Source organism: Berghia stephanieae, chromosome 2 (assembly GCF_034508935.2).
Source record: "Berghia stephanieae isolate SIO BIC M18660-M18661 chromosome 2, UCSD_Bste_1.3, whole genome shotgun sequence".
NCBI lineage: Eukaryota > Metazoa > Mollusca > Gastropoda > Nudibranchia > Aeolidiidae > Berghia > Berghia stephanieae.
In genome coordinates, this window is record NC_088361.1 from 26,978,538 (window position 1) to 27,098,537 (window position 120,000).

Sequence of the window (120,000 nt, forward strand, 5' to 3'; positions counted from 1 at the left end):
CAGGTTAGGATTGAGTTTATGTTACATTTATAAAAGAACAACAAAAAAAACAACAAAAAACACATTTCTAGTCATTTTAACACTTAATAACTTTTTAAACACCCGTTTCAATCCCACAAAATGTCGGTTTTAGGCTAGAATTCACAATTTTATATGACACCACGTCATTCTGGTATTGTGTTGGAATGAACCGGATAAATAAACAAACTTGAGCTTTTATATAGCGCAATATCCATTAAACGTGCTCAAAGCGCTTTACAAATGGCCCCTGACCAACTGCAACACATAACATATAGAACGAGACATAACGCCTGTTCGGCGATATTAGTAGTAGTCGTAGTAGTAGTTGTAGTAATAGTAGTAGTTGCAGTAGTAGTAGTAGTAGTAGTAGTAGTAGTAGTAGTAGTAGTAGTAGTAGTATTAGTAGTACTACTACTACTACTACTACTACTACTACTACTACTACTACTACTACTACTACTACTACTACTACTACAACGACTACGTCTACTGCCACTACTACTACTACTACTACTTTTATTATTATCACTTTTATTATTATTATTATTATTATTATTATTATTATTATTATTATTATTATTATTATTATTATTATTAGTATCATCGTCATCATCACCATTATTATCTTTGCTGTTGTTGAATCGTCATTGTTGTCATCTGGCAGCCGTTAACGTTAAGACGACAGCCACTTACCAAAATGTTGTGGTAGACTGATTTTTGGGGGATTTTTTTTTCTTGTATTTTTCTTTCTTGCTTTGTCTGGCACCTGTCATACACACTTGTTAAGATCTTTATCAAATTGTTGTAGGATTACCAACACTTTCTCCCTTCCACCCCTCAAACACCACCATCATTACTACAACAATCAATACCATCATAATGTCATCATCTCCATCATCAGCCCCATCCTCACCATCAATACCAACACGACCACTATTAACTTGACTTCTGTTAGTACTTGTGTTCCATTCGCAATTGTGTGCAATGGAGTATTGAATGTTTCCATTTCCTTGCATAGAGTTATCTGAATTTTAAGCATGGCATAAAAGTTTTGTTTTGTTTCAATTCCACAGCTTCAGAATAGCCGAGAGCTGTGATCTTGGTCAACTAATATTTAACAGTGTTCTAAGTCATAATCAAGGATGAGTGCCATTCGTTCCTCTGTGCGTCCAGAGAGCTCCAAACAGCCTTGGGGTACGATCTTAAAACCTGAATTCGGAATGGGCTACCAGAAGATGACTGACTACGAAATAGAGCAGTCTGTCAACCGACTGTACTATGTTCCTGAACCAAAGGAGAGGACATATGAAAGACCTAATAAGAAAATGTCACAAGACGATATGGACGCTATGGTAAAGCCAACTTTAGCAGTTTTCTCTTCATATCTTTTTTGTTTTTTTTTTGTATTGGGGTCGGGGGAGGTGCCAATACTTATTTAAGTTGGTAGAGGTTTCTTCTTCCAAGCCAAAGGACCGGTACCAATCCAGAGAGCAGTTGAGGTTGTTTTTTTTTCTCCAAATCCTCTGTCCACCCAGCGGTGATTGTGTAGTTGAAAGATCAGCGTTCAATATATAGATAGATGAATGGATAAAGAGTGACAAAGAGAGGGAGAGAGAGAGAGAGAGAGAGAGAGAGAGAGAGAGAGAGAGGGAGAGAGAAAAGAAGAAGAAGAAGAAGAAGAAGAAGAAGAAGAAGAAGAAGAAGAAGAAGAAGAAAAAGATTACGACAATAATAGACCACTTTTCAGTCATCTATGTTGTGTGTGTATGTGTGTATGACAGAGGGAAGGAAGGCGATAGATAGATAAAGATATATATATATATATATATATATATATATATATAGAGAGAGAGAGAGAGAGAGAGAGAGAGAAAGAGAGAGAGAGAGAGAGTGAGAGAGAGAGAGAAGTGTGTATCTGTGTATGTATGCGCAATATGTGTGTTAATCTAAGGTTTTATTATTGTCCGTCATAATGATCAAAACTAAAGTTAGAATTTTTCTTGAAATGCTTCTTTTGTAGATTAATGCTCACAGAACGAGATAGTTTCTTGCAAAACATGATTTATCCCGTTGTTTAGTTACAACCATGAACTAACCATGACAAGATATGACCTAATGTAGAGTGAAATTCTCTGTAACAAAATTTAATTTTGATATCTTTCCTCAGCTTGAGAGACTTACAAAAGCTGACAAAGAGAAAATACCAGATAGTGATCGTCGTATTGAATCTTCCATCTACAAGAATATGGGTGTGGTGTCTTCCTACGCTTGGAAAGGCTACAACTGACTGGGTCAAGGTTACATGGCAATGACAAAAAGAAAGCGTTCATAACTTTATCAATATCGATCAACGTGCCGTTAAGATGATGCGTCTCGGTAGGATTTTCAAATTTACCAACAAAACGTGATATTAACGGCGCGTTGATCGTGTTGCTAAAGGTCAGTGTTCTCGTCCAGACAGTGTAACAATATTAGCAACGAAGTATATTATGTGACCACGACAAAATCTGTGGACGGATAACTATTTTAATGACCATAGTTTTTCTGCCTTTGGAGGAAAAAAGCATCAACAAATTCATGCTGTCAATGGATTTGGGGCTTAGGTCGAATGTTCGAATCTCTCCCCCATATTTTATGATTAAGTGTGGTTGAAATAGCAATCTCCATCTTTCTTTAGCTTTTGTCGTGTTCGCATATTTTTGCTGCTGACATTGTTTGATTTCCTTTAAAAAAACAAGCGCCTACCCAATTCACATTACTGCGATGACTGTGAGGAAAACCGCCATTTTTGTTTTGAAAGAAGAAAAATTGCACTCAAACTTTACTTTTTCTGTTGAATGTTATGATTTTTAAAGTTAAATAACTGTCGGAAACGGTATGAAGCAATACATTATTTAGAATAAACTAAAATGAGACATGTAATGTGATTTCTGCTTAAACATCAACAGAATATTGCTTTGTCCATTGGTATCAAATAGACAATCTCAAAATGTGTACGCTGATTTCCCCGATTTCTGACTAGACGTCTAGATAGATACTTTACGTTTAGCAATTTAAATAAATAAAACAGTTTGGTATCAACTAGAAAATATCAATGGCCTACTTTAGGCAACCCCCTCCCCCCTCTCCAGCAACTGAGAGGATGATAACCTGAATTAACTTTCCCCATACCAATTTTATTGTTTGTTCCTTGTTCCTTGCCTTTTTCTTTGTTTTTAAAATAAATGGTCTTAGATAGGCTCTCGTATAATTTTTGTTTCCACTGAAGGCAGCCGACTTTCTTTTTTGATATTTAATAGTTAATAGTGCGGTTTGTGGTCTAGTGGTATGACACTCGCTTTCAGATCGGAAGGTCCTGGGTTCGAACCTCGCTCGGGGCATAGTTGAGTCCTTGGAAAGACTCTTTAGGCACATTCTCTCATCGTACTCAGGTGTAAAATGAGTACCTGACCGTTAACAGCATTGTCGGAAAAAATGTAATGTCGCCTAACAGGTGTCATGTCTCGTTCTACATATTACATGTTGCTGTTGGTCTGGGACCTCTTGTAAAGCCGAATTACTGGATATTGTGCTATATAAAAGCTCATGTTTTTTTGTTTGTTTTGGTTTTGTTTTTTTTAATTGTTATTGAGAAAGGTGATCTCCATTTTCAAATTGAACTTTGCTCTGTTGTTTGCTTCAATTGGTAGATAAAAGTTGAGGTCTGTCCAAATAGAATTGAAATTACAACTTCGAGTCTTCTCTGTATTTGACATCTTGAAAGCATAGACAAAGCCTAGTTCTTTAAATACTTATTTTAGAAGAACGCGAGTTTCAAGCATTGCTGAGAATATGTCCAATCCAATGAAAAACACAAAATGGACAACATGTTTCGTTTAAAGAAATTCGCAAGACGTGCTTGATTGGACATCTTACATTCGCTGTCATAAACAAAGGGCTTCATTTTCTAAGTTCTAATTTTCTGCATCAAATCTTGAAAGACTTCAATTTTCAAAATCATTGCTGCTCCATGTATACAGATGTCATCTTATCAATCCTGGAACATGCTGACTTCCATATTAGCTTGATTGCAAGAGTAAGTCTGATTTTTCATATCATTTGTCTTTAGTTTCGCTTTGTTTAATCAAAAAGAGTGTGCTGGTGAATGATAGATCAAATTAAATGTAAAAATGTTAAGAATGAATCAGTGTATGTTGAAATCACTGTTTATTAATTATCATGCTATTAAACAAAAGATAAACAAAATCACAAAATGTAATACTTTCATATGAATATATATACAAATGCCCTAATTTTCATTTAATTATAGATAGTATGACGTTGACGACACTCATGTCTTTGTTATTGCTTTATTGCCATCGGCGTTTATGAGTCATTCTCACTAAACTGTATTAACCAGACTATAAATATATTCACGGTTACACATAGTTTTGTGTGTTGGTCTGTTACATTTCCGGATGGCAATGTTGTGAGCTTCTTAGCCAAGCCCACACTATCTATAACTATAAGATTACAGAAGATATTTATTTATTTATTTATTTAGCCAAAATATAAATGTTCTATTGATATTGATTGCCCTTGCAGAATTATGATTAGACTTGTGCAGTCAGTCCATTGTATGATGCGCTGAAATATTATTCACATATATCTTGAATAATCATGTTTGTACACTAAATTTTACAATAATTTGTACTTGCTACTTAAAATAATGCCTGTGTATTTTACTCAGAATCGAAAAAGATAAATCGTATTTTTATCATTTAATGTAATAAACTTTTGAAGTGACTTTTACGATCGACTTGCCTATCAGTGTGTAGCTTTAGTTTGTCGCAACGTTTGGGATTTACAGCATGACCTGAAAAATATTTATCATCTTGAGGTTTTGTACAGCGCAATATCCACTAGATGTGCTCTCAATGCTTTACACGGGGTCCGCAACCAACAATATCACAGCACAATATGTATGACTAGACATCATGCCTGTACGGCGCTATTACAATTGTTTGCGACAAAGAGAAAGATGTTACCGATCAAGTTCTCATTTCACATCTGAGTAAGGTGAGAGAATGTGAGTAAAGAGCTTTTCCCAATGACTCAATTTTGCGTCGCCCAGATCGGGACTCGAACCATTGAATGGTTCTCTCTCTATATATATACATCTTTCGCCGTGTACTGTGTCTTCTATCCCCCTATGTCTGTTTTCCAACATGCTTTCTGTCTTTGTCTTGGAATGAGATTACTTGGTTTTGTCCTGGCTCTGGCCGTGGTCCTGGGTGGGAGGGAAACAGTCAAATGTATAGTTAGTTTTGGGAGATGATATTTTTTTCCTTGTAAAGCATCTCTCTGTTATGCACTGTATTATGTATTATATATATTTTATTTGTAAACATGCGAGTGTATTCCTCTTAGTGGGGACGTGTGCCAGTGTCTGGATGAGACTTTTAGGTGATCTCAGACTAAGTACATTGGTGGTATGCTCTTGGAATTTACATCTGATCCCTATTTGCTCCCAGTTCCCCCTTGTCTTACTTTCTCTTGGCTGCTTTAATTGTAATTCTAGAACTTTTTACTTTCCCATTTTCTTCCTTTATTTTACTGGCGGTTATATAACCTAAATGTGTTGCAAGGTAAAACCGTTAAAAACACATAAACAAACAGTCAAAGGCGATCATTCCGCTAGATCAAAAAATTGTTCAAATTAGGATTGAGGGTTAGAATCCCAGATTTAATAGCTCAACGGCATGTCCTTTTGGGGAAAGTAAGTTTGCACACATATTCCTCATCCTATCGGAGATTGATGTTGGACACGGAGTCCCACTGGTAAATACACATTATCTTAGCCCGAAAAGTGTACTGCATTGCTACTCCTATGAGACAAATTTATACTTTTCCGCCATCAACTTTTTAAAAAGCAAAAAAAAAAAAAAGCGCTCAGAGCAAGAAAAATTAAAGATAGTGCGCCGCATAAAAATAAGCTTTTAAAAGCTCATGATCATGAAGGTACGACGCGCCGCTATTATTATTATTATTATTATTATTATTATTATTATTATTATTATTATTATTATTATTATTATTATTATTATTATTATTATTATTATTATTATTTCTGGCGGAAAGTACTTTGCGATAGACTACCGCCCTATCGAAAGAATAGCAAGCAAATACTATAGTCCTTTTCAAGTTATAAAAACCTGGATAAAGTCCGGCTACGTGGCCCTATTGGTCTGAAGGACCACTTTTTCCACTTTATTGTCCTTTCAAGCTATAGAAACCGGGATAAACCAACGCCTTCTACAACAAGAACAACAACAACAACAACAACAACAACAACAACTACTACTACTACTACTACTACTACTACTACTACTACTTCTACTACTACTACTACTACTACTATCATCATCATCATCATTTTCAACGTCATTGTTATTTTTGTTATCATTATTATTATGTCTTATTACTATACTATCAACATTATCATCATCGTCATTATCATTATCGCCATATTTATTATTACAATATAAGCTCACCGGCAATAGACATTTCCTGTCGATATCTTCCCAGACTTGTTTTCATTGATTCTTGCTGTGATATTCTGGGTTCTTTGGGTCCCAAAAAAGGGCCGGTCTCTCACAAATTCAATAACTTCGTTTTTGTAGTCGTCCATCTTGACCACACGGGAGACAAAAAAAAAACGAGCAATACTACAAACGGCGACACGCTAGTTTTTTGTTACGATTGTGTTGTGCTGCCTACGGAAGGGGCTTCTATAATTTCTTGTTGTTCGTTTGTTTGTGTCGTGTTTTGTTTACTTTTGTGAGCCATTTTTATGAGTAGTTCTCACTAAATTCAATTAGATCACAAACTTCAATAATTTTCTTTCTCTCGTCGTCCATCCTGACAAAACGCAACACTAAAAAAAAAAAATTAAAAAAAAAACAACAAAAAAAAACAACAAAAAAAAACGAACAAACGGAGACACACTTGTTTTCGGTACGATTCTGTCGTGTTACCCATGGAAAGGGTTTCTCTAATTTCTCGTTGTTACGTTCGTTTGTCTTGTGTGTTGGGTGATGTGTGTCCGCCGTGTGTGGTCTACGGAGAGTCCGCTTACGGTTTGAATCCCTCGTCGAGATATGAAGTGAGTAGAAAAGTGCCAGAAGACAATAGAGAATAAAAAATTTTTTCGCGGCGGTGGTGGGGTTTGAACCTGCGACCTTATTGGTACGACAACTCCGCCTGGCAGGTGAGAGCGTGGCTCTACCGTGTGAGCTATCCACGAACACAAAAATATTCGTTTCAAACCCAAAGTCATTTCTAGATCCCTCTCTCACCCACTTCTTGAGATCGCCGATTCGTTCGCCACCATCGCGAAGTAATTTTGACCAGCAGTTAAGCTTAATAGCCAATATTCTCATCACAAACATATAACATAGAAACGATTGAGACATTGAGTATGCTCCGGTGTATGGGGTGAATTTTTTTAATTCAGAAAAGTGAGTGGAGCAGGCACTTATGTTGGTAACAACAAGATATGAAGTGAGTAGAAAAGTGCCAGAAGACAATAGAGAATAAAAAATTTTTTCGCGGCGGTGGTGGGGTTTGAACCTGCAACCTTATTGGTACGACAACTCCGCCTGGCAGGTGAGAGCGTGGCTCTACCGTGTGAGCTATCCACGAACACAAAAATATTCGTTTCAAACCCAAAGTCATTTCTAGATCCCTCTCTCACCCACTTCTTGAGATCGCCGATTCGTTCGCCACCATCGCGAAGTAATTTTGACCAGCAGTTAAGCTTAATAGCCAATATTCTCATCTCAAGAAGTGGGTGAGAGAGGGATCTAGAAATGACTTTGGGTTTGAAACGAGTATTTTTGTGTTCGTGGATAGCTCACACGGTAGAGCCACGCTCTCACCTGCCAGGCGGAGTTGTCGTACCAATAAGGTCGCAGGTTCAAACCCCACCACCGCCGCGAAAAAATTTTTTATTCTCTATTGTCTTCTGGCACTTTTCTACTCACTTCATATCTTGTTGTTACCAACATAAGTGCCTGCTCCACTCACTTTTCTGAATTAAAAAAATTCACCCCATACACCGGAGCATACTCAATGTCTCAATCGTTTCTATGTTATATGTTTGTGATGAGAATATTGGCTATTAAGCTTAACTGCTGGTCAAAATTACTTCGCGATGGTGGCGAACGAATCGGCGATCTCAAGAAGTGGGTGAGAGAGGGATCTAGAAATGACTTTGGGTTTGAAACGAATATTTTTGTGTTCGTGGATAGCTCACACGGTAGAGCCACGCTCTCACCTGCCAGGCGGAGTTGTCGTACCAATAAGGTCGCAGGTTCAAACCCCACCACCGCCGCGAAAAAAATTTTTATTCTCTATTGTCTTCTGGCACTTTTCTACTCACTTCATATCTTGTTGTTACCAACATAAGTGCCTGCTCCACTCACTTTTCTGAATTAAAAAAATTCACCCCATACACCGGAGCATACTCAATGTCTCAATCGTTTCTATGTTATATGTTTGTGATGAGAATATTGGCTATTAAGCTTAACTGCTGGTCAAAATTACTTCGCGATGGTGGCGAACGAATCGGCGATCTCAAGAAGTGGGTGAGAGAGGGATCTAGAAATGACTTTGGGTTTGAAACGAATATTTTTGTGTTCGTGGATAGCTCACACGGTAGAGCCACGCTCTCACCTGCCAGGCGGAGTTGTCGTACCAATAAGGTCGCAGGTTCAAACCCCACCACCGCCGCGAAAAAATTTTTTATTCTCTATTGTCTTCTGGCACTTTTCTACTCACTTCATATCTTGTTGTTACCAACATAAGTGCCTGCTCCACTCACTTTTCTGAATTAAAAAAATTCACCCATACACCGGAGCATACTCAATGTCTCAATCGTTTCTATGTTATATGTTTGTGATGAGAATATTGGCTATTAAGCTTAACTGCTGGTCAAAATTACTTCGCGATGGTGGCGAACGAATCGGCGATCTCAAGAAGTGGGTGAGAGAGGGATCTAGAAATGACTTTGGGTTTGAAACGAATATTTTTGTGTTCGTGGATAGCTCACACGGTAGAGTCACGCTCTCACCTGCCAGGCGGAGTTGTCGTACCAATAAGGTCGCAGGTTCAAACCCCACCACCGCCGCGAAAAAAATTTTTTATTCTCTATTGTCTTCTGGCACTTTTCTACTCACTTCATATCTTGTTGTTACCAACATAAGTGCCTGCTCCACTCACTTTTCTGAATTAAAAATCCCTCGTCGTTAACTTTTTGTGTTTTTACTGTCCCTGCCTCCGTTGCTCGGGTTGTTTGTCATGATTATCCGACCACCAAAACTATTAATTTGTTTTGATGAGTTTTGAATACATTTCCAGACTACATTAACGAGATTTATGTTTAACAAAAAATATAAAATTTAAATATATAAATGTATACTCTTGCGCATTTCCACCACTTGACAATGATGCTCAATCTTAATCTAAATTTCTGCCTCATATTGTAAAAATTGCCTATTAGTCGTCCTTCTTGTACACGCACTTTACAAAATCCATTACTCTCTATCGTCATGTGCTTATTCACAACTGAGTCATAGGAGCTTACACAAGACGCAATTCTCACACCTTATTGAAAAAAGCAAAAAACAGATAATGGATCAGGCACAGCTTTTAACTAAAAATCAGCTAAATAAGAAGAATGAAAAATACAAGGAAAAAAAAAGACAAATTCACCCTGTCGCAGGCTAGTCTTTCCTTTTCCTTTTTGGAAGAGAGAGATAATATTTTATTCCTTGCATAAATTCTGCTTTGTTTGACTTTGTTTTATCCGATTTTAGACTAAACACTGCAAGGTAGACAAGTGAAAACTATCCACAATAGATCTGTGGTAAACATTTGTGACCTGAGAGTATCAATGTAGTATATTGCAAACATCGAGCCAGAATTACTTTCTAAAAGGTGATGAGACGCAGGCTCCGCTTTGCGGGGCATATCTTACGCATGGACGCAGACCGCCTCCTGCGTCAAACTTTTATTGCCTACTAGACCAGCAGGCACTCTACTACATTGTTTGGATTCTATGCCCATTGACGAAATTGTGACTCTAGCCAGGAACAGACGTGCTTGGTCCCAATATGTGAATTCCCTGTGACAGTGACACTTTATAGCACCTTATAGGTACGTACTAATGTACAATGCAACTCATACATACATTCTAAAAGGCAAAAAGTAAAGAACAGTGAATATAACAACTTCAATAAAGAACAACATACAAACCACGGACAGTTTTGGGCTCCAACCCCTTCTTCAGCTAAGTGTAAAAACAATGAAAACATGAATACATCACTTAAAATCATTACAGACGACATTAAATTATTTGGACCGTCTAGATGGCAAGTAAGATATCAAATTTTTAAAATTCACGTGATGTATTAATGATGTTACTATTTTTGCTAGTGGCTGAAAAGGACTTGTTGAGCCCGAAACGGCTTTTGGTTTGTATTTTGTTTGTTGGTTTCGGTTATTTTTTGGGGGGGTGGGGGGGGGGGGGGTATTTTTGTTCGTTTGTTTGTTGTTATATTTCTTGTTTTGTTTTATTTGGTTTTGAAGTTGTTATATTCATTATTGTTCATTACTTTCTAGCAGTTAAGTATCGCTTGTTTTTAAAATGCACAAAAGATATTATAAAATGAAAAACGCATTTGGTTGGTGCTTTTGATTTTATTTAACAAAATCAATAATCGAATGATGTGCGTAGTAATACTCGTAAATAATAAATGACACGAACGGCATTGCATTTTAATCAACGAAACTACTTTATAATAATATAGATAATATTTTATATCAATATAAAATAGAAAAAAAATAATGAATAGTTTTTGTCAAATAGATTCAGCTCATGTCAAATAACAAGATGCTGGTAGTGTGCATGAATTGTGTTTTTCTATATATATGACCTATCGACTCAAAACGGTACTATCTATATCTGGATGAACCTGATGCTCAAAATGAAGTATTACGCCATAAGTATAGAATGGTATTATTAACCAGTTTGCGGCTGTACTCTGGAAAGACAAGTGTTAAAAAATTTGGCCAGAAAACTCGTCCTTCAAATATCGATCGAATTAAATTACTTTTATCTTGGCTAAAAAAATAAACCCCAAAAAACTATCAAACCTGGAAGTTCCATATTACAAAATTGTACATATTTAGTTTGTACTTAGTAAATATAATACAACAGAATTTGTAAACAATAATTATAATTCAATGAAAATTAAAACAAATGATATGATAAGAGTAAACTGAATGAAATGCCAGACTATTGATGGTAATGTCTTCATCTCAAAAATATGCAGAGAGATAATAAGATATTCAGACAACAAGATCATAAAAGTTATCTGCTGCATCCTGGATTTAAACGTGCATAATCACTGAAGTAGATTGTATGCTACAGCCTACGCTAGAGTCAAATTCAGATATATAATAATGTTTATAACGTAATAAATAGGCCCGCACGCTCCCTCCGTTTGAGCCCTTTTTGAAAATATCTAAAGAATAAAGAATATCAATGTCTAAAAGATGAAGTGTATTTTTTTAATGTTATGCCATCATTGCAATTTAAATCTAAATTTCAATTTCAATTTCTTTCAACTGCAAAGGGCCACAACTTTCCACCTAAAATAAAATTTAGTGACTCGTGTCCCTTAGTTGACATAATATTATAAATTGCTCAATTGTCCTTAGTATCACAACTCAAATTGATGAATGAAAAGTGCCTTTTGTGGGGGGGGGGGGGGGGGGGGGGGGGGGGACAGAAAAGAAAATATATTAAGTATGCATTAACAAAATTACCCATCAAATTGCCATCCGGAATATTTAGATTTAGCTTATCAAAAGAATATAATATCTGGTTGGTATTAGATATTGTACCAACTTGTCTTACTAAGATTTACTTGTTTCCACTACGAAATTTCATGTCTAGTTTTACAAATGCGAGTCATCGGAAATGTATGCTATGACAAATGAAGAAATAACAATCATTCATAGTTAATTATATATTTGTATACGGGATGCATGGTAAATTAACATTTTATTAGAAACATAATTGAAAGTTCATTTAGCGCAATATTTAATGTTATGCTTGTCATAGTTTACTAGAAGATCATTTTAAAATAATATATAAGTTTAAAAATCTGAGGTTCTTCCCCTGATCAATAAATAAACTGATTTTTGTGATATCTTTCTTATTATTTCTAGCCTATCATATTATCTACTTTTTCATTACATATGTAGCTGCCACCTTCATTGTTTCCTCATGTGGTGTACAAGTATTACATTGACGATTACTAAATAGGATAAAGAAGAGGTTGTAAATTGTTAGAATACTGACGTATAATTGATGATGCTTCACTTTGGTGCAATACACAATACTGGCCTGTAAATCGTCTATTCCAAAATTATCTGAAAATTGATCTTAACCATTGGTGACCTCAGCAGAAATTGATAATAGTATGACATGTCAAACATTCTGTTTGATGTACCAATCTAATATGCTTTTAAAATAATATTGTTAGTATTCACAAATTAAGTAGCCTGTCTGAGCATAGAGTGAGGGGATAGTTGTCTTACTTCTGCGTTTTTATTGATCAAAACATTAAGAGTGTTTTTAGATTGACGCCAACAACAAAAAACGTCATAATTAAGCAAAACAAACTTTGCCTCAGTATTGAGACACTTACTCTTAGTTTAATTTAAGCACGAAAAGAAGGAAATAAAGCCCCCAGTCTTTACTCTTGGTGGGGGCGGGGGGAGGGGGAGGGGAGGGGGTGAATATCCCCTGTCAAAATATTCGTGAACATAGAAAATGAAAATAGCTATATGTGACCCTCCGCCTCGAAACGGTATTAAGTCGGATTTTTCAATTTTGGGTTTTTGGTACCCAATCATAGCTTATATTATGCTTAAAATTTTGATACCAAATTTATAAAATTCTGATTATTCATTGCCCAACTATGACCGTTTGAAGTAAGGAGAGTGTAAAAACCAAGTTTTGAGAAAATCGACTTTGAAGTCAGGCACCGTTTTCACACATAATCAAATCAATGGGCAAAGATAACTCCTCAGATTTGATGAGAATAATAACATTTGCAGAGACGCCAATTTTCAATTTGACTAACAGGAATTTCAGACACCACTCGGAGGAATTTCAATGCCGAAAGTAAAATTCCGCACACACAAAAAGGGAACTGGGATGATATTTGGTATTGTGTTTACATTTTGTATAGATCTAAATAGATAACTGATTACAAATCTTTTCTGATATATAAACACATTGCCAAATACAACCCCAAAGTTTCCTTATTTCAAGTGAAGAAAAGCACCAAAACATAATGATGGCAGTGAGGATGATGTTGTGTTGGTGGTTGTAGTAGTAGTAGTAGTAGTCGTAGTAGTAGTAGTAGTAGTAGTAGTAGTAGTAGTAGTAGTAGTAGTAGTAGTAGTAGTAGTAGTGGTAGTAGCAGTGGTACTAGTAGTAGTAGCAGTAGTAGTAGTAGTAGTAGTAGTAGTAGTAGTAGTAGTAGTAGTAGTAGTAGTAGTAGTAGTAGTAATAGTAGTAGTAGTGATGATGATGATGTCATAATGGCTGTTGTAGTAGTAATAGTGGTAGTGATGATGATGTGGTGGTGGTGGTGGTGGTGGTGACTGTGGTTGTAGTAGTGGCAGTGGTTGTAATAGTAGTGATGATGTGGTGTGGGTGGTTGTAGTAGTAGTGATGATGTAGTGGTAATGGTTGTAGTAGTAATGACGATGTGGTGGTGGTGGTTGTAGTGGTAGTGATGATGATGTGGTGGTGGTGGTTGTAGTAGTAGTGATAATGATGTGGTGTTGGTGGTTGTAGTAGTAGTGATAATGATGTGGTGGTGGTGCTTGAAGTAGTAGTGGCAGCGATGATGTGGTGGTGGTGGTGATTGTAGTAGTATTGGTCGTGATGAAGATGCGGTGGTGGTGGTTGTAGTGTGTGTGTGTGTGTGTGTGTGTGTATTTGAGAGAGAGAGACAGAGAGAGAGAGAGAGAGAGAGAGAGAGAGAGAGAGAGAGAGAGAGAGAAAGAGATAGTGCTAAAAGTGCATCAAGTGATAAGTAGAGCCACACGAACTTTAAAAACCAACGAGGCTAAAGTTTGAGGTCAAAGTATTTGTTATTAGCTATTATTGGCAAGTGCAGCCTTGGAAATGGTGGCTCTCTGACAGAAAGTCAACTCTTGTTTTGAATGTTTCACTGATCGTTGCTTTTTTAAACTTTAAATATATATAACTTATCGTCAATACTTATGTTGAATTATTATGTTTTCATGTTGAAAAATGATTGTAGTTTATGAAACAACCAAAAACTGAAATTTGATTATTTTGACCATTTCCACTTTAAAACCGGTTTTCTTCGTTTTCCAAATCCCGACTTAATACCGCTTCGAGGCGGTATATATATATATTCCATAACAGAGATAATTGCCCATATTAGACTGTGCCCTTATTAGCAAACATAAAAAGAATTTAAACTATAGTACTGGCTACGCTTCAGTATTGTCATCCACGGTTTTAAGATTCCCGTAATTTTTAATCCTTATCAACATTTCAAAAAATCACGCTTTTGTTCATATCGGAGCAAATACTCTCTTTACATTTATTTTTGGCTAATATTGTGTCCTCTGAAGTAGAGAATACTGGATTGTCTGAATTCAGGCAAGTGCCTGAGGATTTAAAGGCCTGATAATATATGACTTCATAACAATATGATAATGAAAACAATGAGGATTTTGTTTATGGCGATAATTAAAATACAAGAGTGAGTCAAAAAGTAATGGGACTCTGATTATTACTTTTTTTTAATTGAATGAACACCATGCACCATATCTCAAGAAATTCAATGGCATTGACGGACATTCGTGGGGGCAGCCTTTTGAACTGTGTCAAAATTTGACAGAACTAAGATGTTCAAATTTTGGCTTAAAGAGTTCATGTGCTATGTTCAATTGAGCCAAATATGACGTCATGAAAAAGAAATAAGAGACTTGTCACATTACTTTTTGACTCACCCTCGTAATAATAACAATGATGATGATGATAATAATAATGATGATGATGATGATGATGATGATGATGATGATGATGATGATGATGATGATAATGATGTTGATGATAATGATGATTATGATGATGATACAATGATAATACAATAATAAAAATAATGAAAACAATTATAGCAATCATAATAATAATAATCATTGTGAAGGTAGTTTCATGTGTAATGTAAAAATAGAATAACTAAGCGTCATATTACAAGAGAACGAAAAAGGCACGTGCATTAACCTGATGTTCACTAAAAATAAAAATACAGTATGGGCAAAACAAGAATTTTAATCAAAACATAGATCAATTAAAATATCTACTCCCTGACTTGCGTTAGCGTTTAAACAAATTTCATTTGAGAACTTTTGGCACGTTGTAGAAGATCTTAAACGATCGAATTTGAACCGTTCTTTTCACTCCTTGCAATTTATTGAAAATTCTTAAACCCGTAACTACTGAAAATGGTTAACACCCTCCTTTTTAGAAACAAAACTTTTTCTATAAATAAGTAGTAAGTAAGATTAAATAACGCCATGCGGAAAGATGGGAATAAGTCAAGAGTCAAAATTAATTAACAAGCATACCAAGCATAAACAATCAACAAGATTACTCAATCGAACGAAGATCTGACCACCCGTCAAAGCCTAGTTGGTTGATTAAGACAATGGTTTCATTTCCTTCAATTTGTTGGTTGACGCAATTTGATTCCATTTCATTTTTTTTCTTGTCAAGTTCCTATTGCCCCCTTTTCTGATTTTTAGCCAAGCGGAGAACAACAAAATAACCCAGCTATCTAATGAATGAAATTAAAATGTATGTTTTTAAATAAAGTTTAAATAATAGAGGCATTAAAAAAATATTTCTGGTCCAATTTATGACTCAACAACATATTATTTTCTCTTGCTCGAATTATGTTAATTCTTAAGTCTTCATACAAACTATCGATTTACAGTAATTTCAGTTACGCTATTGTTTTAACAGCTGTTGTTTCAGTTGTGTAAAATACAAATGTTGATGCTTATACCTCGATAATCTATTCTTTTAAAATAAACCAAAATGAAGCGTACACCAACAAAACTGAGAACTTCAATATTAACTTTAGTATGTCCATCATCACATTTTAAGTCAAATCCATATTTCGTACATGGTCTTGAAATGGAGGCAAAGCGAAACACCTTCATTATGATTTGTCTTATTACTTAAACTTAATTTTTTTTATACCACTCTAAGATATTTTTTTCTGTGTAAAAAGGTGGGGTTCAATTTCATTAATATGACTTTACATCTCATCGTATTCATAAAAAGAGCAGTAACAGGGATGCGACTCAGTCTTCAATGAAACCTCAGTTGGATCGCTGTTACCGCTCTCTTTGTAAAAATATGTGGCCGTGCCTACATTCAGATGAATTATTAATAATTGGAGAATTGTTCGAAAAATCCAAACTTTCTGTTAAAGAGTTAATAGCTTCTCCAACGACTGCCTTCTACAGGAGGATAGTTGTTATTCCAAGAGATGGCCTTGGGGCGTCCACGACCGCCTCCACCAATGGACATCGGGGACACGACATCTCGCCGCTTGGCAGTGGCAAAGTAATCGTCTTCGGTATCGTACTCGTCCCCGTAGTCTGGCTCAAAAGTGTCCGGAATCATCAACGTGCCGGCGATTAGGATGAGCGTCATTGCGATTACGGTAAGACCCAGAGACCAGGATATGACGTAAGGAGACGGTACCTTGACGATGAATATTATCATGCCAATGAAACTGCAGATACCTGGAATTTTTAATAAATAAATAAATAAGTGAATAAATAAATTCCCGTATCCAATTATCTCAATGGAATATTTTTTTTCAAGGTATAACCGTAGCGTTTGAAAATTCATAGCCTGTCACTGTCAAAAAAATAGGCTACCAAAAATGCAAAGATGACAACCAAAATAAAGGTGAAATATAAGTGGGGGGAATCCGTTATGATTACCCTTGAGGACTATAATAATTTAAATTATAAGAATAACGAGAACTCTAAATAATGACAATGATAATAATAATAATAATAATAATAATAATAATAATAATAATAATAATAATAATAATAATAATAATAATGATGATGATGATGATGATGATGATGATGATGATGATGATGATGATGATGATGATGCGATGATGATGATGATGATGATGATGATGATGATGATGGTGTGGTGGGGTGGTAATAATAATAATAATAATAATAATAATAATAATAATAATAATAATAATGATGATGATGATAATGATGATGATGATTATAATGATAATAATAATAATAATAATAATAATAATAATAATAATAATAATAATAATAATAATAATAATAATAATAATAATAATAATAATAATAATAATAATAATAATAAAAGTAATAATAATAATAATAATAATAATAATAATAATAATAATAATAATAATAATAATAATAATAATAATAATAATAATAATATACAACAAAACCGCAAAGCCACACATGAATCAATGATGGAAATGATATAAATTTTTTAAGGGATTTAGCAAAATATCCTTTCAATTTCCGAGCAAGACTGGGATAGGAAACAAATTATAGTTATTCATTTCACGCTGTAGAAAGCGTAATAAATTCTATGTCCCTGTGAGTCAACTGGGAGTCCTAATAGCACAATGGTTGAGCACCCGGCTAAGTAAAAACAAAACAACAACAAACCCCCAAAAAAAACAACAAAAAACAATATCAACCCCTAATTTTCTCATGACCCACTTGTTTACCAAGCGGGAATTGGGTAACTGGGTCTGTTTGGTCTGGAAAGTACGTTGCGATAGTCTAGCGCCCAATCAAAAGGGCGCATTTAACGTTACTGAAGCTGGTTCTATGGGTCTTATTGGTCTAAAGGACCTCATCCATTACCCATGTAACCATTAAGATTTTATTTTCCTATTGAAATATTGTCAGATTTTTGTTTGTTTGTTTGTTTGTTTGTTTGTTTCATTATATAATTTCTAAGGGGTGTTTTCTTGTCATTTATATTTTTGGCAATCTGAAATTTTTGTTTTGGATATATTCTATAAACGTTTTTGAAGGTATTCCTCTCAGAGGGATCCTATGCTGGTGTCTGGATGAGACTTTTAGGTGATCTCAAACCACGTACATTTCGGCAAGTTGGAGGCTTAATCTATCCATATGAATTCAAGATTTTCTGGCTTAAATGATAAAATATATGAAATTATGATGTACTTTTGGCTAATCCGCCCTTTCATTTTACCAAAATAAGCACACTAACTGATCGGCGCTTGATGCCACCGTCCTCTGAATAAGCACATTTCTAATATGTTGGCCAGAACATTCGACCTTCTAGTATCGATCGATTAAAATGGCCCTCTTCTTGTCAAAACTTCTCAAACATGAGACTTCAAGCCAGCATTTTTTTGTAATGTATTTTTTAACAGTACTTCAGCACGTGTATAAATTAACTAAATTACGTAACATTAAACAAATTGGAGTGCTACAGACAAGAAGTACTTACCGGCCAAATAAGCAACAAACATTATAGTTCCTGCCACTCTTTGCTTTCTGGCAATGTCGGCACACACATAGATGAGGAGGAGAATAAGGGCGAACGTTGACAGGCAGAATGTAGCGGTCTCCAAACCTCTGACGGCATTGAATTCGTCTGGGTGATGATATGGAAGCAGATGATGCCAACGATCATGATTATGATGGTGATGGTGATAGTAATGATGATGGTGCTGATAATGACGATGATGATAATTTCAAAAGCAATTTAAAAAAAAAGAGAATGAATGGAAGATATTATTTATATTTTTCCTTCCTCCCCACTTTTGTCACTCTCTCGTTTTAGCCCCCGCCCCCCCCCCCCCCTTCCCCCCTTTCTCTCCCTCTTTCTCTCTGTTTCTGACTCTGTCTCTCTGTCTGTCTGTCTGTCTCTCTCTCTCTCTCTCTCTCTCTCTCTCTCTCTCTCTCTCTCTCTCTCTCTCTCTCTCTCTCTATCTCTCTATCTCTCACACATTCTCTCTCCCCCTCTCTCTCTCTCTCTCTCACACACACATATAATTATATATATATATATATATATATATATATGAGTGTGTGTGTGCATGTGTGTGTGTCTGTGTGTGCGTGGGTGTGTGTGTATGTCTGTATGTATGTATGTATGTATGTATGTATGTATGTATGTATGTATGTATGTATGTATGTATGTATATGTGTGTGTGTGTGTGTGCGTTCCAAAATCAAAATCTATTGTCCATAGTGGACGCCTGTTATTTTACAATAATATTATTTTCTTACTTTGTTGATAGGGCATAACGTTCTGACGACCCAAGCTAAGACTGCTAGGAAATGGTTCTAAGTGCAGAACTATAATTATTCAGACTTAATTAGTTCATTTATATGAGTCTCTCTTAATGGTTCTCTTCAAACTGACTATGTGGAAGCTCATTTATATTCCATACATTACAGAGGTACTCACTGACAAAACGCATCAAAATGATATTGAGACTATACCAATCGGGTTGTTTTTGTGACATTAGCAACAAGAAATACTCAAATAATAAGCCAATTGGAACAATTTCAGGAAAACATCTGTTTCTTCAGTTCTTTTCAGTTAGATAATGTAAAATATAAAAAAAATATTTGTCGACCTAGCTCCAACAGAATAGCAGAAACAGTTTCTCAAAGGTTCAAAAAAGTGTTGTCAGAGGTATCAACTTTATCCACACTTTTTCAACACTTTAAAAGCTATAATTACTAATAATTTTGACGATAGGTTCTCAGTTTTTGGTTTATTCTTCATCACTTAACACAGAAACTGACGAAGGAGAAATGTTTCCTTACTTATTTCGAATAACTTGGTATTTGGTTATTTTTGTAGCGAACGTCACAAAAACGACATTTTGGCACAGGCGCTGGTATGTCGGGATGATTATACAATATAAACAGGATTTTATGAGATGATTTTCAAAACCTTTTAAAAAATACCCGTTTTAAAACAATTCAAATTGTTTTTGATGATTCCACGAAGAGTACAAAAATTCATTTTCTACCTGGGTGTGACTTAGCAGGTTTGAGGGGCATTTCCCTCATTTATAGCCATACGAATTAAACTTGGGTTAACTTAATACTTTATTGGGGACAATTCTTAAACTACCTAAATATAAGATTAATCTTTACTGTTTTTATTTACTTTTAATTCGTTTTGTTTTTGGCACTTGATCCATTTCGATAAAACATTTTAGGCCACGTTTGTGACCCAAACCCTTTTAAAACAGTTTTATCAACTAGATTCGTCAAAGTGAACATGGTGGTCTGGTGTCCCAACAAGCGATGGATGGGTGACATCGACATCCCAGTAGGGTAACACTGAATAAAAAAAAGAAAATAATTCTGACTCCAGTGTCATAATGTGAATGCGTAGTGCGTATCCAGTTATAGGCACTGGCCACGATTGTAATACGGCTTGTACAAAAATGACACCTAACAGGCGACTTGTGCCGTATGAAATCGAAAAATGTGTCATATGGCGTGAAAGAGATTTAAATTAAGGATTGTGAATCGTGTTGGAAAAAAATAATTCTGTGGAAAAGTGGGATATCAATGTTTATGTTCATCTTTTTAAAAAAAATTATTATTTCATGTTTCACCATGCAACAAGAGCCGATAAAAATTGTATCCGAAACAGTGTTACATCACCGTGTATTTTGGAGTATTTTTTTTCTTTTTGTTTTTTACTTTTTATCTGGATTGGTGGGGGGGGGGGGGTGTCTTTTTGTTCTTTTTTCCGACATTGTTATTTCTATATTCGTCTTTATATAGAACTGATTCGTCAATTGCACTTCTATAGCTGTGAGGTTTAAATAATTTTCTCTCACAAATCCTCCTTTAAAATCAATCTCTAAAAAACATAAAAATGAAATCAACCATCGGCCATCGACATCGCATTCTGTTTAAAGTTTTCATTGTGATCACACCCTTACTGGGATGCTGAAGAGGTCATCCCTAGGACACTCAATGTACTCTTTAAAGAAAACTATATATTATTTTCTTGTAACAGCTGGGGTCCTTTTTCATTTTCGAGTAAACTTCTTCTGGGACTAGAAAAGGGAGGAAATGAAGTCTGAATAATTAATGGCCTTGGTTGACAAATGACAATTTTGACTTTCTTTTGCGTTCCCGACTGTTCCTTCTCAATTCACATTTCAAACCCTCGCTTACCTAAGTTTTCCACCCTTCTATGTCACCACCTATTAAAGTCTTTATATACATTACACGTTAGAAATGCTGACTAGCGTGATAGTAAAAACTCAAAATGTCAAATTTTAATACCCCTGCCAATATAACTGTAACTGCAATAACTGTAACTGCAAGCACATGGCTTTTTTCACAACCCTAGCTCGTATTCCAACAGAGGAAAATGAATATTGCAAAAGTAAATAAATAAATCATTAAAAAGAAATAAAATTGGAACCCAGTCGGGGATTGTTATTTTTAACACGACAAATCTTAGAATTTTATGTCAAAGGGAATAACGTATAGAAATTATAGAAACTGTAAACGGTAGTGGGCAAAAATGAATACCATAGTTTCAAAATAAAACCCAACAAGAACAAAATACTTAACATAGACAATTTTGGGCTCAACCCTCTCTTCAGCGAGCAAAAAAAAATAATGTTAAAACAATAATATATTCGAGTAAAATCCGAACGGATGGTCAGAGTAGGTACAGAGACAATCTGTTCAGGTTTTACGATAAGTATTATAGTAAAAATGATTGTTGTTATTGTCTGAAGAAGGAGCTTAAGCCCGAATCATTTCGGGTGTATTTTTTATTATTTTTATTGATGCTATTTTCTATTTATTTTTGCGCAATACTTTATATTAAAAGATATACCTAACCACCTTATGGCAAATAACTTGATCGAAAAATACTAATCTGCATGCAGGGAGAGACACAGTACATTGACGGTGCTTGAAAATTGTCAACGACTTATTGCTATCATGTGACGATGGCGAAGTGTCAATTCTCGCACTGCTCGACATGTCAGTTGCGTTTGAAACTATCGGCCACTCATTTTTAATCCAGAGCCTTTCTAATATCTATGGCATCAACGACACCCTCAGGCTCGGTAATCGGCCCTGTACTTTACGTCTTGTATGCAATGCCACTTGGACAAGTCATTTCTGAACATGGTGTGAATTACCATATTATGACGATGATACGCAGCTGTACAAATCCACAGTGCCATCGTGCACAGAGACGGTTTTATCTGATATCGTGAAGTGCTGCACGTCCATTGGGCATTGGATGTGTGTGTGTGATTGGATGCATCTGAGCTTGTGTTCGTGTATCCGAATCTACAGTATGTAATGTTTTTTACTGGTGGTCAATGTGAAGAGCTATATAAATGTTCATTTATTTATATATTATTATTATTATTATCATTATTACAAGACTTACCTGTAACAAAAGACGAATCGACTGTAGAGTCCTCACATGTGCCAGAGTTACAGAGTTCCTGTCTCCATAGGCCGATGTCATTCTTGATGACACTGTTGTCTGTTTCATAGGTCATCCATTTGTTGGTGGCCCACCCGACGATGTGCAGCACCACACCCACCAGCAACACCAAAAAGGCTATTTTAGCCCAGCCTGATGCGTTGCCGCACATGCTCTTCTGTCAAATGCTGAAAATGGTTGTGGACATTCAGAAACCAAATAGGAGATAAACAAACAGCCGTACATCAACATTAATGAAAGACCATGTGGTTCCTCATATAAGACAGATATGTAATGTTGATAAATTGTCGCAAAAACATTTAAATTAACTAAAATATTTTTTAATGAAGAAAAACATGTAAAAACAAACAAATCCAAAGCAAAAAATATGAAAATAAAATAAAATATAATAAAAACTGCCACTAAAATATAATAGATGAGATTGAATCCGGCCAACATGTGCTTATTTAATTGCAGGTCGAAACTAGTAAAGTCTCATTGATGTGAGGGAAATACTCTCAAACCAACGAAAAATATCGTCCATAACAACAACGTTAAATCAAGCCCATAAATCCGTTCGCTTATCACAGCTGCAAATATGTGCATGTAGATTCCGGCCATTTCAATTCCGATTTTAGAGCAGAGATGTTATTCAGATGGTCATTGATTACATTTGTTTTGTACTTATTTACAAGTCTGACAATCCAAATCGATATGATTATATAAGTGCAATGGATATATATACTCTTAATCAAATGGAATTTTGTTTCCCATTACTACAGTTTTAAAACAAACAGATATTGTATCAGATCTGCAAATGATATCCGTACCCCTATTATCATTATCGTCATGTTATCAATATTCGCATGTGCCGAGGTTTATTACATTCTTTTCCCTGTGCTGTCATGTGAAAAGTTATGCGTTATACGTAGTAGACACTAAAATATTTCATAATTTATGTGCAACTATTTTTTTTTCTGTTCAGGTGAATAGGAAATATTCACTTTTTATTGGATTTATCAAATAATTGCTCTTCACATAATTAATGAAAAGAGCATTTATTTAGCGCAATAACCATAAAACGTGCGCAAAATGGCTCCCTAGCCAACAGCAACACTTAACATGTAGGACGAAACATGAGGCACTTTTGTCATTATTTACTTTTTTAGTATGACTTTTTAGTCAGCAAACTATGGCTTTCAGGTTATTTTCTCCACCGTGTTTTTATTTTCTCCCTATACATCGTGCAAACAATATTTATTCTCTACCAACAATTCCATTTCGAACGAAGATGAAACATTGTAATCCGTCGTAAATTGGGGGTTTAATCCAGATCAGATGCCGTCAGAATAGTAAATATGTTTACGTGTCAAATCACAGATTCTTAGGAATCCCAAATAAATACAGCAATCGGACTAATAATTCCCAGCCCATGCTTTTACTTTCAAGAAATACGCCAGAGAAAACTCAATACTCAAAACTCAAGATATAAGTCAATATTCATGATGTACGATAAACCGCGGAGTGTTGTCTGATATAACTTTTGTGAAATGATTCTGAGAATGGATCAGAACCAACGTGCACATCTTTTTTTTTAGTATTAAGTTCTCTAGTCTGAAAAATATGTCCTTCGGGTTATCCCCCCACCCCCTTACCGTATTTGTATGGTCTCCCTTCATATTAGCATTGTGGAAATCACATAATGGATTCGATCAAAAATAAAAGCAACGTGTCCCTCGATTCTCATCCTTTTGATGTCTGATTTTCTATTTTTTTAAAAACACTTTGTTAAAACAGTTCGTGGCGAATCAAATATAATAAATCATAAGAACAAGAAATAATCGTATTACTATTAACTAACAATAAGAGGTTGAATGGAATGATGCTAATTTTGCTACTGTTACACTATATTCAGAATACATCATGATGACGGTAATAATAATGGTGATAATGATGATTACGATGATCATGAAAACTATAAAAATACCAAATCCACAATAATATTGATACCGAGATTAATAAGGATGCTGTTAAAGATAAAGATAAAGATAATATTGATAATAATAATTAGGAATGTAATAATGATAATAATAATAATAATAATAATAATAATAATAATAATAATAATAATAATAATAATAATAATAATAATAATATTAATAATGCTGAAGATGATGATGATGATGATGATGATAATGATGATGATGATGATGATGATGATGATGATGATGATGATGATGATGATGATGATGATGATGATGATGATGATGATGATGAGAAGAAAACAATGATAGTGAAGATAAAAATGATGATATGATGATGATGATGATGATGATGATGATGATGATGATGATGATGATGATGATGATGATTATGGTGATTATGATGATGATGACGATGATGGCAGTAATAATAATAATAATAATAATAATAATAATAATAATAATAATAATAATAATAATAATAATAATAATAATGATAATGATAATAATAATAATAATAATAATAATAATAATAATAATAATAATAATAATAATAATAATAATAATAATAATAATAATAATGAGTTACATTAATGTTTTAACAAGGGTACAAGGTTTTAATACAAGGAGTGAATTTAGTATGTTCTTGAAACCCTAATCAAAGACATGACTTTGTTGTCTTGTTTTATCCAACATATTTGCAGATTTGATAATCAAGATTATTATGTGTCGTTCGTTGTAATGGAAATATTCTCAAACAGGCGAAAGTTTCTGCAAAGATAATGCGCATTTAAATTGATCGATATAGGGAATGAGATTAGCGGACGAGTAGCGTTCCTTGATTGGACGTCACCTTACAGAGAGAACGTCAATTTGGTTTTGCGCATGCCTCTCTCGTCCTCGCTTTCTGTGAAGTGTCTCAAGCCGCTTTCACCGGAAACAAGGACGAGAGACGCATGCGCACAATCAACATGACGTTCTCTCTCTAATAACTTTTCCGCCGGTGACGTCCAATCAAGGGACGCTCCTCTTCCGCTAATCTCATTCCCTATATTTGAATGATGAACTGTCTGGCCGCATTTTTATAAACGAGTTTTTCCAGAGTTCGGCGTGAACTGGTTAGACACGTTGTTTTCTTCTACGTAATGAAAAATTCAGATTGCGCAGGCTCAAATCCCATTGGAGTATTTCTTAATCTTATTAACCACTCTCTTCCATGCGCCCTCCATTTCATAAAAATATATTAACTAAAAATAAAGATAACAGAAACCAAAGTTAGGAAATAAGCAACGATTTTTTTTTCCAAAAAATTATCGATATCAGAGTGTCGTTTTTATTGTTACCCGCCGTCTGAAAATGGTATTGTGTCGGTGATTACATGTTTTAAAAAATGGGATTTCAAGCCAAAAATAGGAGACATGGCTCAAGTTTATATGTGGCCCGCCGTCTCAAAGAGGTGTTATGTCGGGATGAACTTTACAATGCGTCCCTGACCAACAGCAACACGTAACAGGTAGAACGAGACATGTATAGATAGAATGCGCTTGGCCAAGGAGTTCACAACATTGCCATCCGGAAGTATAACGGACCAACACGCAAACTCTGTGTAACCATGAACTTTTATAGTCTGGTTAATACAGTTTAGTGAGAACAACTCACAAACGCGGATGGCAAAAACAATAACAAAGGCCTGAGTGACGTCATCTGCATACTATCTATATATTTTTTTCCGACAGAGACTACGCTGTTAACGGCCAGGTACCCATTTTCCACATGAGTACGATGAGAGAACATGAGTATAAAGAATCTTTTCAAGGACTCAACTCGAACTCAGGACCTTCTGATCCGAAAGCGAGCGTCATACGCAAGACCACATAGCCGCACGTAACTTGGGATTAGTTTTTATTCGTTATGAGAGAAAATAACTCAAACTTCTCATTTCCTATCATTAAATTCGAATGTCATTGGGGGTTGGGGGGGGGGGGGGAATTCATCCCTACATAATACCGTTTTGACTCGATGGTTCACATATTTCTTATTGGGGTAAAACGGGGTTTTTAAGAATAACGATAAAATTCAAATTTCTACTCGTTTCAACTTTAATAAATCATTGATAGCATTCAGCCCTCCCCGATATGATACCGTTTTGAGAAGTTGGACCACATTATATTGTACTGTGAACTTTTGTACATTTATGTTTCATGCGATCACGGACAATTTTCAATTACCAGTATTCTACGATTGTATTTTTCGATTTTACATTGCCGTATAGATATATTTTTCCTTTCATTCCAAAGTTGTGTAAAACTGTCTGTGAATGATACAATGCAAGCTATATGAGATTCTGTAATTATAAACTATTATATAAGGCATTTAAAGGATAATTCCTCTATTAAGCCTTTAGTAAGCTAAGATAAGATATATGTCTTATTGGGGGGAAAACGGGGTTTCTAAGTATAAAACTAAAATTAAAATTTCTACTCATTTCAGCTTTGATAAATCCCTTTTAGCATTCAGCCCACCCCGATATGATACCGTTTTGAGACGATGGCTCACAAATGATAAATGCCGATGCCTATGTCACAGTAACAAGACGAAAAAAAATGGGGGGGGGGGGGGGGAACGATATCTAAGCCCAAAGGTCAATCAATAGGTCAATGGCTGCTTTTGTCCAATAAAAAGCACTGCACTGTATTGTAGTTTTGGTCATTTATTGTAACAACTAAAATGAAATATTATGATTTGTAAAATAACGGCATATATGTAGCGCACTTCAACGGGTTCATCAGGCTAAATGCACTTCACAACATTTTAGTAATTCCCTCAAATATAGAGCCAAATTCCTAGTAATTTCCTAGTTACAGTAAAAGTTTTCTGTTATTCCTTCTTGCTGTACTAACACTCTTTAAATATCAGGTAGCCATTCACACCTGAGTCGATTGAGGTTGTGTGATTAAATTGTTATAACCAAAGAACCAACGCTAGACCCAGCCTTCAGATATTGTCACCAATCGGGCTACTTACTGACCACGCTCCACATCGCTAGTTATTTGGGTTTTTTTTCTTTTTACGATAAAATGCCACTGACCCACCGATACCACAACCTTAAGTGGCTTGGGTGATTATGCAATATAATGGGCACGAGGGGATTATTTTTGCATCCTGTTACCAGGGTAAATCGATTTAATATCGTATAATGTTATACAAAAATATGGATTCAACATAGATTGCTTATGTGGAAAATATTTCCTTTTATTATTTGTCCTCCTCCTCCTCCTCCTCCTCCTCCTCCTCTCTCCCTCTTCTTCTTCTTCTTCTTCTTCTTCTTCTTCTTCTTCTTCTTCTTCTTCTTCGTGCGCCTGCTCTACCTCGTATTCCTCCGCCTCCTTCTCGCATGCTCCCGCTCTTATTCCTAAACCTCCTCCCCCTCCTCCCCCTCCTCCTCCTCCTCCTCCTCCTCCTCCTCCTCTTCTTCTTCTTCTTCTTCTTCTTCTTCTACTTATTATTATTATTATTATTACTATTATTATTATTATTATTATTATTATTATTATTATTATTATTATTATTATTATTATTATTATTATTATTATCATTATTAAATATATTATTATTATTATTATTATTATTATTATTATTATTTATTATTATTTTATTAAGAATTATTATTATTATTATTATTATTATTATTATTATTATTATTATTATTATTATTATTATTATTATTAAGAATATTATTATTATTATTATTATTATTATTATTATTATTATTATTATTATTATTATTATTATATTATTATTATTATTATTATATTATTATTATTATTAAAAATATTATTATTATTATTATTATTATTATTATTATTATTTATTATTATTCGTCGTCGTCGTCCTCCTCCTCCTCCTCCTCCTCCTCCTCCTCCTCTTCCTTCTCCTCCTCCTCCTCCTTCTCCTCCTCCTCCTCCTCCTCTTTTCTTCTTCCTCTTCTCACATTCAATGAAATAGAGTACTATTTATTTTTCATTGGACGTTAAAACAAGGAAAAATATATAATGATGAACAATAATGATCATTTGCTGACTAAATAATCAAAAAGACTTAACACTTAGTTTATGAAAATCAAATCACAGGATAGAAAATATTAAATCCACGACGAAATGTAAACATATAACTTTATTCCCCGTTATTTCACAGTACCTATCCTGTTCGAATATCGAAAACGGTTTTCATTGAGCTATTTGGGGACTCCTTATCAACTCATGACGTCACTACAATATAAAAGAATAAAGTGTTTATACTAAGAGACATTTAACCGTAATGTTTATTGCCAGCACCCAAGACAACAGATAATGCCTAGTTTCCAATTTTAAAAAAAAGCTTACATTCTTATTCAACGGGAACACAAGAGAGGGCGCTGTATACTGTGCGAGTGTCGCAGTACGAACCCAATCGAAGCCCCCCAGCCCCATTGAAAGGATTACACCCTTCACCTTTTATAGATATAAAAACGTTATGAGTTTAATGGAATGAAATAAATATCGATCTTAGCCCTTCATTTGAATAACAAAACAATCGCATTTCGACACAAAGAATGTCTTGTTTCAAAGAGTGCGATTTCTTTAACGTCTCGCTGTACCATTCGAGAATGTGAATATCGCTGGAGTTCAATCGTATCAAAGAACCATTGAAATAGGAAGCTTGAGTGAACTAATAGTAATATTGGAATCTTCTTTTCTCCCGTATACCCAAAACTTAAAATTAAATATATCATTTTGATCACGAGAATTGAAACTTACATGCAGTTGTTTATAAGATTGTAAGATACTAAATAAGTACTTTTTTAGAAATCGCTTTTTACTTTATTTAGTTTAGTTTTCTTATCTTCCCTTTTTGTCTAATTTTCTCAATATTTAAATGCTTCTTTCCTTTTAGTTGTTGGATATAAAAATCTAACTGTAAATATGGGAGTCTTAATAGTGTTTTTATAGTACGTTTATACATTGTATCGACCAATGACAGCGGGCAATCTTTGAGTTTTATTACTTGGGTTTTTTTTTATTTCCCGAAGATTTTGGATTCAATTTTGTACTTCTTATTTTAAAATAGAAAAAAAAAAATGAATAGCCAATTTGACTCCCAGGTTAATGTAAAATCGAACCTCGGCGGGGAAAAGTTAATGTTTTATCTTTATTTACCTTTTATTTTTCACTCATTCAATTCCCGTGACCGGATGGTCGTGTCCGGGGGGGGGGGGGGGGGGGGGGGATGCAGCCTTCACAGCACGGTGCCACACATCTCTGTCATTAGCTTTCTCTGTCGTCTCATGCAGCGTCAATCCAGTCCATCCTCTGATGTTATCCAGACACATTTTCCTGTCTTCCTCTTCTTCTTTGATCAGCACCGTATATTGCACGACTGTCTTGCACACGCTGTCATGTCTGACTAGATGTTTAAATCATGCAAGTTTCCGTCTTTTAATCATTTTATCTAAACTGAGAGATTAAATCATAAACAATCTTCAGTTGTATAGCTTGGTGGCTTAGCGGTACGGTGTCTCGTCTTTTCACAAAAGTCAAGCAATGTTATTAACTTTTAAAAAATAACGTAAGCTTTTTATATAGCGCAATTTACACTAAATCTTTCTCAAAGCGCTTTACAACAAAAGCAACATGTAAGATATAAAACGAGATATAACGCCTGTTAGGCGATTTTACAATTTTTTTCCGACAGAGACAACGCTGTTAACGGCCATGTACCATTTTACACATGAGTACGGTGAGAGAATGTGAGTAAAGAGCCCTTTTCAAGGACTCAACTATGCGCCGAGAGAAGCTCGAACCCAGAACCTTCCGATCCGAAAGCGTCATACCACATAGCCTCATATGTGTGTTCAGTTGCCGATTTATGAAGTAAACTATCTCTGGCAGCGTCTTACTTGAATAGCTCTTTGTAGAAACCCCTGATTAGCCGGTTTTCCCAAATAACCAGTCATCTGCTTTGGAATTCGATTCACGTTGAGGCACAACTTTTCAAGCTTTAACATTGTGCTTAACCAAATTTGTCGTGTATTTAGATTTCCTTTTACCCGCAGCGTAACCGAGTGAATATTATATACACTGTCTGCTACGTCCACTTATAAGCAGGTCTGATAACTGAACAACATATGGGCTTGTTTTAATATTGTTGTAATGGATAACATGTTGCATTGGTTTGAGAATATATCCATAAGAAAACTGAGCCCGTATCTATTCTGATCATCAGACATACAATTAAGTACACATCGACTGTTTGTAATCAGACCAAAAAAAAAGTTTTATTGTAAGAACAAAATTCAATTTAATAAAAATTTAGAATATATTGAAAGTTAAAACAAATTGCAGTTACACAAAATCGTTTTCAGGATCAATGTATTTGCATGAATAATTTTATTCAATAGGAAATGTTTATTTTAAGTTCTAATTATAGAATGTCATTGCAATGCAAATGTAACGTGTGGTCCTTTTTAAGAAAAAAAAAACCCGGGGACATTTATATAGATTAATATCATTAAACGTGCTCAAATGGTTTTGTAATGGGTCCCAAGCTAACAGCAATACTGAACATGTGTCAGACATGAAGCCTGTAAAATATCTTACAACATTATATTTTCATACATAGATAAATAAATATGTCTGCTTTAAAAGGTACTCGTAATGATGAAAGAATGTGAGTGAAGAGCCTCTTCCAGTGAATCAACTGCGCAGCTCAGAGCGGGACTCAAACCCAGGTCATACAGGTCCGAGGGGAGTGTTATATCACAAGTATCTGGATAAAGGCACTGATTGGTAAAGAGTGCTTAACAGAGATCGGGCGCCTAAAAAGCGAATGGTACTTTACGAAATGTGAAATTGCTTCCATTTGGTTCAATGGGAGAATAAATGAATCATTCTGAAGGTCATTTAACACGTGAGTCAGTGAAAATGCGCTAAAAGTAAATGTTCATTTCTAACATAATCTTTTCCTTTTTTTGCCACTCTTTTCAACATCGTAATAGTGGTGGTAGTAGTAGTAGTAGTTGTAGTAGTAGTAGTAGTAGTAGTAGTAGTAGTAGAAGTAGTAGTAGTAGTAGTAGTAGTAGTAGTAGTAGTAGTAGTAGTAGTAGTACCACTATAACGACCAGCACCACACACCATCATTTCCATGACAACTATTACTACCATAGCTGCAAATATTTATACTCTGTTACATGTTGTCCATGCTTTACTTATTCTTCTCCCATTCTTAATGTCTCTCGCCTTTTAATCGTGGCTTTTGCTCCTCAAAACGTATTTAAAGTCACTAAACTTTCTTAAAGAAATGTCAGATTTAAGTCGTCTTCATCGATCGATATTTTAAGGAGTTGTTTATATATGATATTGCCAATAAAAGTGAATTTGAAGTTGAACTGGAACTTGAGCATTTATAAAAAGCAATGTCCACTAAAGGTACCCCAAGCGCTTTACAAGAGCCAACTGCAACACTTAATGATGAAGCATCATACTGTACTAAATTATGGGTGTATGCCTTAAATGAAACTATTTTCATTCTCATTAAAAAGCAAATAAACTTATAATTAATCTTCATATTTTTGACCATAAAGTATATTTTCAACATCATGTCACTCCATTAATATACCATTTTGAGACGATGGGTCACAAATGTGTTCTCATAGATGACGTTCGCGAAGGATGACATTTAAACTCGGGTCATTGACCAGCGTTATCGGCCCTTTATTTTTTATCTTCGCTCATTCTAGGCCATCGTCCAATAAAATATCTTGAATAAAAGCCTACGACGTCCACACCAATTTCATATTGATATTTTTGAATGCATTTAGATAATCAGTTCATGAAATCACAATCTCAAGATTATTTCTCCCACCAACGTTATACCACATTGTATGAAATGATCCATGCGTTCCTTTCTCTCATTATGCTTTGACTTCGAATTTTAGATCGCTTTTCTCATTGCATTTGATTTTGCAACTTTTCAAGGAGGCAGATATTCTTGTCAAAACGCCAAGATTTAACAGAGCTTATCGCAGACCATATTTGTTTTCTTTTACAATAATATTATGGCTTTTTGCTTTGGTGATGTCAATAATCCTTTGTAAATCATGCTAAACAAATAATAATAATAAAAACATGCCAAATTTATTTTTCCAAAGTCATCAACACTATATTGCTCTATTAGGTATTGCTTTGCGGATTGAATGGCAAGAATAAAGCATATAAACCTGGTATATTAGACTGACTTGTGATTTTTGACTGAGGTATACGTCATAAACTATTAACTGACGTAGACAATTTGGTTTTTGAATGAAAAGAAATGGGTTTTGTTTATGTGTTACGCCTTTTAAGGTTAGGCTTATGTTACAAAGAGTTCTGGCAAACAGTTATCGATCTATAAGCAATATAATATTGATTTTGAATTCTTATGTCTTGACTATTCTCCTCATCGCTTTCACAATTCTTTGAAGCACATTGTATGGTGCTCTATCCCCAATAAAACCCACTTATTAAAGACCCCGTTAAAATGTTTTAAAAACACAGATGTCACCCCCCCCCCCACACACACACACACACACACACAAACACACCCCCCCCCCCCCCTCTCTCTATCTATATATCTATCTCTCTCCCTCTCTCATTCTCTCTCAAAATTTATAACCATAGCTGTCCGTTCTAAATTATGTCCATAACGTACGTAATTCATTATCCGTAAAGCGCTTTGAGGTGTTTGGTTCATGGAAAGCGCTCAATAAATGGCATTTATTAATATTATAATAATAATAATCATCATCATTATTATTATTATTGTTTCAATCAAAATGTTTTTAGCATTACTATTAATATTGGGGGGGGGGGGGGCATTCAAGGGATTTTATCCTATTACGCCCTATACCACATACTATGTTATTATTATTATTATTATTATTATTATTATTATTATTATTATTATTATTATGTTATTGTATAATTTAATAATAATAATAATAATAATAATAATAATAAGAAGAAGGAAGAAGAAGAAGAAGAAAGAAGAAGAGAGGAAGAAGAAGAAGAAGAAGAAGAAGAAGAAGAAGAGAAGAGAAGAAGAAGAAGAAGAAGAAGAAGAAGAAGAAGAAGAAGAGAAGAAGAGAAGAAGAGAAGAAGAAGAAGAAGAAGAAGAAAGAAGAAGAAGAGAAGAAGAAGAAGAAGAAGAAGAAGAAGAAGAAGAAGAAGAAGAAGAAGAAGAAGAAGAAGAAGAAGAAGAAGAAGAAGAGAAGAAGAAGAAGAAGAAGAAGAAGAAGAGAAGAAGAAGAAGAAGAAGAAGAAGAAGAAGAAGAAGAAGAAGAAGAGAAGAAGAAGAAGAAGAAGAAGAAGAAGAAGAGAAGAAGAAGAAGAAGAAGAAGAAGAAGAAGAAGAAGAAGAAGAAGAAGAAGAAGAAGAAGAAGAAGAAGAAGAAGAAGAAGAAGAAGAAGAAGAAGAAGAAGAAGAAGAAGAAGAAGAAGAAGAAGAAGAAGAAGAAGAAGAAGAAGAGAGAAGAAGAAGAAAGAAGAAGAAGAAGAAGAAGAAGAAGAAGAAGAAGAAAGAAGAAGAAGAAGAAGAGAGAAGAGAAGAAGAAGAGAAGAAGAAGAAGAAGAAGAAGAAGAAGAAGAAGAAGAAGAAGAAGAAGAAGAAGAAGAAGAGAAGAAGAAGAAGAAGAAGAAGAAGAAGAAGAAGAAGAAGAAGAAGAAGAAGAAGAAGAAGAAGAAGAAGAAGAAGAGAAGAAGAAGAAGAAGAAAAAGGGAAGAAGGAAGAAGAAGAAGAAGGAAGAAGAAGAAGAAGAAGAAGAAGAAGAAGAAGAAGAAGAAGAAGAAGAAGAAGAAGAAGAAGAAGAAGAAGAAGAAGAAGAAGAAGAAGAAGAAGAAGAAGAAGAAGAATCATAATCATAATTTTCTTTAAAATCTTACCTAATACCCGATGTCACTAGTTTTATGACATTAAGATATAAAGATATTTCCAACCACCATCGGACTATTAATATTACAAAAGCTCTACACAAAAGTATGGCCTTAAGTTATTAAATAAATCTGTTTATTTAATTAAATTATAACCTTTTTTTAATAGTTAAAAAATAATAATTTTTTAAAAAATTTTAAAATTAAAATTTAAAAAAATATATATAATAATAATAATATAATATAATAATAATAATAATAATAATAATAATAATAAATAATAATAATAATAATAATAACAATAATAACAATAATAATAATAATAATAATAATAATAATAATAATAATAATAAGGATGATGATGACGATGATGATGATGATAATAATAATATTTATAATAATGATAATAATAATAATAATAATATAATAATAATAATAATAATAATAATAATAATAATAATAATAATAATAATAATAATATAATGATGATGATGACGATGATGATGATGATAATAATATTTATAATAATGATAATAATAATAATAATAATAATAATAATAATAATAATAATAATAATAATAATAATAATAAGGATGATGATGACGATGATGATGATGATGATGATGATAATAATATTTATAATAATGATAATAATAATAATAATAATAATAATAATAATAATTATATAATAATAATAATAATAATAATAATAATAATAATAATAATAATAATAATAATAATAATAATAATAATAATAATAATAATAATAATAATAATAATAATAATAATAATTTGATAATAATAATGTATTGATACGAAAATAGATTTAATCGGTAAGATCACAAGTATGGACATTAGGTTTTGTTTTTATATAATTAGAAGTTGATCCCAATCCTTGGTCCCAGATCACTGTTAGAACATAACATTTAAAATTCAACTCAACCAGTTTAATAAAATGTGACTAATGAATTTATAGCCAACAAAAAAAGAAAGAAAAAAAAAAAGAAACTTAATGTTACACTGTATTTTTATTTAGTTTAGTGGAGTCAATACACAATTTCCAACATTGCAATAAAGAAAAAACCCCTCAAATTTCGTATTTCTTTTATTATTATTCTAAATCACATTTAGGAGTCTTGATTCAATCCGACATAATATCGTTTTGAGACAGGTGGTCACAAATCTTATGTTTTTGTTTTTTTTTCATGAATTTTATTTACGCTTCCAGTGTTTCAAAGTTTGCTCAGCTCAAGTAAAAGTTAGGAAGACAACGCTGGAACAGACCTGCCTACCAAAATGAAAAATTATAGTCCGTTCCAAGTCCCGTGCGCGCACGGAATATGACAAATTCCTCAAAAGTTACGAAATGTGATGCCGTGATTTTTTGCATTCATGCAGGCTTATATTTTAAGTGACAATACGAATTTTGAATACCAATAGTGATATACAAAACAATGCCGAATTTCTTTGATCTTTTCATCGTTTGCAATAAAATATTACTCAAACTTTTAAATGTTTACAGTAATGAAGGAAAATATTCACAACAAAGTTGCATTCAGTGGCGTAGATCTAGCTATTTTTTTTTTTTGTTTTTTTGTTTGTTTGTTGCTTTAGGTCTCTTCCAACACAATTGAGGTTATATGAGAGACCGCTGAAACAAAAAAAAACAAGCAATATAACAAAAATAGTACAAATGCAAATCAAAATCATAACCTAAAGATATCATAAGCTAAATTATAAATAACCAAGAACAAACAGGCAGAAGATTTACAGAAAAAAAATATCCCCTGTCAAAAATACAATCACAAACCAAAGAAGCAGGATAGGCTAGTAAAGAGAAGAAGAAACGACATCACTATCGGATCGTACACCCATGCGAACATCATAGGTATATGATTCAAGGGTGATGCTCCCATCCAACCACCCGCAGATCTAGCTATGCAAATAATTTTGGGTTGTTTTAAACAGCAAAGGCTGAACAACATTACATCACACTAAACACATACGTATTTACCCACATACATACATAATACATACATACATACATACATACATACATAGTTTTTGTGGGGCTTTATTTTTTGTTTTTGTTTTTAAGGGCGCTTGCAACACATTTAGGTCAAATCAGCGCCAGTAAAAAGGAAGAAAATTGGATAGTAAAAACATTCTAGATGTACAATTAAATGAACTTGAGGAAAAAGTAAAACAAGGGAAAATGATTCAAATAGGGAACAGATTTAGATTCCAAGAGCACGCTATCAGCGTACTTAGTTTGAGATCACCTAAAAGTCTCACCCAGATACCAGCACAACTCCCTACTAAGAGGAATACACTCAAATGTTTACAAAGCATATGTTAAGAATTAAAAAATAACAGGACATAACACAGAGATGATTTACAAGGAAAAAAAGATCATCTCTCAAAACTATAACTATATATTCGACTGTTTCCCTCCCAGCCAAGGACTCCGACCAGGTCAGGACAAAACTTAGTAATCTCATTCCAAGACAAAGACAGAAGGCAATTGGAAAACAGATGTAGGGGGATAGAAGACACAATTCAATAAGTGCCTCCCTGCCCACTATGGGAGATCAGGAACCCCATCCAGTTACATCCCTCCATTCATACATACATGCATACATACATACATACATACATACATACATACATACATACATACATACATACATACATATAAAGGAAGATTAAGAGATTAGATTATATATATACACACATAACATACATCAACATCAGAAAAATAAACTGACTCGGTAGAAGAGAGGCATTTGCATTTTTATTGGACTGGCGTGCACACGTCATAATAAATCACAATAAAACGACTAAAAAAAAAACAAATGGATTATATTGGAATATTTGGCACAAAATTGGCAGTGGGAATGAGACATCCATAAAACATCAACTCGTTGACAAATGTCATTGGGACAGCACAGGACAATTTTCACCTATGGACACTTTAACAGCTAGGACTATATTAAATGTCGCTTTGACCCCCATTTCATATATACTCGTCTATATACCAGATATACTACAGAACTAGGCGAAGCAGATAAAGTCACGTTTTAAGCAAAAAAAATAAAAAAAAATTATAATAATAATAATAATAATAATAATAATAATAATAATAATAATAATAATAATAATAATAATAATAATAATAATAATAATAATAATAATAATAATAATAATAATAATAATAATAATAAATTACATTTCTTGATTCTTAGCGAGGACATTTTGACGTTCGAGCGTATATCAACTTTGATTTTCTTGTTTATCTGTCTTCAGCGGTATTTCCGCATCTGACCAAGGTCATCTCAGCGCTAGTAAAAAAGGAAGAGGATAAAGTAGTGAAAATGTGTAGACTTCCTATCAAGCACCAACGATTTCAAGATTCAACAGAGATTAGAAATAGATCCAAGGGCAATTCATTATATCCGTGAAGCAAGTCTAAAACCTCTTAACTCTCTCCTTACCAGCCATTTTCAGGATGTTCACACCCAACTAACACAAAATTAGATTTTTTTATCACTCGGGCAAAATAGCAGTAGAATTCTTGCCATACATAATTTCTTTAGCAAAACATGCTCTACAACACACTATCCATTTTCTTTAAATTTTATGATGTACGGTATTAGTATTAAAGAAATTTGAATAAGAAAAATGTTGGTTTTATCGTAACGAATGTGACGATTTACCTATAGTTGGTAAGGAGAGGGTTAAAAGTCCGACATTCACACTGCTTCAGGGTCCTCGTCAAAAGGGCTACACTCAGTCACAAAATAAAACTATTTGAATCAAGCAGTCTATCGAAACGGAACGTTATGTCAGTGATGTTGTTTGTTTGTAATGGTTTTACGGCGCTTGCAAAACATTTAGGTCATATCAGTGCCAGTAGAAAGGAAAATAATGGGATAGTAAAAAGTGCTAGAATTACAATTAAACTTTAATTTAAAGCACCCAAGAAAAAGTAAGACAAAGGGGAATTGGTTCAAATAGGGAACAGGTGTATACGCCAAGAGCACATTATCAGTGTACTTAGTTTGGGATTGCCTAAATGTCTCATTCAGAGACAAGCACAGGTTCCCACTAGGCACTAGGAGGAACACACTCAAATGTTTACAAATCATATACTATGTAAAACAAATAATACAGTGCATAACACAGAGACAAAAAAACATCATCTCCCAAAACTCTAACTATACATATGACTGTTTCCCTCCCAGCCAGGGTATCCAGCCAGGGCCAGGACAAAACCGAGTAATCTCATTCCAAAACAGAAAGCATCTTGGAAAACAGATATAGGGGTAGAGAAGACACAGCAAGTGCCTCCCTGCCCACTATGAGAGGTCAGGAACCCCACCCAAGTTATGTCATTGACAATGTTGTTCAAGAAAATAGACACGTGTCAATTAGTTCATATTATGAAACATTGACAATGGCACAGGATAAATATACATGTATGCACACATCAAAGATACAAATTTCGAACTCGTCATAGTTGTTTTTTTTTTCGTTTGTTGCTTTAGGTCTCTTCCAACACAATTGAGGTTATATGAGAGACCGCTGAAACAAAAAAACAAGCAATATAACAAAAATAGTACAAATGTCAATCAAAATCATAACCTAAAGATATCATAAGCTAAATTATAAATAACCAAGAACAAACAGGCAGAGGATTTACAGGAAAAAAAAATATCCCCTGTCAAAAATACAATCACAAACCAAAGAAGCAGGATAGGCTAGTAAAGAGAAGAAGAAACGACATCACTATCGGATCGTACACCCATGCGAACATCATAGGTATATGATTCAAGGGTGATGCTCCCATCCAACCACCCGCTCGTCATAGTTGGATACTACTGATTTTCCCCTATTTAATAAAAGAGCCAAAGGCACCTTGTTTGACCTCTATCTACCTGAAACCATCCATAGTATAGGGTTTGAACCCCATTAACCTCAGCTAAATGTTTACATTATTTTGATGATATAATCTATATCAAAGCAATAATCCTGGTTTAAAACTTTACCGAAATGAAGACAAAGCTTGAAATATAATATACCCATAAAGCATAAGAAAAAAAATATTCTTGGAGTTATAAATTAAATTCAGTTACTTTAATTCTAAGGTAATTTCCTGTAGAAACTAGTAATAGTAACAAAGATTTGTAATTTTAATGCGCCCATGCTTGACAAATAATCATTTGAATGTCCGCACCAGTTAAAAGAGAGATAAAAAAAGGGGGAAAGTTGTAGACCTGAAGTTAAAAGCACCAAAGAAAAAGCAGGAGGAAGGGGACTGGTTGAAATAGGAAACAGAATATTCCACGAGCAATCCTACTGGTACTGCCTGGTATGACTGTTTTTACACTACCTAAAAGTCCCATCCAAGCACAAGCAAATGATCCCACTATGAAGTATACACTCACACTCACACGTTTATAAACTACAATAAGATTTGAAATTATTAGTTATAAAAGTTCCTGACAGAGATAATTTACACGAAATACATATCATCTCTCCAAAAACAAAAACAAAAACAAAAAACAAAAAAAAACAAAAAAAAAATGGTGTGTTAATATTTAACCGTCTCCCTACCAAATAAGGATCCCAATCCTCTACTTACATCTACTCATCCAAGGTCACCACTGATCTTGTGTCACATTTGACATTTGGTCCCCGCCTGTCCAGGCCAGTCTGGGCTGACATAAATTCGCGAGTGTCAGTGTCACCAAAATTCATGCAACTGAGCACAAGTGTCAGCATTTGACACATGACATGATGGTGATTTTTCCATGGGTCTACCGCGAAGCCTCCTGATAGCTTTTCATTGAAAAGGCATCCAGACATAGGCACAAGGTCCCACTAAGAGGAATACACTCAAATGTTTACAAACCAAGCAAAACAGGAGAGAGAGAGAGAGAGAGAGAGAGAGAGAGAGAGAGAGAGAGAGAGAGAGAGAGAGAGAGAGAGAGAGAGAGAGAGAGAGAGAGAGAAATGAGTTACAAGAAAAAGAGATTGTTTCTATTTTAAAACATAACTATACATTTTACTGTTTCCCTCCCACTCCAAGCCATAGACTCTTTCAAGACAAAGCCAGAAAGCAAACTCAGAAAACAGATAGGGGATAGAAGACACAGCAAGTGACCTCCTGCCCACTAAACTATGGGAGGAAAAAAAACCCCACTCAGGCAACATTTTTGTTCCAGGTGGTGTCACAAACAAAACAAATCACAGATATATTATGTAACAATGAAAATCATGTCACGTAAATGGCACAAAAAACCCAACCCCCACACTTTGACAAAACACTTCATAGATTTTGCATCGGGATTAAAAATAAAGAATTGGGGAGAAGAACAGCAAATCATGTAAAAAGCTCAGATAGACAGACAAAAAAAAAAAAAAAAAAAGGTTGAGCACTTGCATAAATTCAAAAAGAAAATTTGTGAATAAAAAAGTTATGAATGTAGAAACATGAATGATAAAGAAACTATGTAACATTATTATATATCAGTCACATGCAATTCAATTTTTTGATTCATTGTAGAGAAAATGAAGCAATGAAACCATACAAATGTGTATCACATGTCATTTACAGAGTTAGAATGAATCTTTCTTTTTGTTCAGAATACTAATACTACAACAACTAATACTACTACTACTACTAATAATAATAATAATAATAATAATAATAATAATAATAATAATAATAATAATAATAATAATTATAATAAAAACTAAGTGAAACGAAAATAGAATTATCGGTAAAATCACAGGTATCGACATCAGATAGGTTTTGTTTAGAATAATTTGCAATTGATCCCAATACTTGGTCCCAGATCACTGTTTGAACAAAACATTTAAAATTCAATTCAACCAGTTTTATAAAATGTGACCCATCGTCACAAAGCAGTATTTTGTTGAGTTGAATAAAGTACCTAGAAATTAATTTATAGCCAAAAAAAAAAAAAAAGTAAAAGTAAGTTATTTCTATTTATTTTAGTGGAGAAAAGATACAATTTCCAACATTGGAAAGAAACCCTCAAATTTCGTATTTCTTTTATTATTATTCTAAATCACATATAGGAGTCTTGATTCATTCGGACATAATATCGTTTTGAGACAGGGGGTCACAAATCTTATATTTTTGTTTGCTGTCATGAGTTTTATTTAAGCTTCCAGTGTTTTGAAGTTTGCTCAGCTCAAGTAAAAGTTAGGAAGTGAAGACAACGCTGGAACAGGCCTGCCTACCATAATGAAAAATTAGTAACTAATAAGGGAATGCATTGGTCACCAACGGTGTCCCTTAGTTTTGTCTGAAACAGCTGCCCTCATGATGACAACTCACATGGACAGAAAAGTTCAAAAGGCTTGATGATTTTCAAGACTGAATAAAACTATCAAAGCACGCAATCCATAGAAAACCACATACCTCAACCCCGAGATACTAGACCCGCAAGAGTGGGCCTTTCTGATTTTCACTCTATCCCTGATCAAGGGACTGAATCAGGTTAACAGATGTATTCACTCAACAAAAAGATGATTTGCGAGGGGAAAAATATCATCTCTAGGGGAAAATATAAATCCATCTGAATTTTTCCCTTATAGCAAATAACTCAGACAGGGTCCAGATGAAGGAACCATTCACCCAGTCCTAGTGAAATCGTTGGTCCAATGTCATAACGTAATATTGTAAACATCAATTTGTTTCTTTATTTATGTCTGTCTTGTCACCTTTTGATAATCAATTAACCAAAAAAAAAAAAAACAAGAAAGAAAGAAAGAAAATAATAATCCCCTTAAGATGATCCGATTTTACTGTAGTTTGTTTTTACGGGTTTTACGGCGTTTGCAACACATTAAGGTCATGTCAGCGCCAGTAAATAGGAAGAAAATGGGATAGTAAAAAGTTCTAGAATTACAATTAAAACACCCATGAAAAGGTAAGACAAAGGGGAATTGGTTCAAATAAAGAAGTAGATTCCAAGAGTGAAAGTACTTAGTTTGAGATCACCTAAAAGTCTCATCCAGACACAAGCACAGATCCCCACTTCACTAAGAGGAATACACTCAAATATTTACAAATCATATGTACAGCAGACTCCGCTTAATCACACACCCTCAGGAGTTTGAGTGAGTATGTCGATTAAGCAGAGCGTGCGATTAAGCGGAGAAGCTAAATAAAAACAAACATCTAAGCACCAGCTTACATGTGCTCTCTGAGCTTATACTTATACTACAGGCTTTGGACCTTCATGTTCAAGTTTTTTTTTTGCTTGCTTTTTTGTTTTTCTCTTCTTTTCGTTTTCATATTTTAACGATAAAATGTGGCATTATTGTTTGTCAGAATAGTAATCGTGAAGCTTTGATTGCATTCTATTCTGTGCAAGCTGTTTATAAACCCTTGTCTCCAATCTCGCCAATGTTGGTAGATCATCTGTCAAGCATTCTTCTTGGATAAAGTGACATAATTTGTCCAGCATGTCAAGTTTTTCAGTGTTTGTCAGGGGTGGTGTGTCACACTCTGCTGATGACTCATCTTCATCTTCATTATCCAGGCGTTGTATTTGTGTGGCTGATCGGAGTCCAGTAGCTCCTGAGATATCAGTTCACCGCTGATGGGTATATTATTGTCCATTGTAAGGAATCAATCGAATCATTACGTTTTTGTGTTATTTAAAATTATTTTTCTCCATGCAAGATGTAATTAAGGTGTGCGATTAAGAGGAGTGATTATATAGCAAAAATTCGGTTTTTCTGGAATATGTAACAGATAAGCGGAGTGTGCGATTAGGTGAAGTGAACTGCAATACGTAAACAAAACATAATATAGTGCATAACAGAGAGATGATTTACAAGGAAAAAAATCAACATCTCATAAAATTAACTATACATTTGACTGTTTCCCTCTCAGCCTGGGTATCCGGCCAGGGCCAGGACAAAACCAAGTAATCTCATTCCAAGACAAAGACAGAAAGCAAGTTGGAAAACAGATATAGGGGGATAGAAGAGACAGTAAGTGCCTCCCTGCCCACCATGGGAGGTCAGGAACCCCACCCAGCGCTTTTATTGTAAATATATCCAGCTTCATCTGATAAATGAGAATTGACTGTATATTCTCTACAGCCGAGAAAAATCATGAAACCCTTTCACAGCAAGAGAGAATTTCTTTGATGTGTCACTATTTATATAAAACATGAAATACTCCAAGTAAAGGATTAAACATATCCATAACAATGCGAAACAATATCAAGACATAACAATATTATACAATTTTACAAAACATCAAGCAGGATTATTTTTTCTCAAAAAAATATAAGATTCATCCTTCCCTGAATATCCCACTTTAAAAAGACAAAATTCTTTTTAAAAAGCTGAAGTTGTAAAGAATTTTTGAGCGCTGAATGAGCTGGAAAAAAAAGAGAAAATACATTGCTTTGTAGATCAACCTTTGGAATATGGAATCAGGGACACCCTACTGCGATTGTGTCTGACTGCTGTGGCCAAAGAGGATTCGTGTTTTGTTTTTGTTTTTTTTGTTTTTTTTTTGGGGGGGGGGGGTCAATTTGGACGTGAAAGATGTCCTAGTCTTGCATTGTGTTTGCTCCACATGGGTACTTAAATGGCAAAAACTGACAACCAATACTTACTCGTACATCATGAATATCACCAGTGTGACGTTCACCTGTTTGTCAATATGGCGGCTTGAACTTGATAAAGCCTCGTCATTTTTTAAAATTTGACGTCGTAGAAAAAAATCCCATTTATCTTTTTTATTTTTTTTTGCTTTTCCCCAAAATTGAAATCCAGGACTGTCCCGGACAAACAGGGACAGTTGGCAGGTCTGCAGTATGCTTTTTTTGTTTTGTTTTTATGGGTTTTACTGCACTTGCGACACATTTAGGTCATTTCAGTGCTAGTAAAAAAAGGAACAAAATAGGATAGTCAAACAATCTAGAGTTACAATTGAAAGCACAGAAGAATAAGTAAGACATAGGGGAATGGCTCAAATAGATGTACTAGATTTCAAGAGTACACTGTCAGTGGTTTGACCTTAAGTCTCATCTAGACACAAGCACAGAATTCCAGTAAGTGGAATACACTCACATGTTTACAAACTATTATATATTCAAAATTAAAAATATATCAGTGCATAGCAAAGCAAGAAATTTACAAGGAAAAAAATATCTCCCTGAAACTATATATTTAACTCTTTCCTTCCCATCCAAGGACTCCGATCAGGGACAGTTTTGGTTGTTTTTGTTTTTAAGGGTTTTACGGCGCTTGCAACACATTAGGTTATATCAGCGCCAGTAAAAAGGAAGAAAATGGGATAGTAAAAAGTTCTGGAATTACAATTAAAGCATCCAAGAAAAAGTAAGACAAAGGGGAACTGGGAACAAATATGGATCAGATATAGATTCCAAGAGCATACCACCAATGTACTTAGTTTGAGATCACCTATAAGTCTCATCCGGACACAAGCACAAAATCCACCAAAGAGGAATACACTCAAATGCTTACATTATACATTAAAAATAACAAATATAATAATACATAACAGAGAGATGATTTACAAAGAAAAAAATATCATCTCCCAAAACAATAATTATGCATTTGACTGTTTCCCTCCCAGCCAGGACTCCGACGAGGGCCAGGAAAAAAAACAAGTAATCTCATTCCAAGACAAAGACAGAAAGCATGTTGGAAAACAGATATAAGGGGATAGAAGACACAGTATGTACCTCCCTGCCCACTATGGGAGGATCAGGGACAGGATAAAGCAAGTTTTCCCATTCCAAGACAAAGACAGAGAAATCAACTCGGAAAACAGATAAAGGGGACAGAAGACATATCAAGTGACCTCCTGCCCACCACGGGAGGTCAGAAGACCCCACCCAAAAGTGTGCTTTTGTCATCTTGATAACTCACAATGTACGAAAAGTTCTTTCCTTGAGGATGTAAGGTCAATGCATTTCATACTTTGAGGAACGTGAAAGAAATGATTGTTTGTTTTGTTTTTTTCTTGAAGAGACATCTCACAAACAATCAAACTTATATAAAGTGATATTATTTTGTTCCAGGCAAAATTAGCCACCATGAAAAACCATTACCATTCTTGTTGGGACTATAAAAAAGTTGCATTTCTCAGTGCAGTTGATGATAACTGATGATATACAATTGAGCAGGTTCTAAAATACTAAAACAAAACAATTTTACAGAGCTCGGTAGGTGACATTAACAATTTTGATGAATTGTTTTACAAGTAGGAAGTGAAAGGAAAAGAAGAGGCAAAAGGGCCAATGGCAAGGTATATTTGATGAAAATCCATAAAATAAAACAAACGGGCAACAACCCTTGCATATCATTACAAAATACAACAAATCCAATAACAAAGTATCACACAGTTTCCATTGCTCTATTACACATTTCAACTCTGAAAAAATAACAAACCATTCGCAAGTTAAAAAAAAAAAAGTAAAAATTTAAAAACTCAGTGTGTATATCCTTCGTTGAAGAAATTGTTTCAGATATTCTGCTAGAACATCTGTTATAAGGGACCATATACTCCCAGATAAGGAAAAACTAAAAACTACACAACTAAAGTTTGTTAAAATCAATACAAATATTGTTTTGAATTAGGATAGGACTTGAAACACTTTCTGACTTTACATGAGTTATCATTGAGTGCCAGATAAATATCTAAGAGTATCATCCAACTTCAGCCTCTGAATTTTGGACAGGTGATCAGCCATTACATATGACGATCATTAGCATATGCTTCCAATGTTTTCAATCATAGCATGTTTGAATAAAGTTTATTTTCTATTGTTTCTTGTTGAATTACGCATATCTGATTATTCCTTTTATAGCTTACAATCTGTTTCAAAAGAAACTATACTTTTGTTTTCATTTTTTTTTCATCATTAAACCTGATGTAAACCAAAATGCACTACACACTTAAAAGGAGTAATTACATTAATTTCATTAATTATAATTTTATCAATATAACTTTTGCACATTCAACAATGAGGACGGTGAAAAGAAGAAACATAAAATTATATTTGTGAAAAAAATTGAAAATATGCACTTTCAAAATCATCAGTTTTGCTTAAGAATTTATTATTTTTAATTTCAGATATCTGATCCTCCTACATATTGTCATTATCAGCATTAAAACATCCTTTTCTATAGATCACTGCCATATGTCTCTTTTAGCTTTAAAAAAAAAATCCCAACCCAAACTCGGGCTATTTATATAGCGCAATATTTACTAAAAGTGCTCTAAACGTTTTACAAGGGGTTTGTTTCATTTCTTTTTGTTTTTAAGAGTTTTACAGCGCTTGCGACACATTTAGGTCATATCAGCGCCAGTAAAAAGAAGAAAAGGGAATAGTTAAATATTCTACATTTACAATCAAATCACCAAAGAAAAAGTAAGACAAAGGGGAATTGGTTCAAATAGGGAACAGACGTAGATTCCAAGAGCATTCCATCAATGTACTTAGTTTGAGATTATCTTAAAGTCTCATCCAGACACAAGCAAGGATCCCACTAAGAGGAATAAACTCAAATGTTTACAAATCAAATGTTTAAAAAAATAAACAAAAAAAACCCCCAAAAAAACAGTACATAACAGAGATATGGTTTACGAGGAAAGAAAAATCATCTTCCAAAAATTATAACTATACATACATTTGACTGTTTCCCTCCCAGCCACGGCTAGGGCCAGGACAAAACTAAGTAATCTCATTCCAAGACAAAGACAGAAAGCAATTGGAAAACAGATACAGGGGGATAGAAGACACAGCAAGTACCTCCCTGCCCAGTAAATGGGAGGTAGGGAACCCCACCGAGTTACAAGGGGTTCCTAGGCAACAGCAAACACGTAACAAGTTGAATGAGACATGGCACATGTTAAGTTAGGTGATATTACAATTTTTTTCGACACTGTTAACAGCCAGGTACTCATTTCACAGGTGAATAAGGTAAGAGAGTGTGAGTAAAGAGCCTTCTCCATGTACCGCTCAGAGTGGGACTCAAACCCTGGATCTTCTGGACGGAAGGCAAGTGTCATACCACTAGACCACATAGCCGCTTAAAACAGTTCATTTGAATTTGCTAAAACTTTGGTTTCAAATTCTGCTGTTACATATGTTCAAATGGATGCATGCCTACCATTTTTAAAAGATAGCTATGCCATTCAAATATACAGTGTAATGCTTGATGACTGAAGGCAAACAGATACTCACAATTACCCAACTTGATTGATCCATAATTAGCCACATGACAACATTAACCCTAATACTGAAGCGGATATGTAACATTTTTTAGTCATATCGTGCACTTCCGGATAGAAGCATGAAAATTTGCACCTAGGGGTTTTTGAGTATGCTGAATTCAAAAATCGCGGGAACCAACTTGTATCTCCGGTATTTCCCGCCAAAAATTAAATATTCAAAATGGCCGCCTTGAAACTCGGATTTGCCTGTATTTTAATTATAAATGCACCGATTTTAGAGATTTTGGTGTCTATATATATGTTTATAAGGGCGGGGAATACGATAAAACACATTTTAATTCCATTATATTAATAGTTTCCTCCCAAAATGAAAAACAACATATTATAATGTTTAAAAATCCAAATTGACCTCATATTTACGAATTGTGCCATCATAGTAATCGTTCTCAGCTAATAACTGACAATAACTTTAGTTTTGTTCATGTGAAAATCACAAATTCGATTGGCTACTCACCCATGTGCGGCATCAGTACAGCCAATTAACTGGAGCATTTGTATTCTGTGCCAAGAACATGGTGGAACACATATGTCCAACGGGAGTAGGATACACATCACTTGCCACAAGATATGAAGTGAGTAGAAAAGTGCCAGAAGACAATAGAGAATAAAAAAATTTTTCGCGGCGGTGGTGGGGTTTGAACCTGCGACCTTATTGGTACGACAACTCCGCCTGGCAGGTGAGAGCGTGGCTCTACCGTGTGAGCTATCCACGAACACAAAAATATTCGTTTCAAACCCAAAGTCATTTCTAGATCCCTCTCTCACCCACTTCTTGAGATCGCCGATTCGTTCGCCACCATCGCGAAGTAATTTTGACCAGCAGTTAAGCTTAATAGCCAATATTCTCATCACAAACATATAACATAGAAACGATTGAGACATTGAGTATGCTCCGGTGTATGGGGTGAATTTTTAATTCAGAAAAGTGAGTGGAGCAGGCACTTATGTTGGTAACAACAAGATATGAAGTGAGTAGAAAAGTGCCAGAAGACAATAGAGAATAAAAAAATTTTTCGCGGCGGTGGTGGGGTTTGAACCTGCGACCTTATTGGTACGACAACTCCGCCTGGCAGGTGAGAGCGTGGCTCTACCGTGTGAGCTATCCACGAACACAAAAATATTCGTTTCAAACCCAAAGTCATTTCTAGATCCCTCTCTCACCCACTTCTTGAGATCGCCGATTCGTTCGCCACCATCGCGAAGTAATTTTGACCAGCAGTTAAGCTTAATAGCCAATATTCTCATCACAAACATATAACATAGAAACGATTGAGACATTGAGTATGCTCCGGTGTATGGGGTGAATTTTTAATTCAGAAAAGTGAGTGGAGCAGGCACTTATGTTGGTAACAACAAGATATGAAGTGAGTAGAAAAGTGCCAGAAGACAATAGAGAATAAAAAAATTTTTCGCGGCGGTGGTGGGGTTTGAACCTGCGACCTTATTGGTACGACAACTCCGCCTGGCAGGTGAGAGCGTGGCTCTACCGTGTGAGCTATCCACGAACACAAAAATATTCGTTTCAAACCCAAAGTCATTTCTAGATCCCTCTCTCACCCACTTCTTGAGATCGCCGATTCGTTCGCCACCATCGCGAAGTAATTTTGACCAGCAGTTAAGCTTAATAGCCAATATTCTCATCACAAACATATAACATAGAAACGATTGAGACATTGAGTATGCTCCGGTGTATGGGGTGAATTTTTAATTCAGAAAAGTGAGTGGAGCAGGCACTTATGTTGGTAACAACAAGATATGAAGTGAGTAGAAAAGTGCCAGAAGACAATAGAGAATAAAAAAATTTTTCGCGGCGGTGGTGGGGTTTGAACCTGCGACCTTATTGGTACGACAACTCCGCCTGGCAGGTGAGAGCGTGGCTCTACCGTGTGAGCTATCCACGAACACAAAAATATTCGTTTCAAACCCAAAGTCATTTCTAGATCCCTCTCTCACCCACTTCTTGAGATCGCCGATTCGTTCGCCACCATCGCGAAGTAATTTTGACCAGCAGTTAAAAAAAAATTTTTTTATTCTCTATTGTCTTCTGGCACTTTTCTACTCACTTCATATCTTGTTGTTACCAACATAAGTGCCTGCTCCACTCACTTTTCTGAATTAAAAATTCACCCCATACACCGGAGCATACTCAATGTCTCAATCGTTTCTATGTTATATGTTTGTGATGAGAATATTGGCTATTAAGCTTAACTGCTGGTCAAAATTACTTCGCGATGGTGGCGAACGAATCGGCGATCTCAAGAAGTGGGTGAGAGAGGGATCTAGAAATGACTTTGGGTTTGAAACGAATATTTTTGTGTTCGTGGATAGCTCACACGGTAGAGCCACGCTCTCACCTGCCAGGCGGAGTTGTCGTACCAATAAGGTCGCAGGTTCAAACCCCACCACCGCCGCGAAAAAAATTTTTTTATTCTCTATTGTCTTCTGGCACTTTTCTACTCACTTCATATCTTGTTGTTACCAACATAAGTGCCTGCTCCACTCACTTTTCTGAATTAAAAACATCACTTGCCAACAGTCTATCTGCTCTTCATGAACTTAACAGTTTGCCACTAAATATTAACATATCCAGACTCAATGATGGTAATGATTTGGCGGAAGCTCTTACTTCACATTCTGCTAAATGGCATAAAGCGTGCTACGTTCTATGTAATGCTGGAAAAGTAGAACGAGCCAGGAAGCGAAAAGAAAAAGTTTCCCAAGAACTTCCTTCTTCACCAGTGAAACAGCATCTACGCAGTACAAGCACTCCCTCAAGTTCCACGACAACAGACTCTAGTGATGTGCCGACTTGTTTTTTTTCTGTGACAGCACCACCGGAAATCTTAACAAGGTTGAGACTATGTCCCTTGATACTCGTGTCAGACGGATTGCCACAGAATTCAGAGATACCAAACTACTGGCCAAGTTATCAGCTGGGGATATGGTCGCTATTGATGCCCAATATCATTTGAAGTGTTTGGCAGCATACTACAACAGATGTAGATCTCGGAAAAGACGCTCAATTGAAACACCTCATCACATAAACGCAGAGTCATTTGCATTTGCTGAGGAGGTGTCCTACATAGAAGAGTATGGCCAGCTAGGTGGAGACCTAAATCATGTTTTCAAACTCTCTGATATTAAGAAAGTGTATTGTGACTCCCTGCAAAAATTTGATGGAGACCCAACTGGCCATATTCATTCCACAAGACTTGTACAGAAACTCCAAGAACACATTCCAGCACTTGAATCTCATAACAGCAAATCTGGTACTGTGCTTTCGTTCAAGAAAGATGTTGGTGATGCTTTACTTAATGCATGTAATTTGGACTCTGACGACGTGGCGATCATGTTAATGAGAGTAGCAAAATTAATCCGTAAAGAGATTTTTGAGACAAACTATCACTTCAATGGCTCTTTGTGTGATGAACAATATAACTGTCTACCATCATCTTTATCTGCATTAGTGAGCATGATTTTGAATGACTCAAACACAAAACAGAATATTCATGATAAAGAAATAAGCACAGCTGCCTCATCCATCACACAGCTGCTTGTCTTCAATGCTATCAAACGGGGTAGGGCAGATTCTGTAGCAGCAAGACACAATTTAGACCGTGAAACTGCTCTTCCATTGTATCTAGGCCTACTCATCCACAACAAAACACGCAAACGGGATCTCGTTGACAATTTATTTGATAAAGGCCTGTCGGTGTCATATGACAGAGTGTTGCAGCTCTCCACAGAAGAAGCCAATAGAGTAATTGACAGATATGAGAATGAAGGCTATGTCTGTCCGTCAACCCTAAAAGACAAACTGTTCACCACCGGAAACCTTGACAATATAGATCACAATCCCTCATCTACCTTGAGTCAAGATTCTTTCCATGGCACTGCAATATCCATCACACAACATGTCACAAATGATAATCCTGGTGTTGCTAGAGTTCTCCCAGAGATTAGAGGAGATAACAATGCAAATCAACCATTGAAATCAATCAGGCCATTACCAAAATCTTACACTGACGTACCACCAGTGTCACTCTCAAATAACGTAGCTCCAACAATAGCTGATCACCAACTACATGCACTTCCTACTAAGAAAAATGATGATCAAAGGCACAAGCTGTGGCTGGAACATGTCAGGACAGAACTGGCTAAAGATCAGACAGTGGATCAGATGAATATGGATATATCATGGTCTTCCCTTTTTGCTACATCCCAGTTATCTGCACCTAAACCACCTGCAATTATTTCTCTACAACCATTGTTTCGGGATTCTGCACATACACCTGCCATGGTCAAGCATGGGATGAATGTCATCAAAGAAATAACTCACCATGTCAATCCAGGACAGATTCTAGTGCTCACTGTTGACCAACCACTGTATGCCATTGCTAAAAGGATTCAATGGAAATGGCCAGATGAGTATGGGAGCGACAATATGTCATACTGATGGGTGGTCTCCATATAGAAATGGCTATGTTGAAAGCGATTGGTGACTGGCTGGATGGAAGCGGTTGGACACATGTGATGATTTCAGGCAATGTAACAACTGAGGGGCGTGCAGCTAGTGTACAAAAGGGATCACACATATCAAGAGGGCAGTGGGCACATCAAGTAACAGCAGCAGTTTTGTACATTCTTCTCCACAGGGCATATGTTGAGTACCAAATCAACACATCAGAGAGTGAGCAGCTACACTTTGATGCCTGGTGTGAAAAGATGTGTTCTGACTATCCTCAGTTCTATTACTGGTACCAAGTTTGGCAACTGGAGCTCCTTTTGCTACAATTTCTAAGATCACAACGTGAACAGAATTATGATGCATATGTAGAGTCACTAAGAAAGATAATTCCATGGTTCTTTGCTCTTGACCATTACCACTATGCTCGCTGGATGACAGTTCATGTCAGTGATTTACTTGCCCTGCAGACGAAGTGCCCCACAATACATGCTGAATTCCTCCAAGGCAACTTTGTGACACAAAAATCCAAGCACAAATTTTCAATATTAGCCCATGATCAAGTTCATGAACAACTAAATGCAAAGGTGAAGGGAGATGGTGGTATAATAGGAATAACGGAAAGTGATACAGCCTTGAGAAGGTGGATGATAGCAGGACCAGAAATGGCTAGACTATTAATGGAGTACAATGACAACCAGTCCAAAAAGCTAAATGACACTGAGCGCCACCATGAACAAATACAAAGTGTGCAAAAGACTTTCCTGTCTCATGTTAAGAATGTCACTGACGTAATGGAGGAACTTGGTAACCCATTTGCTGATACAAGTACAGATTTGTACTCACTTGAAACGAAACAAATAATGTCTGAAAGGGTAATGGAAGCTGTGAGGTGTGCAGAAGACATGGGGAAAATGCAGTATCAGCAATTTCTTGAGGACCACATCAGTAGCAGTGCAACTGCTTTCAATGACACAATACATAAGAACAATCTTCGTCTTCTGAACTCTGTTGCTACAAAGAAATCAAATGCAACCTCTAAGATTTCCAATCTTCAGAATGATGTCCAGCTCTTCTCCCGTATGTATATATCATGCCAATCTCGGGACAGTGATATGGATGCCTTCTTTGCTCACGAAAACCATGCCTGGCCTCCATCATTGGCATCCAATGGCATAATGCACCATACAAGCAAATCAGATTTATTGGAATGTTTGGAGTCACTTGTTCCGCAACCAGAATCCATCCCAAAAGTTGATGTCAGAATAATTGACGGTGCTGCCCTTGTGCATATGTTTGATCCACATAGATCCAGTATTCCGATTAGGACATTCAGGGACTATTCACAGTTGTTGTTTTTGCCCTATATAAAGCATTTACTGCAAGACGTGGTTCGCATTGATGTTGTTTGGGACGTTTACAAGGAGAATAGCTTGAAGACACAAACACGACAGGACCGTGGCAGCGGTAATCATATCCGGGTTGATAACACCACTAAGATTCCTTCAAACTGGAAAAACTTTCTTCGCTGCGATGCAAACCAAGAAAACTTCTTCAAACTCTTAGCTAGTGCCTTACAAGAATTTGAAACTCCAGCACAGAAACAAGTGATCAGTACACATGGCCCGAATGCTGTATCATCTCCTATAGCTGATGTGTCAGGCTTGTTTTGCACACAAGAAGAAGCAGATACCAGACTCTTGTTCCATGCTTCTCATTCCTTCTGTCATGGTCTCAGCAATGTGATGATACATGCAACAGATACTGATGTGGTGGTCATTGCAGTAGCAGTATCAAGTGTTTCCCATAACTGTGAAATTTGGATAGCATTCGGACATGGTAATAAACTACGTTACATCCCTGCCATCTAATTGCAAGTGAACTAGGTAAAGATGCATCTTATGGACTTCTTTTTTTCCATGCTGTATCAGGCTGTGATACTGTTTCAGCATTTCGTGGAATTGGAAAGAAAACGGCTTGGGCTATTTGGCGCAGTATGCCTCACCTAGATCAGGTCTTTGCCCGCTTATCCCATGCTCCAAACCAATTATTCCCAGAGGATTTACAGCAGATGGAAAGATTTGTTGTTCTCTTGTATCAGCGCACATCCCCCATCAGCAGGGTAAATGATGCCAGAAAGCAGATGTTTACTCAAAATAGGAGAATAGACAACATTCCACCAACATCCCATGCATTGGAACAGCATGTCAAAAGGGCTGTGTACCAAGCCGGGCAAGTCTGGGGACAATCACTTGTAGGAAACCCTGAACTTCCATCACCACAAACGTGGGGCTGACACAGAGAAGCAGATGATTCTACATGGACTCCGTACTGGACCACTCTTCCAGAGGCAGCCAATGTATGTCAGGAACTACTTAAATGTGGATGCAAAAATCTTGTACTAAGAGATGCAAGTGTGTTAAAGCAAACCTCCAGTGCACATTGTTGTGCACATGTTCAGGATAGTGTAATAGACAAATTTAAACCCAGACGCAACATGTATTGTTTAATGCTCTTAGTTTTACAGCTATTCTTCCTGATAAAACTGCTTATTTTTACATGCACAGAACTGTTTTAACATTCTTTATGGAAGACTTAAAATATTTGTATGGTTGCTAAAGTCATAATCATGATAATCAGCTGTGAACGATACCTGTAAGACTCTGATAAATAATGGTCAGTTTAGATTTTTAAGCATGTTAATATATTGATTTTTTCATTTTCATTGTAAACTATTACTTTAATACATTTGAAATATATTTTATTGCATTCCCTGACCTCAAAAACATATGAATAGACACCAGAATCATTGAAATCATTTAATTATTAATTAATTTTACAAATAAATCCAGTTTTTAAAAGCGGCCATTTTGAATTTAATTTTTGGCGGGAAAATTTTGAAAGCTATACATTTGAAATAGGTTTTATTGTATTCTCTGACCTCTTAAACATATGAAAAGACACCAAAATCATTGAAATTGGTGAATTATCAACTATTTACAGACACATCCTATTATTAGTGGCGGCCATTTTGAATATTTAATTTTTGGCGGGAAATTCCACAGCTACAAGTTGGTTCCCGCCATTTTTGAATTCAGCATAGTCAAAAACCCCTAGGTGCAAAGTTTCATGCTTCTATCCGGAAGTGCACGCCAAAATCACATATCTGCCCCAGTATAATGGACATTGTGAAGGTAGTATGATGCAGCTTTTAAAACCCAGAAGACTCAAATAAATTGTTTCACGCTTTGACTTTCATTATTAACAGATTTACTGGATACTATTTATTAAGACGGATAACTCAAATATGAGATGAATCAAGATGTATGCAAATGCAAAAGGCAATTTTTAAAAATACCAATGATCAGCAGCAATAATGCACATTTTCAACCTTTTGCAAATATAATTGTTACGGTTCATTTTCAGTGCTTAACTAGTTAAAATATGTAATGGTTCATACTTATCAAATATTGACTGCATTGAAAATTCTATTTCTCTCCTTTCAAAGCATATAGTGTAGTGCCGTGTACATTCAAAGATCCTACAAAAATGTATTTTCTTTTGAAACTAGTTCGATTATAGCATTCTCAAGCCTGATGCCATCTATGTTAATAGTAGTCAACCATAGTACATAATTCAAAATTGTGGAAAAAGAAAATGATTAAAAGCCACACATGGAAGTAGGATGCTGGATGAGATATGAATGACACATGGTGAATATATATCGGGATATGACTTACAGATAACCCACAGACAAGTATACAGTGCTGCCAACCCTAACCTATGTAGCTAAATGTGTACAATGGAGAGCTAACTTGAGCAAGACTTTGAAAAAATGCATACAATCCTGACAACCATAAAGAGCTCTAATTCTGATGATGCCCAACAAGACCATACAAGCAAAATTATAATCGATATTAAAATAATAAATAAACTTACTCTTCATAGACGTTTAAATACACTAAAAAAGTGTATAACTATAACTTTAAAAAAAAACAACGATTTAAACTGGAAATTGAAAGAGTATAATGAAAGCATTTTTTATAAAAAGTTGGCAGCACTGAGTTTATTTACGAAACGTATGGTACTTATCCCTATGTCAAGTTATGACGTGGAGGATTTTTTACTTTAGGCAGAACACAACATGTTTGATGCACAACATTTGGAATTCTATTCAAAACAATAGAATATGGGCAAAAATATAAGGGAAAAAAACTAATGAAAACATTTTTTAAAGCGTCATGATGATTTATGGTCAAGAGGTAGTTGTCATAAACTCTGACTGGATACTATCATAAATTTGTTGATAAAGTGTGTCCAAATCAAAGAGGCCATCCACATAATCTGGAAAATAAACAAAAGCAAAGAAGAGAGAAAATAAGTAAAAACACGGATTTTGTCATAAACCAATAATAAAAGCATAGAGATTAAATCAATTGAAATGTCACAAAATCGAAAAAAAAAAACCTATAGATTGAGACATATTTAAAGTGAAATCTTAGAAACCATGCAAATGTGTACACACCATGCTTTTGTTCGCAATTCATATAAGATATGCAATGCAATGCAGTCTACTTAGACCAGCATCAATAAAATACAATATTGATTTTCTTTCTTTACTACAACAGCTTTAAGACCATTACTAAAAATCATTTCTCAGATAGAAGTGAACTACAAGTAGTTCTTACAATTTGATGATAAAAAACATTATTTTAAATGCAGAACTTCAAAAAATTTCAATAAATGAATAGGTAGGGTCTGAAAATCATGGTCGCAGAAGGAGAAGTGAATTTGTTGCAGAGCAACCAAGCAGTAAACATTTTGAAACTATAATGCAAAACGGCATTCTTGAGTTACTTTGAGCTCCTAATAGAAGGCAGCAGAGAAGGTTGATGATAAAATAGAATTTTAAAATAATATATTTGTTAATTCATCTGGGGTTGTTTAAATAGAAGAAAAAAAAAAAGAAATAAAAAAGAAAGAAACAAACCTATATCCTTTTGATCCTCAAGATCTTTGAGGTTCTTTAGATACATTGGCCACACTATCTCTGAGAAATAACCTGGGATGTCCGGGGGGTCATACACTCTAGTGCTATGGACACAAACAGAACATGAACATACAAGTGTAATCTTGCTATCATAAAACTACAGTTGCAAGATGAAAAAAGTAACAAGGCAAGCCATATGCACTACATAACAGAAAAAAGTAGGCATGGAATGGTCAACACTTTTACAAGATATCCTGAAAATGTCCATTTTTTTTATTCATCTCCTACTTCCCAACATCTTTATATTTACATAATGTTTTTAGATGGGCTTTTCACTTTACTATAAACTAAAAATAAAAATTTAAAGAACAAAAAAACCCCCGAAAAATTGAGCTTTTATATAGCGCAGTATCCACTAAACATGCTCAAAAGCTTTACAAGGGATCCCTAGCCAATCGCAACGTTTAACATGTAGGATGAGATATGACATTTGTTAGGCAATATTAATTTTATAACTGTTATAACACTGTTAATGGCCATGTACTTTTTATTTTTAAACCAGAGTATAGTGAGAGAATGTGAGTGAATAGTTTTTTCCAAGGACTCAACTATGTACAGCTCAAGAGGGATTTGAACCCGGGACCTTCTGATCTGAAGGCGAGTGTCATACCACGAAGACCACATAGCCGCACAAATATTTTACAAATCAGAACATCTCTACTTATCAGTTGTATTGGAAATAAAATTCAATTGCAGATAATTATGCTCGAGAAGAGGCAAATAATCGTACAGAAAGTGGGACACTACAGTCTAACTCTTCAGACCATTTATCCACACCAACCTCTCATAAATAAACCTGACCTCTGAAAATCTTGCTGCTTTCAAGCTGTTAGCTTCAGACTCCTTGTACAATGCTTTGAGTACATTCAATGGACATTGCAGAATATAAAACCTCATATCTTTTTCATTATGAATTAAAGCATTTCTGTGTAACAAATAAAACATAAAAGTTTTATTTTCTTTCACAAGGATAAATTTGTCTTAAGGGTTGATATCAAGGGAGACTGAAATAACTCTGTTTCAGTCGCAGAAAAGAGAGATTTCACATCCGAATTTAAGGAGAGTTTAAAATGTTGGCAATGAGAAGTGAACATGTCAATTTTTGTATTGATTCGTAACAGCGGTATTTGTTTGGCATCCATCTTTGAGAACATCACATCGTCAACATCACCACATCAATAAAAATGAGCACTTTGGTTTATGAGCCAAAGTTTAAATCATTCATGCAGTGCGATTATATGTTAAATGCTTTCATGTGTATGAGATGGCTTTAGAATAAACCTAGCAGTATAGATGAATGATATAATAGCCTAAATCTGTTGATGTTTGTGGTTATCCAAATGTATGTGAGAAAAAAGGAGAGGCGTATACAATAAAGTCGAGAAGAATAGTCACAGGTGTTATATACATATGCATTATCAAGATTGAGTTGTTTAGCCTCTTTGACAGCAACAAGGCAAAAGGGAGTGGCTGGGCTCTAGAATCTGCGAAAAGTTTAATTAGGACAACATGACTGATTCATTCTAGCACTGTACGATATTCAATCGGTTCACCAATCCAATTTTTTCCTTTCCTGTTACCTTTCAATTATTCTCAAAAAGAAATTTTGAAAATCAAAATAACACATTTTTCTGTGGTAATAACATACTTTTCTTCTTAAAATTAAAATTCCCATGATAGTGATAAAACAAAATTTTAGAAGTTACTATTTTGGAAAAAAATAATGTAGTTTCAAGTTGGCATCATAACCAGGGGTGGTTAATGAAATATACCTGTATTTTTATTGTTAATTTGTATGTTTGTTATTAAGTTGACTATAAACAGGAAAGAAGGTTGTAACTCATATCTTTTAAATATATGAAAACGTGTACAACTACCAAAGCGAAAATAAAAATACAAGAAAAAAAACCCCATTTAAAGCAGTGAAAAAAAATGCATTAAAAATTTTTGGCCAGAAAACATGTCCAAATATTGATTGATTAAAATTACCCTCATCTTGTCAAAAACTCTCAAACCTGGGACTCCAAACCTTCAAATATCAATCGTTTCAAACCACCCTCATCCTCCTTGAAGTCCCAGGCTTGAAAGTTTTTGACAAGATAAGAGTCATTTCAATCTATTCGCAGGACAAGTTTTCTAACTAAAATTTTTTAAAGGTGTTTTTTTCAGAGTATGGCAGAACACTCAAGGTTCAAGTCGTGGAAGGCTGATTTTTTTTTTCTGGATTTTATTTTTGCTTTGTCTAACAAGGAATCATTCACACCTATCCTGATTTTTATCTTGCATTTTTACCAAATCCCCAGTTTATCATATTCAAAAGTCTTTTGATTCTAACACTGTAGGATTTAAAGCAACATCATATATCTGACATAGAAACAATTATTATTATACCGAAAAGATCACTCTACTATGTAACAAAGTAAAAGTAAGGGACCTCTTCATATCCTATAAATAGTACTTAATACAGTGAGCGCTGACTTACAAACCTTATCACTCAAAATAATAATCAGGTTTCGACGTGATGTTAATTCTATTTAGAATTCAAAAACAAAACAAACAACAACAAAATAAAATCCCATGCAAAATTAAAGACGCGTGTGCTATGAGAATGAGAGAGAAAAAAAAATATAAAGTGAACAATTTTAACCTACATTATATGGATCAAAATACAACCAATCTGATCAGTAGCCTGGCAATAAGTATGTCGTCATGATTACATTTTAACAAATAAATACAAAATCTACCATAAATACATCTACTTTTATTTAACTCAACTTTTTTTTGAGTGCAAAAAAGAAATGTGAGAGTATTTGTATATTCAGCTCATCAAAACTATTTACATCATCATTTATCATGTTCAAATTTGTGACCAACTATCTTCCAGCTGGTATTATGTCGTAATGTTTGTATTGTTTTTTTTTTTTTTTGTTTTAAAGGGTTTTACAGCGCTTGCAACACATTAAGGTCATATCAGCGCCAGTAAAAGGGAAGAAAATGGGATAGTAAAAAGTTCTAGAATTACAATTAAAGCATCCAAGAATAAGGCAGACAAAGGGGAATTGGTTCAAATAGGGAACAGATGGAGATTCCAAGAGCACACTATCAGTGTACTTAGTTTGAGATCACTTAAATTCTCATCCAAACACAAGCATAGGTCCCCACTAAGAGGAATACACTCAAATGTTTACACATCATATATAATACATAAACAAAACATAATACAGTGCATAACAGAGATGATTTACAAGGGAAAAAATGTCATCTCCCAAAACTAAGATTTGACTGTTTCCCTCCCAGCCAGGGTATCCGGCCAGGCCAGGATAAAACCGAGTAATCTCATTCCAAGACAAAGACAGATAGCATGTTGGAAAACAGACATAGGGGGATAGAAGACACAGTATGTACCTCCCTGCCACTATGGGAGGTCAGGAATAAAAAGGAAGAAAATGGGATAGTAAAAAGCCCTAAAAGTACAATGGGGGAATTAGTTGAAATAGGGAACAGATGTAGATTCCTAGAGCACACTATCAGTGTACTTGGTTTGAGATCACCTAAATGTCTCATCCTGACACAAGCACAGGTCCCCACTAAGTGGAACACACTCAAATCTTTACAAATCATATATAATACGTAAACTCATTCCAAGACAAAGACAGATGGCATGTTGGAAGACAGATATAGGGAGATAGAGGACACACAGTACCTTCCTGCCCACCATAGGAGGTCAGGAATCCCACCCAGTATGTCGGAATGAAGCTGATGTCGAAAGGTGAATTTAAAGTCCAAGTGAACAGAATTGATCAGGGTTTTTGCTTTTTATGAAATTTCAATAATTATCCCCGCTAAATTATCATGACAAATACCATTTTGAGTCAATGGTTTTTTCAATAGCATTAACTGTTCTGTTGCAAACATTATTCTAGGCCTGAGCTGAAGAGAAAAAATCGACTGGATATTATCGGTCCACTGTTTTAATATGTCCAATGTTGGAATAACATGTAAACAAATTTATCAGCCCAGCCCATTGTTAAACAGGAAATCTTAACAAATTTAGTGGTCACAGATTGTTAGTCTTCCATATGACATCGTGTTGACTATTTGGTGTGCCATTGAATCTTTACAAATGTACAAATGTGATGGCTCATTGATCACACTTAATCTATTCTGAAGAAAATAAATACTCACACCACCAAACAACGCTGTCACCATCACCTATAGGGAACAGATATAGATTCCAAGAGCACAGTATCAGTGTACAGTCAAACCTGTCTATAACGACCACCCAAGATCAACGGCCAAAGTGGTCGCTACATACAGGTGTAATGATTGGGGGGGGGGGGGGGGGGGGGGGCATGTACATTATCTTAGCCTCATCTTATTAAAAGCATTGGACCTATCACCAGGCATAATTTTTTATTGTGTATTATTATCATTATTATTATTGTTGTCGTTGTTGTGGTTTTTATTATTATTGTTATTGTTATTATTAACCCTCTCTCTCTCCCCATCTCCCCCATTTATCCCCTTCTCCCTTCTCTTGCACGGCTTCTCGCATCCACATCCAACACCTTCTCCATATATTTACATTGTTTCCACATTTGTTTTTTTGTAACCTAAAATTGTTGTGTTTTGCTGCTTCTCTCCTGACGAAGGCCAAGGGACAAGAAGTTGTTTGTTTTGTGTTGTTCCCTTATATATGAGTCACATATACTCACTTTATTTATTTTTTCCATCTTATTGGCTCATTTATGCACCTATAGCTTGTGGTAGGGACGGTAAGATCTTTTAGCTCCAAGTAAGACTGAACTTCGCCTTTGAAAGGTTAATTTGTTGGGGTTATTATTCGTTTGTTTTTTTTTTCCAAACGCAGCTTTGCTGTTCGTTTGTTTTTTTTCTGACTGGCAAGCACTGTACTTAACCAAATGGCTTGCACTCCCAAAACGATTCATCTAGGTCACAAAACGATTCATCATGACAGCAAAATCAAAACTGAGCGGCTTGGAGTTCGAAAGACCTTTCCATAAAAGACTTGGTATTCGCAAGACTCTAAAAAAACCAATCCCCCAACTACAGCATTAAATTGTTTTTTAAACTTACTTGTAGAGAATTGAGAATTTCAGGGATTGTAAGTTTTTAAAAATATAAAATATACGAAGTGAATAACTAGAAAAAAATAATGTAAATTACCCTCTTCTGTCATAAGACGTGTCTCTGTCCACTTGAAGGAAGAATTTCTTGTCACACAGATTGGACAGAGGTCTGAAGAATATCATAGTATTTAATAATTTAATCGTTCAAATAATCCACCATTGGTTACAACAAAAAGTTTTTAAAATAACCACAATGATGATGACGATGATGATAATAATAATAATAATAATAATAATAATAATAATAATAATAATAATAATAATAATAATAATAATAATAATAATAATAAATTGATGTGATTATGCATAATTTTCCAAAAATCGGTCGACACCGGGATGCTCCCTAAGGACTGGCTGAAGGCAAACATCACACATGTATTTAAAAAAGGCAACAAAAATAAAGCAGAGAACTACCGTCCAATCTCACTCATGTCTGTAATATCCAAACTATTAGAGCATATAATCTGTAAGAACATGATGAACCACTTTGAGAACAATGACATCCTAACTGACCTGAACCATGAGTTTCGCAAAGGATAATCATGTGAAAGCAAACTCCTAATAACTGTAAACGACCTGTTGAGACTCCAGAGTGCCAACACTCAGGCAGACATCGGCATCCTCGACTTTTCCAAAGCATTTGATACTGTGCCCCACTAAAAACTCCTGCAGAAACTAGAAAATTACGGAATTCGTGGCTCTCTACACACATGGCTTTGTAATTTCCTCACAAAACGTACCATGAAAGTAGTCCTTGACGGCACGTCATCGAATGAATGTCCAGTCATATCAGGAGTACCACAGGGAATGGGGCTAGGACCCATACCATTTCTTTTTTTCATCAATGACCTACCTCTACGAGTAAAATCTCAGATTAAGTTATTCGCCGATGACTGTCTAATATACCTACCAATAAAATCTGCAAACGATCAAAAATTGCTACAAGAGGACTTGAATAGTCTCGAACAGTGGGCTAATGATTGGGGAATGAAATTAAACGCAAACAAATGCTACATCCTCAGCACAGCTAAAAAGTACAATGAGACCTACAAGTTAAATCACACCGCCCTGAAACAAGTTGACGATAACCCATACCTTGGCATCACCTTCTCAAAGGACTTGAAATGGGGGGAAACACATTAACAAAATAACCCAAAAGGCAAGCTCCACCCTTACCTTTCTCCGCCGAAATCTTAGCCATGCCCCAACGTCATGCAAACAAAACGCCTACATCGCACTTGTGAGATCACGATTGGAATACGGAGCAGTTGTTTGGGACCCCTACTTGAAAGAGGATATTCAAAAACTTGAGAGAGTCCAGAGACAAGGCGCCTGGTTCATAACTGGGAACTATTAGTGCGGGGCGGTCCTAGGCAAGCTTAAGGACCACGGTCCTACGGTTCATGGGAAATGTGAACCGCAAGGACCGGTCTTTTTTCGACATTGAACATTCTTGAGAGACCAGACCGTTGGAAGTTTGATTGAACCGTTTTGACCTTTGTGACCGTTGGATCGTTCATTCTTTAGACTGCTACACGATGAAAACCGTGGTCTACAGTAGGTTCTCAGTGAAAGTGAGAGCGGAGACAGCTTCGTTGAGAGGGAGAGTGATGTGTGCTGTAAGATAGTGCTATTACACAAGAGTGACACAGTGACAAGAATTGTGTGAGTGTGTATGTGTGTGTGTGTGAGTGTGTGTGTGTGTGTGGTGCACAAATTCCATCCTTGGTCTGTGATGGGGCAGTCGATGGGGACGTGAACGTATGTGATGTGTGTGTGTGGGTGTGTCAAAAGGATGGGCTGGGAAGGAGGGAAGGGGTGGGGTGGTAGGCGGTAGGTCATGGGACATGACTAATCTGTGGCAAGACCGAATTTGAGGAGTTTTTTTTTGTTTTTTTTTTTTTGGGGGGGGGGGGGGGGGGGTCTTTTCTTTTCTCTTCTTTTTCTTTTTTTTTTTTTTTTTGTTGTTTTTGTTTTGTCCTGTTATTGTATTGTTTTGTTTTTTCTTTTTGTACTTTATATTTTTCAATTACATTTATTAATCATTTCAAAACACACATTGTATCAATAATCAGTACATATTATATTGGGTATTTAAAATACAACTTATATATATAACTGTTTGTTTTGAAGGAAGAATAAGTAATGTGAAACTCATGATATATCAGTTAAAATAAAAGAAATATTAAAATTATAAGATTATGAGCAGATAATTTTTACTTTGTTATTTACATCAGCAAATCAAGAAAATATTTACATTAGCATTGTAATACAGCAATACAATGATGGTGAATAATATGCTTTTACATATTCTTATTCAGAAACAATGACATATTAATGTTCTTGTCAGACAGCCCGTTTCTTTTATGAGACACCAATTCTCCAGCTTTCGAAAAAAGACATTCTGATGGCACTGATGTAGCCGGGATACACAAATACTGTTTTGCCACGTTTTTCATGAGTGGGAAAAGAGACTCGTTGTCCTTCCACCACAGAAATGGATCACTGTTCCTGGGTATGAGTGCCTCTTCCTTATATCGTTGCAGCTCCACCTGGGGGCGCACTCTGGGTCGGGTCACCCCAGACAGATGAGGTTGGGCCTTGGCATCAAAGTTAGCCCAGATCCCACCGGTCGCTTCCTGCTGTTCCCTTCTGCTGGAGGTCTCGGATCCTAGAGGTAAATCAACTTCTGAAACGGGGGGATTGTCCGAGTACGAAGTCTGTGCCGCCATTTCCAGATTTTGCATCTGCGCCACGACTTCATCCTCCGCTTTTAGCATCCCAATGCTGTCGGCGAAGGCCACTCCCTTGAATCTGGGGTTGAGAAACGAACAAGTTGCGTTGACAGTGCGTTCCTCAACAGCAGAAAACCGATTCCTCATGTTGCTATGGAGCTGTTGTGCCAGTGGGAAATCACGGAGCCGCGTGTCAGCTGAAAGACATTCCTGAATTCCTCGCTGTATGGGGATGATCTTAGAAAGCGTTGTGAGCTTCTCACTGCTCATTTCCCGTGTTGCCTGCTCAAATGGTTTTAGGGCGATTAAGAGCAGTTCTGCGATGGTCGCACCCTCTGGAGATACAATCATATGTGCCTTTCCCAAGGATGCAAGGGTTAGATCAAGGACTACCTTCTGCTCCAAGAACCTCTCCACCATGAGGAAAGTAGAGTTCCACCGAGTGTCCACTTCTTGCTTTAATTTCCTTTCCCCCATGTTGTGGGACTGTTGGAATTCGTGTAGTTTCCTTGTTGCCATTTCACTATGGTGAAAGTAACTTACTATTGATTTAATTTTACTAATAGTGTCAATAATCCCCGGCGTGTTCCTCAGCGCATCCTTCACGACCAGGTGCAGTGTATGGGCAAAACATGGCTGGTGTGGCAAATTCATGTCTCGAATAGCCTTTACGACGTTGGCACCATTGTCTGTCACCACTCGTCTAACTTTGTCTATTATTTGCCATCGTATGAAAATGTCTCTGAGCTCATCAGCAATATTGGCAGCAGTATGAGCTCTGTTCATTTTTTTGGTGTCCAATACATGGGTTTTCAATTCCCAGTTGTCATTGATGAAATGCACGGTAACGGTGATGTACGATTTCGTCATCCGAGATTGCCATAGGTCAGTGGTGACGGCGACATGCTGCGCCTGACAAAGCTCCATTACAAGTTTGGCACATTCCTTTTGGTACAGTTGTGGGAGGAGGGAACGAGTGAGTGTCCTTCGGCTAGGCAGCTGATAACGAGGGTCAATTGTCCGTGTATAATCCTTGAACCCATCGTCATCAACGATGCTAAAGGGTTGCATGTCTTTCACTATAAAAGAAATAAGTGCACGATCCAGGCCTGTAAATGCACAATTTGCGAAAAGGCTGAAAATGTCAGCCATATGTTCGCATGACCCCTCCCCCCCCCCCACCCCCTCGCCCCCAAAAAAAAAACAAAAACAAAACCAAAAAAAAAAAAAAAAAAAAAACGTAACATAAAATCCTGCTGATTTATATAAAATGGATGTATTGATTAGATAATAATACAGAGTTCATATTCCCTTGCAAATCCTTCTCTTCAAGCCACGACCACTTAAAACGGTTTCGCACAGACGCGTCGATTGCCTTAATATCGGCATTGCGGTCGACGAAAGTCTCAGGCATTTTAATGAATAAAGATCGTATCAATGTATAAACACTTGAAAATTGTAAGATAATAGAATGATATAGTTGTGAGCTTACTCCTTTAGAATGAAATTCTGATCATCAAAGATGGATAAAGTCAAAAACTGGGCAGGATTACTTGGAAATGTTTGTAAACAAAGTTTTACCGGAACCGCAACTCTCACTTTCACACCGTCCCATGATTCAATGCGCAACCTTGGCCGAGTCGGGTTATGGCCTGGTGAGGTCACAGTGGCTGAAATCCCAGCGAAATCAGCCACTCTATAACTATAATAAAATATTAGCTGATTTCAGACCAGTAGATCAGCTTCCGTGGTTCAGCACGAGATCACGAACGGTAAAATCCAGGGAACGAAATTAACTTATTTTCGGGTTTTCCCGATATGACGTATGGCAATATATTATAATATAGAACAATAGAGAGAAAATAAAACGAAATAAGATGAGAACTAAACGGGGGGATTCGTTTGTTTTGCGTTTAAAATAACAAAAATAGGTATCAAGGCTGAGATTAAAAGTCTATTTCTGGAAAATCATGCAAAAGTCTGAAATCAGCCAAATGGCTGAGAATTTACAGGCCTGGCACGATCTAGTTCTGATTTCTTTTTAGATCCATCAGGATACTTCTTTCTCTTTTCTGTAATTTCGGCTAGGGTTGGCTGATGCAATATTTTGGGGGCATACGAAGACGACGAAGACGATGTCGATGGAAAATACAAAGACGGAGATGTAATTTTAGTAGTTGAAGTTTCGAATTCCATTGGGTGTTTATTCCGTAGGTGTCTCGCAAGCGTCGAGGTCCTCCAGAATATGTAAATAAACATTTACAGATCAAACATAACACTTTCTTATTTCCTTCATCTTTTTCGTAATGGTCCCAAACCCAGCTGGTTTTTCCCGACGACATATTTTCCAGTTGAAATTAAAGCAAATTGGAAAATGGGTGAAACAGTAACAATTGAGATAAATAAAATAATCTAATACGCGACTATGATGAATACTGGGGTTGTAAATTTGTAAGTAACTGAGATGGTAACAAATTAACAAATTTAAATGACAACAATAACAACAATGCGATAGGCTGGCTTATAATTAATGGAGTGATGGTGACAAGTTCAAGTTAAAGAAAACAAAAGACAGTCTGGATTGAATACACACACACACTACACACACACACACACACACCCACACACACGGAGTAGTCACACTCATTTCGAATTGTAACCTAAATAGAGAAGAGGGGTGATGCCTTCTTTATTTGCTCACCATACTTCATTCTTACTTCGATAATTTAGCGCAAATAAAATTTGAAATTTATCCCCATTAAAGGAGATAATGGAATCGCCCAAGGCGTTGATCGAGTTGTCCGTGGCGTGGCATTGATACACACACACGCAACTCCTACCCCCCCCCCCCCTTCACACACACACACACACACACACACACATTAGACGGCAGCGGGCATTGAAGAGTAAGAGAGGGACGTAAAGTTATAATATGAGGGGGTGGATGCGGTAATAAGTGGGGTCGGTGGTGACTTTTCGCCAGATCTAACAAACCCAGTTACCCATTCACTGCTGAGTAGACAGGGGCTCAGAAAAAACTCGACTGCACCCGGGATCGATCTCTGGCCCTTTGCGTATAAAGAGAGTGCTCTATCAACTGAGTTATCGGGGTCCCCAAATATTCTATTGGACTTTTTAAAAATACAGACGTTATAACTGGTTTTTTTGGAAGGAAGAAACTAATGAAACTCATTTTATTTGATTAGTTAAATAAAACACCAAACGAAATTTTAATATTATTGTATTATTTTAAATGACAACAATGCGATAGAAAGGAGTGGTGACAAGAGATGGACAAAAGAAAACAAAAAATCGTACTTGCTACTTGCTAGGTTCGAGACACACACACACACACACACACAAACACACACATCTTTAGTAGTCACATGCATTTCAAACAATAACCCATTAGAGAAGAGGGGTCATGCCTTCATCATAGATCATTATCATTGCGATCATTATGGTGTAGTAAATTTTGAAATTTACCCCGTATAATGGAATCGTCCAAGGCGTGCGCCTCCTGTTCCCCCCATCTCACACACGAAAGGGCGGTTTGCGGAGTGGAGGGAGGTGGTTGTCTGCCTCTATGGTCGTCTGTGTCACAAAGGGGGGTGGGTGCGATTAATTAAGTGGGATGGGTGGTGATTGGTGGAAGATAGGCAAAGAACCGAGGCAACGAATCGCTGGGAAGGACCGGTCCTCAGCGCGGCACTAGTTGAAAGTTGAAAGGTGATAAGTGATAAGAAGTGAGGACCGCCGCCGGTCTTCACTTTGGGACCGATCCCCGGTTCACAGCTAAAAGACCGTGGGACCGGTCCAAAGACCGGTCCTCAGCGCGGCACTAGGAACTATAAGAGCAGAACCCCAGGATGCATGACAAAAATGTTAGAAGAAAAAAACCTCATCAGCCTCCAACAAAGCAGAAAAGAAACTCGTCTGTCACTCATGTTCAAGATTATAACAGATCAAATACCATCAATAAAGGCAGACTCCTTTTTCATGCCACGACCAAACAAAAGAAAAATCCAAGCACTCACTTTTGCCAACCACATAACCGAAAACCCCATTGAGAGATACGCCACAAACAATTCGAACTGCTTCAAAATCCCACAGACAAGAACACAAAACTACAGAAAATCTTTCTTCATAAGAACTATCTCGGAGTGGAATGGGCTGGATGAACTGGTCATCATGAGGACGCCGATGATATACAACCAGACCATTGGTTTCTTCAGCGCCAACAATCAGATACAGATACAGAAAAGAAATGATTTAGGGTTCATAATTTTTTTATTGATTGATCACTCGATTATGCTCATAGCTTACAAGAATCAAGAATCTTTTTATCTCACATAATTTCATATTGTTCACGGATTAAAGTTTAGTTAAGTTTTAGAAGTAATAAAGAGCTTGTGACACTCTTAATTAATTTTCAGCACGTAAAAAGGAATATGACATGAAACAAAATATTTGGTCACAGGTGTCTTTGAAAGAAGTACAACTAAGGCGAATAATTGACAAAGATATATCCTGAGAGCAATCTACCCAATATACAGTGTGAGACTAATCACAATATCGCATAGACACCAACATGGGATCTTTACTAGAAAAGAGACCCTTAAATGTAAAGAAAAATTATTGAAAGCGAAATATAAACATACAAAAAATATTTTTAAATCGTCTATCACAGTAAAATAAATATGGTCACAGCACATCCATTGCCTCCCTGGTACGGATAAAACCAACTCTTCTCACCCGAGGCCAAAGGCAGAGAGTACAAGAATAGTGCAATAGATAGTGGGATAAAAAAAACTACCACTAGACATACAAACCGCACACTGCATTGTGGTACAGTCGGTGAAGTGTTTAAGCAGACCAACCTGTGGTTGAAGATGGTAAAGCCATCAACAATGAGAAAAGCCTGAGCAGGTGGAGTCAAGGACTTGTGTTTTTCTATCCATGCAAATATGTCACTCAGCATGGTATCCATGTCAAGTGCACTCAGCTCTGGGAATGGACAAAATCATAAAGATGATATGAAATTAGTCGTAAAGTAAACAACAAGAAATAGAGAAGCAATTCTTTATTGTTAGAATACCACATTTTCAATTAGAATCACCATATAAATTCTAATTACTTAAAGAATGTAACTAATTATTCTTTTAAATAATAAACATCAGTTTCTCTGTTGTTTTTTTAATGGACACAAAAAATCCAAACCCTCATGAAAAAACTCTCCAAAAAACAAACCCTTTTAATTAAATAAATAAGCATATAATCTTCCAATAAAAAATTTTTTTGACATAGGCATATTTTCTCTCTTGATTGGATTCTTCTTTTTGGTTTTTCAACCAACTTCATCCTCATCATCACTATAATCAGAAAAATGCTCATGCTCGGTACCCATATTTTTCATCAGTCATTGCAATGTTTTGGAGAATGGAGTATCAGTAGAAAATGATTTTTATAAAATGTAGGAAAAAGAAAAATGAAAGAGACAGACGGACGTAGAAGAAAAAAATTCCAATCCCCATTTCAAATAAATATATTGTTAGGAATGACAAATTGACAGGAGAACATTGTTTCTTGGAAAAAGTTAAATGTACATATTTTTCCCCTATCACTTGTAATGACTTCTTTCTTATGGGATAACTTTTAAGAATCGTGAGGTGCATTAAATTATAAAACTATTCGCCTCTGTGATACATATACAAGAAACTAAAGGAAATGAATTAATCAAACTGCACTCCCATGTTCTTTGTAATGAGACTAGTAATTACCAGATGCGCTGTCAATGTGCCTCAAACATGAGTTGCAACAAAATTTTCAAAATTTGTTTAAAGATGATAATTACAATTTATCAAAAACAGCATTTAATTATAGAGATATCTCTAGTTAGTGCGACAGATCAGAAAAATTGACATTGACATTTTCTTTGTGTGGCTATGTGGTCTTGTGGTATGACACTCGCTTTTGGATCGGAAGGTCCTGGGTTCGAGCCTTGCTTAGTGCATAGGTGAGTCCTTGGAAAAGCTCTCACCGTACTCAAGTATAAAATGAGTACCTGGCAGTCAACAGCGTTGTCTCTGTCGGAAAAATTGTAATATCTCCTAACAGGTGTCATGTCTCATTCTACATGATACGTGTTGCTATTGGTCAGGCACCAAATGTAAAATGCTTTGAGCACATTTAGTGGATATATTATGAAAAAAAAAAAAGGCGCAAGTTTTTTGTTAGGCTTTTTGTTTTTTTTATTACTGGAGAATGGTCAAATAATCTATCTGACAAATAGACTCGCCTACTTTAAAATTTGTGTGATTCAAACTAACTACACCAAACTCACTGTCCCAGTTCTGCATTCCATTAGGTTCAACTTCAACCCTTGGATCATCTGCAGCCTGAAAGAAACATGACAAAGTTACAAAGTAAGATTTCACAGATTTGAAATGACAATCTTTATCAGATATGAATTGACACAAAGAAGTTCGATCAATATTTCGCCAATATCAAACAAACCAATACAACAACAAAAATATTTTTTAAAACTGCACTTAGAGAATTTGAAAAAAAAAAAATAAACAAACAATTGCTTTCATTGTTTTATATAATGTTAGTATTGGTAGTGCACATGAAATAAATATTACATTTGGCTTAAGAGAGGTCTTGCACTAAAAAACACCCTAAAAAAATGTTTTGTAAAAAAAACAAAACAAACAAACAAAAAAAAACCCAATCAAATCTGGCTAATCAATTATTAAGAGCCACTGGACTGATGGGGCTAAAGCTTATCCCAGTTTTGGTTGCATTACACAAACAATAACATTTGTTTTGTGTCATTTGAATGGTAAACCAGTAGCTTTCTCCACATAAAAACGTCACACAAAAAAACACTCACCTATGCTTATGAGTCCTTATGCTCTAACAATTCAGTACTTGAACCCGTAGTGGACAGTGACAATAATGTAAGTCTTGAAATCTTTTCTTTTTTTAAAGGAAATTCTTATAATTCTCAATGAGAAATAAAATACTGCCATGTTTAACCTTGTAAAGGCAGAGTTTGATTATGCACATTTGCAAGGGTTTTCAAGCAACAACACTGCACATGTAGGATGAGTCATGCCGCCTGCATGCAATGAGTAAATCATGTTTTGATAGAGTTAATGCTCTTACCAACAGGTACTCATTTTACACCTGAGTATGCAGAGAACATAAGGAAAGCCATATTCAAGAACTCCAAGGGGATCTACAAGTCGGAAACCAAGTGTCATACCACAAGACCAAAGAGCCAAACAGATTTGCACTATTATCATCATTGTTATTATCATTTTTGCTGGTTTTAACCAGTTACGATTACTAAAATTACCATATTCCTTTAATTTATCATTATTATTAGAATAACATGGTCAGAGAGATAATACGGTTATTCTTTATCTGAATAATTATACAAATGTGGTCTCTTAGGGGGAGAAAAATCAAAATCAAGTAGAAAGAAATTAACAGATGATACACTTCAAAGTTGGACTTACCAAAAAGTAATGATCTTGACAAATCCATGTACAATTGGGAAGACTTTTTGTTAACTTTGAACCAATCGTTGACTTTCCACTGTTGGTTACTCTGTAAAAATCAGTGAGATATGATATATCTAAATTTGTGGTGTGGCAAATTTCAAGAATTTTGAATTTATTTATTAAGGAGTGGGATTCAAGGATACTGACAATTTTGTTAACATACTCTCTGCAATGCTATCACCACATGGTTAATATCAATACTTAAAAGTGAAGTACTCATAAATCTGTGTTGGAATCTGGACCCATAATGCATGTCGTTAATTTGACATTTAAAACTACAATAAATTTTATATTTTTAAAAATTGGTCCAGATTAACAGCAGCAATGTTTTCCTTAGTGGCAGTAATATGATTAAAAGTGCATTACCATAAATTGAATTAAACACGTTAACAATACTTGTTATAATCTAATCAGAACTCATTGTGACAAGTTATCATATTATGAATGCAATTGGTTAATCTTGAATTTTAATCAAAAATAAATTTCATTCTTTAAATCTTTTTTATAAGATCATTTTTTTTTTGTAAAATCAAAATATTTTAATCTTATGATGATAAACCCTATCATTCTCATACAGTGGAATCAAGAAGATGTGTAATTTTTATACAAGACTAAGACAGCTTACACCCGATTGTACAATTAAAATGCAATAAACTGTCAGGTTAAACTTCTAAAGAATTTATTTCAATTGCTTGAACAAGAAAAGGTTCTAAAATACCACCGCTTCCCATGAATTTGTTCAATGCTGAACAATTACAAAGTGATTTCTGTCAAATCTAACTCCACCAACAACCAAAGAATTTTAGTTGAATAAAACAGTGAGTTACATATTCTAATATAGAATGCAATATACACTGAATGTCCCTTATCAATTTTAAGTACTCAATCTTGAACAACTCTTAATTGAGACCACCCGAGAGTAAATAATTCTCAGTGAATCGCGAATTTAACACACACACACAGAGAGAGAGAGAGAGAGAGAGAGAGAGAGAGAGAGAGAGAGAGAGAGACTGAGAGAGAGAGAGACTGAGAGAGAGAGAGAGAGAGAGAGAGAGAGAGAGAGAGAGAGAGAGAGAGAGAGAGAGAGATATGAGCATGACTTTGAATCCAGCTTTAAGTTTTAAGACTAATGATGCATGTGAAGTCAACAGTATTTCTTTACAGTTATCAAGTCCGTATGTCTAAGATATGAAATCTGATGGCAAATTGCCTGTTTTGATCATGATTCTTGAGTTTGGTTGTATCTTCACAAAAATATGCCGATAATCTTGGGCGAATTTCACCGTCATTAATTAATAGTGATAATTGAGGAAGGAGCATTTGCAATTAATTGTAATTGTAATGTTTTGATGTCTGTCACTTCCAAATCGAAATATATAATGTTTAATTATCATTTTGAACCAAATTTCAATCAAATTGGTTAAAAAATAGATAAATTGTGGGCATTTATAAAAACATGTGTCACTTCTGACATCTGTCGTCATCAAATCCCTTCATATTTAAATTACACTTATTTTTTTTTAATGTATTGTGATCATATATGTTTTGCTGTGCCTATTTGTGAGGTCAAGAAAAAATCTATAAATAATACTATTCAATCTGTAAAAGGAAGCCATATAATAGAAGAAATAAAAGGTTCATCACATTAAGGGCAGATTTTCTATTGTACAAAGCCGTATTTTTGTTTAAATGTTTTGTAATAGATATCACTCTCACATTAAAATACTAGATATCGCTCTAACAGTGAGTGGAGGGGGGAGAAAACCCCCTCAGGAAATTGTTTTTGAAATGAGAAAAATCACACCACTTATAAAATTGAAACTTATCTTAAATGGTAATATTTATTGGACATTGCAACTAATTGAAAGTCCATAATGGCTAAAAGATTAATTAATATAATAAAAGTGCTGTTAAACTACAGAAGTCCTCCCTATTCAGACTCGTGTCCGAATATCAACAGCCATTCACAGATTCACAGAATATATATAAATAGAAATGATCTGAATAAAATTGACCAAAATTTTAGCTTTACGACTTTTAAAAATATCCGTACAAATGCCCTTCAGGTACCTGAATTAAGATACATTTTTAAACAACTGTCAACAAAATTTGTTATAGTTCTAGTTTAACTGCTTCAATGTTGATTTGACCTTGAGATTCTGTAAAGATCTTCTGCTTCCTTCATCATAAAAACTGATCAGATGTAATTTCCTTTCCATGGTAGCGGTATAACTCAGAATTGATCTGCATAGTAGTACTGGTTTGAGGAGTAAGTGTAAGGGCAAAAGTTTGCGTTTGAGAAAAAGTTTAACTTACCCACTGATGCCAATGATAAAAAATTGTTTGGCAGCCATTGCTTATCACTCCAGTTGTTTTCAACACAATAAAGGAAAATATACTAAGTGTCAATCAATAGGCTCTATTTACACATATGAACAAGTCGTAGTGAATTTGAAAAACGGTTCATAAGAACACAGAAGAATAGGAATAGGAAACAATTTGGGGGAAAAGGGGGCTAAGAATGATTAGTATAAGTAGTATCCTTCTCGGAGAGCTTTAATTTTCATCATCATCAAAGTCACTAAAGTTAGATTCTTCCGGGTCTCTTCCCTGCAATCCAAAAGTTACACTTTGATCTTCGTTATTCAGTCTTTCTAGAAATGCATTCAATAAGTGCTTATTCAATTTGTCTGTCTGTGTTATTCTAGTCTCATCACTATCACCCGATGCCGAAGAGGAATTTTCACCTCCCAATGGTCCCGAAAGAGGCAACTGTGAGACTGAAATTTGTTCAGTTGGTGTTGACACGTCACTAAGTGATAAAGTGCAAATTTGTTGAAGTTGAAGGGACTCGGACTCTGGAGGCACAGGGCAATCAGGTAAACAACTCAGTGTTGAAGTTGAAGTTGAAGGAATAGGAATGCACGGATTTCGGCTTTCACTTTCTGATTCTAATTCTAACGAATTTAAATGAGATCTAGATCTATCATCTGAGAAATGACACGCCTGTTCTTTTAAATCATCTGCCATTAATCATCAATGCATTTGAACGCTTTTGGTTAAAAATTGGTGACTGGAGATGATGAATCAGAAAGACTGGATGACTGGATGACTTGGACTTGGCGCTGGCGGTGGGCGGTGGCAAGTCGTCAGCAGTCAGCAGCGTGTTTCAGTATCAACGAAACAAATTAAAGTGTCACGATGTGAAGGTGAAAAGAGCAAGTCTCCTATATTTCTCATGAAATGTTTATCTGACAAACGTATAGAAAAGAAGAGAATATTATTTTCTCAAGAAGACAGGATAAGATTGCGAATTATGAAAAGGATCCTTATGATAATAGGGCCTAACCTTTTCAAAACACTCACTAAAAAACGAAGGCTAATGCTACCTTCAATGTTGAAAGAGCTTCACTTTTCTCAGTACACGTTCGTATTTCATTTTCTTCTATTTTTTGTTTTAACTACCTACTATAGTGTAATCAGTAGAAGAGCATTAAATTTACCATGTTCTACTATTTCTAATATAGAGAGTGGGGGAGCTGTAATGTTCTTGGATTATTTTGACTCGGACCTCCTGAAATTTGAAAACGAAAACTACAAATCACGAAGTATTGATTATTACGAGTTATTTATTGTACGACGATATGTTGACATTCAGCTTTATTCAACATCCGACATCCGCTTTCGTTGTTGAAATTCAAAATGGCTGCTGGGGACACAGCTCTCTGGCTGCACAATAAACTTGGTTCGACTGATGACCTGTGGTCTGGGAAAATAATTTGCTCGCAGCTAACACGTGAGCGATTAATTAACATCCAGGATTGTTTCCATGCACTCCAGTCTCATGTAAAAGTTAAGCTTCTGTTGTCATTTCTACATATACCGAAAAGAAACATTGAGCAGGTTAGTTCTGTGACTGTGGTGTCACTCTAACTCTAAGATTTAGCCCATCATTTATGTGCCTAATCATATTATGGTGTACAGCAACGTACTGTTTTATGCACCTCCGTTGGAGGTATATAATAAAAACGCACTGTTTTTATGCATCTCTATTATTATTAGAATTATCTAATGTTCTAGTGACTGGGCCTAGGCACTTTGACTCAAAGTTTGACACCTGTCTGGGGATAACGAATTTTCATTATCCCCAGACGCATATTTGAAACTCCGCTCTTTTAAACAAATATCCACATTCCAGAATATGAATGTTTACAAATGCACATAGAAATAAGGAGAGTTAATAAAATATGGCTGCGGTTATTCAGAGTCGACTCTGAATAACTGTCTACGGTTATTCAGAGTCGGGGAGTCCACTCTGAATAACTGTAGACAGTCGACTCTGAATAACTGTAGACAGCTATGAGTGATGAACTTCCAGTTACCAACCACACGGTCTTTCTGGGGTTTTTTTTTTCTTCTCTCCCATCTCTGTTTAACCCTCCGGGAAAAAAATCGTTTTACTTTTTGGTATTTTCTTGTCTCTTCTGTCATGGCAGTTTTTTGCATCGGTGATTTGCATTGCGGCCGCAAAATTTGCAATTTTTTGCAAATTGTCGAGATTTTGAAAAAATAAAAAAAGAAATACTTTTTAAAATATAGTGGGGACCAGTGATGATAATATTCCGCGGATTTCTCGGATTTTAGGATTTGTTCATAAATGTTCCGTTGTTTTTTGTCATGTCAAACATTTTCTGCTCAGTGGTAGATCAGGAGGGGGGGGGGGGGAAGCAATAATATGCCTTCTATCATTTTTTGACACCTCTGCTCAGTTGCATGAATTTTGGTGACACTCCTTTATTTATGACGTTAGTCTAGACACGCTGGCGCCAAATGTCAAAGGCAGCACAAGACACATGGTGGCCCTGAATGAGAAGATGATCGAAAGGGAAGGGGATGGAGCAAATGGGTGTAAATATTTGTGTACTTTTTAGCTGTAACATGATAATACATTCATTTGACGATTTTATAAGGTCAAGCGTGTCTTTTTGTTTCTTCTTCCTTTTAAAGTTTTGTTTTGTTTTTGTTTGATTGTTCTGAATTTGTTAATAGAATTCATTACAACTTGTGTCTAATTATAAAACAATTTAAAAAAAAATCAATTCATTAATTCTCTCTCTCTCTCTCTCCTCTCTCTCTCTCTCTCTCTCTCTCTCTCTCTCTCTCTCTCTCTCTCTCTCTCTCTCTCTCTCTCTCAGCCACCCTTCTATCTTCATATTATGTTTATAGATATCATTTGGTAATAGAGAGATAATAAGTTAGGCTGATCGATTTAAGAAATGATTGTTTATAAGCTAATTTAAATTTGCTTTGTTGATGGAATATGTTTTGCAATTGATTAAAGATTCTTATTTATAATATAAGCGACTGACGTTGAAAAATCGCCAGGTTTTAAGAATTTGGCACTAAAATTGCCAAAGTCACAAAATAACCGTAGTAAATTGAAAGAAACTCATCTCGCAAGAACTCAACTCGATAATTCGATAGGCTACTCGGCTCTAAATATCTGTACACATGGTTATCCAGGGTCGACTCTGAATAACCATCTACAGTTATCCAGAGTCGACTCTGAATAACTGCCTACAGTTATCCAGAGTCGACTCTGAATAACCACTTCGTAAAATATCTATACAAACATAAAATTAACCAACATTAAAATCAGCGCTGTGATTATCCCCAGACACCTGTCTGGGGATAATAAAAATTTGTTATCCCCAGACAACTGTCTGGGGATAACGAATTTTTATTATCCCCAGACGCATATTTGAAACTCCGCTCTTTTAAACAATTATCCACATTCCAGAATATGGAATGTTTCCAGATGCACATAGAAATAAGGAAAGTTAATAAAATATCTATAAAAACATAAAATTAACCAACATTGAAATCAGTTGTTACTACATATATACACAATATGCGTCGACTTCGAAGTGGGTGTCATGGCCGAATGGTTTAGTCGTCTGCCCTGGAAGTTTGACCATAATCGATGTTGTGGGTTCGAATCCTGGTAACGTCACTTTTTTTTTTTTAAATTCCGTCTTCTTTTTACAGAACGTTGAAAGGGATAAATGTCCCATCCATCCTCCCCCCCACCTCTTTTTTTTATTATTAAACTCTCTCTCTCTCTCTCTCTCTCTCTCTCTCCTCTCTCTCTCTCTCTCTCTCTCTCTCTCTCTCTTGTTTTTTTCTAGTTTCTAGCAAATATATTCGTCCCCACTCCGATCTCAACTAGTGTCTAAAAAGAATAAATAATTAAAAAGCAAACAAACAGAAATATTCAGAGAGCGACCAAATGGTCAGATAGAGGAGAAAAAAAAACAATAATTGTTTTAAAAAAAAAAACAATAATTGTTTTAAAAATAAAAACAATTTAAGAAATTCATGCTCAGAAACGGAACATTTACATAAAGGTTTAGCTAACAAAAAACTCTAAGGTTTAGGTCAAAATATAAAAAAAAAAGAAAAAGAGAGATTTCCCTCGGAGCAGGGAATAGTGTTAATAGGGAGTTTAATAGAAATTCTAAATGTACCTCACACACTTGAAACCAATGTCATATGAAAGAGCTGGCAACACAGATTACAAAACAGTTTGAATTTTGTTTGTATCTTGATTAGAAATGTAGTTACGGCAGTTCAAAGTCTGAAATTTCAGACCGATTTTTACCCCAAAATTACCATTGCAAAGTTGTGACCGAAATCGCGTGATGTTAATAAAAAATGGTTAAAACAGTCAATATGGAGTTCTTATCATATATTGTATACCAAAATGTTCGTCTTATCGAGGACAATGCATTTACATTAATAAAGAGGAAGATAAACATTTCAAATTAACACATTATTACATAATATGACGCAAATGTTACATAATCAAAAACTCGGCTAGACGTAAGAAACAATTTGCTCTATCAGTTTTGGATTTATCCCCAATATCTCATTGAAACAATTGCAAATAATTCCCCTTTTCTAATTAATACATAGAGAATAAAAAAGGGTTTGAGAGTATTTAAATGAAAAGATATAAACATGTTGTGTAATGTCATAATGAGTTTATTTTTACCTATGGCAATTTAATTGCATATGAATAAAATGGTAGATTGAAAAAGTTCAAATAAATTGAAACAGATTCCCTATTATACCTAATTAGAAGGAAAGTTCTGGCTTTTAATATTTTAAAAAATTCTGCTGAACCACTTTGGGTTTATTGCTATTACATCATTTGAACTGACAATTAATATAATTTTATCCCCCCCCCCCCTCCCCCCTTCTCTCTCAATATATGGGGGTGTCAAAACTAATAGAACTTCTTACCATAATAATTATTAAGGCTAAGGCCTTTAGAATATGGATACAAATGATAAACATATCTAAACATATGGGAAAGAAACTTGATGACTTGATGGCAAAGTAAAATTAAATTAAATTAAAGCAATTGGTATTTTTAAAATATCGATATTATTAATATCGGATTTCACAAAGAGAAGAAATATACGAACTTTTAAAACAAAAACTATAAAAAGCCTGTAAATAAAGTTGGAAAGTATGTATTCAAAATAAAAACATAGCAAATAATAGTACTGAAAATATTATGGACTAAATTTAACATAATACATAACTAAGTTTAAAATATCGATATGAATATCGATATCGTCCGGCAGCCATGATGAGAAGATAATGTAAACAAGGCATTTCGGCGCAGAGTTAAAAGGTGTCTGCGCATCGATATAGAGCCCTGAAATTTGGCATGAATAAAGTTTAGATGTTATTCTAAAAACAAGCGTTTAAATTTTAAAAACACACGCGGTAAATAAAAAAATAAATGCATTTGAAAATTGCCAAATTTTAACTTCATATATCTTCTGGAATTATTAATGGATTTTTCCTTAATTGGCACCATTTAAAAGGAAATTGAAAGACGAAAATAATGATATCAAAATATCTGCGATATTCCTCTTTATAACGAAGTTATGCATCTTTAATTGAACCCCCCAAAACGCGAACGGCAATTTTCGGTCACAACTTTCCTATGGGCGAGTTGGGTCAAAATTTGACTGCCACTGCTGCTGCTCACTAAACTGCCTAGTGTTAACAATAATAATAATAATAATAATAATAATAATAATAACAATAACAATTATAATAATAATAATAATAATAATAGTAATAGTATGATAATAAGAGTATTAATAATAAAAATAATACTATTATTGATAATAATATAATAATGATTATGATGGTAATAGTAATAATAATAACAAATATTACAATTATTATTATTATTATTATTATTATTATTATTATTATTATTATCATTGACCAAAACAAAAAAAAACAATAATAGATCGAGAGCAAATTAAATAATGAAATAATATTATCGGAGAAATAAAAAATTCAACTGATTAAAAAAAAAACTCTTGCTCGGAACTCGGAACAAAAGTGAAAACAATGAAAATCAATTGGGAAGAAAGAAAGAAAAGTAAATTTTAAAAAAAATAAATGAGTGGGGGGGGGGGGGGCGCGACTGGGTCGAATCTGTGCAGCTAAAAGGAGTAAAATTAAAGGTGGCCTTACCCACTGAGCTGCCTATCCACACCGCTGTCGGAATATTTTAAATTCATATATGAGCTCAACATATTTCCACCATTTTTGCTTCCTTGTTTTGGTAGTTATTTTCATCTCTGATTCGAATAAAAATATGTTGTTGGATCTAGTTTTGTGGATGTGTGATACTAAATTGTATTGTCTTGTGCGAAGCAGACAGGAAAATAACAGGTTTGGGCTTTGGGGCGAACAACACCATGGCCTAGGAATTCGTCCGCGACATAAAAATTATTCCCGGTCGTCCCCAAAATTGTGGCCAGAATGAGCAAATTATAGAAACAAGAGATGATCAATAAAGTTAACAGGTAGGTTGGTAATGAAAATTTAAATGGTTGGTGGACTATGAACAGATTTGATGATTAACAACTTTCTTCCTGGTTGAAAATAAAAAATCGAATTGCCAGTTTGACGTTTTAAGATCAAAGTAACAAAAGAAATTTCATTGATCCATTTGCTTTAAAATATTTTTTTTTAAAAGAGCTGGATTTGACATTTGATCACTATTTACTTTCATCTTGTGTTAAATATCACTTGATATATTAACTGTTTTGGGACACAACCACTAGTATTTTTTCCAGAATATTTGGTATTTTTCACGCCTAGTTTGGCATTTTGCATAAAATCTTTCTGCCCACTTGCTACATGCGTTTGGGGATAGTATCTTCAGACAGGTGTCTGGGGATAACAAAAATTGGTTATCCCCAGACACCTGTCTGGGGATAACGAATTTTTATTATCCCCAGACAGGCGTCTGGGGATAATGACAGCCTAAAATCAGTTGTTACTAGAGAGGTGGGCCTTTGGCCTACCAACCTCTGCTGCACGTCCAACTCGCCTTGAGCATGCATTCACGTAAGATATAAAGATTTTTCTTAAAAACCTACCTCTGTTTCAAAAACTAGCATCTTTCAACTTTCTAAGAAACATTTTGATTTTTCAGAACTTTAGTTCGTTAAAAAATACCGGCCAATCTGACCCGTTGAGTCGATTGAAAACGAAATTTTGTTGTTTACACGGTTCAAAGGAAATGCCGTAAATAAGCTTTCATGGACTTCCTGTGTTGTTTTTATAGTGTCACGTGACCGTTTTGAGAAATTTGTCGTCTGCTACAAATAATTAGACCGGTAGGGGGTAGATATTTTCGTTGGAGCAGAGAAAAAGTGAGTATTATTTCTTGGACTTGTAGAGAGGCCTAGGGTCCACCAGCAGACCAGTTGATTGAATGAAAGAGAAAAAGGCCTTTTTTATCCGCCGCCACCACCACCTTGAAAGAGTGGAGGGGGGGGGTGCATGCCGACGAGAGGGAGACGTGTCGATTGGTGACCTTGGTGACGTAGAGCATCTCAAGGATGCTGGCAGTTGCAGTTGCAGGTGTTCTTAACCCCTTAACAGCGAAGCTAATTTTTTGCTTTTAGATAGTAGTTTGCTTTTATCTTTATTATTGTTAACGGGGAATACAGCGTTTCCACCAAGAGAGTAGTCAGACTATCGCAACTCGGACTTCAATTGTCTATAATAGTTTTGCTGTTACTTGTCTTTTGATGATAGAAGATTTGGTGTTAGGTCAAAGATCGAATTTCGCCGCTAAATGGTTGCATTGCTACTGGGTTTGCTCTCCCCCCCCCCCCCCCCCCCCCCCCCACCCACTTTTTTTTTTCTTCTTTTTTTTTCACCTTAGTATTGTTGATTGCTGCTATTTCCTTTTTTATGATTAGCAAGTGCCGTAGGAGTCTCACAGGATGCAGGAGTACTGCAATTAACCCTTTGCCAGTGACACTGATTTTTTGTTTTTCAAATAATAGTCTTCATTTATATTATTTTTTAACGCAGAAAAAAAACGTTTCCACCATAAGAGCAGTAAGAATATTGATAAAAAGCGCTTTGAGGACGTTGGGTGGATATTGCTCTATATAAAAGCTCAAGTTTTTTAAATTGTAATTTGTTTTTTTTTGTCTTTTGATGAAAACGGTAAGATTTTATTTTTGGTCCAAGTAAGATTGATATTCGCCTTTAAAAGGTTAAGTTGTTTTGTTTTTTCAGTTTTTTTTGTTTTGTTTTTCAAATGCGGATACGCTCCTTCTTCTTTTTTTTTTTCCTCAACTGGCAAGCTATCGCTGTACTTACCCGCATGGCTTGCACACACAAAAGGATACATCTAAGTCACATAACCTTACATCCAGGTCACAAAATCAGACAACTAGGCCACACATCAAGACATCTCTGTTTCGTTTGTTCCAAGATAGCAAAACAAACCAGACGTCTTGGAGTTCGAAAGAGCTTTCCATAAAATATTTGGTATTTGCAAGACCCCCAGAAACCAATTCCCTATACAGCTCTTGTGCACGGTTACTTATGACCTTGATTTCTTTCGTACCCACCCCCCAAAATCCCACTTATTGTGTGGTATAGGCAGAACATAGTAAATAGCTGGACTGCCATTTGCGTGACTAAATTGGCCAAAGAGAGAATCTATACTTTGGCATTAGACACCCATTACCTGATGTCTTGGTTTTTAATCCTAGCCTAGTGAGAGAGAGAAAACAAAACAATCATACATGTATCTGCAAACAACAGAACGTTTTCATTTTACATTGAGATGGGAAGGGGAAGGGATAACATTATGACAAGAGAGAGAGATAGAGAGATGGGCGGGGGGATGGGGGGATAGTAAGGGGGAATGGGAAACGATGAAAGAAACAATGGGTTGCCTGATGACGTAGATCAAAGGATTGTTACAGCGGTGTTCACGGAGCGTACTTCGTGAAATTTTAACCTTTTACAGTGACACTGATTTTTTTTTCTCCAGATTGCTTATGCAGAATAAATCGTTTCCACCAAGAGAGCAGTAGTATATTTCGGCTCGGGCTTCAATTAAACTATAAATCGCAAAGCTTGTCTTTTACTGATAACATTAAGACTAAGATCTGGAGTTTGGGGAGTGTAAGATGGAATCTCGCCATTAATGGTTAAAATTGTTTTGATTAAACAAAAACAACTCACACACACACACACCCACACACACACGAGCGCGCGTGGTCACGACAGCGAGGACCATCACTGACAGAATGTTGCAATGGTAAACCGGTTTACGTGTACATAGATCCTGAGGCTAGATGCCCCGTTACCGTGTACGTAGGCACTCCCAAAAAAAAAAGGATGAAAGAAAGAGACACACACACACATACTCACACACACACACACAGTCTCGCATCCTCTACGAACTAATTTTGCGCACCAATTTTTACTGCACTTATGCACCAAATTGCATACCTATCTAGGGACACTTTTTTCCGTATCTTTTTCTCAATAAACTTTTTAAAAAACCTTTGTTTTGCGCGGCAGGCGGCAGGCACTAGGGGCACCAACCATTGAATCAGACGAAAAACACACACGATTTAGCGAGGAATGAATCATGAAAATATTTAGGATATAATTTCAAACACAACTTTTGATATTCATCAAGGATTGTCTAGTACCGAATGTTTTTTGATAGAAGACAAATGTATCTTCAAATCTAAACTGCTTTTGACGGTAAGCGGTAAGTTTTTTATTTATTTTTCTGTCCAAACGAATGATTTGTCCAGGTATAGAAGCTAAGTATTGGTAACACCGGCGCAGCTCTCTACATATACACAATATGCGTCGACTTCGAAGTGGGTGTCATTGCCGAATGGTTTAGTCGTCTGCCCTGGAAGTTTGGCCAGAATTGACGTTGTGGGTTCGAATCCTTGTAACGTCACTTTTTTTTTTTTTTTTTTAAATTCCGTCTCCTTTTTACAGTACGTTGAAAGGGATGAATGTCCCATCCATCCTCCCCCCACCTCTTTTTAAAAATTTTTTTTATTAAACTCTCTCTCTCTCTCTCTCTCTCTCTCTCTCTCTCTCTCTCTCTCTCTCTCTCTCGGTTTTTTTTTTCTAGTTTCTAGCCAATATAATCGCCCCCGCTCCGATCTCAAATAGTGTCTAAAAAGAATAAATAATTTAAATTTTAAAAGCAAACAAACAGAAATATTCAGAGAGCGACCAAATGGTCAGATAGAGGAGAAAGAAAAAACAATAATTGTTTTAAAAATAAAAACAATTTAAGAAATTCATGCTCAGAAACGGAACATTTACATAAAGGTTTAGCAAACAAAAAAACTCTAACTAGAGCAAATTAAATAATGAAAAAATATTATCGGAGAAATAAAAAATTCAACTGATTAAAAAAAACTCTTGCTCGGAACTCGGAACAAAAGTGAAAACAATGAACATCAATTGGGAAGAAAGAAAGAAAAAGTTAAAAAAACAAAAAAGTGTGGGGGGGGGGGGGGGGGGCGGTCGCGACTGGTTCGAATCTGTGCAGCTAAAAGGAGTAAAATGAAAGGTGGCCTAACCCACTGGGCTGTCTATCCACACCGCTATCGGGATATCTTAAATTCATATATGAGCTAAACATATTTCCACCATTTTTGCTTCCTTGTTTTGGTAGTTATTTTCATCTCTGATTCGAATAAAAATATGTTGTTGGATCTAGTTTTGTGGACGTGTGATACTAAATTGTATTGTCTTGTGCGAAGATGACAGGAAAATAACAGGTGTCGGTTTTGGGCTTTGGGGCGAACAACACCATGGCCTAGGAATTCGTCCGCGAAATAAAAAATAATTCCCGGTCATCCCCAAAATTGCGGCCAGAATGAGCAAATTATAGAAACAAGAGATGATCAATAAAGTTAACAGGTAGGTAGGTAGTGAAAATTTAAATGGTTGGTGGACTATGAAGAGATTTGATGATTAACAACTTTCTTCCTGGTTGATAATAAAAAGTCGAATTGCCAGTTTGACGTTTTAAGATCAAAGTAACAAAAGAAATTTCATTGATCCATTTGCTTTAAAATAATTTTTTGAAAAGAGCTGGATTTGACATTTGATCACTATTTACTTTCATCTTGTGTTAAATATCACTTGATATATTAACTGTTTTGGGACACAACCACTAGTATTTTTTCCAGACTATTTGGTATTTTTCACGCCTAGTTTGGCATTTTGCATAAAATCTTTCTGCCCACTGTCTGGGAATAATGACAGCCGCACTTTGACTTTGATAAAATTTTCAAATTCAAATTCAACGCTGTGATTATCCCCAGACGCCTGTTTGGGGATAATGAAAATTCGTTATCCCCAGACACAAGTTTGAAACTCCGCTCTTTTAAACAATTATCCACAGAATATGGAATGTTTCCAAATGCACATAGAAATAAGGAAAGTTAATAAAATGGCTGCGGCTATTCGGACTCAAATCTGAATAGTCTCTCATGGTGGCTATTCGGACTCCAATACCAATGTGCATGTGCAGCAATCAACAGGTTATTTGGACTCAGTCTGAATAGTCGTCCAAGATAGTATGTTTTTTTTTAATTAAATTATTTTTTGAACTATTGATAAATAAAGAGCATTGATGCAAATAAAAATAATAATAATTATAAGAAAGACAAAATCATTGGTCAGAAGTAACAAAAGTAAGTTAAAGTAACTGCGATGTTCAAACAAAATCGGGACAATTTTTTTATTAACATATTCTTATAGTGTTAGACAGGCAACAATCCTCCTCCAGTCCGAAGTAGGGGTCATGAGACTCAGGAGTCATTTTGACATGAGCAAAACAGAATTTCTTCTGAACTCTTCTTCTGTTTCTTTATCAGTTCTGCCCATGCCAAACTGTGTTTCACTGCGCACGCACATTGGTCGTTGAGTCCGAATAGCCAAGGGAGACTATTAAGACTCGAGTCCGAATTGCCACTTCGTAATAAAATATCTATAAAAACATTATAAAAGTAACCAACATTAAATCAGTTGTTACTACATATATATGTGTCGACTTCAAAGTGGGTGTCATGGCCGAATGGTTTAGTCATCTGCCCTGGAAGTTTTACCAGAATCGACGTTATGGGTTCCAATCCTGGTTCCGCCACTTTAAAAAAAAAAATATTTTTAAAAATTCCGTCTTCTATTTACAGACCGTTGCAAGGGATAAATGTCCCATCCATCCTCCCTTCCCCCCCCCCCCCCCCCCCCTTTTTTTTTTTTTTGTGCGAGTCTATTCTTTTCTGCTTTTTGTTTGGCCTTTTGTTCCGTTTCTGAGCATGAATTTCTTAAAATTGTTTTTATTTTTTTTAAATTATTGTTTTTTTTCTCCTCTATCAGACCAATTGGTCGCTCTCTGAATATTTCTTTTGTTTGCTTTTTAATTATTTATTCTTTTTAGACACTTTTTGAGATCGGAGTGGGGACGAATATGACAATTTGCTAGAAACTAGAAAGGAACCAAGAGAGAGAGAGAGAGTTTTTTAAAATAAAGGTGGTGGGAGGATTCTGGGGGTTAATTATTGGTTTTGGATTTTTTTTTAATTAAAAAAGAAATTGTTATTATTCATCACAGACAAACTGAAACTGATGGAAACTAGTTTTTTTCCACCGCATTTTAAAATTGCTTATTTTTTTATATCTTTTTGTGTATTTTGTACATTGTGAGTATTTATTTGTGCTTTTTTTTTTTTTTCTTTTTTTTTTTCATTTTTAATTACATCTTTTTATTCTCCCTCTCATCAATCCCCAGTGGCAACAAGACTTGGAAGAGATAATCCTATTGGGGATAAATGACACAGATCCATGGGTTGCTACTATTGGGGAAATAATGAGGGAATTCCCATCATCAGGAGCTCTCCTACTTGTGGAACAGGATACAAACGCCACAGATTCAAATATGGCATTTTGTCTTGAGGAAATCAAGCACTTGGGTGAGTCCGACCTCGGATCAATAATTCGTTTTAAAAACATGTTTTCTAGGTTTAATGTTTTTAGAATTGATTTGTTATTATATTTTTTAATAATTTGGACATCGTTACAATAATTTCTGTTGATTGTGGGTTTTTTTCATCTATGTTCTAGTGAAAAACTGCAACATGAGTATGATTCCATTGGAATGCCAGTACCTGAATAAAGCTTCTCTGTCTGCTGTGGCAGGGCAGATTCCTGAGCCCTCAAAACACTTCACCATCAAAAGACGTCCAAAATCAGCTGCACTTCGAGCTGAAATTATTCAGAAATGTAAGAGTAATGTGTTGTGGATATATAACAAATGTTCGTGAAAATTAGATTTGTCATATATATCATATAATACATATATACATTTATATCTGTGCATTTGTATTATTATGTAGTCATATTAATTAGAGGTGTTCTTAAGATCAATTGTGTTATGCTTTTACTTTTATGTATATTTTTGCACGGCTATGTGGTCTTATAGTATGACACTCGCTTTCGGATCGGAAGGTCCTAGGTTCAAGTCTCGCTGGGCGCATGGTTGAGTCCTTGGAAAAGGCTCTTTACTCACATTCTCTCACCGTACTCAGGGTGTAAAATGAGTACCTGGCCATTAACAGCGTTGTCTCTGTCCAAAAAAAAATTTAATATCGCCTTACAGGAATCGTGTCTTGTCCTAATTGTTAAGTGCTGCTGTTGGACAGGGACCCCTTGTAAAGCGAATTGAGCGAGTTTAGTGGATATTGCGGTATATAAAAGCTCAATTTATTTTTTATTTTTTTATAATTTTTTATTTTTAGGCTTCATCCATTCATTTTTAACGTCCATCTTCTGCCTAAAAACCAATTGGCCCAATTATTTATTTTTTTTTTTTTTTTAATAAGCTTATTGAAATGGCTCTAGGGATCTTATTTGAATTCCACATAATCATCATCCTCAGCTTCTGACACTGTTTTGAATAAAAGAAATCACACTGCTAGCTCAGTCCCAATAAAGTCGAGGAGTTTTGCCAAAAGAATGGATACAAATAATTCTAATTTTAGTAAGTGTTTTATCTGTTTTGCATTTTTTATTATTTAAAAAAAATAATTTCTAACCCTCTATTTTAAATGCTTTTCTCAATTGCATAAAGTATATTTTTGTGATATAAATACTGTAACTTGAACCATGACATGCAATGTCAGGTGACAAATATTAAAAGGCCTTCATATGACCTTATAGTGTTTTATGTAAAGCTGCATAAAGAAAAAAATAATTTGAATGTGAAAGACTGAAAACATTAGATTAATAATTAATGTTTGGCTCATCCATGCTAGCAAATTTATTCCATCCTTAAACATGATGGAATTTAACAGAGTTGTAGGGGGAAATCACAACTTTCCTGTGTTGAAATTGTTGTTTTTGTTTTTAGCTCCCTTGAAGATGACTCCTGGTCGCTCTCCCTACCCAAACACTGATTTCCGATCTCCGGGCACCCCTTTGAACAGAACACCCCTCAGTGGCAGATCACCAATCACCCCTCTGTCCATAGCATCACGTAGTTCTTCTAAAAAGGACAGTAAGATTAAGGTAGGCCCTTTTGGTTTTTTGAAAGACTTCTGATAGCCTTTTGAGGTTAACATTTTAGTTGAACCTCCAAAATATGAAGTATTGAAAAGCCCTTAATTATAATTTTCACAAATTATGAATGGAATGTTTTGCCAGGTACTCCCTACTCCTCTCTCTTTAAAGATAAAAGAATTATGATATTATCTCCATCATTTAAAAAAGAAAATATTTACACAAGGATTACGTTAACAATTTTTTAGGATTGGTTCTGTTTATATAGGTTTCTTCCAATATGGGCAATTTTTAAGATGTATTTTCTTTTCCAGCTCTTAGAGATTGAGGAAATGCCGGTTGGTGCAAAAGAAGCTAAGAGAAGAAAGAAGATTGCTGGTATGGCCTTTGTTCAATCGTGTATAAATTACATATATGTTTTGTTTTTTGTTGTTTTGGATTAATTTATTTTCATTTTTTCTGTTCTGCTAAAACTGACAAATCACAATTTTTCCCCCCTAAACTATCAATGAATTATGACTTTTCACAAGTTCTTAAACATAAGAATTCTTTGAAGAGATGATTGTGCAAAATCGTTGAGCCCTCTCTCGAATTTTTCAAGTCTTCATGAACCTACAGCTTTTTTAGATTTCATTGACATGTTTAGATCTATACTTTGTGAGTGTGGTGGGGGGGGGGGGGGGGGGGGGGGAACAATTGGGTTGGAGTTTCAAACAAATATTGAAGAGGATAGTTGCTGACAGTTTAAATGTTTGATAGCTGGTGAGAGAGTATAAATGTTTTACATTTTTGAGTGACTATTTATATAAGATATAAGGGTTGGAATCAAGTATAGTGGATTGACGGAGGGTTTGTTTTTTTTTCTTGAATTTTGGTTTCTTTCCCTTTTCAGAAAAAAAACGAAAACATTTTTAGGTACACAAATTTGTTGGGTGATATTTATCCATATAGCACAGCTGATTCCAATTCTTATCTTCTTGATCATTAATTGTTCTCGTAATAAAATGGTAAAGTTGTTAAATGTTAATCTGTCACAGTCTTTGTCTCTTACCTTATCTGGAACCAGGGTAAGTTTAATCAATTATAGTGACTGGTTTTGATATAAATTTCTCATGCTCCATGATTGTTATTTTGATGACATTGCAGTGCTGCCAAGCATAGCCCGTGTAAATGTGTACAGTGGAGAGCTCAAATGATTTTGACAATATGCGTACAATTCTGCAAAAACTATAATTAGCACTCACTAAATCTGATAACGGAGAATTAGATCATATTAGCAATAATATAATCAATATTTAAATTCATGGATAACCTTATACTTTATAGACTATGTATATAACATCAACTTTCAGATCCATGTATAAATCTGATATGATCCATCCAGATAATGTTATATTTAACTCACCTCATGAACTTCAGGGTCAAAAAACAGATAGTGTTTAAGTGTATGAATGCTAAAAATGCTTAAATAATAGAAGTTTAATTATGCATACAATCCTCAACAAAATGTGTACATTGAATGAAAATGCATAAAAATACTCATTTAGTTGGCACCACTGACATTAGGAGGTTTTTCTGTAGTAACGTATACTTGTGATGTACTATTGATGCATTTGATTTGATTCATTTGACCTTTGGACGAAGGTCTTTAGTTCGGACTGTTATTTAGACACTTTTGTAAAAGCTCTTTACATATTTTTTTCTCGTTGCAAAGGATGTAATTTAAATATTAAGAGGTACTCTGGAATAAAACTGATTAATCTATACTCAAAATAATTTGTACTATAAGTAGACAGGCCTAATTTATGTACATCTTTCATCATGATGAATTTTTTGAAAATCCTTTTATGTTTGCATTTTTATTTGTTTGTTATTGCTATAATAGATATGGAAGCTCTTGAAGCTCAGAAGAAGGAAAAAGAAGCTCTGGCAGCTGCAGCAGCATCGAATCAACAGACGGGCACTCCCAGCACCACATCTACGACAGTCACTCCTGACTATGCTGCAGGCCTTATCCCATCTGCTCCACCTGTAATATTTGTATTATTTTAAAGATTCTAATATGTAATTTTTTAAGCCGATGTTTACATGTTTGCAGGTCTGATTACCCAAATTATTATTTGCTTATTGTTGTTAAGGAAATAGTCTTAAACCATTTCAACATTAAATCAAGCCCACAATCACGTTCGGTTATCATACGTGCTAATATGTTCACCCAGGTTTAAGCTCGCTGGATAAAATACGCTATGGTTCTATTATTTAGGGTGTTTATATATTGTTTTTTTGTTTTTTTTTTGTTTTTTTTTCATCTAGGTCAAGTTATATTGTGAGACAGTGGAAAATTCCAATTTTAGTGCAATACTTTTGACAATCTTAGATTTACAAGAGTTTTGATCTTCGGTAGACTTAAAATTCAATAATTTTATTCTTGCTGATAGTTTGACACGCCACTGAATATTAGTAGCTTGTAAAGGATGAGGAAATCCAATTTTTATTATAAAGTTGATGAAAAACTTTTACTCCTTAATGGCTCAATGATTACTACCGCTTTTGAAATGTTGTAAATGATACTACAGACAGGTGATAGCCTTTCGTAATGAGTTGTTATTTTATTTTATTTCTTTTTTAATTTCCAGTTGCCTGATTGTTTGAGATCAACAATGAAACTAAAAGTCTTTTCTTTAGTATCCAAGACAATTGCCTATATATGAATTATACTTTGCAAAAAAAAATTTAAAAAAATACAAGCACAAAATCTAACAAGAAAATCATAGGCTTGGCAACCGAGAAGAGACTTTTCCTTCATCACTTTTCAGCATTTTTGTTCTTGATATTCTACCATTGATTTTTAGAGGAAGATATTTCTTTGTGTTTCACAGAAATTGCCAATGACGGTTTTGAGCGTCTCAAATCCTGCTTTACCCCAGCCATCACCTGCATATTTACCCTCTTCAGCAAGGCAAACTGCACCAAACGTCACTATAACTAGTGAGTAGAATTATATAAGAGAACTTAAGCTGCCCTCAGAACAAGTCATTTTTAATTCACATATTTGTAAATTTTTAATTCATAATTAGATTTGCATATGTTTTTTAAAATAAATATTTGAGTGCAAGCAGGTGCATATTTGTCAATCTGATATAAGGAACTTGTAGTTACTTTCTGGCTTCAATTGTGTAATATCTTTGAAGAGGTGGTGAAAAAGAACTTGGTTATTAAACATTAAGATTTCTTGGAGAATATTGTTTAGCTTAATGAATTGTTTAAGACTGGTATCAGTCTTTTCCAATAACCAAACATTTAGTGATGAATCTAAAACTGGATTTGATATTTTTCTTTTTCACTTGATGAAATTATTGATGACAATCATTGTACTGGGCCATTTTAGCAATACATTTGAAATGGCCATGATTGTAAGAAATAATTATTTAAAATTATTTTGTGCATACATTTGAGCACATACAGATATCAGGGATTTGTTTAATGACAAAAGGGAGTGGTAAATGTAGGAAAAGAAAAGTAAATGTATGATCTCAGAATTTATTTGTTTGAATTAATATGATAATGATAATGAAGCATTTATAAAGCGCACACTTCTCAAATGTGCCCAGGTCGCTATGAAAAAACAAAAAAACCCAGTTAAGTTGAAGTCAATAGTGAATCAATGCACAAATGAAAATACACAACTAAGTAAAAGGCACGGGAAAAAGTTCTGTTTTCAGATTATTTTTAAAAATTTCAAATGATGGGCTGGATCTAGTTTTAAAACTTATGTTATTCCATAACCAGGGGCACTGATAGAGAAAGCTTTACTGTTAAATTTATTTATAAAATTATTTTGAATGTTTTATACTGAATATTTACTACTTTCATTTTCTTTTAAAATGCAGCTAATTTATCACCAAAATGATCTTTACCCATTTTCTTTTATTCTTCTCACATCATCAGGTAATTTGGCCAGTTCATTACAAGCCACTACAGCAACAAATTTGTCAGAACAATTGAAACAACAGTTGCTGCAATCTCAGACCCGCACCGCCACCATCACTGCCTCGCCTCTCCCCAATTTGACCCCTATCCTCATCTCACAGCAACAGCCGTCATCCATTAACAACCCACAGCAACAGTTACAGTCCATCTCATCCATCCGGGCTACTCTTCCACCATCTTCAACACCCATTGTACCTTCCTCTCCTCTAACAACAACTCCTGCTGCACCGCGTCCTGTCTTGGTTCAGCAGTCTATTCGGCCAACTGTTCAACAGCCTCAAGTGTTGACCGTTAGGCCTGTCCAGCCACAGCAGTCAACCTCCCAGCCCACCCAGTCCCAACAAGTGCCATCATCTGGTGTCAAGACTGGTTTATCCCTAACAGTAAGTTGTTTTATTTTTCATATATATATTTTTCCCCAAAATACAAATATTTAGAATTTCTATTAATGGACAAAATGTGAGACTTTATAATTATTAACTATGCTTTAAAGTAACATTTCTTTGAGACATATTTCTTTATTTCTGTATCTCTCTCTCTCTCTTTTTTTATTTTTATATTTATCTTTATTTCTTTTTGGTTCAGTCAAAATCCCAAAAAAATGTTCTCGTTTTTACGCAGTTTTTAGGACTTATGCGTTGGTTGGTCTTCAAATCTTCAGCCTGAAATAGGCAACTAAATTTTCATCTAGATTAGTCTTTAATTCCCCAGCTGGAAATTAACTTTTAAAAGTTTTTCCCTTGCTTTTACATTAAGATATAATCTCAGGGATTCAGAATATTGACAACTATTTTCATGACATGTATGTCCTCTGTCCTCTCTCCCAACAGAAAGATCAAATGCTGGAAGCCCAAGAAATGTTCAGGGTTTCGAACAAAGTATCCAGACCTGAGAAGGCCCTTATCCTTGGATTCATGGCTGGGTCAAGGGGTAAGTTCAACATTCAGGCTTGCTTTTTTTTTTCTTTTTTTTTTTTTTTTTTTGTACATAGCCCTTAAATCATGGATTGTAGATTTTCCTTTTAAATGGGTTCTCCCATCATTTATTTGAGTATAGCCATATAATTTACTGTTTTCCTCAAGAGAGCAATAACACGGATGCAATTCGGGTACTGATCGTGGTGAACCTGAATGGCAAATGAATGTAGATGGATATTATTTTTTTTTTATGATTTACTCTCCAACTCATATCATTTGACAAACTTAAGAGTTTATGTCTTTAACTAGCTTTGCCTTGAAAGATGTTTTTTACCCCATATTATTCTTTGTATCTGTTCCATTCTCAAAGCAAAGTACTTTTGACAGAATATCAAATTGAGAAACTAGGGAGCAGGCACCGGTGTAAGGTAAAGATCTGAGCAAGTATGTATGAAATGTGCCAGACCTCGACTGGGGATCGAACCTCAGACCTTCTGATTACTGGCATGGGGGTGAAAGGTCGCTGCAGGGATGCCACTTTTCCGGTTTTAGCCGGAAATCCGGGTTTTTTTACCACCAGCCGGTTTTAATCCGGAACCTCCGCTTTTTGTCCGTCGTCACTATTCAAAAAAAATATTTTTTTTAAAGAAGAAGAAAAAAAATCGCGATCGAGATTTGAGCTATTTGAGCCCGAACTTTTTCGCCGGGTGAATAATTTGGGCTGTCACCGCCGGTCGAATATTTGGGCACCTAAATGGTAGTTTATCTACGCCCATCCCATCACAATTCCTCCTTTAAAAAAAAAATTGATAAATAAACAGTGATTTTGAGAATTTATGAGAAATTTTCCGCTGAATTTGCCGTGTCGAACATTTCCCTCAAAACCACAAAATCAACATTATGTCTTATGTCATTTTTGACACCTGTGCAATAGTCTCGTGAAATTTAGTGACGGTCCCGTTTTTATGACGTCGGGCCAGACTGAATGGCACCAGATGTCACAATTGACACAGACGGTGGTGTTCTTTGATTAGCAAGTTGATGGTTGAAGGGGAAGGGGAGGGACAAATCTCTCTCTCTCTCTCTCTCTCTCTCTCTCTCTCTCTCTCTCTCTCTCTCTCTCTCTCTCTCTCTCTCTCTCTCTTCCTCTTTCCCTTTGCCTTTCTTTCCATTTCTCTTTTCTTCTTTTTTTTTTTTTTTGTTTTTTTTTGATATAGAATTCCCAAGATCAATTCATAAATTATTCTGGTAGAGAAGTCTCTCTCTCTCTCTCTCTCTCTCTCCCTCTCTCTCTCTCTCTCTCTATCTTTCTCTCTCTCTCTCCCTCCCTCTCTCTCTCTCTCTCTCTCTCTCTCTCTCCTCTCTCTTTCCCTCTCTCTCCTCTCTCTCTCTCTCTCTCTCTCTCTCTCTCTCTCTCTCTCTTTCTCTCGCAACCATCCATTAAATCTTTACAAAAACTAAATTTATGTTTAATGATAAGAATGGATTTATACTAGTAATAGTAATATACTACATAATACCAATACGAAACTATGTTCCTGTTATTTTTACACTTTGCTTGCGTTTGACCGATGGACGGAGACATTTTCCTCCTTTTTGACAAATTGCTATTATTATCACTGAAAAAAACACTCACCAAAACCACTACATCATCTCTACCACCACTACTATTACAACCACCACCACATCATTATCCCTACCAACACTACTACTACAAATAACACCACATCATCCCTACCACCAGTACTACTATAACTACCACCACATCGTCATTCCTACCACAACTATTACAACCACCACCACACAATTATCTCTAAAAGACCACCACTACTACAACCACCACCACATCATCATCCCTACCACCACTACTACTACAACAACCACCATCACATCATCATCTCTAAGACCACTACTACTACTACGACTACTACTACAATCACCACCACATCATCATCCCCACCACCACTACCACATCATCCCTACCACCACTCCTACTACAACCACCACCACACCATCATCCCTACCACCACTACTACTACAACTACAACCACATCATCAACCCTACTACCACGACTACAACCACCACCACACCACCATCCCTAGCAATTAATTACACTTTCAACTTTTGAAATTCTCCGAGTCGTGTCAGAAATTGCTGCTAGACAAATTTTGGATCGCATCTCAGTGAATTTGAGTGAAGTTTAAATTTATAGGTTATGGTTGCATGGGTGGGTCATGATCTTCACAATGAGAACTTTTCTCCTTTTATGTGAATGTGACCAGTCATTCTCATCCCTAATAGCTATTGATATTAATTTGTCTATATTTTGTTTTCAGCACCTTATTTTATCAATTTGAAAACTGTTAACTCTCCTTTCTTTTGTGTGTTATTTGCTCTCAATTGCAATAATAAGTACTGAAACAATATTCCAAATTTGATATTTTTCAAATCCCTACAAAGCCCTTGACGTTGATTTGTATCTCGTCCGCGCAAGTTTTCAGGCTTTTTTTAATTTGCCTGGTGGCATCCCTGGGTCGCTGGCATTTGCCAGAAATTCCAGTTGTTTTAGCGATTATAATATTTTAATACTAGGAAATAATAACTGGTGGACCAGGTTTTTAAAATTTTCTTTCAAAGGTGACAATTGACAATTATACACATGTGTCACTTTTCTGTCATAAATTTGATCTGTTTACATTGGACACATCAGCCGATGCGTCACATTTTGTACCAGTAATATATCATACATGCCGAATCTAACAAATTTTTCGTAATTTTACGAATTTTAGACAAATTTCATGGCTAGATACGAAATTTTATGGAAAATTACGAATTTTTAAGTCTTAGTAATACTTAAATAATAATGATAAGAAGAAGAACTACTATACTACTATTACTACTACCACTACTACTACTACTATCATATTGATAATAATAATAATATTGTGGTTGTTGGTACACAATAATAGAAATTACGAATTTCGTGTCAAATTACTAAAAATTGACATAAAAATTACGAAATTTGAAGTTTTCAATTTGGCATGTCTGCTATATTATTTATCTTTTCAGTTGGTTATGAAACGCTAATTTTCACTAAAGCCTTTCACACCGTTTTTTAAAAGATTTGCATAAGCTTCTTTTATACGTCAAATGGTCTCAGATCTCATTTAAGCTTCCTCTTCTTGTAAAATAGAACTTGTCAAGTGAAGATGAAATAGAACCAATATCTTTGACAATGTAGCCTTCAATCAAGGATTGTTTTGCCTATAAACATAAATTGTTTATGTCCCTTTATAATACAATTCAAATAATTTATTTTCATTTTTTAAAATCATAATATTTTATTATTTAATATTTTGTATATTTTTGCACTATTGATTTCAGTCATGCTGACCAAATACTTTTTTTTTTTCCTCTTAAAGTAAAATTTTGATTTTTTTTCTTCTAAAATTAAAACAAAACAAAAAACACCTTTAGGATCATGGAATTAAATAAACATTTCACTCTGAGAAGGTTGCCTATCAGATGGCGAGTCCCAAATCGCAAAATATTAAATTAACATCTTGTTCAGGCAAACTAGCTTCAGGCAAATTGATCCCCGTTAACATTCACCCATGAGTAATGGTCACACGTGCTACCATTACACCACAGAGCCTCTTGTTCAGATCTTTACTTTTGACAGAATACACAAGATATAATGGTTAACTTAATTTTTATGTCTTTAGCTAAATTAGAAAAAAAGAATGACACCATTTTACACGTCATGATTCTACACTTATGTCCACTTAATCAGTAATAACATAATGTGTAACAGGTGATTCAGTATGTTATATTTTTGTAATAATAGTCACTAAGTAAAGTAACTGTTGGTTTATAAGTAACATGTTTCATTTTTTATGAGTCTGTCATTATGGCCATTCAATCAAGTTGCTTTATTGTTCACTTACAGTGTAGCCCACTTAAAATGACATCCTCTCAGTGACACGGTGCCCAAGTCTCTCTCTCTCTCTCTCTCTCTCTCTCTCTCTCTCTCTCTCTCTCTCTCTCTCTCTCTCTCTCTTTCTTTCTCTCTCTTTCTTTCTCTGTGTGTGTTTGTTTCTCTTTCCTTCACTCTTATTTTTCTCTTGACTAGGGTCTAATGAGGGTCTGCCATGGTCTAATGAGTGCTCAAGAGCTAACTCGACTACATTTATAAAATAAAGATGTGATAAGGCAGCCAGAATTTATTTGTTACTTTTTTAAAAAGAACAAATGACGAGTTGGTTTAAGATGATGTGAATATAGAAAGATGAAATTTAATTAAATTTATGTTCTTGTAATTAAATAGTGTTCACAGTTACAAATGACAACATGACAATATTCCGTAACTTCTGTGATCTTGATGTTAATGTTGTGTGGACTTGTAAGGTTCCACTTCAGTCAGAGATTATATTCAGTAAGACCCGGGTTTGACAATCTCGACAGCGTTGTTGCTGGCAAAGGTGACCAGGGAAGCTCCTGCGTTTTCATAGTTAAACTTAAATAATGGAGTATTCCACCCGTTAGTAAGATATAATTTTCATTATCTCAAGGAGTTAGTTGTATGCAAGTTGTAATATATACTTCTTTTACTTTGTATAATGTCACGTACTATATCATTGCAAAGAATTTATATTTTTCTTGCAGAAAATCCTTGTGCCCAGCGTGGTAACATTCTGAACATCAAGCTGAGTGAGAAAGAAGAGGTGGTGCTGATGCCAGATGGCACTAAGAAGAAGAAGATAGAGGACACAATATTCCAAATGAACTATGCTACAGGAGAGTGGAAACGCTTCTTGAATATCAGAGAAGCAGACGTGTCATGACCCCTCCTTCATGCTAAATAATGACCAATTTGTACATAATGTTATCTTTGTATTGTAAACAGGTTTAGAATTATCAAATTATACATTTGTATGGTGGGGCAGGACAATCAGTCATAATGGTAACCCAGCAATTGTATAGAATTGTAATTTTATAGTATGGGTTAATTATCTTTTTCCCGTTTTGATGTTTGGGTTAATTTCAAATAAGACAATATTTTTTCATTAGCATTTAATTAATTACTTTTTTTTTTAATGTACAGTCTATTGGCTCCAACTTTGTTGATTTTCAAATTCTTCAATTGTGAGTGATAGTATATAAGTATTAGTTATGATACTGGTGTCTAATAAAGTGCATATTCTTTGGTTTGGGAGGGTTTTTTCCTTGTTAAATCATCTCTTTATTTTTGTTTTGGACATATCTTATTAACATTTGAGTGGGATCCTATGCTTGTGTCTGGATGAGACTTTTAGTTGATCTCAAGCATTTATCATATGCTCTTGGAATCGTCATCTGTTCGCTATTTGAACCAATTTCCTTTTGTTTAAATTTTTCTTTGGTGCTTTTATTGTAAGTCTAGGTTTTTTTTGTTACTATCCCATTTTCCTCCTTTTTACTGGTGCTGATGTGTTTCAAGCACTGTAACATCCTTAAAAACTTACAACAAAATAGGGAGCAGGCACCAATGTAAGATAAAGAGCTTAAAAAGTTTGTATGAATCAGTGCAAATGTATAGAGAAAGAGCACTGATTCACACTCACTTTTTCAGCCCCTTTTTTTATTTCAAGACGGCACAGAGATGATTATTGTGATTGATTTTCCTAAACCACCACATTTAATATCTAGACTTCCTTACAAATGGGAGTCGTTGCCTTATTAATAAGGGTACATGTACATCCAGATTGTGGGGCGGTATGGTCTTACTTCATACTTAGAAGGTACTGAGTTTGATTCTCTGCTGCAATCTGTGGCCTTCAGCATATCACCTTGCCCTAGCTCTCTTTTCAGAGCTGCAATGTGTCTGTCGCCTGGATTGTTCCAGTTTTCTCTTGGAAAAGACCCTATGACACATTTCCCTTTGGGAACATAAAAATAATTTTATTTTTTGTATAGGAATTTTCAAATTGTTCTGTGAGAGGTTGACCTAACATTTGGTCCTACTTTTTTATTTTTTCTTTAGAAGTCAGAATGCAGATTTTGAATTGTTTTAACGTTTCATTTATAATGTTTTGAATGGTTAGCATAAAGAAAATGAATTTAAAATGTCCAAAGTCTACAGCCTACAGAACGTCTCTCGAGACGTTCTATACATTCCACTTGTCTGGGTATCACTCCTAAAAGCTTTGGACTGTTTCTAGGGTGTCTAAAAAGTAGGCCATACTCTTTTATTAATTATTTTGGATATCAATTGCTTATTTTTTTATTATTTTTTTTTTACAAAACCAACCTTTAAAGTAAAATTGTTTTTATTATTTATGACTGTTTTCAATCTTTGTTGTATTTTTTTGCCTCCCAAAGTTACTTTATAGATGGGAAGATGAAAACTTCGGAAATTTAGGAAACTTCTTTTTAGCGGTTTCATACTGATAATTGAAAGAAACTGGATTTGAATCCTCAATTTCTGGGCAGGGTTCCCGACCTCCCATAGTGGGCAGGGAGGTACTTGCTGTGTCTTCTATCCCCCTGTATCTGTTTTCCAATTGCTGCCTGTCTTTGTCTTGGAATGAGATTATTTTGTTTTGCCCTGGATCTGGCCGTAGTGCTTGGCTGGGAGGAAACAGTCAAATGCATAGTTAGATTTTGGGAGATGATTTTTTTTCTTCTTGTAAATCTCTGTTATGTATTGTTATATTTGTTATTTAGAATGTATAATGTAAGCATTTGAGTGCATTCCTCTTAGTAGGATCTTGTGCTGGTGTCTGGGTGAGACATTTAGGTGATCTCAAACTGAGTACATTGATAGTGTACTCTTGGAATCTACATCTGTGTCCTATTTAAATGATTCCCTTTGTCTTACTTTTCCTTCAAGTCCTTTTAATTGTACATCTAGAATCTTTTCACTATCCAATTTTATTCCTTTTTTACTGGCGCTGATATGAGCTAAATGTGTCCAAGTGCCGTAAAACCCTTAAGAACAATATATAAAACCTCAATTAATTTTTTAAAAATTTTATCTGGGAGGGGGAGGGAGTGACGAGCTAGTTTCCTATTTCTATTTAACAGGAAGGTTTCTTATGTCCCCCAATATCAATTCCATGTAAACACAATGTTCTCACCACACTCACAGTTCTGATTATCTTTGATGCATGGATTTGCGATTTAATGACACGACAAGTTTTGCTGTGTGTAATTTTGGCTCGGCATTGTATTGCATGGGTGCCAGTTTTCAGACATAGACCTGTAAATTCTCAGTCAATTAACTGAAATCAGTCAATTTGTCAAATTCAAGTATTTAAAAAAGGAAAGAAATAAAAAAAGAAAGAATTCACAAATCGTAGTCGAATGACCGTAAAATAATTAGGAGTGTTCCACAGCGCTACGCATAGCTCATGGGGACCGTTTATATTAACGATGTATATATTGCCAAGACAAAGCGACGCTTTTTATAAAAGGCGTGTCTGAACACTTCCCTGGGTATTTTCACACATCCTTCGTTAAATTATTTTTTCACTTTCCAATCCGTCGTGATCCCAACTGTAGCTAATTTTAACTGAGCCACCGAGCGATAAATTTCACTGTTTCATCTAAGCCAAAATTGACCACATTTACCCTTCGAGTCTCAAAACTATGATAAAGTAAATTGCGAATGCCGCAAGTCCGTTATGTAGACATCTTCAAATCGAAAGGTAGGATAGATTGCTACAAGCACATTTCGATTGCCTCACGTTGTAAACAAACTGGTTGACCGTTTCTTCACTGATTGAGTACCTGATCATCATATCTTGTCGCGCCAGTGAGTCAGCCAGTCCCGGGCAGTCTGGTTGCATTCCCTCAGGTCAGCATTGGTGCAGTGAGGTCCCAGCGAGCATTCGGACAGGATGTGGTCCATGGTCTGTCTGGGGTGACCGCATGGGCATTCAGTGCCCGGTGAGATTTTCCATTTAAAGAGGTTGGTGGCGGTGTTTCCCACCTTTGCTCTAGCTCTGTTCAGCGCCACCCATTCTTTTCTTTTGAGGTCTGTGCCTGCTGGGAGCTTTTCTGTTGGGGCCTGATCATAAGGAACAATGGTAAGTAGCCTAATTAATTCCCGTGCAAATCAGGACGTTTTCTGGCATTGTTTTGCTCAAGCCCAAGCGAGCTTGCTGTTTTGTGGCGATTTACCTTCATTTCGATTCTTTGAATTTTTCCGCTACGCCTGCCGAAGTTTCTTCTTGATAATTCACTTCTACTTAATAATTCAGTGTATTGGCCTGAAGTCATATTTATTTAAGTTTTTTTTACTCTGTCATTTACTGATTGAAAATCAAGTTTGCTCATTGCTACATTATTCTAATGTTCTCACAATGGCTGAGCTGTTCGTGGATCGCAATTCAGACTTGTCGAGCATCGATAAAGATGTGAGTCCCGTGAGGAATAAATTCAATTGGTCATGGCTAGAAGTTAAAGATGATAATGGTGATTATTTTTCTATGTCAAAAAACTTCCAGAGGCAGGAATATGACTTTGATGAAGTCATCTTTACCTATATGAATGACATGCTTATTAGCATTCCTTCTACATCAAATTATGGCAGTCATACTTCCAGTAAGAAATAACACCCACTATTTTGATATATTGTATTTATCACTCTCCTCTCCAATGATGCCCTTATTTGAAAAAAAAATAATTGAATCTTCAGTTTGTCGAAGAGTTTCAGTCAATTTTTATAGAGCTCATTTACAGGTCTACAGACATATGCCAGAATTCCGGTTTCACAGCTTCCAATCGGTTTCAAGTTTTCCGAGATGTTAGACAACAATAAAATCCAGTAAATTTAAGAGAAAATAAATCGTCTACTTTTCAAGTGCTTGGAATCATTTGTTAGTCATTCAACAGGTCCATGAAACCAAAACTCTTTGTGCATGGAAGTAGGTATAGTCACAAAATCTGTCCACTGCGCATGACAGGCACATAGTTAAAACTCTTTATGTTCATTGATTCTCATTCATTGTTCTCTTCACTTGTTGCTACAATCAGTTGCTGGATAGGATACCTATTTTCGATGTTATTATTACTTTTGTCTTCATCAATTCACTATGTTTTTATGGAAATGGAAGAGTTTCTTCATTTTTAATTACATTATTAACAATTCTTCTTCTTCTAGGTTCCATGCCTGGTCCAGGCTTCGGATACTGCATGAATTATCTCTCTCCATTCCTCCCTGTCTCTTGCTTTTTCAAACAGCTCTTGGATTGTTAGGTTGGTGAAGCCCTTCAGTTGGTCTATGAGTGTTTTTCTTTGTCTCCCCCGGGCGCGTTTACCAGGTATTTTTCCACAACTTGTCAGGTATTCATTCTTATCTTTCCTTACTATGTGTCTGAAAAAGGATAGTTGTCGATCCACTATTAAGGGCATTAGTTTCCTTTGTTGGTATGTTTGTTTTAGCACTTCTTCGTTCGTTTTGTGTGCAGTATACGATATTCTCTGCATCCTTCTCAAGCACCACATTTCAAAAGCTTCAATGTTCTTTTGTGTTTCTGCATTTGTAGTCCAGCTTTCGCATCCGTATAACAAGATTGGCCACACGTAGCATTTCAAGACTCGGAATCTAATCCCGAACGACATCTGTTTGTTTTTCAAAATGTTTCCCAGGTCCATGAAGGCCTGTTTGGCTTGAGTTATTCTTGCTCGTATGTCTCGGTTACATCTTCCATCTGTTGTCACTATTGAACCTAGGTATTTAAAACTTTCTACGTTGGTAAGTTGCTCGCCGTGAATCGTTATATTGCAGGTGTTGTTTTCGGGGTTTTTCTGTATTACCATGCATTCCGTTTTGGTGATATTCACTTCCATTCCCTTGGCTTCACTATCTACTACCACTTTGTCAACAATCTTTTGAAGTTGGATTTCTGATGTTGCAATGAGTGCCGTATCGTCTGCGTATCTTATATTATTTATGTTGTGACCTCCTACTTTTATTCCCTCCATATTATTTATGCCCCTCATGATTGTTTCTTGGTATAGATTAAACAGATCTGGTGAGGCAACACACCCTTGACGGACTCCTTTCTTAATAGGAATGGAATTTCCTGTAGAGTTTCCGATTTTGATAGATGCCTGCTGGGTGTAGTATAATGTTTGCATGAGTCTGAGGTCTTTCTCATCAGCGCCAATGGAGTGCAGTTGTTTTAGTATTTCTTCGTGGCGTACTCTATCAAAAGCTTTTTTGTAGTCGACAAAACAGAGGTATAGTGGGGTCTGAACCTGTATAGCTCTTTCACTTAAAACACGGAGGAGGTATATTGCGTTCCTTGTCCCTCTGTCAGGTTGGAATCCATATTGTTCTTCTGCGATTTCGGGGTTAATCTTATTCCTTAGCCTGTTGATAATTATACGCAACAGTATTTTGTTGATGTGGCTTATTAAACTTATAGTTCTAAAATTTTCGCATCTGACTGCACCTGCTTTCTTTGGTATTGCTATGAAAATAGAGTTACAGAGATCTTCTGGAATTTTCCCAGTATTGTATATATTGTTGAATAATATGTGTAGTTCATCAATTGCTAGATCTCCTAGGCTTTTTAATACCTCTACAGATATTTCATCAGGGCCTGTTGCTTTACCATCCCTCATTCGTTCCATGGCATGTTCAATTTCACTTTTGGTGATGTTTGGTCCGCTTAATGGTTCTTTGAATTTCAGTGGTGGTTCATTTCTATTTGGATCATTGTACAGTTCGCCTATGTATTCTACCCATCGGCTTTCTATATGTTGTTCTTCAAATAGCAGTTCCCCTTGTTTGTTTTGGATACAACTTCCTGCTGCTTTGCTTTTCCTTTTCCCTGATAGTTCTTTTATTCTTTGGTGAGCTTGTTGGGGGTTGGGTTTGTATTCTCTTTCGATTTCGCAGCATTTCCAGTCTAGATAGTTCTCGTGTGCCTCGATGCATTTGGATTTAATGTGGTTGTTAAATGTTTGGTATTCTGCAGACCCTCTGTTGCATTTTGCATCTGTTGGGATTTGTGCTAGTGTCTGGATGAGACTTGTAGGTGATTTCAAACTAAGTACATTGGTGGTATGCTCTTGGAATCTACATCTGATCCCTTTTTGTTCTCAGTTCCCCTTTGTCTTACTTTTTCTTGGGTGCTTTAATTGTAATTCTAGAACTTTTCACTATCCCATTTTCTTCCTTTTTACTGGCGCTGATATAACTTAAATGTGTTGCAAGCGCCGTAAAACCCTTAAAAACAACAAACATTCCTTTTTACTGGCGCCGATATGACCTTAATGTGTTGCAAGCGCTGTAAAACCAGAAACAAAAAACATGTCCTAGTTTCTATAGTGTGAAACAGACAATAGCAATTGCTTGCTACCCTTTGGTCAGGATGCTAGTCCTGCGAGATATTACAGACCCAGCTACCCAATCACTGTTGGGTGGACAGGGGGATTAGAAAAAAAATCTAGACTTCACCAGATACGATCTCAGACTTTGTGTGTGAAATGAGTTGAGTGCTCTACCAAATAAACTATCAGGATCCCCGATTAAACTTCAATGGGGTAAGAAAAAATTTGGGAAGTTTTATGTTGTTTCTCGTGAAAAATCTTTTCCCATTTGTGATTTACCTTTAAAGTATCTTTGAACATCTCTTCCCCCTTCTAAATCAGTTTCATTATTTATGGTGTCAAACAAGCCTGGCACTTATGTCATATTTTTTTTTTTTTTGAAGCAAATCAATACTGGTCTTGTTTTCATGTATTTCGAGGCAAATGGACACAGTGACTGAAAATGGTTGATGTCTCACACTCACAAGACCTATCAAAAGTCAATGGGGCTTGATTTAATTTTAGATTCAAGCAAAGTGGAATGAGGAATTGGAATTGTTCAATTATTGTAATTTGAATTCTCTGCTGATAATAGTTCATGCATACCAAAAGATCTGGTCAAATATTTTAAATTGTAGTCTTTCAAAATTACCGTAGGAGAGAACTCCCCTCTCTGGTTGTCTAAATAAATATCCGAGTGATACCAACTGCATACAATCTTGAATATATTTATTTATTTATTTTCTTCTCGTGCTGTCAATAGATCTCTAAACTTTCACTAGAAATTTCAGAGACAAAATATAATTGTAAATGGTAGAGGAAAATTTTCATGGATTTTTATAGGCGAAAAAATTGAACACAAATATCCATTTTAATTCTCTCTCAAGTTGGTATGACTGAGTTGAACATAACCTTCAGTTTGAATAAACAACAAAGACAATTGACGTTAACGTTTCGGGTTGACCTTTTCAGCGTCAAGCAACATCTTCATTTGGAAAATTATTTTTCCATATGAAGATGTTTCAAAAAACTTCAAAAGAATTTTACCAGGAAAATGTATCAGTCAGTCACTCAGCTACTTCAACATTTGGGGCTCAAAACTATTTAGTTTATTTAGACTTTTGGTTGGTTTTGTCAGCTGACCATGCAAATGTTACAATTGTGTACTATATATGATTCTGTGAATTTTGAAGATGATGATTCAAATGTATAAATATTATGTTAAGAAAACACAAACACTGCTCTGTTTTTAATTTATTTCTGTTGTCTTCTTCTTAGACAATTCAAAGTCAAGTTTAAGCTCATTGAGCACTGCCTTCTCATGGTAAGCGCCAATTATTTTTTTTTTTTTTAAAATAGGTATTTTTTTACGATGGTGCAATATCCACTCTCTGGTCTTAACAGAGCGATGTAAAATGGGTCTTGAGCCAATACAGTGGAACCTCCCGATAACGACATGCCGCGGGACCGAGTTTTTATGTCGTTATCCGGAGGTGTCGTTATTTAGAGGTTTCCAAGATGGCGGACAAAGTGGGCGTGGTAAGGCCCGCGGGACCAGGTTTTATTAACATTGACAAAACAAACAAAACATTGTAGTGTATTCCTCTTAGAGGGTTCTTGTGCGTGTGTCTGGATGAGACTTTTAGGTGATCTGAACTGAGTACACTGATAGTGTGCTCCTGGAATCTACATCTGTTCCCTATTTAAACCATTCCCCTTTGTCTTACTTTTTCTTATGCCATTTCAATTGTAAATATAGAATGTTTTTTACTATCCACTTTTCTTCCTTTTTACTGGCGCTGATATGACATAGATGTGTCACAGGCGCTGTAAAACCCTTTAAAACAAACAAAATTCCTCCTCCTCCCACAAAAACACTACTACTACTACTACTGCTACTACTACTACTATACTACTACTACTACTACTATTATTATTATTATTATTATTATTATTATTATTATTATTATTATTATTATTATTATTATTATTATTATTGTTATTATTACTACTACTTCTACTACTACTACTACGACTACTACTACTACTACTACTACTACTACTACTACTTCTACTACTACTATCACCACATAATATCACATTTGCCAAGATTTTGTGTTTACTTGCTTACACTTACATTTATACCTTGGTTTTTATTAATGCATATCAGCCAAGATTCGTCAAAAAAAGCTGCGTTCTCATTGGTTCAAGCTGGAATCGTTTTTATAAACTTTTGAGTACTCAAACTCGGTATTTTTAGTATCAGATATCTACGAAAACTGCCGAAAATCGCCAAAATGATGTCGTTATTCGGAGGTTTTATCAAAAGTGCGTCGTTATTTGGAGGTTATTTTTACTGATCTTAAATAGAAAAAAAATCGGGACCACGGGTCAATGTCGTTATCAGGAGGTTGTCGTTATTCGGAGGTGTCGTAATCGGGAGGTTCCACTGTAGCTTGATGCCTGTAAGGTGCTACAATAATGTTTTATTAACAGAGAAAACAGTTTTAGCGTCATTTATTCATTTCACACCTGAGCACGGTATAATAAGAAAATGTGAGTAGACAATTTTTTCAGAGGACTCCATTTTGCAGTGCCCACAGTGGGACTCGATCTTCAACCTCCTGGGCAAATCGGGAATGTCATACCACTAGAAAGCCGGACACACATTCCAGTTAAGAGAAATACCAAAGTTGCTGTTTTGCGGAGCTTGCAACACATTCAGGTTATATCAGCACCAGTAAAATGGGAGAGTAAAAAGTTCTAGAATTACAATTAAAGCACCCAAGACAAAGGGAAACTGTGTACAAATAGGGATCAGATGTAGATTCCAAGAGCACACGATCAGTGTACTTAGTTTGAGATCACCTAAAAATTTCATCTCCCAAAACAAGTATACATTTGACTGTTTCCATCCCAGCCAAGGACTCCGGCCAGGCCCATGACAAAACCAAGTAATCTCATTCCAAGACAAAGACAGAAAGCAAATTGGAAAACAGCTATAAGTATAAGGGGTTAGAAGACACAGTAAGTGCCACCCTGCCCACTATGGGAGTGGAAGATGTTGATCAAACTTGCAAGCTCATCATTTTGTTAGAGACTAAATGGAACTGTTGTCCAAGGGCCGTTTTCATGAACGAGGACTAGATAGATGTAGATATTTACTAGTCGACTAAACGACTTGCTAGTCTTAAGCATAAGCGGAGCAAGTGACTAAAAAAAAAGTCGGATTTCATGAACACTTTCTAGTCCCCCCCCCCCCCCCCCCCCCCCCTTTTTTTTTTTTTTCATTTTTAAGTCTCTTGACTAGAAGTGAGCGTTGTAAGGACGGTGACGAATTCGGCTATTTTGTGTTGGTAACATCACGCTCCCTAGTACACGATGGCAGGTACTCTTTAATATACCAGCCTTCATACTTAAATGCAAAAGATTTCCAAAGAGGAAATTAGCAGCACATCCGGTATAAATAATATTTCGTTCCTTTTCGTATTTTAACTTTTGTCATGATGAAGCAAATCACTTTTAACTGTTAGACTACAATGATGTCCATGCCCGGCTGTCAATTCTATATTTAGGCCTCTGAAAGTTTTATTGAAACTAAACAATTTGAACCAAAAATAAATAAATAAATAGAACGTGTGTGCTGATGAATTACATTATTTCCGTCAGTTACAATACAATGCCAGCAGAATAACTTTTGTCTCCACTATACTTTCTAATGTTTTTATTTTTTTTTTTTTTGTTTGTTTTGTTTTGGTTGTTCTTTGACGCAAACCCTTCATTTCGAGTCTCCGTCCACTCGCAATTGCGAGCCGATTAGATTGCCCTTTTTTTTTTGTTTGTTATTTTTTTTTGTTTTTACTCACAAAAATGTGTGCTTTCGACGATCTGCAATTATCTTAGTTTTTAAATCCAGTGTCAATAGCAACAGGACACTTTTTGCCTCTGTCATTCATAACCGGCGTATTTTCTTCCGAATCGAAGCGCTCAATCTAAAAATAGCTCCTAAACTAAAGTCAAAGATAGTCGGAGACTAAGGTTTGGTCGCCTCCTCTTCCTCCTCTTCCTTCTCCCTCTTCTTATCTCCTTCTCCTTCTTCTTCTTCTTCTTCTCCTTCTTCTTCTTCTTCTTCTTCTTCTTCTTCTTCTTCTTCTTCTTCTTCTTCTTCTTCTTCTTCTTCTTCTTCTTCTTCTTCTTCTTCTATTTAGTCTTCCTTGCATGCAAGCAACACAATGTCTTCACAAAAAGTTGCAAAATGAGTAATCCGAACAAGAGATTGCTTTTTAGGTCTTCATTACGGAGTCATTGATTAAATATCATTTATATATTATAACGGATTTACCCTTTTAAAGAGTGCATGCCTATATTTTTTCAAACAATAATTTTTCATATTATTTATCTGAATATAACCACAACATTTTTTTTTATAAGAGAGCAGAATACAATCACAGACTAAACAGTTCTTACCAATAATCAGAAATAAAATTTTTACTTTTACCAAGACAGAAGAATATACAGTGTAGCTACCGGCTAAGTCTTTACAAAGAGATTTGACAATTAATGACAGCATTTTTTACCAAGAGTTTTAAATAACTCGAGCTTTTATATAAAGTAATATCCACTACACGCGCTCAAAGCGCTGTACAAAGGGTCCCTAGCCAAGAGCAACACTTAACATAACGCCTCGTATGCGATAATACAGTTTGTTTTGTTGTTTTTTCGGACAGAGACAACGCCTGATCTGGGTATGGCGAGAGAATTTGAGTAAAGAGACTTTTTCAAAGACAAAGACGACTATACGCCGCCCAGGACCTTCCAAACCGAAGGTGGGTGTTGTTTTTTTTTTTTTTTTTGGTTTTTTTTTTTTTTTTGTTTATTGCTTTAAGTCTCTTCCAACACAAATGAGGTTATATGAGAGACCGCTGAAACAAAAAAAAAACAAGCAATCTAACAAAAATAGTACAAATGTAAATCAAAATCATAACCTAAGGATATAAGCTAAATTATAAATAACCAAGAACAAACAGGCAGAAGATTTACAGGAAAAAAAATATCCCCTGTCAGAAATACAATCACAAACCAAAGAAGCAGGATAGGCTAGTAAAGAGAAGAAGAAACGACATCACTATCGGATCGTACACCCATGCGAACATCATAGGTATATGATTCAAGGGTGATGCTCCCATCCAACCACCCGCGAAGGTGGGTGTGTCACACCACTGGACCACATAATCGCACTAATACTAATGCAGGAGAGCCGTTACCGCTTTGTAATTTGAAGCCCGAGTTTCATCACTGTCAAGAACAACTTGTAGTGAAAACGACTGATGGATCAGTAGTTATATTTAGATAAGTAATGAGATAAATATTGCTTGATCAGGTTAGAGTAAACTTGAAGCCCGTCTGTAAAGGCTCAATGAAGAATTACAATATAATGATTCATACTACTAACATGGTCAATATTTAATTCATTGTACAGTATTTGGAAATAATTGATAATTAAACATGAAAGTAAAAGTTTGTGACTACATCTAATTTTTTATACATAAATGTTGAAGAGAGAACAAATGAATATTTATTTATCATCATACAAACACACAACGTCACTCACCCATCCATTAAACAACACATTGACTCACACATTATATATAAACAAACGTCTTATAATAAATAATAAACTACCTAATGACAACCCAAAAACAACACACACGTACGTTTACTTGTTCATTTTTTAGAAGTGTAACGGCGCATGGAAATGGAAAGGGGAAACTAAAATAGTGTGACAGAAAAATTACCTCCCTGGCTCACCATAAAGATATAAAGCTACACGGATGGTGACGAAATTTCGAGGAAGTTGTTTTAGAAGCGACATTAAAGACATTAAATCGTACGTCCCAAAACTTTGGACGAGTTGAAACCCGTGAACCGAATTCAAGTTTTAGATAAATTATACATCACAGTATATGCTATGAATAGAGATATGTGAACGATAAAAAAGTGATAATAATACTTTTTTTAAAAAATAAGGAGGAACGAAACATACGAATTCCAAGCAAAAGTAGTATCTTAAATATTTATACTGTTATGATGAAATAAATATGCCTCTCTCTCTCTCTCTATCTCTCTCTCTCTCTCTCTCTCTCTCTCTCTCTCTCTCTCTCTCTCTCTTTCTTTCTTTCTTTCTTTCTTTCTTTCTTTCTTTCTTTCTTTCTTTCTTTCTTCTTCTTCTTCTTCTTCTTCTTCTTCTTCTTCTTCTTCTTCTTCTTCTTCAATTAGCACTCTCATCCGATACACCAGAAGTACATAATGATATACACAAACTATCATATTTGTTCACTTAATTATGACACATGAAATTTTAAATAATGAAATCACATCTTTGGTCAAGATTAATTATCACACAACACAATGAGTGAGTCAATGAGGTGAGATTTTGTTTCGGATAAAATAAAATGGAGGGTTACTAGTACTTGATTAATAATTTTGTTATAATATAACGCCGTTTACTGATTTGTAGGTCTGATAACCTAAATTGTTATAGGCTCATTGTTGTCATGATTGTCCATTACAACAATGTTAAAACAGGCCCACGATTGCACTCAGTGATCAGACTTCCAAATGTGCGCATGTCGTGTTATAATATATGAATACTTCTAAGTTAAAAAAAATAAATAAATAAAGATAATTTTTAAAAAACACGTGTTCAAGACGTCATCAATGATAATTTATGTTCCAATGTTTCGGATGAGCGATACATTTTAGCAATACAGTATTTGGAAAAATATCTGTCAGATGTAAAGGATAATTAAAATATGCCAGATCTTTTGGTTGATTCTCACATTTAAACAGCCAAAAGGATGGTTTACTTTTAGCTCGTTGAAATACTGGCTAAATTATGTGTTTTCTGTTGCAATGAAGTCCGTGTAAAAAATGAAAGAAGCTGATGACGTGTATATCACCGTTACTGCGGAAGGGGTTTTTCAGTAAACAAAGATTCAAAAGCATTAAGAGAATAATCCGCCATTTTTTTTTATCTTGGCTAGAATCAAGCGGCTTATGTATCCAATAGGGAACAATAGTCCTGGTATCAAATATTCCCCTCTTCCTGTTCCAAACTTTTTGAAAATGTGTAACGTCTCAAACTGGTATTTTTTGGGGGTGAACTGGATGACAAAAGTGAATTGAATGTAAAAATCCTCACAAATTTGATTGTCATTCTTTAGCACAATAACAATTTATGTTTGTTTTACGGCGCTTGCAATACATTTAGGTCATATCAGCGCCAGGAAAAAGGAAGAAGATGGGATAGTAAAAAGTTCTAGAATTACAATTACCCAAGACAAAGGAGAATTAGTTCAAATTGGGAACAGATGTAGATTCCAAGAGCACACTTTCAGAGTAGACCTACTTAGTTTGAGATCACCTAAATGCCTCATATTCATATTGACACAAGCACAGATCCCCACTAAGAGGAACACAATCAAATGTTTACAAATCATTTTACTAAAAGACAGAAAAATAACACAGTACATAACAGAGAGATGATTTAGAAGGAAAAAAATATCACCTCCCAAAACTAACTAAAACTGTACATTTGACCGTGTCCCTCCCAGTCAGAGTATCCGGCCAGGTCCAGGACAAAACTAAGCAATCTCATTCCAAGACAAAGAAGGCAAATTGGAAAACAGCTATAGAGGGATAGAAGGCACAGCAAGTGGCCCCCTGCCCACTATGAGAGATAACCATTAAATTATTTTCTTCTCCGTAAATAAATTACAAATGTTCGCATAATTCTCATATCCGAATCTTCTCGATATGGGCCCGTTTTCATGAACGCGGACTAGCGCTTAGTGTCTGACTATCTCTGACTTTAGTAAATGACTTGAAAAAAAATCGGATTTCATGTGAGCTGACTAAGCAAGTCCGGGACTAAAATCACGGCACCTTCGGACTTAGTTTTAGTCATTTGCCGAAGCATGACTTCATGATTTAGTTTAGATTTACTAGGTGACGTCATAGCCTGAACAAGATAGCAGCTATTTTTAGGTTAAATGCGTTTCGCTTCGGAAAGAAAATACGTCGGTTATGAATGACAGTGGCAAAAAGTGTCCTGTTGCCATTGACACTGGCTTTAAAAAAATATAAGATAAGTGCAGATCGTCGAAAGTACTCATTTTTATGAGTAAAAACGGAATCTATCGGCTCGGTCATTGAGAGTGAATGAAAGACTCCGAAATCAAAGGGTTTGCCTCAAAGAACAACAAAATGAAGGATTAGAAATTATAGTTCGAGACAAAAGTTATTCTGTTGACATTGCAATTGACTGAAATAATGTGATTAATCAGAACACACTTTCTCTTTTGCGTAATTATTTGTTGTTTTGGTTCAATTTCTTTGAGTTTTCAATATCGGTGTTCGGCTGTCTCGATGAAACTGCCATTGTTTTAAATTATGGACACCATTGCAGTCTAAAACAGTCGACAGTCAATACCACGTGTGTTACTTATTTCCAGTTTAGAAATCTTTTGCGTTGTAAGTATGAAGGCGTGTCTATCTTTCCTATCTTCATGTAGTAGAGAGGTGATGTTACCGGCACAAAATAACCGAATTAGTCACCGTCCTTACAACGCCCACTTCTAGACAAGTGACAAGCGAGTCCGAGACTAGAAAGAGTTCATGAAATCCGATTTTTTAGACACTTGCTTCGCTTGGGCTTAAGACTAGCTAGTCATTTACTAGACTTGTAAATCACTAAATCTAGTCCTCCTTCATGAAAACGGGCCATGATATCGTTTAAAAGCGATGGGTCATATTTTATCCATGACTTTATGTTCTTCTTCCAAAATCGAATTTCAGTCACATCTAGTAACACATAACAAATTGAATTAAACTTTAAACGAAACTCGGCCGCTGAGGCAAAGAAAAAAAAGAGATTTCAATATATATATATATATATATATATATATATATATATATATATATATATATATATATATATATATATATATACTTGTAACCAATCGTCTCAAAACGTTATTACTATTTCGGGTGTGAACCTGATGTTTACAGTTTCATTTTAAGCTTAACTTAATAAAATGAGACCATGATAAATTCCTTTATTGATATTAGTAAGTTTTATTTCTCCCAAAAAAAAAAATCCCATAACCCCGTGAGTTTTAGAGAAGAATACTGGTCTTTTTTGCCTAATAGAAAAACGCTCTTTGTTGTTCTAAAAATTCATAACTGTCCTAGTTATTCCAAGGTGTCCAGTGGGTTGAAAAGGAGCGTGAACTCAATTTTTATCTGGGTGTGCCTTAGTAGGTTTTGTTTCGGGTTTACGGCGCTTTCGGCACTTTTGGGTCATTTCAGCACCAGTAAAATAGAAGAAAATGTGATAGTTAAAAAGTTTTAGATTTACTATTGAAAACATACGGGAAAAAGTGAGACAAGGGAGAATGGTTCAAATAGACAAAAGATGTAAATTTCAAGAGCACACCATCAATGCACCTAGCTTGAGATCATCTAAACGTCTCATCTAGACACAAGGACAGTGCACAGGTCCCCATTAAGAGGAAGACACTCAAATGTTTACATTATTCATGTATAACAACAAATATAACAATACATAACAGATTTACAAGGGAAAAAAAATATCATCTCCCAAAACTATAGCTATACATTTGACAGTATCCCTCCCAGTCAAGGACTCCGGTCTGGGCTAGGACAAAACCAATAAATTCCATTTCCAGACCAAGACAGAAAGCAACTCAGAACACAGGTGTACGGGTATAGAGTAAAGAAGTGGCCTGCTGCCCACCATGGGAGGTCAAAAGACCCCACCCAGGTAGCATGTTTTGAGAGTGACCTCCTCACATAACATACTCTTAAAAACACATCATCTCTGTAAACCAACTTCTTTCATGTGATTCAGTACAATATACATTTACTGAAATGATTGAGTTTGTTTGATTTTTCATGGGAAATGGAATTTTCTGATACATTTTCACAAATAATAACAAACATGACAATAAGCTGCGTTGTTGTCCAAATGTGTGGCCAACACTCATTATATAGTGTGCATATTATCGGGGTGAACCTTTTGTAGAGTTTGAGTTCTATAATTTCTCTTAACTCTTCTTCTTACCGACCGGGTTATTCCTGAAATTTCATACCCACAAACAAAGAGACTTTTACACTCAAGCTCAAAATCAATATGTACCTGTATATACTAGTGATCAAAAGAAAGTATATACTTATTTTATCTACATAATTAGTATGAAATATTGTTCTGGTTTATTAAAAACCTATGTATAATCATAGTACTATCATTTATATTTCATTTTGTTAGAATTTATAACGTTTATGATTGATCTTGTATGCAATATAGACTTTTTAAAACATGATATTCAAAAAGGGAAGTAACAAGTCAAAACATACACTATAACTTTGACAAACAATAACAGTTGTTGTTCATTTTCCGGGTCTAATGAACGAACTTGGGGGCCGATTATCTTCCACATATGTTCCATCAGATTTAGATCGGGGGATATTGCAGGCCACAGGCTATGTTCACATTATTTGCTGCTATAAAATCCCTTATTACAATAGCTCGGTGGGATGGTGCATTGTCGTGTTGAAGTTAAAATTTAGGATGTTCATGAAAAAATGGAATAACATAGGGTTGTAAAACGTGCTGGATGTACCTTGCACCGGTTAGGGATACATTTACATGGACGAGAGGTGTCCTATACTCTCTGCTTATTCCACCCCACATCATGACTTGTCCATATCCTCTGTTTGGGGATTCCAAGACACAAGAATCGTAAAATCTTCGGTAACAGCATAATCTACCGTCATTTATTCCAATCACAAAGCGTGATTCATCTGAGAAGAGAACAAATGACCACGCATGCGTTGTCCAGCGCAGATGAGCACGGGCCCACTGAAGACGACCAACCGCTGATGTGGTCTAAGAAGTTGTCCCATCAACGGACGTTTGCGATAATGTCATGCTCTCTAAGTCTGCGACGAACAGTGTGTAGACTAATTCGTGCACCTGGGAACTCTAGCGCAGTTTCAGTCGCCGTCCTAAAACAATTCCGTAGATGCGTATAAAACGATCCTCACCTTGTATTGTTACTCGTGGTCTGCCAGTTCGATTTCGGTGCCTTACCGTTTGTGTTATTTCAAATCGATCCACTAAGGAATATACAGTTCTCCTTGAGGTATTAAACATTCTTACCACATTGGTCACAGACTGTCCAGCTTGAAGATGACCAATGGCACGTGCACGTTGTTCTAAACTAAGTCGTGGCATAGCGTAGATTAATGGATGGTATTTTGTATTGTGTTTTCTTGCCTTGAAAATAGTTCAAGAAGACACGGATGACAAAAAGATTAATCTACACACTTCCTGTGCACTGTAAGGGGCTAAAAGTTTATTTTAGCACGTGCGCGACGTGGTGAGCGAATTTCAGGTCAAAAACAAAAGCATCGACACAGAAAGGCTAATGGTAAACAACTCAGTGGAAAATCATTAGCCTACGTCAATGGATAAAAAAGTAACGACGATTTTAAATGTGTATACTTTCTTTTGATCGCAAGTATAGATAGAATGCGCTTGGCCAAGGAGTTCACAACATTGCCATCCGGAAGTATAACGGACCAACACACAAACTCTGTGTAACCATGAACTTTTATAGTCTGGTTAATACAGTTTAGTGAGAACAACTCACAAACGCGGATGGCAAAAACAATAACAAAGGCCTGAGTGACGTCATCTGCATACTATCTATATAACAAATGTTCATTGTTTCATTACAAACGTGACGATTTTCCTATTTGTTAGTAAGGAGGGGGTTAAATACAATGATTTCATTGAAAACATAAACTGCATTTTCTTAAACTGCCAAATAATGGATTTTTGTAATTATAGTAATTTTGATTTCAAATCAAGTATTCTACTGATTGGTTCATCATCACGTTATACCAAAGTGACACGTGGGTCACATATTATGTTCTCGTAGAAATATAAATCCCTCATTTTTCTCAGAAAAACATACAATGTTAATCGGTTGTCAATAGTTGTTCTTTCATAAGAAATAACGATATACCCTTTATTGACAAATATTGTTTGCACGAAGAATATCGTACTCTGAGGGGAAAAAACAACACATAATTCATTGTGGCCAAAAAAAAAAAAATTACTCCAAACACCGAAGATCGATTAATATTATATATATATAATTTTTCAAAAGACTCTATAGGCCTATCATCGCAATATTCACAGACCCGTCATGAAACAAACTAATATTAAATATATTATATGTCTGCTCTCTGAATTGTGTCAAGCTGCCTTTTGACCGTTTCTGTATTTTCAATATCGGCAAAGTCTGGGGGTAATACATTCAATTTTCTCGAATGGTTCTGGGGGAAAATGAATTTACATGTCATGGTTTTTGTTAAAAGTTTTATGTATTTTGATGCTTTGTTTCATCTACATTATCTTTGTTTGATGGACTTATGAGCTGAATTGCTGCTGACGGTTTTTTTAAATGTAGTTTAGGGTCTGAATCGCTGCTGATGTTCTTTTTTATCTAGTGTAGGATCTGAATCGCTGCTGATGGCCTTTTATGCAGTGTGGTCAGAATCGCTGCTGATGTTATTTTATAGTGTGGGATCAGATCTCTGCTGATGTGGGTTTTTTTAATAGTGTAGGATCTGAATTGCTGCGGATGTTCTTTTTATTTCGTGTAGGATCTGAATCGCTGCTGATGGCCTTTTATGTAGTGTGGGATCAGAATCGCTGCTGATGTTTTTGTTGGTTTTTTTTATAGTGTGGGATCAGATCTCTGCTGATGTTTTTTTTAATATAGTGTAGGATCTGAAATGCTGCTGATGGCCTTTTGTGTAGTGTGGGATCTGAATCGCTGCTACAGTTTTTTTTTTTGTTTTTTTTTTTTTTTATGTAGTATGGGATGAGAATCACTGCTGATGGTGTTTTTGTTTTGTGTGAGATCAGAATCAATGATTATGTTTTTTTAACGTAGAGTAGGATCAAAATCGATGCTTATGTTTTTTTCCAAATATAGTGTGGGATCAGAATTGCTGTTGACGGGTCCTTGACGAACTTACCACAGTGGTTCTCTAACTTCAGACATCAAAGAAATGTCGGGTTTTGGACCTTTTGGCAAGTTATGAATTATCTCTATCAATATATAAAGTTTTAAGTTTTCTGGCCGAAATGATTTTAAAATGTGTCTTTTTGTCAAAATATCTACCACTGAAAAGAACACTTTACGCATTATTATGGTAACCTTTGTCTCACTAGATACTCTGACTTTTTTAATATAAATGATATTGATGTTTGTACACAAAGTTTGATAACACAGTCTGCTCGGTTGTAAAGAAAAAAAATGCTCCAACAAATGAAAACACAGATTGTTTTGTGGAAAACAAATATTCTCACAAACAATAAATAGCATCTAAAGCCTACACGTTGTTGACAAATAAATTCTTAAAATGCTGCTTTCTCGACGAAGGGATGTATCGCCACATTAGTCATGAATTGACCGCTACAAAAATGTATGAATCTCACCCTGTAAGTATTTCCGTACTTTATCCAAAGTAGATAATACTTTGTCTCTTGACACAGCCTTCATCCATAATATCAATATTGATATCGAGACCGCACGAAAAGTATAAGTCAAAAGATTAAATGGTATGGGACGCCCAACAGTTCACAATCACCAAAAGTGACTCAGAACTATTCATCTACGTCAAAGATATTTCAACTTCTTGCTCCTCAGTAAATTATGCCTATGTCGCATCTTAAATCGTTCAAGTGAGGATAATACGATTGATGAACAATCTTTGTGATGCCTTTCCAACGAAGAGACTTAAACCTTTTTAACACATACTTTTTG

At 35.4% G+C, this 120,000-nt stretch overlaps 5 protein-coding genes across 22 annotated transcripts in view; 2 read left to right on the forward strand and 3 right to left on the reverse strand.

Moving 5' to 3' along the window:
• LOC144964601 (uncharacterized) overlaps positions 1 to 4,812 on the forward strand; it is a 9,724-nt gene extending 4,912 nt beyond the window's left edge. The window contains exons 2-3 of the mRNA XM_078899054.1: positions 1,095 to 1,373; positions 2,189 to 4,812. Of these exons, the coding sequence (XP_078755180.1) occupies positions 1,164 to 1,373; positions 2,189 to 2,308 (330 nt within the window). The 5' untranslated portion in view covers positions 1,095 to 1,163 and the 3' untranslated portion in view covers positions 2,309 to 4,812. The remainder of the gene's footprint in view (positions 1 to 1,094; positions 1,374 to 2,188) is intronic.
• Positions 4,813 to 10,741: 5,929 nt separating this feature from the next.
• On the reverse strand, positions 10,742 to 29,074 carry LOC144964602 (uncharacterized). Of its 6 annotated transcripts, none has more exons than XM_078899059.1 (4): positions 29,055 to 29,074; positions 22,652 to 22,878; positions 18,701 to 18,847; positions 10,742 to 16,938 (listed from the first exon to the last, which is right to left on the reverse strand). In XM_078899059.1, exons 2-4 carry the CDS (start codon positions 22,860 to 22,862, stop codon positions 16,625 to 16,627), a joined length of 672 nt encoding a protein of 223 aa, XP_078755185.1. In that variant the 5' UTR covers positions 22,863 to 22,878; positions 29,055 to 29,074; the 3' UTR covers positions 10,742 to 16,624. The 6 variants fall into 6 exon arrangements, with proteins under 6 accessions (XP_078755185.1, XP_078755186.1, XP_078755184.1 ...); XM_078899060.1 differs by lacking the exon at positions 29,055 to 29,074 and adding an exon at positions 28,986 to 28,998; XM_078899058.1 differs by lacking the exon at positions 29,055 to 29,074 and adding an exon at positions 28,870 to 28,985.
• A 26,580-nt stretch (positions 29,075 to 55,654) lies between these two features.
• Positions 55,655 to 76,288, reverse strand: LOC144964603 (nicotinamide riboside kinase 1-like). Of its 2 annotated transcripts, XM_078899062.1 has the most exons (7): positions 75,224 to 76,288; positions 72,863 to 72,953; positions 71,680 to 71,734; positions 70,217 to 70,343; positions 62,639 to 62,710; positions 57,392 to 57,495; positions 55,655 to 56,745 (listed from the first exon to the last, which is right to left on the reverse strand). In XM_078899062.1, exons 1-7 carry the CDS (start codon positions 75,259 to 75,261, stop codon positions 56,657 to 56,659), a joined length of 576 nt encoding a protein of 191 aa, XP_078755188.1. In that variant the 5' UTR covers positions 75,262 to 76,288; the 3' UTR covers positions 55,655 to 56,656. The 2 variants fall into 2 exon arrangements, with proteins under 2 accessions (XP_078755188.1, XP_078755189.1); XM_078899063.1 differs by lacking the exon at positions 62,639 to 62,710 and having other exon boundaries at positions 75,224 to 76,263.
• Positions 76,289 to 76,582: 294 nt separating this feature from the next.
• On the forward strand, positions 76,583 to 101,089 carry LOC144964604 (negative elongation factor A-like). 2 transcript variants are annotated; one of them, XM_078899064.1, is made up of 11 exons: positions 76,583 to 76,810; positions 88,098 to 88,278; positions 88,430 to 88,588; positions 89,244 to 89,345; positions 89,715 to 89,872; positions 90,178 to 90,241; positions 91,749 to 91,894; positions 92,716 to 92,851; positions 93,812 to 94,236; positions 94,684 to 94,783; positions 99,437 to 101,089. In XM_078899064.1, the coding sequence occupies exons 1-11, from the start codon at positions 76,610 to 76,612 to the stop codon at positions 99,613 to 99,615; spliced, it is 1,851 nt and encodes a 616-aa protein (XP_078755190.1). In that variant the 5' UTR covers positions 76,583 to 76,609; the 3' UTR covers positions 99,616 to 101,089. The 2 variants fall into 2 exon arrangements, with proteins under 2 accessions (XP_078755190.1, XP_078755191.1); XM_078899065.1 differs by having other exon boundaries at positions 92,743 to 92,851.
• Positions 101,090 to 118,889: 17,800 nt separating this feature from the next.
• Positions 118,890 to 120,000, reverse strand: part of LOC144964606 (secretin receptor-like) — a 239,275-nt gene continuing 238,164 nt past the window's right edge. For all 11 annotated transcript variants that reach the window (XM_078899070.1, XM_078899071.1, XM_078899068.1 and 8 more), the window contains one exon: positions 118,890 to 120,000. This exon is cut by the window's right edge and continues 528 nt beyond it. The gene's annotated coding sequence lies outside the window, so the exon portion shown is untranslated.

Coding starts and splice junctions, on each gene's coding strand:
- LOC144964602 (XM_078899059.1), bottom strand. CDS start 22,862: ATGTGCGGCAACGCATCAGGCTGGGCTAAAATAGCCTTTTTGGTGTTG. Junction 18,848..22,651: donor CGATTCGTCTTTTGTTACAG/GTAAGTCTTGTA, acceptor ATCATCACCCAG/ACGAATTCAATGCCGTCAGA. Junction 16,939..18,700: donor GTTTGTTGCTTATTTGGCCG/GTAAGTACTTCT, acceptor TAAAAATTCCAG/GTATCTGCAGTTTCATTGGC.
- LOC144964603 (XM_078899062.1), bottom strand. CDS start 75,261: ATGGCTGCCAAACAATTTTTTATCATTGGCATCAGTGG. Junction 72,954..75,223: donor TTTATCATTGGCATCAGTGG/GTAAGTTAAACT, acceptor TGATTTTTACAG/AGTAACCAACAGTGGAAAGT. Junction 57,496..62,638: donor ACGTCTTATGACAGAAGAGG/GTAATTTACATT, acceptor TTGTGTCCATAG/CACTAGAGTGTATGACCCCC.
- LOC144964604 (XM_078899064.1), top strand. CDS start 76,610: ATGGCTGCTGGGGACACAGCTCTCTGGCTGCACAATAAACTTGGTTCG. Junction 90,242..91,748: donor GAGAAGAAAGAAGATTGCTG/GTATGGCCTTTG, acceptor TTGCTATAATAG/ATATGGAAGCTCTTGAAGCT. Junction 94,784..99,436: donor ATTCATGGCTGGGTCAAGGG/GTAAGTTCAACA, acceptor TTTTTCTTGCAG/AAAATCCTTGTGCCCAGCGT.